Genomic DNA, 142,984 nt, shown 5'->3' on the forward strand with positions numbered 1-142,984 from the left:
TTGTCCCCAGGGCCCATTGTGACACCGTGGGTACCCTGCTTGTCCCCAGGGCTCATTGTGGCATCCTGGGGACACCCCGTTGTCCCAGGTCCCATTGTGATATCCCAGGACCCCCCTTTGTTCCCAGGGCCCATTGTGACTTCCTGGGGACCCCCTTTGTCCCCAGGGCCCATTTTGGCACCATAGGGACGCCCTTTGTCACTGGGGCCCATTGTGACATCCCAGGACACCCCTTGTCTCCAGGGCCCATTGTGATATTCAGGGAACTGCTATTTGTCCCCAGGGTCCATTGTGACATCCCAGGACACCCCCTTGTCCCCAGGGCCCTTTGTGACATTCAGGGGACCCCTCTTTGTCCTCAGGGCCCGTTGTTGCATCCTGGGGTCCCCCCTTGTCCCCAGGGCCCATTTTGACATTCAGGAGAGCCCTCTTTGTCCCCAGGGCCTGTTGTGACATCCTGGGGACCCCCTTTGTCACTGGGGCCCATTGTGGCATCCCAGGACCCCCCTTTGTCTGCAGGTCCCAATGTGACATTCAGGGGACCCCACTTTGTCCCCAGGGCCCACTGTGACGTCCTAGGACCTCCCTTTGTCCCCAGGGCCCATTGTGACACCGTGGGGACCCCCTGTTTTCCCCAGGGCCCATTGTGACATCTGGTGGACCCCCTTCTCCCCAGGGCCCATCGTGGAACCGTGGGGACCCTCTTTGTCACTAGGGCCCATTGTGACACCATGGGGACTACCCCTTTCTCCCCAGTACCCATTGTGACATCCTGGGGACCCCACTTGTCCCCAGAGCCCATTATCACATCCTTGGGACCCCTGTGTCCCCAGGGCCCATTGTGACGTCCCAGGACCCCCCATTGTCCCCACGGTGCATTGTGACACCGTGGGGACCCCCTTTGTCCCCAGAGCCCATTGTGACATCCTGGGGAGCCCCCTTTGTCCCCAGGGCCCATTGTGACATTTCTGGACCCCCCACTGTCTCCAGGGCCCATTGTGAACATCCTGGGGACCCCTCTTTGTCCCCAGGGCCCATTGTGACATCCTGGGCTGCCCCGTATGTCACCAGGGCCCATTTTGACACCGTGGGCACCCCCTGTTGTCCTCAGGGCCCATTGTGACATCCCAGGACCCCCAATTGTCCCCAGGGCCCATTGTGACACCATGGGGAACCCTCTTGTCACTGGGGACGCATTGTGACACAATGGGGACCCCACCTTTGTCTCAAGTGCCCATTGTGACATCCTGGGGACCCCCTTTATCCCCAAGACCCATTGTGACGTCCCAGGACCCCATTTGTCCCCAGGGCCCATTGTTACAGGGTGGGACCCCCCTTGTCCCCAGGGCCCATTGTGACATCCTGGTGACTCCCTTTGTCCCCAGGGCCCATTGTGGCACCATGGGGACCCTCTTTGTCACTGGGGCCCATTGTGACATCCCAGGACCCCACTTTGTCTTAGAAGGTCACTAATCGGACTACTGGTACATCCTGACTCTGCTTTCTCAATAAACATTGAAGAACACCTGGGGTTTGTTTGCTCCAAGGGAAAACTTCCCTCCCACGGTTCCTGGTTCCCGGTCCTGTTTCCCGGTCCGGTTTGGCTTCGCTATCAGAACAGCTGCTGCCTCCACAGCCGCGCTCAAAGTCCCCGTTGTGACACCGGGATGGCGGGAGAAGGGGGGTGGCGGGGGGGGCAGCGGCGGCGATTGGGGGGGGCAGTCGGGGCTGGGCGGACAAGCGGCGGCTGCTGCGGCTCCTCAGGCAGCGACAGCAGCAGCGATCGGGGGGACGTGGGGGGCGGACAAGCGGCGGCTGCTGCGGCTCCTCAGGCAGCGACAGCAACAGCGATCGGGGGGACGTGGGGGGGCGGACAAGCGGCGGCTGCTGCGGCTCCTCAGGCAGCGACAGCAGCAGCGATCGGGGGGACGTGGTGGGCGGACAAGCGGCGGCTGCTGCGGCTCCTCAGGCAGCGACAGCAGCAGCGATCGGGGGGACGTGGGGGGCGGACAAGCGGCGGCTCCTGCGGCTCCTCAGGCAGCGACAGCAGCAGCGATCGGGGGGACGTGGGGGGCGGACAAGCGGCGGCTGCTGCGGCTCCTCAGGCAGCGACAGCAGCAGCGATCGGGGGGACGTGGGGGGCGGACAAGCGGCGGCTCCTGCGGCTCCTCAGGCAGCGACAGCAGCAGCGATCGGGGGGACGTGGGGGGCGGACAAGCGGCGGCTCCTCCGGCCGCGGCCAGGACGTGACTTCGCCGGCACCGGGGCCCGAGACCGCGCGCTGTGGGGCTGCGGGGCGGGTGTGGGGCCGGGGGTCTCCGGGGGTCCCGCAGCGGCCGCTGTGGGGCGGGATGGGGCGGCTGTGGAATTACCTGTGGGGCACTCATGGGGCTGCTGTAGGGGTCTTAAGAGGCATGTCTGGAGCACTTATGGGGCGACTATGGGGCAGGTGCTGGGCTGCTACAGCGGGACCTGTGGGGCACCCAGGTATGTGCACCCAGCACCGCGTGCACGCACACGCAGCTACACACTGATGTGTAAGCAAACACGTGGCCACACACACGCACACTTCCACAAGCGTGCCCAGTCCCATCTATTGACAGAAAGGCGTACGTGAAATGTACTGACATGCTTGAGGGTAAACACGTGCGTGGATGTTTGGCAAACTGCACACACGCACACGTCTGAACGATGATGCTCCAGCTTTAGCATAAATGGAGCTGACATCAAGGCACTCACATGTGGACAGACCAACGTTTATGGGCACTAAGGCTTTCGCGCACAGGTTCGTCCAAGAACAGGCACATACCTGCAGGCACCTCCGAATGTGTGTTCTGTGCATTCTCTTAAAGGACGCTAGATGGCAGCAAAGACCATGAAATTATTAACCTCAGTCTAACCCTAGGTTTATGACATTTTTTCTTACTATAGATGCGTTTGATGCTAAAAATTCCCCCAAATTGTAATGAATATGCGATAATTGTGTGAATACAAGCATCGCAAGAGCATCCAGTTTTTGGAGCACTTATGGAACATGATAAAGCCAGGCAGAGCCTGACAAAGCGCGACAGAGCCCAACAGGGCTTGACAGAGCCTGATAGAACTCAACAGGGGCCGACAAATCCCGACAGCGCCTGACAGCGAACAGTGGAGTCTGGCAGGGCCTGACAGAGGCTGTCAAAGCACGACAGAGCCAGAGGAGCCTGACAGAGCCCAGCAAACCCGACAGGAATAGACAAGGCCTGGGTGCACAGACCTGGGTGCGTGTGGAAAGGTTTCTGCCTGTTTTCCAGTGAGGAATGGTGTGTGTGCACGTGGACAAACAGAAGGCGAAGCAACTCGGTTCCAACACTGAAGAAGGCTGTACAGTCACGTAGACACGGGGGCTGCTCCGCTCCTGCTCTCCTGCTCTCTTGCAGGACACAGAGGCCTCAGAGCCCTGTTCAGTTCAGTTCAGTTCCATACAATGTTCACTGACTGCAAGAAAATCCCTCAAATCCCCCACAATGTGGGGCTCAAAAGGGAGTCCCCCTGAAAAGAGGGGGTCACAGTCCAAAAATGCCTGAAAATTCCTGGGGGAGGATAAAACTTATTAAACCCTGTAAATATGAGCGTGAGAATTTCAAACAGAGAGAAGTCTGTCGTTTGTATTTATATATTGCAGAATGGTATTCATGTAGATATAAAATGATTTTAAAATAAAACCCCTTTTCTACTCTGTTATATAAAGGATTTTAGAATGTAAAAAATTTCTGTTGATGGTTTAAAGAATACAAACATCTTATCTATTTGTAGATTAAAAAGTGAAGGACTTGAAAAAGAAAAAAATATCTAGATAGGAACTTAAAATAGAAAAAAGTGTGAGTAGGCAGAGCTATGTATAATTACTACGTGTTACATAGTCTAAATAGGTAATAAATATCATCTATATATATCCACTCACACCCGTATACATACCTTTAATTTATTAATAAATGTAAATCGATATCCCAGTCTAAATATATATAATTGTAAATATGTCAAAATCTGTAAATTTGAAAAGATACCTGAGTGTTAAAATGGAAGTTTAAATGTATTTAAGTGTAAATAGACACTGGATCAGAGCGCGGCGCAGGGCAAACGGGGACGGGTGATGATAGGCGGAGAGAATGGAAATTGACGTGCTTAGCTGGCCAATCAGATTGCGGAGAGGGAAGAGAAGGGGCGGGCCGCGGGGGAAGGGTTGTCTCGAGGGCTTCCCAATGCGCATGCGCAGAAATGGGCGCTGCGAGGTGCACGGGGCGCTCTCGGCGGCCACGTGCGCGCACCGTTGGAGCCCGGAGCGGACTCGCTGCGCCGCTGTTTCTGCGAGGCCCCGGGGAGTGCCCGGCCCGGCCCCGCCCGGCCCGCTCCGCTCCGTCTCAGAGCCGCCTGGAGAGCCGGGTCGGGCAGCCCCTTCTCGGCTCCACCTCTTCCCGAGCTAAGCCACGCCCCCTTGGGGCCGTGCCATGTTGACCGCACCCTCTCCCTACCCCAAGAGGCTCCTCCTATGGGGGCGTGCCCCAGAGAATGCCCACCCCCAGACCACCTCCCATGGGGCGTGACACAGAGGCTCCGCCCCCCCGAGGGGCTCCCCGTGGGCGTGCCCTCTCAGTACCCGCCCCTCGGCACTGACCCCACCCCATGTAGGCGGGGCCACACCCAGCTGCCCCCTCCCATCTGTGACCCATAACCAACCCCATAGCAGCCCTATGACTGCCCCACAGGTCCCGCTGTAGCAGCCCAGCACCTGCCCCATAGTCGCCCCATAAGTGCTCCAGACATGCCTCTTAAGAGCCCCTACAGCAGCCCCATGAGTGCCCCACAGGTAATTCCACAGCCGCCCCATCCCGCCCCACAGCGGCCGCTGCGGGACCCCCGGAGCCCCCCGGCCCCACACCCGCCCCGCAGCCCCACAGCGCGCGGTCTCGGGCCCCGGTGCCGGCGAAGCCACGTCCTGGCCGCGGCCGGAGGAGCCGCCGCTTGTCCGCCCCCCACGTCCCCCCGATCGCTGCTGCCGTCGCTGCCTGAGGAGCCGCAGCAGCCGCCGCTTGTCCGCCCCCCACGTCCCCCCGATCGCTGCTGCTGTCGCTGCCTGAGGAGCCGCAGCAGCCGCCGCTTGTCCGCCCCCCACGTCCCCCCGATCGCTGCTGCTGTCGCTGCCTGAGGAGCCGCAGCAGCCGCCGCTTGTCCGCCCCCCACGTCCCCCCGATCGCTGCTGCTGTCGCTGCCTGAGGAGCCGCAGCAGCCGCCGCTTGTCCGCCCCCCACGTCCCCCCGTTCGCTGCTGCTGTCGCTGCCTGAGGAGCCGCAGCAGCCGCCGCTTGTCCGCCCCCCCACGTCCCCCCGATCGCTGCTGCTGTCGCTGCCTGAGGAGCCGCAGCAGCCGCCGCTTGTCCGCCCCCCACGTCCCCCCGATCGCTGCTGCTGTCGCTGCCTGAGGAGCCGCAGGAGCCGCCGCTTGTCCGCCCCCCACGTCCCCCCGATCGCTGCTGCTGTCGCTGCCTGAGGAGCCGCAGCAGCCGCCGCTTGTCCGCCCCCCACGTCCCCCCGATCGCTGCTGCTGTCGCTGCCTGAGGAGCCGCAGCAGCCGCCGCTTGTCCGCCCAGCCCCGACTGCCCCCCCCCAATCGCCGCCGCTGCCGCCCCCGCCACCCCCCTTCTCCCGCCATCCCGGTGTCACAACGGGGACTTTGAGCGCGGCTGTGGAGGCAGCAGCTGTTCTGATAGCGAAGCCAAACCGGACCGGGAAACAGGACCGGGAACCAGGAACCGTGGGAGGGAAGTTTTCCCTTGGAGCAAACAAACCCCAGGTGTTCTTCAATGTTTATTGAGAACGCAGAGTCAGGATGTACCAGTAGTCCGATTAGTGACCTTCTAAGACAAAGTGGGGTCCTGGGATGTCACAATGGGCCCCAGTGACAAAGAGGGTCCCCATGGTGCCACAATGGGCCCTGGGGACAAAGGGAGTCACCAGGATGTCACAATGGGCTCTGGGGACAATGGGGGGTCCGGGGATGTCACAATGGGCCCTGGGGACAAAGAGGGGTCCTGGGACGTCACAATGGGCCCTGGTGACAAAGGGGGGTCCTGGGATGTCACAATGGGCCCTGGGGACAAAGGGGGCTCACCAGGATGTCACAATGGGCTCTGGGGACAAAGGGGTCCCCAGGATGTCACAAGGGGCCCCGGGGATAAAAGGAGTACCCAGGATGCCACAATGGGCCCTGGGGACAACTGGGCGGTCCCCAGGATGTCACAATGGGCCCTGGAAACAATTGGGGTGTCCTGAGATGTCACAATGGGCCCTGGGGACAAAGGGGGATCCTGGGACATCACAATGGCCCCTGGGGACAAAGGGAGTCCCCACCCTGTCACAATGGGCCCTGGGGACAAAGGGGGGTCCTGGGACGTCACAATGGGCCCTGGGGACAAAGGAGGTCCCCAGGATTTCACAATGGGCTCTGGGGACAAGGGGTGTCCTGGAATGTCACAATGGGCCCTGGGGATGACGGGGGGTCCTGGGACGTCACAATGGGCCCTGGGGACAATGGGGGGTCTTGGGATGTCACAATGAGCCCTGGGCACAACTGGGAGGTCCCTAAATGTCACAATGGGCCCTGGGGACAAAGGGGGTCCCCACGGTGTCACAATGGGCCCAGGGGACAGAGGGGAGTCCCCAGGATGTCACAACGGGCTCTGGGGACCAGGGGCGTCCCGAGGATGTCACAATGGGCCCTGGGGACAAAGTGGGGTCCTGGGAGGTCAGAATGGGCCCTGGGGACAAAGGGGGTTTCCAGGATGTCACAATGGGCTCTGGGGACAACAGGGGTCCCGACGGTGTCACAATGGGCCCCTGGGACAAAGGCTGTCCCCTGAATGTCACAATGGGCCCTGGGGACAATGGGGGTCCCCAGGATGTCACAATGGACCCTGGGGACAATGGGGGGTCCGGGGACGTCACAATGGGCCCTGGGGACAAAGGGGGTCCCCAGGATGTCACAATGGGCCTTCAGTATAAAGTGGGGTCCTGGGATGTCACAATGGGCCCTGGGGATCAAGGATGGTGCCCTGGATATCACAATGGGCTCTGGGGACAATGGGGGGTCCTGGAATGTCACAATGGTCCCTAGGGACAAAGGGGGGTCCCTTGGATGTCACAATGGGGCTGGGGACAAAGGGGGTCCTGGGATGTCACAATGGGCCCTGGGGACAAAGGGGGTCCCCAGGTTGTCACAATGGGCCCTGGGGACAAAGGGGGTCCCCACGGTGTCACAATGGGCCCTGAGGACAAAGGGGGTCCCCAGGTTGTCACAATGGGCCCTGGGGACAAAGGGGGTCCCCACGGTGTCACAATGGGCCCTGGGGACAAGGGGGTCCTCAGGATGTCACATTGGGCCGTGGGGACAAAGAGGGGTCCCCAGGATTTCACAATGGACCCTGGGGACAAAGGGGGGTCCTGGGACGTCACAATGGGCCCTGGGGACAAAGGGTTCCCCAGGATGTCACAATGGGCTCTGGGGACAAAGGAGGTCCCCAGGATGACACAATGGGCCCTGGGGATGACGGGGGGTCCTGGAACGTCACAATGGGCCCTGGGGACAATGGGACGTCCTGATATGTTACAATGAACCCTGGGCACAATTGGGGGGTCCTTAGATACCACAATGGGCCCTGTGGACAAAGGGGGTCCCCACGGTGTCACAATGGGCTCTGGGGACAAAGGGGAGTCCCCAGTATGTGACAATGGGCCCTGGAGACAATGGGGGGTCCTGGGATGTCACAATGGGCCCTGGGGACAACGGGGGTCCCGACGGTGTCACAATGGGCCCTAGGGACAAAGGCTGTCCCCTGAATGTCACAATGGGCCCTGTGGACAATGGGGGTCCCCAGGATGTCACAATGGGCTCTGGGGACAATGGGGGATCCGGGGACGTCACAATGGGCCCTGGGGACAAAGGGGGTCCCCAGGACGTCACAATGGGCCCCAGTGACAAAGGGGGTCCCAATGGTGCCACAATGGGTCCTGGGGAAAAAGGGGGTCCCCAGGATGTCACAATGGGCTCTGGGGACAAGGGGGGGTCCCCATAGTGTTACAATGGGTCCCCAGTGACAAGGGTGGTCCCCAGGATGTCACAATGGGCCCTGGGGACAAAGGGGGTCCTGGGACTTCACTATGGGCCCTGGGGACAAGGGGGTCCCCAGGATGTCACAATGGGCCCTTAGGACAAGCGGGGTCCCCAAGGTGTCACAATGGGCCCTGGGGACAATGGGGAGTCCTGGGACATCACAACAGGCCTGGGGACAAGGGGGATCTCCACCCTGTCACAATGGGCCCTGGGGACAAAGGGGGGTCCTGGGATGTCACAATTGGCCCTGGGGACAAAGGGGGTCCCCATGGTGCCACAATGGGCCCTGGGGACAAAGGGGAGTCCCCAGGATGTCACAATGGGCCCTGAGGACAAGGGGAGGTCCCCATGGTGTCACAATGGGTCCTCAGTGAGAAGGGGGTCCCCCATGGTGTCACAATGGGCCCTGGGGACAAGGGGGATCCCCAGGGTGTCACAATGGACCCTGGGGACAAGGGTTTAGGGGGTTGTGTTAGGGGGTTGGAGGATTAGGTGGTGCAGGATTTGGGGGTGCAAGGATTTTGCGGGGCCTGATTTGTGGCTGCAGAGTCTGGGGTTGCAGGTTCCAGGGGTGCAGGATTTGGGGGTTCAGGGTTTAGGGCAGTAGGATCTTTGGGTGCAGGAGTTTGGGGTGCTGGGTTTGGGGGCCAGGATTTGGGGTTGCAGGATTTAGGGGTGCAGTGGTTTGGAGTGCAGTGTTTTGGGGTGCAGGGTTTGGGGAAGGAGGATATGGGGGTGCAGGGTTTAGGGTGCAGGATCTTGGGGTGCAGGGGTTTGGGGTGGAGGGCTTGGTAGGGCAGGATTTGGGGGTGGAAAGTTTAAGCGGTAGGGCTGGGGGTGCAGGATTTGGGGGTGAAGGGGTTGTGGGGTGCAGGGTTGTGGGGTGCAGGGTTTGGGAGATCGGTACGTGGGGCTGGAGGATTTGGGGGTGCAGGGTTTGGAGCAGCAGGATCTGGGGGTGCAAGATTGGGGGTAGCAGGGTTTTGGGGAGCAGGGTTTCGGGGTCAGGCTTTAGGGGGACAGGGCTTGGGGGGCAGGGTTGGGAGGGATGATTTTGGGGTGCAGGGTTTAGGGCAGCAGGATCTTGGGGTGAAGGGGTTTGGGGTGAAGGGTTGGGTAGGACAGGATTTGGGGTGCAGGTTTTTAGGGTGCAACTTGTGGGGGTCAGGATTTGGGGTACAGGGTTTGGGGGTGCAGGGTTTAGTGGTGCAGGGTTTGGGGGTGCAGGTCTTGGGGAGGCAGAATTAGGGTGCAAGACTTGAGGGTGCAGGGTTTGGGGGTTTGGGACATGGGGCTGGAGGATTTGGGGGTGCAGGATTTGGGGTGCAGTGTGTGGGGGTGTGTTCTGGTTTTGTTAAAAACAAGTTTCTCTTTTAGTGAATTTGCCTGTCAGCTCAAGCTTCATATCAGCTGCATTTTCCTGGAGAACCCAACACATGTTTTGGTTAAATCCAGCAAGGGAATGCAAACTTATTGATAAGCACGGATGGACATCTCGCGAGAGGGGCAACGAGAAAACTGATGACTGAGAGACTGACCAACGGTGAATAACATTCCGTTCACGTGAATACTTCATATAAAAGTGGGAGATCACGAGGATCTCGTCCCCTTTGCCTTTTCCCTTTTCTCCTCATGGCCGACATCAGGAGAGGACCTTGCTGGTCGTCCCTGCGAACGGAGGCCAGTGAGAGACTGAATCCAGCTCCGGTTGGCTGCAGAGTCTGATCCAGGACTTTGGGTGCTGGCTCTGCAGTTGCTGAGACTTACAAGATTGGTTTTGTATATTTTGTATTATTTTCTCTATTCTCATCGGTAGCATCAGTAAAACATCTTTAACTTTTCCAACTCTCTTCTCTCTGTCCTTCTTTCCCTCCCGATCGCCTGTGCTGAGTGGGAAGGGGGGAGAGGGAGGGGCAAAAGGGGGAAGTGGGGGGGAGAGGAGGTTGACAACACATCTGCCAGGGTTTGATTGTCACCCCGCAATCCTAACCCTCGACAGATAATTGGCACCCAACGTGGGGCCAGAGAACGGGGTAAATTTGGAGATTTTTGGCTTTTCTACTGCTCTGACGTACCTTTCAATTTTCTTGGCACGGTGCCAGCTCATAGAGTTGTGATACTCGTGCGTCTGTTTGATTCGGATATTATTTAGTCGTGATGATGATCCTGTGTGGTTTGGCACTGGTTTATTTCATTATACTGCAGCCGCTAATGAATTTCTACTCGCTTCTGCTTTACCTTGAAAAACCTCCAGGAGAGATTAAAGAGCAGAATGGCTCTATATTTGCTAATTGGTCAAGCGAATCTTTAGAAAGGCTGACTAACAATACTTTTGTGATTTCGCTGGGACAGTTTGCAAATGTGTTAGAGAACTTTGAATACCCTTGGAGGTTTGATAGAACTGTGATGGTGTTATCTGGTTTGCTGAATGTGTGTCAGTTTGTGTTACTGTTAAGAGAAATGAGGTTCAATAGGAGGTTTGCGTCTCTTTTTAGTCCTGAGATTTGCGGTGCGCCTTCGGAAGCTTTAGCAAAACGCACTCCTGGCCGCTCGAGAAAAGGCAAAACAGCCAAAGCTGCTGCTGCAGCCACTGCCCCCCAACCGCGGCTTCGCAGGCTGAAGCTCCAGCTCCTCCGCATTGCTCCTCTGCCAAGGGCGCTGCAGATAACGTTACTTCTCCAGCCTCAAAGGCTGACAAGGCAGCCCCCCCACCTTCACACACTGGGCACTGTTGCTGCTGTAACCACAGCAATCACTGTGACAGTCATTCAGACTCTGGAAATGAATCAAATGATGGTGAACCCATATCAGCATCAGTTGCTGGTTGTAAGAAAGTCACTAGAAAGACCACCCGTGCAGCAGGTGATGGCACAGGGCCAACATCAACCCAAGAGGCATCATCATCAGGACAGGGAGGAGATGAAGTGACCACCACTCGGTCCTTTTCTCCAGGTGAGCTGAGAGATCTGCGAAAAGACTTCAGTCGTCGTGAAGGCGAGAATATTTTAACCTGGCTGCTGCGATGCTGGGACAACGGGGCAGAAACAATTGAATTAGAAGGTGGTGAAGCCAGGCAACTGGGATCTCTGTCAAAAGATTCCACCATTGATAGGGCAATTTCAAGAGAGTCTAATGCCGCTACTCTCTGGACCCGACTCCTGCAGCTATGAAAGTCAGATTTCCCTACAAGGAAGATTGTATATCCACGTTAGGGAAATGGAATACTATGGAGAGAGGTATCCAGTTCCTGAGAGAATGAGCTGTGCGAGAGATCATCTATCTAGGACCAAACAGCCAAGAGGGGACAGACCCAGATAGAATCAATTGTACAAAATCTATGTGGCGCAGATTTGTACAAAGTGCACCACCTGCATATGCTAAGTCATTGGCAGGAATGGTCTGGTCAGCTAGAGGTGCACAAGAAATTAATGAAGTGATTGAGCAGCTCCGGAACTTTGAGGACAGCCTTGCTGGTTCTCTATGGGCTTGTGTCTCCGCTGTGGAGAAACTGTGTGAAAAATCTGATGACCGGTTTGAAAAGCTGCTGCAAGAAATCCAAGAGCTCAGAGCAGACTCGTACCGTTCACGACCTGCACAAACCTATGTTTCAGCTGTTAGGAGAAGGCGTTTCCAATCTCGAGAGAGAGGGCAGAGGCAGCCCACAAAAAGAGGTTCACTGTGGTTCTTCCTACATGAGCAGGGAGAAAACATGAACAAGTGGCATGGAAGGCCGACCTCAGAACTTCAAGAACGAGTACGTGAGATAAAAGGAAAAACTCCTAGGAAGGTGGCTGCTCCAGTTTACAAAAGGAGCAGAAGAGATTCTGATGCTCTTGAAGGAACCTCTAATCCACACCCAGAGACTGTGCAAAACAGGAATTAGAGGTGCCCTGCCTCCAACCAGGTGGAGGAAAGGGATAACAGAGTTTATTGGACTGTACAAATACTATGGCCTGGTACAACACAACCCCACGAGTACAAAGCTTTAGTGGACACTGGTGCTCAGTGCACAATAATTCCTTCTAATTATAAAGGAACACAACCCATCAATATTGTTGGAGTGACTGGGGGATCCCAGGAGCTGACTGTTGTAGAGGCTGAAATGAGCCTAACTGGAAAAAACTGGCAAAAGCATCCCATTGTGACTGGTCCAGATGCTCCGTGCATCCTTGGCATAGACCACCTCAGGAGAGGGTATTTTAAGGACCCAAAAGGGTATAGGTGGGCATTTGGTATAGCAGCTGTGGACACTGAGAAAATTGAACAACTGTCTGATTTGCCTGGTCTTTCAGATGACCCCTCTGTTGTAGGACTGCTGATGGTTGACGATCAGCAGGTGCCAACTGCTACCACGACGGTGCATCGCCGGCAATATCGCACCAATCGAGACTCTTTGATTCCTATCCAGAAGCTGATCCGTCAATTGGAAAGCCAGGGTGTGATCAGTAAGACTCGCTCACCTTTTAACAGCCCAATCTGGCCAGTGCGTTAGTCTAGTGATGAGTGGAGACCAACTGTAGGCTATCGTGGCCTGAATGAAGTTACAGCACACTGAGTGCTGCTGTGCCTGACATGCTAGAACTGCAATTTGAACTGGAGTCAAAGGCAGTGAAGTGCGATGCTACAATTGACATTGCTCATGCATTTTTCTCTATTCCTGCAGCAGCAGAGTGCAGGCCGCAGTTTGCTTTCACCTGGAGGGGCATCCAGTACACATGGAATCGCTTGCCCCAGGGGTGGAAACACAGTGCTACCATCTGCCGTGGGCTGATCCAGACCACGCTGGAGCAAGGTGAAGCTCCAGAACACTTGCAATATATTGATGACATCATCGTATGGGGCGACACAGCGAAAGAAGTCTTCAAAAAAGGTGAGAGAATAATTCCTATTCTTTTGGATGCTGGTTTTGCCATAAAACGAAGCAAGGTCAAGGGACCTGCACGAGAGATCCAGTTTTTAGGAGTAAAATGGCAAGATGGCCGTCGTCAGATCCCAATGGATGTGATCAACAAAATTGCAGCAATGTCTCCACCTACTAATAAAAAGGAGACACAGACTTTCTTGGGCGTTGTAGGTTTTTGGAGAATGCACATTCCTGACTACAGCCACATTGTGAGCCTCTCTATCGAGTGACTCGTAAAAAGAACCAATTTGAGTGGGGCCCTGAACAACGCCAAGCCTTTGAACAAATGAAGCGTGAGATAACTCATGCAGTGGCCCTTGGACCAGTCCGAACTGGACTAGATGTTAAAAATGTGCTCTACACCGCAGCCGGAGATAATGGACTTACCTGGAGCCTCTGGCAGAAAGCACCAGGAGAAACCCGAGGTCGACCCTTAGGTTTTTGGAGTCGAGGATACAAAGGATCTGAGACCAACTGTACTCCAACTGAAAAGGAGATACTGGCAGCATATGAAGGAGTTGGAGCTGCTTCAGAAGTGATGGGCACTGAAGCACAGCTCCTCCTGCACCTCGACTGCCGGTGCTGAGCTGGGTGTGCAAAGGGACGGTTCCCTCTCCACATCATGGCACCGAAGTTACATGGAGTAAATGGATTGCACTGATCACGCAACGAGCTCGAATTGGGAGTCCCAACCGTCCAGGGATATTAGAAGTGATTACAGACTGGCCAGAAAGCAAAGACTTTGGGATGTCTGCAGATGAGGAGGAAGTAAAACGTGCTGAAGAAGCACCACCATATAATCCGCTTTCAGAGACTGATAAGCAGTGTGCACTGTTCACAGGTGGATCCTGTCGTCTGTAGGAAAACATCGAAGGTGAAAGCTGCTGTGTGGAGTCCCACACGACAAGTTACAGAAGCCACTGAAGGACAAGGTGAATCCAGTCAGTTTGCAGCAGTGAAAGCCATCCAGCTGGCTTTGGACATTGCTGAACGAGAGAAGTGGCCAATGCTTTGTCTCTATACTGACTCATGGATGGGAGCAAATGCCTTGTGGGGGTGGCTACAGCAATGGAAGAAAAGCAACTGGCAGCGCAGAGGTGAAACCATTGGGAACCACGCTGTGGGAAGACATTGCTGCTCGGCTGGAGAGCCTGCCTGGGGAAGTTGGTCATGTAGATGCTCATGTGCCTAAAAGTCGAGCCACCGAGGAACATCGAAACAACCAACAAGCGGATCAAGCTGCTAAGATTAAAGTAGCTGAGGTGGACTTGGACTGGCAACATAAAGGTGAACTTTTCCTAGCTCGGTGGGCCCATGGTGCTTCAGGGCATCAAGGTAGAGATGCAACATACAAATGGGCTCGTGATCGAGGGGTGCATTTAACTATGGACACTGTTTCACAGGTTATTCATGAATGTGAAACTTGCGCCGAAATCAAACAAGCAAAACGGTTAAAACCTGTATGGTATGGGGGGTGATGGTTAAAGTATAAGTATGGAGAAGCTTGGCAAATTGATTATATTACACTTCCACAAACACGTCAAGGTAAGCGTTATGTACTTACAATGGTGGAAGCAACCACTGGATGGTTGGAAACATCTGCCGTACCTCATGCTACAGCCCGAAATACCATCTTGGGCCTTGAGAAGCAAGTCCTCTGGCGGCACGGTACGCCAGAAAGAATTGAATCAGACAATGGTACTCATTTCAAAACCAGTATTATAGACAATTGGGCCAAAGAACATGGTATTGAGTGGGTGTATCATATTCCATATCATGCACCAGCCTCTGGGAAAATTGAAAGGTACAATGGTTTGTTAAAAACTACACTAAAGGCACTTGGTGGTGGGGCCTTTAAAAACTGGGATTCACATTTAGCAAAAGCCACTTGGTTGGTCAACACCAGGGGATCAACCAATCGAGCCGGGCCTGCCCAATCAGAAATTCTACGGACTGTAGAAGGAGATAAAGTCCCTGTAGTACACATGGAAAATATCTTAGGAAAGGCAGTCTGGGTTCCTCCTGCCTCAGGCACAGGCAAACCTATTCGTGGGATTGTTTTTGCCCAGGGACCTGGCAGCACCTGGTGGGTGATGCTTAAGGATGGAGAAGTTCGGTGTGCACCTCAAGGGGATTTGATTTTAGGTGAAAATGTGCAATGCTGAACTGTACGATGTGAATTGCCGCACTAACAATGTTTAATAAGTGTCTTTCAGATCAAGACAATGGTGATGAAACCAGCGCTGGCTTCTTCGAGTGGCGCCCGACACCTTCTTCGAAGTTGGTGTCCTTAACCCACCAACAGGGGTCATGAGATGCACTTGGACCATTTTCCCTGCCCTGGGAGACTGTGGTGACAAAATGAACTTAATGAACTTTTCAAAGGATGGTCCACTGATTAATTACTCCTGTGTATATATGTACATATATATATATATATAGTAGTAGTGATTAATTAGATTGTATTGATAGATTGTATTGATAAGGTTTAAGTATTCAGTGAATGTCATATTATAAGGGGTGGAATGTCCTGGTTTTGTTAAAAACAAGTTTCTCTTTTAGCGAATTTTTGCCTGTCAGCTAAAGCCTTCATGTCAGCTGCATTTTCCTGGAGAACCCAACACATGTTTTGGTTAAACCCAGCAAGGGAATGAAAACTTATTGACAAGCACAGATGGACATCTCGCGAGAGGGGCAACGAGAAACTGGTGATCGAGAGACTGACCAACGGTGAATAACATTCCATTCACGTGAATACTTCATATAAAAGTGGGAGATCACGAGGATCCCGCCCCTTTTCCCTTTCTCCCTTTTTTCCTCATGGCCGACATCAGGAGAGGACCTTGCTGGTCGTCCCTGCGAACTGAGGCCAGTGAGAGACTGAATCCAGCTCCGGTTGGCTACAGAGTCCAGTCCAGGACTTTGGGTGCTGGCTCTGCAGTTGCTCAGACTTACAAGATGGGTTTTGTATATTTGTATCATTTTCTCTGTTCTTATCAGTAGCATCAGTAAAACATCTTTAACTTTTCCAACTCTCTTCTCTCTGTGCTTCTTTCCCTCCCGATCGCCTGCCCTGAGTGGGAAGGGGGGAGAGGGAGGGGCAGAAGGGGGAAGTGGGGGGGAGAGGAGGTTGACAACACATCTGCCAGGGTTTGATTGTCACCCCGCAATCCTAACCCTCGACACTCTGTCTACAACTACCTAATAGGGAGTTATAGAGAAGACTGAGCCAATTTTTTTTGGAGGTGTATAGCAAAAGGACAAGAGGTAACAAACTGCAGGAAGGGAAATTCCAACTGAAATAAAAATATATCAGCTTCACCGTGGAGTGGGTTTAGTGGTGTGACAAGGGTCGGAGAGGTTATGGGAACTCCAGTCATGGAAACATTCAAAACTTGGCTGATCAGCCTGACCTGACTTTGAAGCCAGCACTGCACAAGAAGGGTTTGGACAAGAGAGTGTGAGCTAAATTATGAGTTTATGAAGATTGAATGAAAGTAACACATGGAAATGCATTCCCGGAGTCCAGAGCTTCTTTCACACTCAATTTCAGGAAGAAAATTGTGTTCCCGTAGGGACAAACAGGATATCAGGAGATCTCAAAAACTCAAGAATATTTAATGTGAAGGAATAATCAAGAATGAATCCAAAAGGTACGGAAGGATTTCAAGAAAAATTGGACCACTATTTCAATAAACATTATGAAGCCCAGGAGCCAGACTCCCCCACTCCTGAAGCCACGTGATGAACAAAACAACACCTGAGCTCAGTCGCTGCTCCTGCCCCAGCATCCAGACCTGGCAGGACATTTCCTAATATCCCACAACCTGAGCACCTTTCAAGCAGGTTACAGTTAAAATTAAAGCTTCCCATGGAAATGCTGCTTTTCTCTCTCTGCCTTTCAAAGCACAGATTAACTAGAAGTCAGGAGTTAACACGACCCACATCTAACATCAAAAGCTGCTGATGTTTAGCTGAGCATAAGTGACAGGTCTGATTCTTTCTTGGCACAAAAGAGTTATTAACTTTTTCAAGGCCCTGTTTTTGCATTTCCCACTACGTCATTACTTCAGTTCTTGTGTGATGGACCAGACCACAAGGCACCAAACTTTCAGTACGTACTTAGGAGAACAGGTGTTAAGAAGGACAGCAACAAGTTACAAACCGGGGTTCTACAAGAGTTTATGGTGTTCCAAACCTCTCGATTTGGCTGCTGAGAACCTTCTCAAATTTTACTAATCAGCCTTAAACTCTGAAAGGCTCTTTGAGCAGTAATATCTACTGCTTCAAAGTATGAGATTTCAGGGGAAAAAAAAGTCTCTCCGTTGTTGGAAGAAAATATTTCTAAATCTGAACAACTTCCCCTTGGTACAGAACTGGCTCTGGTGGAAATTCAGTTTTAGCAATTAAGTCAAAGCTGGGTTTGATTCAATTATCACCTTTTTAAATGCCACCCTTCATGCACATACTGAGCATCTGACCATCAAGAAGCTAAGAGGACATGCCAGTACAGGCCAACAAGCTAAGCTGGATCTAACTTCAGGGCCAGTAACCCACTAACTATCCACCACCTGCTTCAGTACAATAAAATAATTTGCCTGTGTGGTGGAACAGTGCCATTAATCCCCACATTTACACGTGTGGAACTGAGGCTCCCAAAGATGAGCGCAGCTCCATCGCACTCACCATCAGTCATTTAAGTGCTGAAGTCGGAAGCCCAAAGCTCCCTTCAGCTGGTCCCTTCTACAGCCAGAGGGCGTTTCAACCCACCCCAAACCTGCACATCCATCTGGAACTACTCATCCCTCCCCGCTGACCACAAGAGGCTGGAAAGTAACTAAGCTTCTCAAAGCCATGGGCAATGGTTCTGGAATCCATCCAAAACTAACAAGGAATTAAGGAATGGCCTAAGGTCACCCACTTTACTCAGGGCACACATGTGCTGTGTCATTTTTAGGTAGGAGACTGCATTCTGCCCACCAGAGCTAGAGGAACACAGCTCCGCAGCCTCTTGTAGCATCGGGACAAGCTTCAAGTCCCACAGGACAGCAACTGCACTTACTTGGAAGATATTGGAGAAGTCTCTCAAGTTGAAAATGTAGTGGAACTTGATGGCTGTTGGAAGGAATGTAGCGGCTACTTTCTGGTGCAGTCCCAGGGCAAGGGCAATCAGCTGCTGAGCTGATTTTTGCACAGCCCCCGAGAAATTTCCACTTGTCAGGTGCTGCGTTAAAATGGTGCTATAGATCCTGGACAAGGCATCCTGCCCAGGGATGGACAGCGCGAAGACACAGAAGTGACGCTGAGGGAGAGAAAGGAAGGCATGGAAAGGTCAGAGAGGTAGAAAAACACCTTTCAAGCAAAATGCCCTTGGGGATTTGCTGTGATAATCTCATCTAGGCTCCCTTTCCCATGAAATGCTGGACCAGATGATCTTTTGAGGTCCCTTCCAACCTGGGTTGTTCTATGATTCTCTGATTTGCAGTCCACCTGAACAAGGTTATTTCCCTCTCCCAGTTTGCCAGCAGAGCTCAGGTGGGAAGTGACATCACTCTGCTCACTAAACCAGGGATTTTCAACTGCATCTCACCAATGCTACACTGGAAGTGCAGTCCATTGAAGAGCCAAAGGGCTCTGAAGGTCCCACCGACCTCTGACAAAGCCCAGTCACTGTCTCTATTAAGAGCAGCCCCTGGAAGGTGCCATCTCCCAGAGGACCTCTTTACTAATTTGGAACTTGCAAAGTTGCCCATGGGACACTTCATTTTAACTCCACACCTTGCTGAAGAGGAGCCAGGGTCCAAGCTGACTCTGGTCATTAGGTTTCTCCATGATGAAATGAATTTTGCTCACTGCTACCCAGTCCCTCCATCGGTTGGCAGCTCCCAAAAATCAAAGTCTAATGTTTAAGATCTCTTCCCAAATCTTCTGTTATTAGCAGCGCTTGAACTGCTTTTTGTTTGGCTTGGGGTTTTTGGGGGGATTTGGTTGGTTGGTTGGTTTTGGTGTTCTTTGTTTTGTTGGTTTTGTTTGGTTGCTTGGTTTGGGGTTTGTTGGGGTTTTTGTTGTTGTTGTGTTTTGGTGTGGCTTGGGTTTTTTTTTAGTTTTGTCTGTTTTCTTCGTTTGGGTTTCTCCCCCACACCTCTTTTTACTGACAGCTGCATCAGACAATTCTGGAAAGCAGGCGGCGTTAATGCACCATGCTTCAGAGCTAAATACGAGCTAAATGAAGGCAAAATCTGCCTGTATGGACCAGAAGGTTGTCCTGAAAGTAGGTGTTAAGCTGGCTGGCAACTTTTGACTTCCTCCTCTGACGGAGCTGCAGAATGCGAGGAAAAACAAACAAGGGAATAAGGGACCCAGTTCGGTGCTTCACTATTAGGAATCACAGTCACTCGACAGATTCGTGCCATTTGTACTGATAAAACAACAGCAGGATCTGCCAGTGGTTGTCCTCTAACCTCACGTTTAAATGATCCACCCCAAAATAAACCCAGCGGTGCACCTGCCGTTGTGCAGGGCTTTACCTGCAGCCGAGGGTTGATGGTGAAGCTCCCCGCCGTCGGGTTCACGCACGACACATACTGCACGTTCGTGATCTCCTTCAGCGACAGCTTGGTCCGGTCGTACCTTCGGGCAAAACACAAGCAGCAGCACAGTGACCACGGCCACTGCCTCTCTCAGTACGTGTCCCTGGGCTGCCAGAGGCCGCTTGTCTTCAGGGGGTCAAATTCTGCGTCTTGCCAAGATGAGGCCCAGGCCCAGGTTGCCGGCCTATCTGTACACGGCCTGGCACACGCGAGTCCTGCTCCTGGTGGAAATCCTTCAGCTTCAACAACCTGTAGCTAATATTTCTATCAGTAATAAGCACTGAGCAAAGCCCCTGGGCCATACTCTTCACTTGCATGGAAATGGCAGAAAACAGCAGGAGTGTCTCTGGTTTGATCCCAACCCGGGACAGGGTGTGAGAGACTACAAGGGTGACTCTCAAACACTGTGGCAAACCCAGCCCTGCAACACCCAGTCATGGGAGACGGGCCATCGTGAGCAGGTGAATGGTGATTTACATGTCAAGGCCGAGGTGACAGCCACAGACAAAGGCTGGGTGACACAGGCAGTGCTGTGCTGAAGGACACGCAGCCTGTGCGCTGACAGGCCCGACACGGTGTCAAGGCCCAGGCTGAGAGACCCTCCGGGCCTCCCCCATCTTCCACAATCACCCCCAGTGACGCCTGCACAAAAGCCCAGGTGATCCCGAGGGCTATAAACCCTATAAAACCTGTGCCAGCACGGGCAGGGTGCCACCCTGGGGACCCTTCCACCCACCGGGCTGACCACGGGAACCGAACCACACACCACAGGGTGCTGAACCCTGACTACAGACCCAAGCATTCCTGCATAGGAACTGGACCTGAGACTACAAACCCCTCAAACACATCACGGAGCCCTAAGGGTGGTGAGACCTTTCCTTTCCCTTTCCTTTTCCTTCCCTTCCCATTTCCTTCCCCCTTCCTTTCCCCTTCTTTTCTTCCTCTCTCTTTCCTTCCTATATTCCTATTTCTTTGCCTTCCTTTTTGTGAGTAATACAGTAACATAAGGTTTAGAGCCCCACTTGTGCCACAAAACTCTTTCATGCGAATCTTTTCGCTGCTAAACTGTTTATCGATTGAGCTTAAGTAACATAAATCCTTCTGCCACTGAGTCATTTGCCAATTGGACCAAGCTACAAAAAATAAAGGTCTTTTGTTTGTGGACCTTCAGGATTGTATGTACTTTTTTCCAACCCAGGGGACTGACAAATCTCAGTCACACTTCCCCCAACCATAGCGCCAGGTGGGACATGACAAGGGTCAGCAGGCTGCTGCTGCCGGGGGAGGACAGGGAGTCCTGGGCTCCCTGGTTTAAGAAGGACAAGGAATTACTGGAGAGAGTCCAGCGGTGGCTACAAAGATGCTAAGGGATCTGGAGCACCTTTCTTGTGACAAGAAACTGAGAGAGCTGGGGCTGTTGAGCTGGAGAAGAGAAGCTGAGAGGGATCTGATCAATGGATCAATATCTCAGGGTGGCTGTCAGAGGATGGACCAGACTCTGTTCAGTGGTGCCCAACGCCAGGGTGAGGGGCAGCGGGCACAGACTGAAACACAGGAGGCTCCATCTGAACATGAGCAGAAACTTGTTTGCTGGGAGGTGCCAGAGCCTGGCCCAGGCTGCCCAGAGCGGGTGTGGAGGAATTGAAAACCATTCCAGTGGTTAAAATTCAGACAGTCAAGAAAACACACCTTCAATGAAAATAAAGAAATAATGGGAAGGGTTATTAGAATGGAGTCGTGAGACAGGTAAACTGAGCCTTGGCAGCTAGGAAGTGTCAGGTAGTCTGTAAACCCTGCCGTACCCAACCAACGGGGAACTGGGGAGGGAATTTGCAGTTGGGATTAGGGGTGGATATAAGCAGTGGCTTTTTGCCCTGTTTTGTGTGCCTACCTTTAGGTGGAACACCCGACCTTGCAAAATCGTTAATAAAATATGCTTTGCTGAGAGATCCTACCTGAGCCTATTATATTGGTGAGATGATAACTTCCTGCATGCAATACAGTGCCCAGTGGGCACTGCTGAGCACATGGGCAGAAGGCCTCGATGTGTCTGGGAGGGGACCCATGGCATGCTGCATCCGCCCGCACCTCGCTGCATCCCCTGTACGTTGCTGCATCCCCCCGCACCTCGCTGCATCCCCTGTACGTTGCTGCATCCCCCCGCACCTCGCTGCATCCCCTGTACGTTGCTGCATCCCCCCGCACCTCGCTGCATCCCCTGTACGTTGCTGCATCCGCCCGCACCTCGCTGCATCCCCTGTACGTTGCTGCATCCCCCCGCACCTCGCTGCATCCCCTGTACGTTGCTGCATCCGCCCGCACCTCGCTGCATCCCCTGTACGTTGCTGCATCCCCCCGCACCTCGCTGCATCCCCTGTACGTTGCTGCATCCGCCCGCACCTCGCTGCATCCCCTGTACGTTGCTGCATCCCCCCGCACCTCGCTGCATCCCCTGTACGTTGCTGCATCTGCCTGCACCTCGCTGCATCCCCTGTACGTTGCTGCATCCCCCCGCACCTCGCTGCATCCCCTGTACGTTGCTGCATCCCACCGCACCTCGCTGCATCCCCTGTACGTTGCTGCATCCCCCCGCACCTCGCTGCATCCCCTGTACGTTGCTGCATCCGCCCGCACCTCGCTGCATCCCCTGTACGTTGCTGCATCCCCCCGCACCTCGCTGCATCCCCTGTACGTTGCTGCATCCCACCGCACCTCGCTGCATCCCCTGTACGTTGCTGCATCCCCCCGCACCTCGCTGCATCCCCTGTACGTTGCTGCATCCCCCCGCACCTCGCTGCATCCCCTGTACGTTGCTGCATCCCCCCGCACCTCGCTGCATCCCCTGTACGTTGCTGCATCCCACCGCACCTCGCTGCATCCCCTGTACGTTGCTGCATCCGCCCGCACCTCGCTGCATCCCCTGTACGTTGCTGCATCCCACCACACCTCGCTGCATCCCCTGTACGTTGCTGCATCCCCCCGCACCTCGCTGCATCCCCTGTACGTTGCTGCATCCCCCCGCACCTCGCTGCATCCCCTGTACGTTGCTGCATCCCACCGCACCTCGCTGCATCCCCTGTACGTTGCTGCATCCCACCGCACCTCGATGCATCCCCCATGCCTCACTCCATCCCCCACACCTCGTTGCATCCCTCTGCGCCTCACTGCATCCCCCTACTCCTCGCTGCAGCCCCTTGTGCCTCCAACGCTCCCTCGCAGCTCCCTCACCCTCTATCTGCCTGACTTCCCTGACACCCACAGCCCAAGATTTCTGCCTCCGCTCCACTGTCTCTGTTCCTCGGAAGCTTTTGGCAGAGCTCAGGCATGCACACAGCTGAGGAGAGTGGAAATTGCAATGCGTCCCTGCCCTGTATTCCCTGTGGAGAGATGCAAATATTCATGTCCCACACAGAGCTGCTGGCTAAAGTGTAAAACACACCAATCTCCTTCCAAAACAGTCACTGCTTTTCCTTCAAATCACCTCTGCCTAGATAATGGTTGTTTGCTGCTGCCTGACAGAAGACAATGTTAGGTGCTCACAGCAGGGGGGTTCACCCCAGCTGAGGCCAAATCCACAGCCGCCTCTGCTCTCAGCGTCGCGGGGCAGCAAGGCCGAGCATCGCGCTCCCCTCGCAGGCTTTGCACTGGGACCACAGTCACAAGCCACAGCAAGAGCAGAGCAAAGCTCCTCTCAACCCAGCTATGAGTAAGCAATCAAGCGGTATTAAAGAAGCGATGGACAACGTCCTCGGACACACGGTGTGAACTGTGGGGTTGTCCTGTGCAGGGACAGGAGCTGGACTCGATGATCCTTGCGGGTCCCTTCCAGCTCAGGACGTTTTGTGATTCTAAGTGAATTTGTTTGCTGGGGACAGGGGAAGCCCTGAGGGTGCTCAACTCTCAGTTCACCCAGAGCCTCCCAACCAGCTCTAGCCCAGCAGTATGCAATGGGAAGAGGGACCCACGCTTTGAGATTCTCTCAAACCCACTCCCCAGCACTGGAGCTGAACAAAAAGGTCTCCGACAACCAAGCCCAAGCAGGCTCCTACCAGTGGCCGTAGTCCAGGTGCTGCCGGATCAGCGTATGGGGCTGCACTGTCCCGTAAGCGTCCACCTCGGGCATGTTGAGATCATCAATGAAGTACACGAGCTTCTTGGTACCTGGAGGGCCATAATTCCTACCAGCCTTTTTCTCCAGAGGTTTCTCAAGCATACCTGTAGGGAGGCAGAGGTGCAAAGCTCATCTACTGGGAGAGCAACTGCTGCAAAATAAAAATGATTTCTCAGCCCAGCTCAATGCTGTGCTGTGTGTAGCTACAGCGGCCCCTCAAGGAGCTGAGATGTCCCCCAGCTGCAGCTGTATGAGGAGCAGCTGAGGGGCCTGGGGGTTCAGCTGGAGAACAGGAGCTGAGGGGAGACCTTCTGATCTCTGAACTGCCTGGAAGGAGCTTGGAGCCAGGGGGGTCGGGCTCTGCTCCCCAGGAACAAGCGCCAGGAGCAGAGGAAATGGCCTCAAGTTGCACCAGGGGAGGCTGAGGCTGGATCTGGGGAACAATTTCTTCCCCAAAGGGCTGTGGGGCATTGGAACAGGCTGCCCAGGGCAGTGCTGGAGTCACCAGCCCTGGAGGGTTGGACAGACGTGGAGATGAGGTTCTCAGGGACTAGAGTGCTAGAGCTGGGTTACGGTTGGACTCGATGATCCTGAAGGTCTCTTCCAACCAAACTGATTCTATGATTCTACAGTGCAGCTGGGAGCCCTGCAGGGACCCTTGGTCAGCACTTTGGTTTGACTTAAATCAGAAAGCTCTCAACTCTTCCTTCCAAACAAAAATACAACAAACTTCGTCTGCTACAAAACATGTCTACCTCAGAGCAAACAAGAGCTTTTCATGCAAGATAAAGCCTTTTGAATCTCTTCTGCATAATTTTTTAAACGAAATCTTGCTTGCAGAGGTGGCTGTGCCAGAGCAGTGAGCGTCCCCTGCTGCCTGCCCCGGCGATGCGGCAACTGCAGCGTGGCCAGGGCAGCAGGCACTGGGCGCTGCGATGGAGAAAGGGAGATGGATGCTGTGGGCACAGAAGCCCACGAGCAAAGCTGCTGGTTTTGTGAATATATGCATCTTTTACCCTGTTAGACAAAAATAGGCGATCTCAGGGCCAAATTCCTGGACATCTTCAGAACAACCAACATGACACTTTTATTGAAATGCATCAAATAATCATAAGTTCCCTGATCTTCTCACCAGCGTTACCCAACCCTCCAGATAATGTGACAAGACTTAATTCCAACACGAGCTGTCAAATTACCACCTAGTTTCAAGTAGGGTCACGCACACGCAAAGGAAAGCACGGAGAGAACAGTTTCGCATTTCAAAGCCTTGGAAGACTTTAATTTGTTTTAGCAGAAGGCTGGGGTCATATGTTGCTCTAGCTCATAAAACGTGGGGAATATTTATAATCCTGGGCTGATATTTAATAAAAATCACCCCACGTCGCTGCACATCATGTTCTATAGGTTATTGATTCCTCTGATTGCAGCCCAGGCAACCTTTACTGTCTCAGTCAGTGGAAAAGCAAACGGAAGCAACGCTCCTCTGCCCAGACCCCGGGTGGGTTTTCTGCCCTGTGCTTACTCGAAGAATTTGTTTCATTAGCAGTTTTGGGTTGGCAACAGACCTATAAGGTGCTATAAAGCAGCACACGGTAAGTAGCAATTCTTTGTAATTAGGGAAGACTGGCAAATGTAAACGGGACTGGGAGTTTTTTTAAGCCATTTATTATCACGTGCACAAGTTGTTAAGGAAGATTTATATTCCGTTGGTTTATTTCAGATCACAGACCTTTCAAAACGCTGGGTTTTCCTGCTTGGGTGCACTGCAGACAGCTTGCCTTGCTCACCACTCAAAACGCAGCTGATTTCTTGTCACAGACAGTTGCTGCACAAAGGAATGGATTGTGCTACGAAAAATGATGAATCTTTCCTCAGCGGAGCCTCTCTCCCCGTTCAATAAAACCACAATATTTGAAATTGCTGGTAGCAAGTTAAATTAAGTGTTTCAAATAAGCATTTAATTTAAATTTAATTAGTCCCTAATTAACATATAAAATCAGCCCTTTTTGAGGTTAAACAAGTATGCAAGAGATTCATCACACTGAAGTGCAATTACTGGGGATCAAGTGACACGTTCGTGGAAGTGGTATTTTAATTCAAAGCCGTATCTCACAATAATAATAAGGGGCGGTGTGTCTGTGTGAGATCCTGACACATACTCAAACCAGCACCTCAAAGAAACAGTCTGGACACCTCGTACCTTCTGGTTGGTGAGCAAGGGAGAGGGAAAAAAAGAACCCAAACAAAAAAAACCACAAGATTTATTGCAATTTCTCTGAATGACAGAAGTCAGGGCTACATCTGATGGAGGGGCAGAGGCCCAAGAGGGCACGAAGCAGAGCGAGGCCCAGGGCAAATGCCACAGAATGTGGTATTTAGTCACAATAAACTACAGAAAATCCCCAAACTGGCCCCAGGTTCAGGCAGAGAGAGTGTTGGGCTCCTTTTAACCCCTGTGCACACGGCGCTTCTGGAAGCCACAGGATGCAGGGATGGGTTGAACAACAACTCTGCTTCCCCTAAGGGCTGCATCTTATACATCTCTGCAGCAACAGGCACCTTGTCTAAGGAACTACTGGAACTCAGGTTAGGATCTTTTTTAAGTAAGAAAAAATCCAAAATTACTTTGTGCCCATGTTTTACAAATTTAAAGATGTGCCTGCTGGGGAAAAGAATAAAGCAGCCAAGTGACAAACTACACAAAAAGGGACAAATTAACTCTAAAAAATGAGCAGCAGGGATCCAGGCCAAGCAGTATAAATCATGCTTCTCAATGCAAATCTCACCACCACATCTTCATCCACACACAAGACAACTTGCTCCTCTGTGCAGGGGAAGAAAATCACTGACTCAGCCCACAGCTCATGACCAGGGACACGGTGCCAGGTCTGCCTGTACAAATAACACCTGCACACACTCGCCCATCCAGCTGGAGACAAACGGCTGCACATTCACAGAATCACAGGATCCCAGGCTGGTTGGGCTGAAGGGACCTCTGCAGATCCCCAGTCCAAGCCCTGCTCACGCAGGGTCACAGAGCAGATCACACAGGTGGGTCCAGGCGGGTTTCAATGTCTCAGAGAAGGAGACTCCACACCCGCTCTGGGCAGCCTGGGCCAGGCTCTGGCACCTCCCAGCAAACAAGTTGCTGCTCATGTTCAGATGGAGCCTCCTGTGTTTCAGTCTGTGCCCGCTGCCCCTCACCCTGGCGTTGGGCACCACTGAACAGACTCTGGTCCATCCTCTGACAGCCACCCTGAGATATTGATCCCATTGATCAGATCCCTCTCAGCTTCTCTTCTCCAGCTCAACAGCCCCAGAGCTCTCAGTCTCTCCCCATAAGAAAGAATCTCTAGGTCCCTCAGCATCTTTGTCCCCCACCCAGGCAGCTGGACAGAGAGACAGACAGACAGACAGACAGACAGCCAGACAGCTCAGCCCATTTAGCAGCTCAAGGGCATTTTGCAGAGACCCCAACACAGGGAAAAAAGCAAAGGGGCACCTGGGAGGGAGGAGGGAGACTGCAGCCATCACACACTAGCAAGACCCAAAACCCTTCAGACCTGCCCCAGAAAGCTGCCGTGACTCCACGACACAGCCCCAGGTGACACAGCGTGGGCTGAGCCTGTGCTGTCACCTCTGCGAGTGGATCAGTCCCACAGGGCAACTTTAAACTCTGACACCTTCCTTAAAACATCTGCAGTGCCGGGAGCCCAGCAGAGCACAGACAGGGGCTGTGATGCTCATGGCCGTGAGCGTGTTCGCCCCAGGGCCACCTGGCCAGGAAAAACCCACATGGTGAAGGTTAAAACCTTGGTCTCACTGGTGCTGGTCCTGTAGAGGGAGTAAAGGGATTTCAGGACACTTGGGTCAGACCAAACTCCATAAAGGAAGTTATTTTGGTTTACAGTGACCCACAGCTGTTGTTCAACTCAAAACAAGCAAGGTTGTTTCATTCCTGATTAATAAATACATGTAGAAAATTATCCTCTCTCTTTAGGTCAACTGAAAGTGAAAATACCATTCCAAAATGAGTCACTTTTCAACAATTCCCTCTTTCTCTTCATCTGTGAAAAGACTACACAGCAGAACTGACCTTATCCTGGTCTCAAACTTCATCTTTCACTGATGTGCCAAAATCCTCATCAAAGATATTCTCATGGGCTTCCCCAGGTCAGAGCCTCCCAGGGTCAGCAGCCGTGTCCCCTGGGGCGGTGGGATGTGGCACCCGCTCCGTGGGAGCACACGGGGCTGCATCAGGATGCGGGGGACAGCCCAGGAACCAGCAGCACCTGCACATCCCCATTAGCACTGTCCTCACTGACAACTGGGATGCAATTCCCATCATTGCACTCTGAGGACAGCTTAGATCCCAGCCAAGCAACCCATTCTATTCAGCACGGGCTTAAATTCAAGCGTATTAAAGACACACCTCAAGTCAAGTACGAGCTGTGTGCTGTAGAGAACAGCAGCAGATTTAAGTGTGTGCTTTGCACAGCCCTGAACCAGAGTCGTGGTGTTCAGAATTCAATCCCTCATGTTGGGAAATGCCATTTTCCATAAAACCAGGAGTCTGCGGACCAGTGAGTTTCACAGTGGGATTTAAGAGTCAGTGGGTGCCAGTGCAGTGCCCACAGTGCACACCCAGCTCCAAACCCCGACGGACGCCCCAGGAATTTGGTGACCTGCCAGGCAGAAGTCCCACATCTCAGCCATTGTCTTACCTTGCAGCATGGCAGAGGTGGTGTAGTAGTTAAACGGGACCTTCTTCACCACATAGGCGTCTGTATCCAGTGAGCAGAGCTTGTCCCCCACCAGCACAGACTTCCCCGTGCCGGCGTTGCCCACCAGCATCACGGGGCGCCGGCGCTCCAGGAGCCTGTCCATGAAGTGCCGCACACGGACCGTCTCGGTGGTGGGCACCAGGCAAGCCTGAGAGGGGCAAAACGAGCAGGTAAGTGTACCCATCTGTGGCACCACCCCACTGCCATGTTCTGAGGAGACATCAAACTGGGAGAGCCAGGAATGAGTGCGGTGACCTGAGTTTCTAGATGGCGCTAGGAAGGGAACAATACACTGCTACCAACCATTCAAGTCAAACTATCTGTACAGACGAAACAATGACAGCGGGATGCTGAGAGCAACATCTGGATCTCCCCGCAAACACACATTTTGCTAAAATGGTAACAATTTTTACAAGTCATCTGCTCACTGTGGCACCTCTAAAAGGAAAGAAAGGCATAGCTGGCAAACGCAATTCACTACCTGCAGCAACTCTCATTTTTCGTCCAAATCATATAAACAACCCTATTTTCAGCCACGCAGAATGACGAGATGGTGTCTCAGGGACTTTGTCACTACGTTGTCCCACATCCTGCTTCTCTCTGCAGGCCAAACGCACCTCCATCCCGCACCCTGGGCACACCAGCCCTGGCTCATAGGTGTCTCTGAGCCTGCGCCTCATGTACATCACTCAGCTCTGGAAGATGGATGGAGGATGAGTCTTCACAGTCAAAGTACAGTAAAGAAAGATGGGTAATTGAGTTGTACTTCATAAAGAATGTGTCAAGGGTTTTGATTGTGGGGTGACAATACAACCATGGCAGATGTGGTGTTAGCCCCCTCTCCCCCACCTTCAGCCCCTCTCTCTCCCCCATTCCCACTCAGGACAGGTGATTGGGAGGGAAAGAAGGATAGATAGAAGAGAATTGGAAAAATTAAAGATGTTTTACTAATGCTACTAATAAGAATAGAGAAAATAATACAAAATATACAAAACCAATCTTGAAAGCCCCAGCAACTGCAGAGCTGGCACCTGAAGTCCTGGACTGGACTGTGCAGCCAACCGGAGCTGGATTCAGTCTGTCATGAGGCCTCAGTTCGCAGGGACGACCAGCAAGGTCCTCTCCTAATCTCGGCCATAAGCAAAATGGACGAGATCCTCGTGATCTCCCACTTTTATATGAAGTATTCACGTGAATGGGATGTTATACTCTGTTTGTCAGTTTCTTGGTCACCTGTTTCTCGTTGCCCCTCTCGCGAGATGCGAATCTGTCCTTATCAATAACCTCACATTCCATTGCTATGTTTACCAAAACATGGATCTGGTTCTCCAGGAAAACGCAGCTGATATGAAGGTTTTACCTGACAGGCAAATTCACTAAAAGAGAAACTTGTTTTTAACAAAACCAGGACGGAATGCCATTCTTATTATGAAGTGCTTGACCTCGAATGAGACTTCAATTGAAATGCCTGCATACAGTCACTAAAATGCATGTGCTCTTCCCAGACAAAACACGTGCAAGGTTCACATACCTGTAAGGGCATTTCTGGATCAAATTCAAACTGAGGAATAAGTTTAGACCAAGGTTCAAACTTCTTCGTTTCTGGATCAATGTAGAAGTCAAAGACTGTGCCCTGAGAGGGAAACTTGATAGTCTTGAATTCTGCCACCCACCACTTGCTGAACTCCACTCTGTAGTCCACAAGCTATAAGACAAAAAGTGGAGAAAATACACTAATCTGGATCAATTAATTAGTAATGGAGAATGTTATCTATCCCAGTCCACCAGAGCGGGATTAGTCCTTAAAATATATTCCACAGCATAAAGTTGTTATCATTTTTCCTGCTATTAAGCCTAATTTTTCATTTTGTTCATTTCTGCTCATCAGTCCTATTTATTCATCTAAATAATTCATCCTCTGTGTTGATCACTCTTGGTATGTCTGAGACTAGATAGATGGATCAATTTGAAAAAGAGAAATACGTGCCTATGACTAAACAGACCACTTGATTGATTCTTGGTGCCTACTTCTTCCAACAGACAAGGACACAACATCCGTCTACATCTGTGCTCATGGTCAGTCACAGCATGCATACCAAAGCCTTTCCTCATCAATCACACCACTCTATTCAGAGTGAGTTGTTGTCTTCTGGCTTCTTTTCAAGCCACAACGTTTCAGACAAGCAGGACTGCAGACACCAGCGTACCAAAGCAGCAGCGAGGGTCTGCCCCTCTGACCCCGCCGTGATTCTGCGCTGCCACATTCCCCTCAAAGCACCCGTTTCCTTGCTTTTCCCCATTGTATCTTTCTACACATGGAGATTTTGGAGCATCTGAATTTTTTCAACTGGGATGACAGTTTTGCTTTAGATGCTGGGTCAGGACTCACAAAATGTGCTTAGTCCCCTCCTCTGCCCTAGGTCTCCTGTATGACATTGGGCCAGCCATTCTGCCCAAACACCTTCCCATGTGGACAATGGGAACTGGAGAGAGGTGGAGGGCAGGAGGAGAGGAAAATTGCTGTGAGAAAGATGTTTGTGAAATACCGGACGCATCATTTAGCCCGTTTTAACAGCACAGTTTGTTCCTGGGGTGTCTGCGGGTCTCTCCTCCCCATAGCCATACAATGTGGGGTCACCAACACATTGTCCATAGGCTGCTCGGCCTCCATAAGGAAACCTGGGTTTGTTGCTGAACTGAACCAAGTGTCCTCCATAAAGCCTCCTGAGCCACAGTCCCTCAAAAGACCAGTGGATTTGAAAAACACATTAATAGTATCCACGATTTTGCAGACTCGTGCTATTCAGAGAGGCAGAATCCCTGTAATTCTCCGTTCTCCTGTTGTTATAACTCCTCAGCAGCGGCAGCAGAGTCGCCCGCAGTGGAGCGGGACGTGCGTGGCTGCTAAAAGCTTTCCCACAAGGGTGCCCTTACCCCCACAGCCAAACCGCCTGCAAGCGCGCTGTGCCGCGCTGCCCGCCCTCCCTGACCCCGCGGTTAAATGGAGCCACTCCAGCCCCAGCTCTATTGCCAGAACGGTGTGGAATTCAAACCACTTCCTTAATAAAAACCCCATATGGATTACCGCTAATTTCAGAGCCAGGAAATGGCAAATCTATCATCTGTTTTTATACAGGGGCCCCGCTACCCACCAACAAGCACCGAGTAGTGGGAAGCCTCCCAGACTGTTTCTCCTGACATTTCGGCCGCGAAAGGTCAGCGCGAAGGGCACCTTCGGTGGAAAGCAATAAACAGATTTTATATTGGATCATTTTTCATCAGGCTCCCCATTGCTCGGACTGCTGTATCCTCGCACTCTCAGCTCTGACATTTACAGAGCATCGCGGGCAGTAACGCACAGCCAGGCTCCCGGCGGAGCCTCCCGGAGGGTCGCTGTGCCTGCAGCTGCTCCTGCAGCCCACCCAGAGCCACTACCGCAGGCAGGAGCCCGGCCTGATGCACCCGAGACTGACTGTGCGGCATGGGGAACACAGCGGCCAGCTGCCACAGCACCGCACACCAGCATACTTGCGCTTGTACTGCTGAAGCAAAGACAAGTAGTGCTTCCCAGGCTTTATTGTGCTTTGTTTTGTTTCTTTAAGTCATCCTAGACTGGCAACACTAAGGCTGAGTATTTCCCAGCTGGCACATGGGAAATGGAGGCTCCACAAGGACCAAGGAAGCTGGTCTCGCACAGGTCATTCAATGGTCACAAGGTGCGATGGCACCAAGTGAGCACCCAGCTGAGCTTGAGCTGTGTTGTTCAGCACTTCCTGAAGCATCTGATCCTTGGCATGGAGCAAATCTGAAGAGACCAGCAGACACTCTAGGTCTGGCGTTAAGGTACATGAAAACACACAAAGAGACCCCTGGGAGCACTTGAGCAGCCATCAAGAACGGCAGTGCCTCCACCCGAGCTGGGGAGGGGTGTCTGGTGTTACATTCGTGGAGAGACCTCCCGCATAGTCCAGACAACACAGAGTTTGACACAAGCCCAGCGGAGATCAGACGTGGATCTCCAAGCCCTTGACAGCAGTGCAGTGTGGGCAGACCCAGACATCAGGACTACACACTTTAGATCTGAGGATAAGGCGTCCTCTGACTAGGGGATGCAACCACCCAAGAGTAGGTGTGCCCCTGTGGCCACGAAAGTCAATGGCACCTGGGGTGCCTTAGGAAAAGTATGACCAGCAGGTCAAGGGAGGTTGTTCCTCCGGCTCTGCTCTGCCCTGGTGACAAAACACCGGCTGGTTTGTGTTATGTAGCACGTCTACCTGTGCAGTCAGAAGGCTGAAAGACTGCTCCACTGATACATCCATCTGATAAATCAGTCTTAATTTGATCACATTATGCACATCCACAGGCTTCTATAAGTTAACCTTATGTTTCTCCCCAGTGAAATGCATCTGCATAAGCAAACATCCCTCCACCTCTACCACTGACCCCTCAGCTGTTCTCCGGTGGTGTTACACCCTGGATAACGAGGCCTTTCGTAAAAGGAATTGTTGTGTTTCTAGTTTATTATCACCTATATGAGAGCCCCAGGAAAACAGCATTACTGGCATAGCACTATGTTTCAGAAAGTATGAAGAAATCAAAACAACACAAAACCACACACACAAACTGTGTGAAAGATGCTGAAGAGGCATCTTCCGTCTTACCTGATCTCGAAACATTGATCCACCAAAGGCCCAGACGGCAGCAAAGACAAAGTAAAGTTCATAAAGCTCCTTGGGACAGTCAGGAGGTGTGTTCTCCTCTGCCAGGAGACATTCAAGGAGGCAGCACAACATCTGAACCATACTCTGTTCAGGAATGGGAATAATCTTCTTAAATCTAAGGGATGGAAATTAGAAAGCAATACGTCCATCACAACCCAGGAAGACTAGAAATGCTCTTTCAGAATACTGGCATTCTGCTTGTCAGCGGTACGTGTCCTATTCCCAGGTACAATAAAGAGAACACCCATTCTCACACTCAGACCCGCTGGCACCGGCACATATACAAGTAATAACAATAATCAGAAGTTTCAAGCATTTTAAAACTTTGATCTTCTTGAAAGAAGCAGAATGGAAGACTTGCTAAAGGCAATGATTTCCTGCGAGCACGATGAGTTCAAAAGCGGTCAAATAGAGGAGTAATAAAATAAACCCTTTCATCTTGCCATTTTACATTCATTTAAGCTACACTTACAGAATTCCAAACTAATATTGTAGCTGCACTGAAGTCCTCCATAAAGTAATTATAGCTATTTGAAAGGTTGGTTCTACGATTTCTGAATTAAGCAAGCTACCAAAACACTCAGCTCAGGGTTGCCTGCAGCTAATCCCGTGGATTTCACGCTCTGAGACAATGTTCAGCAAACAGAATGGGAAACGTCCGATTGACTTTGCTACCAACAGTCAAAACCAACTTGGTCCCACAGAGAGAAGTTCCCTAGCACAATGTTTAAGTCCTGATTCCAGACCCTTCTGACACATCCCCCTTTTGGCTGACATCTCCCATGCTCACTGATTTTTCTTTTGTTTTTAAAGGAAAGTGCAACTATAGGAAGCAAGTAGAGGATGGGAGATGCTCCCTTAAGTTTTCTGGGACTCTACCTTGGCCAGTCCTCACCACAGTATGAGAAAGAGAATGGTTTCACATGATGATAAGCAAGAACCACATGACTTCCCTGTGGACACTGCTTTAAAGCCAAATCAAGCCAAGAAGCACTAGGACCCTTCCAAATACCCAAGTTCTTAATGAAAAATAACTTGTGGAGTGGGCTCAGGTCTAGCCTGACACATCAGGAGGCTGAAAAGCTTTCTCTTTGGGATCTGCCGGAATTATTTTCCAAGAGATAGAGAGTTGATACAGGAAATACAATAAAAATCAAATCAAAATCAGATGAAAACCAGATCTGACCAACACGATACAGGCAGGAGCGTCACTTTGCCCACCTCGCCCTGCTGGTTCTCTGAGCTTAAGCCAATGATGCTCAGGGCTTCCAGGGGCAAGGAGGATCATGTGCAGCACAACCCAGCGCAGCACAGCTGGGCTGGACAGTGGCAGGTGTCCCCATGCCCTCACCACGGGTGACACAATCACTCATCAGATGGCACCTTGTTCTGAGGGTGTCCAGGCAAATGGGCAGGTACTTATCAAACAAAATGGTCAGGTTGGCTCTTTCGGACTGGATCTCTCGCCTGTCGATCCAGCTGCTCACTGGAGGATTCCAGCCCAGATCCGACGGGTTGATGTACAGGATCCCTTTAGGCCCAGGGTAGGAGAGAACATATAGTAAAGACATAGCAGAAACTGTTCCTTTCTTCCAGCAGAGTTTACCAGGTACTTTCACACAACTAAAACCCTATCAAATATGACGGGACGTCCCATTACCTGCCCCCTTTTCCTGCCCCACTGCAGAGTAGAAACATGAACAGTGAAGAAACTTCACCCTTGAAACCACGGCGCTTTTCATGACCTTGCCCTAAATTCAGAACATTGTCTTGTCTGAGCAGTTTCATTGCTCTGGGCCCCATTTCCCCATGTGTAAAACTAGGGGACACCTCCATTCCCTTCTCCCATACTTCATGCACTTCTTCAGAAGATCAAGAACTCTTTGAGACAGATACTGTCCTTCTCCTCATAAAGGCCATCCAAAGGGCTTTGCACAACAGGAGCACTCAGCAACGCTGAAGCCATGATCACCCACCAACAGTCAGAGTGCTCTGGGTAAATCTCCAGGATGATGACAGCTCCACATGTGCATTTGGGGTCAGGATCCTCAGTTTGTCTGTCAGAAACCTGCCCTGTCCACCCACGGCCGCTGTGATCTCAGGTTGGGTACTTGCAACAGGAGTCAAGTTGGCCAACAGAAGACTGGTTAATGGCACTAGATCCTCCTGGGTTCACGGCAAATCCCAGTGCGGAGCTCAGGCCAGGACTCACCCGCTCGGGACACGGTTGCTGGGGTGGCTGTGCGCAGGTGGCTGATCTCAAACACCAACCGCATCGTTGGGTTCAGAGGGATTCTCTCATTGCTCGCCAGGGTCAGCACCTGCATTGGGCAGACAGACAGACAGACAGAATGACATCTTCCCCAGGAACAGGAATGAAAAGCATTCAGCACTTTGCACTAAAAAGCTTGGTTGCTGCCAGCACAGTTCCTGAGGGAATGCAGCTGATTTCCAGCAGGTAGTAGAACTGTCTTCCATGACTCAAAGGAACAGCACTCCCTTCGAGCGGCGGAAAAAGGTGTGGAATTATGACCCCACCCTATTTTTGAAGGGCCTGGAGTTACAATCAGGACATCTGTGATTATCCATGAGCCCAGTTCCAGGAAGGGAAATTACAATGAAACCATGATTTGAGCTATTTCCCCTCATGCACCATTTTCTATATGTGATATTGTTTGGTGTATCTGAAGAAACACAACCGCATTATTCTAGGAGGTGTTATTTCAGCATCTGCATTTTTAGGCTGAACCATGCCATGCAGTCAAAGAATATCTCCTTCTTTAACTTATATTCATTACCTTATTATCATCCATCACAGTATTAAGAGACTCAATCCACATTGGATCAATATCTCCATCTAGTACCATCCACTTGGGACCGTCATGCGTGATGTTGGCCAGCTCTCGCATGATTGATGAAAACAGGCCTGGGAGGGTGACAGGAAGATGGTGATGAACACTGAACTTGACACCTGCTCTAACGGTTTTCTCCAGCAACACAGTAAAAATTACTCTAATTAATGCTTTCCTCTCAAACATGCAAAACTCTATGTGCCTATACGTAAATATTACTATATCACAATACGGTTCTAGTTTGCTTTAAAGTGACCTTTAAAGTGATACCTGGGGGCTTGACGCAGCTGACTAACACAGGTGACTAGAGCCACCTGAGATGCTCTTGGTTGCTGAAATGTCACATAGGGTGGAGAGATATGACAAGGGGTCCATAGGAGACTTTTACACTTCTGGATTGGCAGCTGGAAGCCAGGTGGGACAACACAGAGTATCTCAAGTAACCCTAGGTGTCCCCACTGAGGCAACCAGGTAGATGTCTGCTTCAAGATGGGATGAAAGCTCTCTAGACTCACCAGCTTTATGGACTGTGGACATCTTGTGCACAGGAAGACACCCACAAGTGTTTTAATGTGTGAGCTGAATCCCACCCAGGGATCTGATGTACAAATTCCCCAGAGGGTACCACCAAAAACCAGATAAGAGTTAGAGCTCGACCACCGGAGTGCTGGGACATGGAGACAGAACAAGAGGGATACAGGTGTCTGAACTAAATCCATCTTTGGTTGGCATCTCTCTCTCTACCTGTGTGGCAAAGCCCAGCTATGACATTGTGTCCCAGGGACTTACCTGTCGGTCAGCGGAGTGATCACAAGCCGAGGGGTATTGCCAAGGTATTCATAGGAGTACAGGAACTGGGCGTCACAGATGTTGGCAAAGCAGTGCCGTTCCTCATCTGACCATCTGTGCCGGAGCTGTGACAGCCAAATGAAGGCCTGGGCATTGTCCACCTGCAACACACCCACAAACACCATCACAGGAAGGCCGGGGATGCCAGACACATGCAGCTCGGGGGCCAAAATAGCGACTGCTATGAAATTTTCATGGGGGATGACTGGTCCTCACTGCAAGGCAGGTGTGGTGAGGAAGGCCGCCTCCTTGCAATGCGGTGAGAAATGTCACCTCCCCATCTCCCATCAGTAAAGGGGAGGAACCAAATTAGTGACCACATTGGTGGGAGAGGAAAAAATTAATGGCCAAGAGAAAGAGCCTTACAAAAAGACTCCTGAATAGATTTAAGAAGCAGCAAGTCATGAAGAAGGTCTCATAATGCAACCAGAGTGAGAGAAGGAGCAGAGGCCATCTAGACAAGGAAGAGGTTGCAGACAGCACCAAGGAAACAGACTGGGGACAGGTGGACAAAGACAGGCATGGCCAGCGCTCTCTGCACAACCAGCAGGCAGGTCCAGATGCATCACTTCACCCCAGGCTGGACCGAGGCACCACTGAGCCCAGCTGAGCCTTGAGGACAGAAACCCTGTGAGCAGCCTGGCTGCCTCTGAGATGACACAGATGAGGGAAGAGCCACAACCCAATACATTCAGGGCATCTTCCCACCCACCTGCAAGGCTAAACACTTGGCATGGTGTCAGGGACAGGGGAGTAGTGTGGGAGAGGTGTTGCAGGAGAAGGGAGTCCCACATAAGTCCCTGTGGCCCCACACCAGACAAAGGACGCTACAAAGAACAAAGCTTGAATGCTTTTTCTTACTTTCTAAAGTCAAAACTGAGACTGAGTCCAGCAGCCTCCCAACACACCACCATCATCCACCAGCACATGTCTTGGCACCAGGACGCAGTGCCGCGCTCTCACTCCTGGTGTGAATCTGCAGCAACTACAAGTTGGTGTTGCAGGGCCATGACACAGCACAGCTCTGCAGGCTTACAGGGGCTTTCTGCACACTTACTACAAACATTGTAGAAATAAATTTAGTCATACGTCTCCCACTGAGACCGGCAGTGATCTGAATGGCCAGTGGTTGGGCCCCCTGAAGCCCCCTCTCCAGCACCCACAGAACTGTGCTGAACTGCCAACACCAACCTTCTGTGCTATCATCTTTGCCACCACATCCCGAGCATGCACGTCGATGGTGCAAATGGTCATGATTTTCTGTCTGTCGCCCTTGGAGAGCTGCCCGATCAGCATGGTAACGAGGGTGTTCAGCTGGGTCACTTGCTTCTTGTGCTATTCCTTCATCGCATTCTCGTAGCCTTCCTCCACCCTGGCAAAGGCAATCCCAACCTCGGTTGTCCACCAGATCTGGGTGCAGCAAAGCGCCACCTAGGGAAATAGGCTGGTTCAGTATCAGGGAAAATACCAAAGCTTCCTTATGTTCAAGAGTGTCGGATCCACAGGGAGATCAAGGATGAAACATCCGTGACATGAAATTAAGTATTTTTTCATACAGTAGTCACAGCAGACAGTACAACAAGGATCTGCTCCATGACATTCATTTAAAACACCATATCAGTGATAGACACATTTAGCAGCTAGTTATAAGTAAATCAGCACCTTTCACATGCCTGACACAGCAGAGGAGGAAGAGTTGGAGACCACGAGGTTGTCAGAGGTGCATCTGAGGGGCTCTTCACTCTTATCAGGCCTCACCACTTTGCCTTCCTGCTGCACCTCTCACTGCTCTGGCTGTACAGACTGCACTGCCCAAGCCCCTGGGCTCTGTCACCCAACCAAGAGCCCCAACCAGAGCATGGAGCTCAGCCTGAAAACTCCATCAGGAGACCGCCAGGATAAAGGACAACTCATCCTCCCTCTCTCCTGGATAGCAAGGTGGAGGCCAGAAACATGCCTGTCCACAGCTGCTGAAAGAAGGGAAGGGCAGGACTGATGGGGAACCCAAGAGCTACCTTTCCACGAGCCAGCCTGAGTGGTGATAAGAAGCAGTGGCAGATACCTGGGCAGGATAGTCAAAGAGCCATTGTTCCCTTGGTTTTTCCTCATAAGCCATGACGGCTTCTGTCATCTCATCTCTCACAGTAGCCCTCATGCTGTCTAGTACATGACTGAGCCAGACTTCAACCTGGAAAAGAGATTAAATCCCAGTAACACATTTGCTCTTCTTAAGTGCCTTTGGTAATTAGTGAAGATAGGAAATGAGGCAAGCATCTCAGTTCTCTTTAGACTGGACATGAGGAAAAGGTTCTTCACCCAGAGGTGCTGGACACTGAACAGGCTCCCAGGGCGATGTCACGGCCCCAGCCTGACAGTGTTCAAGGAGAGACTGGACAACGTCCTCAGACACACGGGGTGACCTGTGGGGTTGTCACTGCAGGGACAGGACTTGGACTCCATGATCCTGGTGGGTCCCTTCCAGCTCAGGACATTCTATGAGTTAACCAAACCTCACAGCCTCCTCCAGACTGGGTAGATTTGGCTAATTCTGGTACTGTAGGATTAGCATCTACTTCCAGACACCAAGAACAGAAGACAGATTTTTTTCTTGAACTCTGGCTACAGGAGGAACCAAAATGAACTCCGTCAATGAATAATTTGGTCAGGTGTGTTCCACCTCCAGGCCATGACAGAATCCCTGGTGGGATGTGGGCAGTCTGCCAGCAGCAGAAGAAAGATGCTGCCAAACTTGGGAACACAATTCCTGCTGAATTTCATATTTCACAGGCAAAGCCCTCAACAAGAAGACAGACTGAACGCAGCAAGCTCCATTGCTGGGGAGCTCAGTAGCCGGTATTACGTACTTTAGCTTCCTGTAATAGACCGTGCAGAAAGGTGAAACTACCAGGATAGATAAGCTGAGCAGTAGCTTGATTCTTACATTTCATACTTTCACTCGTGGTATGAAATAATGAAGACTTGAGAAACAGGTAAAAGGCCTTCTCCTGCCAAACACACCCGTGCAGAGGTACTATGGAATAGCTTAGTCTCTTTTCAGTCTGCATCCCCTCCCTCACCGAGGATATTTGTAGCAAGCTTTAAGACTAACCTTCAAAAGGTCTTAGAAAAAATCAAATTAAAAACCTAGTCAGGAAAATGGCACAGCTCTTTCTCTCACAGTGGACTGCGACATCCACGTCCCCCCTTAGTGAGGACCTATCCAGAGTGACACGAAAGGTTGTGGTGTAAGGAGGTACTAAATCACCACCTCTTCCAGCTTTTCTCATGCACCAGGGGAGAGCAGTGAAGCTCTATGACGTCTTGGCAAGGGATCTCACACGAGGGGCAGGGGAGCAGACTCCACCGGACAGTTTTGATAGACAAGGACTTCCCTCTCACCTGCCCACTGCAGTCACAGGGCTCGCTGAAGCTGACGTACTCCTCCTCTCTACTGTACATTCCCAGGCCAACCTTGGTTGGCTTTTGCTCAGAGTCCAGCTGGAATTTCATCCTGGCCAAGCTGTCAAAGAGTTTGGAAAGATGACGTTGCACCTGCAAAACGGGTTGTGTAAATAAAGCAACCGAGATAGGACGAGCGGAATGAAGATCACTATACATGTCACAAGCAAAATCATGTTAACAAAATATCTTGGATATTTAGGTAGCACCACATCTTCTCAAATGTGGCCAACATACTGCCAACAAAAGCCTCTTGCTGTCTCTTGTAATACTTCCACCTATTTCTACGGAATTTAGAAAACAGACATGCCTTAATAAATCATGTTTCTCCATTGGGAAATCTTCCATACAGAGCAAAAGCATAGAAAACATTGAAACACCTCATGACTCCTACCCCAAATTTCCCTACATGTAGTGATGAGAAGTCTGTAGCCATTTCTCCACCTCATCCTATTCTCAGCACAACGTGGAGTTTTCTTCACTATGAACTTTCCTGTTTTTCCACTACTAGAAACTGATTTTGTGCTAGTGAAATATCCTAAATTCTCTTTCATGGAGAAGAAAGATCTTTATTTCTGCCTAAGACCTATGATAAACAGCCCAGACCTCCTATAGAACAACCATGTTCACCAAAAGCACTCTTCCAGAAGGAAAAGAATAATTCAGTTCTTTCCTGTTCACCTCCATCTGAGTCTGCAAAGCCAACAGGGAGATGCTGTGGGCTCTCAACATCAGCATCTGCCTGCTGGGAGCTGAGCAGGTCACCAGCACTTCTTCCAGACCACTGCGTAACACACAACTGCATCACTGCGCGCCCCACGCCAATGAAGGTGAGATTCTCCTAGGATTGACGTCCCCACAGAAAGGGGAAGCTCCCAAAGCAGTCCCAGACAGGAGCTGCCTCTCTCAATTACAGCAGAGAGGTAGAAAAACTCCCATAGGGGAGATGAGAAATGAGGGAAAGGGACCTGGGGGTCCTGGGGACAGCAGGGTGACCATGAGCCAGCACTGGGCCCTTGTGGCCAGGAAGGCCAATGGTACCTGGGGTGGGTTAGAAGGGGGTGGTCAGTAGGTCAGAGAGGTTCTCCTGCCCCTCTGCTCTGCCCTGGGGAGACCACACCTGGAATATTGTGTCCAGTTGTGGCCCCTCAGCTCCAGAAGGACAGGGAACTGCTGGAGAGAGTCCAGCGCAGCCACCAAGATGCTGAAGGGAGTGGAGCATCTCCCGTGTGAGGAAAGGCTGAGGGAGCTGGGGCTCTGGAGCTGGAGAAGAGGAGACTGAGGGGGGACTCATTCATGTTTACAGATATCTAAAGGGGGAGTGTCAGGAGAATGGAGCCAGGCTCTCCTCGGTGACAACCAGTGATAGGACAAGGGGGAATGGGTTCAAACTGGAACACAGGAGGTTCCACTTAAATACGAGAAGAAACTTCTTCCTGGTGAGGGTGTCAGAGCCTGGCCCAGGCTGCCCAGGGAGGTTGTGGAGTCTCCTTCTCTGCAGCCATTCAAACCCACCTGGACCCCTTCCTGTGGAACCTCAGCTGGGTGTTCCTGCTCCATGGGGGGATTGCACTGGATGAGCTTTCCAGGTCCCTTCCAACCCTGACATTCTGGGATTCTGCGTGAGATGCCCAATGCTCTGATGCTTTCAGAGAAGGAAGGGTGGAGGTGGATTTGTCCATCTAATTCTGACTCACTGACTCACAAAGAACTACAACCCTCCCTCTCATGAGCTGTGCTGCAAGTGGACGCAGCTTCTCACACACATACAAGCAGGGCCAAACCCTGGGAGGTGCTAAGTGACTCTGAGAAGCACAGGGCACTCAGCATCCCCCCAGATCACAGAATCATTTTGGGTGGAAGAAACCCTCAGGATCAAGTCCAGCCATACCCTAGCTCTGGCACTAATCCATGTCCCTAAGAACCTCGTCTAAATGCCTTTTAAACCCCTCCAGGGATGGTGACTCCAGCACTGCCCTGGGCAGCCTGTTCCCATGCCCCACAGCCCTTTCTGGGAAGAATTTTTTTACAATATCCAATCTGAACCTCCCCTGGCACAACTTGAGGCCATTAAGCGTATCTTGAGGCCATAAGCTTATCTCTTTTCAAACCGTAAGTAAACCGTAGAAACTTTTTCTTACATGTAGAAGCTTCTGGTCACAAATCCCCAGCTGCCCCTTCCCAGACCCTGTCCAGTCCGGAGGGTTCGGACACAACCCCAGCACTTGCTGCGATCCTGCTGCCAGAGCCCGAACGCACCTGAATCTGCACAAGTTCAGCACCCAGTTCACGAGGATAATGTCATTGTGTATTTAATCCTCCTTTAGGAATCATCAGACTTTGAAACTACATTGGGAAGGCTGAGAGTGTATCTATGTATGATACTGCTTGACATTTACTTTGATTTTACTGCAAATACTTTTGAATAACAGAAAACACCAGGAATTTCTTCTTACTCAACAGAGCATTTCAACACAGTATCTTTGCTTCCTGTGTTTTTTTTTTCCTCTTCATTTTAAATATCAATCAACTATGTATTTATGATACTCTGTGGGCTGAAATCACCCAGCAGCAGACACAGATAGAAGCAGCGTTAAAGGTTAGAGGGAAACAACAGCATTTCCAAATACACATGCAAACCTGCTCCATTCCTGTGCTCACATCAATACTGAAAATGGTGGAAAGCCTGAAGAAAGTGAAAATACTCGCTACCAAAAGACAGAATTAGGACTTTGTTCATCATCCAACACTCGCCTTTTGCTGTGAACGTTTTGACTGGTTTTATGCACCAACCTCTGAATAAAAGATGCGTCCCAAACAAGGCCAAGCAGAGCTGTGCAGGGGTGGGTGGCAACCCAAGGAAGTCCTGCCTTGGCCACAGCCACTGTCTGACCACCAGCTGTCTTACCTCTTCCAGGCTGTGTTCTGCTCTTCCCCTGTAAACAGGCCATCCCAAAGACCTTTGCATGGGGGAAGGAAGAAGTGGCTGACTAGCAGATGTCTCCTCTGCCTAAAAACAGAGACGTCTCCAAGCCCTCGGTTGTCAACACTGTCACATTTGAATGATCGGTCTGTGGCTCTTTCAACAACAGATGCTGTTTGCTGGCATCCCAGCTTGGGGAACCAAGCTCAGCAACAAGTTTTGGCTGAGATCCTCAAGAAATGGTTTCCCCCGACCTCACTGTATCCCAGCAGAAACAAACCCACTGTTTTTATGGTATCAAGAACATAGCTCTGCTCTGTGCAGTGCTTTCAGAACCATCTGCAAGCATCACCAGGGACAGATGGGACAACATACGGTGTGCGCATTGCCTTTCAGAGACGACAGATGAAGGCCAGCAGTGAAAGAGTTATTGTTAATCCAAGTGAGGGTGGGAGAAAAGGCACTCAAGAAAGGATAAGCTACAGCTGAGTCCCTAGACAGCATCTTCCACCCTGACATTACTGACAGCTGGAAAATGTGAAGGTGACATAGTGCAAGGCTTACCAGCTGTGGGGTGGTGCCATTGGAAAGAATATCCAATAAATCTGCTGAAGAAACAAAGTAAAATCTGGGAAAGGCCAATCTTTTCATGTCCAAATATTCAGCCAAAGCCTTCTCACACAGGGACAACCTGGGGAGAAGAGCAGAAAAATAGAGCCCAGGACAGGCGGGTGAATATCCTTTAATGTGTCGTGCTACAGTTTGGGTTATCGAGCAGATTCTCCCCTCCCATGGGGAAATGCCAGACATGAGCTGAGCCTGCAGGCTGGTCCTTTACAGCATTCTCCAAATAGATAACAAAGCACATAGTAACTCATAGATCTCTCTCCACTCCCAAGGGTCAAACAGACAAAGAGTCAGAGAATCCTCACCAAAAAGCAGAAACACAGGTGGAAGAAGAGGCTAGAAAGGCTTTGCAGTCTGACTTACTGTTTTAGACAAGCTCTCAACTGCCACAGGTGATTTCACACTAGGATGAAAGTTTCCAAAACTGCTTTTATTCTAATGAGCACATTTTAAAGTCTGATTCAAACCTACTCAGCTTTTTGTGCTTGTGAAGCCTGAAAAGAAACTTGTTTGCTCCGTTCTAAAATGAATCTCTCAGTGTTTACATGTTAAACTGCTGCTGAGCTTTCAAAGTTCATAAATAACACGCAGTTAGTCCTCTGTGGGGAACACGGGCCTTATCTGTTTAGGAAGTAAAATTAGATCTCTATTTTAAATGGATAGTTATTACTGACACAACAGCTCTCACGTTAACTTGTTAGGTGTGTTCCAGGTAGAGTAGCTCATATGTTAGGTGAGAACTGTATCCATCTCTGGACATTAAGGTCTTTCTCAGGGAGTTTAGTTATACCATCTGTGAAGGGTACACACACAAAGATAATTTTGTTAATTAAAGCACATGGGATCAGCTCTGCTGCAGATATCCCTGCTTGGACTGCTAAATAGATATTTAAGACACCAAATTTGGGGTGGCAGTGAGGCCACATGTTATTAAAACCAACTGAGTGCCTAGCTTTGTATGTGTGCAAATCAATATTCAAGATAAGAGTCTGCACATACGCAAAGCCAGAATCCACCTTGGGGGCTTCAGGGTGATGGATCATGAATAAAAAGACTCAATGTGTGAATGCAAAGAACGCACAGTCCAGAAGGAAAGCCTTGGAGCACAGGTTAAACCAACTTATTAGAGCTGATCCCAGTCTCTGACAAAATCCTGGGACTGAAGTTGTACCTACCTACTCTGAATGTCCTCCAGTTGTTGGGACAGACCTGGTTTATTGGTGGCCTCAACCACATTTGGGGTTTTCTGAGTTTCATAGGCCAGTTCTTTAAAGTCCGCATCAATCCCTTCAAAGCGTTTGGAGTCCTAAAAAGCAACACAAACATGTTCATGGTAAAACATGGATTTTGTGCTAAAGGTCTCCATCCTCTGGGTGCTGTCTTTGGGTTGAGGGGAAAACCTTCTGTCCAGTGCAGACAGGGACCCCTCCACCATTCCAGAATGGCTCTTCCACTGACTTGCCTGAAACTAGTCTGCAAACAGGCACTTGCCTTCTTGTCACTGTATCCCAAAGGGGTTGTGGATAAAGTGCTCCACGCAGGAGGCAATGTCTAGGACCAACCATTTTCATGGGATTTAATTCCCCTTGGAAAACCTCATAAATCTCTCTCTCCCATGTCCAGGTGAAGTACCAAGTTTCCCTGGCTGCAGCAGCAGGAGATGCTCCCACACCGTGGAAAGGCTCCCAGCCTCATGTGAGTGCACTCCTCCCCTCCTGCTACAGCACAGGAATCCCAACACCCATCCACAAAACGGGTATGATGACTCTTGTAGAGGAGAGCCCTTCCTTGCCTTCAATGAGGGTATGGAAACCCCACGTCAGCACCGGAGGCCCACATCAACAATTATGCTCCATATCTAACAGGGACTCTGAATTTCTGGAGCTAAACACTGAAGAATAAAGCAAGCTATGTTCAAAACATCTCTGCTCCTCCCTTCTTCCCAGGTCAGGCCTCCTAAGTGAGGCGGGACACTGAACAAGTGTTCCAAGCAGTCCAGGTAACACTTCCACGCTACCCTGTGTTCAGCCCCAGGAGCAAGGCTCCATCTGGAAGGTTGAGCCCTCCCTACACTCACGCCACAGATCCAGCTCCAGGTGAGCATCCCACAGCCTGTCAGCACATCCCCCCAGCCCTGGATGCATCCTGAGGGTGCTCAGCTACAGAGACTTTGAGCTTCAGTCTTTCTTTTACGGAAGAGAAGCTGCTGACTGAGCCACCTGTGTCCCTGGAGCCAAGAGGGCCCCGTGTCCTGGTGCATCCAGCACAGCACGGCCAGCCGGGCAGGGAGGGGATTGTCCCGCTCTGCTCTGTGCTGGGGCGGCCTCACCTGCAGCATTCACTGTGTGCAGGGCTGGGGACACAGGAGAAAAGGAGATAAAGCTACTGGAGGGTGTCCAGAGGAGGGACATGAACTTGGTGAAGGGTTCGGAGGGGAAACCGTATGAGGAGCGGCTGAAGTCCCTGGGTTTGCTCAGCTGGAGCAGAGGAGACTGAGGGCAGAGCTCATGGGCTGCAGGTTCCTCAGCAGGAGCAGGAGGGGCAGGGCTGAGCTCTTCTCTGTGACAGTGACAGAGCCCAGGGAATGGCAGAAGATGTGCCAGGGAGGGCAGTGGGACATGAGGAAAAGGTTCTTCACCCAGAGGTGCTGGACACTGAACAGGCTCCCAGGGAGGGGTCACAGCCCCAACCTGACAGTGTTCAAGGAGAGACTGGACAACGTCCTCAGACACATGGGGTGAATTGTGGGGTGTCCTGTGCAGGGACAGGAGTTGGACTTGACAATCCTGATGGGTCCTTCCAAGTCAGGACATCCTATGGTTCTATGGTTCATACCACTGCCAGACAGCTACTGAGATGCAGACAGCTGCCCAGCAGGATGCAAATGTAAATCATGATGCAATTTCATACATGACATTAGATAGCTCCTGGATATTAAGAGCTTGCTGGCACATGGTACAGCCTCAGGGCACTGGTTATCAGCACCTGTATATATTGCCCAGTGAGCGAGGTGTGCCCAGAATCATAGAATCATTTAGCTGGAGGAGACCATTGAGATCACTGAGTCCAACCATAACCTAAATCTAGTACTAAACCATGTTCCTCATCTATACATCTTCCAGGGATGGTGACTCCAGCACTGCCCTGGGCAGCCTGTTCCAATGCCCCACAGCCCTTTGGGGAAGAAATTGTTCCCCAGATCCAGCCTCAGCCTCCCCTGGTGCAACTTGAGGCCGTTTCCTCTGCTCCTGGCGCTTGTTCCTGGGGAGCAGAGCCCGACCCCCCCTGGCTCCAAGCTCCCTTCAGGCAGTTCAGAGATCAGAAGGTCTCCCCTCAGCTCCTGTTCTCCAGCTGAACCCCCCAGCTCCCTCAGCCGCTCCCATCACACTTGTGCTCCAGCCCCTCACCAGCTCCATTCCCTTCTCTCAACTTGCTCCAGCACCACAAGGGCTTTCTTGGTGTGAGGGGCCAAAAACTGCCCCCAGGACACTCAGCACAGCGTGCTCTCTGAAGCAGATGGAGGAACAGTCCAAGCAGAGCAGAGTGCAGGGTTGGAGACAGAACAGTGTGTTGTCCAGGGGTCAATGGGCTGCGCACATCCCCTCGTGGGTGTTCATCCCACAGTGGTGCTGTCAGCGATGCTGCTCGTGAACAGGGACGGGGGTCACACAGCCAACTGTGGGTCACTCGTGAGTGAAAGGCAGGTTCCTCCACAGGGCTGCGAGTGCTCCAGCGGGGCCAGGAACAAGCTTGGAAGATTTTCTAAATAATCAAGAGAATAGGGAATAAGACTGGAAGCTGGACTCAAAGACAGCCCTGAGGAGGTCACAACCCTGAGGAGGGCATCAGTGACAACTCTGCTCAATTTTCTGAAGCTGAAGTGGGAGAAGAGCTGCTCTCCTGCTGCACCAGCACTGGAGGCAGGGAAGCGGATACTGCAAAGCTGCCTGGTCCAGCTCTGATTTGACAATTTGCACCATCTGAGTAATTATCTCCGTCTTCTCCCCTCCAAGGAAAGAGGGAACATGCCTGTACCACTGAAGGAAGCCAGCAGCCTCCTGCTCAGCCTCCAGGAACTCTGCATCTGCTGTGCAATGGTGGAGGGGAGGAAAAACAGTTTCTCAGCAGGGTTCAGGCACAACCAACAGTACAAAAACATCCTGGGGCAACACTGGGGAAACTGCTGTAGCATTAAGGGAGCCTCCAAGAAAGCAATGCAGCAAGAGAACAGTCCTGCTTGGGGGAACACGGCAATATAGACAACCTTCTTCTGTGTAATGGAGGCTCTTCTTCAACGCTTTCCACACAGGAAAAATAGGATTTGGGATTTCATACCTTAGGAAGCTGTGCCCGTGTATCTTCTGAGCCTATGAATATGCTCTCCAAGTGAGACCACGTACGCTGCACTTCGAACCAGAGAGAAATGACGGAATCTGTTGTGGACAGCTTCCTCTGCCATATGGACACTTCCTCCAAGAAGAAAGCAATACATTTGGATGTCATTAAATTCTGCAGCTGCACCTGGTTGTCTTCTAAAGTTTCTATGAGTTCCTCGTCTGACTTCAGCAACGGGATGTTCGTCCGGGGGTGAGGCTCATACTGAAACTCCATGGTGCTCCAACTCATTTTTAGCTCCTTCAGGACTTCCTCCATACTCATTTCTCGTACCGCTTTGTCCACAATGCCACGAACCTCATCCTCAAAGTTATGGCGGTTGAGCTTCAGGAGGTCAGCCAGCGCGGTGTCCGAGTCCATCACAAACCTCACACCCGTCACCTGCATCAGCTGATTCCAGTGCCTTTCCCTAATGGCGGGATTTTGAAGTTCTGCCACAGCTTTCAGGGCCGTCAGCATGTTCTTCACCTTGCTGTCCAGCCCAGTGAAAGCATCCCACGCCCTCACCTCCTTATCCAAATTCCGAATCTCTCTTGCAAACTTTTTACACTCCAGATCCATGTTTTCCACGTTAATATCCGCCCATTTGGTGGTCTGCCAGTCATCAAGGCAAGTGCCCACAAGGGAGATCATATCCCAGAGCTCTTTGAGAAGACACAGCTCCTTTCGGCACTGCTTCAGTTGTTTATAGCCTGGCACTATGACTTCAAACAGACCAGCTGATTCATAAATCGAGGTCATGGCTGACTCCATTTGTTTAATCTCAATGTGCTTTGTATCCAGCAGTTGATAAGGCTTTTTGGGGTCAAACCTAGAAAGAAACGTTTATTCTTCATAAGTGATATTGTAACAACTTCTAAAGAAAACATAAAACAAATGGTGCCTCTGAGACACAAAGCAGACATGATACATCTATAGTACCCATTGATGGTGCAGCCACATGGCACTGCTGACAACCCCTTTAAGCAATATTGTGCACTCAGCATCCAGATTGAATCTCTTGCTAACACCTTACAGTGTTTGCAGGGACAAAACACCCAGGGCATAACAGATACAACACCGTGAGCAGGTAGGAAATGTATGCAAGGGTTCAAGAACACATCCTCAGGACACTCCGAGATGATCCCATGAAGCTTTTCTTCCTCAGGGCTTCTCTGATGTTATAATTTCACTGTACCTGAACGGTGCTTCTTTCCGAAATCGCTCTCTGAATCTGTGTTGCTCAACATCAAACGCCGCACAGCTCTTGCGCACAACTGTCATTTCGTTCGCCTGCAGAGGAGCCACATGCTGCTTCACAGCTATCGCCAGCTTCTTTATATTGTTCCATTTTTCTGGCAGCTCCTGCAAGCAAAATTTAAATGACGGTAGGCAGTATTTGCTATTTGATATAAGATGTGACTGATCTGTTTATGGACAATCACAGAACAGGAAAAGCAACAGATTCCATGCCTAAAACTGCAAGGAAGTTTTGTTGTGATGCAAAAGCTAAACACAATTTGGGATAAAACTTATCAGTTATCCACAATTTTGAAGACGAATGAAGACTGAGACTTTAAAACTGACTGCTCTGATTGCAAAAACATGTTAAATAACTCCAGAAGAAGGGTCCCAGACCAGATCCTGGGCTCCCAGGATGGCTCGGTGGTTGAGAGAGCACAGTTCTCCTGACACCGAGCCCAGCGGGACCCAGAGCTGGCTGGGGGCAGGAGGGTGGGCTGAGGATGCAAGTTCATCAGATCGTCCGGCTTCCCAGAGCTAATTAAGAAACAGAGCCTGGGAAATTTCCAGCCAGCTCTTAGAGCAGAAGATATTATGCCAGAAGGACTTCTACAGAGCTTTCTGGGGCAAATCCCTCCAGCCTGCCTGTATAATATTAGTACTAAATAAGACAGTTTCTTTCTCAGGACTGCATCCAAGCTGCTGGTGCACAGCACTGCTAACAATCCACCCTTTGCACCTGGGATTTTATTTAGAAAGAGATTTGATTTCTTCTCTTCTCACTAGACTTCTCGAGCCAAATCCTCACCCCAGACAGTGACACCAGCCAGGGCTCTGCTGTCCTCAAGTCCCACAGCTTTGCTCTCCCACTTCCCCAGGTACTGTGCCAGCCTACAGGAAAGACTTTGGGCTTCTTTTCATCCCAGTGCACATAGTTGAGAAGACTAATGGAGATGCACCAACACTATGCAAAGAAGCGAAATAACCTGGAGGCAGCAGAGGCGGCCAGAGCAGGGCCAGTCCCTCCTGAGGGGTCTCTTTCTGGCACTTCATGTTCCAGTCTCTGTAGAAATCACTATCCATGACCATAGCAGGGCACACATGGAGCTGCTTCCTTGTCCTTCTCATACAAACTATCAGCTCCAGCCCATCCATCTTCATGGCCATGGAGGGAGCGGTACCTGGAGGAACTTACTTTGGTTTTCCTACTGTGTACAGCAGTGAATGAATTATTCAACTATGTGTTGCTGTCACTTGCCAGAAGGAACGAAACTGTTTTGTTATCTCCTACATCTGAATGGCTGCCCTGCATACCTCATTTCTTCTGTCAGAAAAATAAATCAGTTGTTCAAATCTACACGCACAAACAGGCACCAAGCAAGCGGCTCCTGGGCAGAGGAATCAGCAGAGCTGGGTTCCCCATAGCACCATTTTTTATGCTGAACTGAAGCTGCTGTAGCAGCCAAAACATTCATTTAATGCAGCTCTTCTGTTTTTCAGGGTGTCTGTAGGAATCCAGTTATCTTTAGGACCCTTACCCGTGTCAGATTTGGTGATACAACCATCCGTGGATCACGGCTGCACCAGCAGAAAACTGGGGGATTGCTAAACCCCGCTCAGGTCCCATCCAAGCCTGCAGCAGAGGGAGGAACTTCTCCCCAAAAAGCTCTGCCTTAAACCTGGTGTCCCACACAGAGCCCTCTGCACACAACGCCCCGTGACTAAGGGGTATCCATCAGTACGCAGCCACACGCTCCTCCACCGTAACATGGTGACTGCTGCCAGTTCCCCAAGGCTGGCTGGGCATCCCACAGGCTTTTCCAACCTTCACCTCATGGTCCCCTGTCCAGAAATGAGAAGAATTCCCCAAAGAAAAATTGATTCATCAGGGCCAGATGTGGAAAGGTGCTGAAATACTTTCATAACGTGCTCCCAGTGATGTCCTTTGGGTCAAGCAGATTGGGTGTTATAGACCTAGTGGAGGACTGAAGTCCTATGAGAAGGCGACTCCTCTGCCAACATTATCCTTCCCATCTCCACAGTTGCCAAGAACTGGCTTATTTAAAAATAATTATAATTCAAACTAATTAACAGATGTATTTGAAAATGCATTAATTTTTTTCAAGAGTAATCGCTGAGAGTTGGAGCAGGCAATCCTATGTTTTTCATACATAACAAAAGGCTTAATCTCTGCTTTAAAAGAAAAACCTCAATATAACTCCAAAATTTAGAGCTATTAAGGCACATCCCACAATAGTAAAATACTATCCACTGAGGCCCTCTAATGACAGGGAGTGGGGCTTTAAATATTCCTGCAATGCTCTTAAGCTCATACTCTTTGACGCTGGCTACTTGGCAAACCGCCGTGTCCACCGCAGCTTTTCACCCACCTCCAGTTGCTTATAGGCTTCCTCCGGCAGCTCTTGCTCATACGTCTTCAGCAGTTCGACGGTTTGCTTCAGGGGCTCGAACATGGCATCGGTGACACTGTGCCTTTCCTTAACGGCCAGGAGATGCCCCATGATCTCCACCAAACCATCATAATCGCCTTTTTCAACCTTTTTGCTCAAACCTTTGTCAGCAGTTTTTATGAACTCGTCCAGGTCAGACAAGCTGTAGAACACAAAACAGGAAAGCACCAAATGAGAGCAGTTCCTACCGGAATCATCCAGGCAGCTGGACTGGCACGGAGAGGGAAAGGCCTGGCTAACTCTGCCCATCACATGGCAACATGCTGAGGGCATCAGAACCACAGTTCATGCTCACAGGGATCCATAGATGTGGTACAGCTTCCTGTGAGGAACGGATAAATGGGTTGGGACTTCACAGGTTGGAGAAAAGGCATTTGAGGAGCACAAGTCTTACGAGGAGCAGCTGAGGGAGCTGGGGCTGTTCAGCCTGGAGAACAGGAGATGAGGGGAGACCTGATCTCTGCAACTGTCTGAAAGGAGGTTGGAGCATGGAGGGGGTTGGTCTCTTCTCTCAGGTAGCAAGTGATAAGATAAAATGGCCTCAAATTTCTCCAGGGGAGGTTCAGATTGGGTATTAGGAAAAAAATTATTCACAGAAATGGCTGTCGGGCCTTGGAACAGGCTGCCCTGGGCAGTGGTGGAGTCACCATCCCTGGAGGGGTTGGATAGACATATAGATGAGGTTCTCAGGGACATGGGGTAGTGCCAGAGTTAGGTTATGGTTGGACTCTGTGATCTTGATGGTCTCTTCCAACCAAACAGATTCTATGACTCTATCCTATGATTCTATAAGGGAGACCTGTGAGCTCGGGTCTGTGGTCTGAAGAGAGTGAATGTGAAAGGACAGTTTTCATGTCATCTCTTCCAATACAAGAATTCAACAAATGAACCTGGTAGGTTGTAAAGCTACAACAAACAGGGATTCTTCTTCGCACGCTGCCTTATTTCAGAGGGTAAGTCTCTGCTGCAGAAGGATGCAGATGTTAAAAATTCACAGCGGTTCAGAAAAGCAACCGAACATTTGTGGGAGAAAAAAAAATCCATCCAGGTCTTTAGATACAAAGGTACAACCCATGACTCTCAAAGTCCTCAGGTATGAATGGTTAGAGACAAGGAGACTATTTGGGGGAAGTTTCCCTACCTGCTTCTTGATCTCACCAGCTGCTGGACACTGTTAGCAGAGCTTGATGGGCTCCTGGATCTTTGGTCCTTTCCATTCTTCCCTTCTCAAAACGCTTACTTTTGAAGTGCCCGCTTAAATTCTGTGGATGCTGCTGGACCAAAACATAGCCCTAAACACTTCACCTATTAAAGACTAAACTGCTGAGTCAGGAGCTCTTAATAAGAACTCCTAAATGCCTGTTCTAACCTATGCAAAAACCTCTTTGCACAGGAATTATCGTGCTGAAAAGAACACAAGAGATCACAGCAGCCACCACACGCAGCAGCCTTCACTAGTACATATGTCTGTAAATATTTCTTCGTAAGCATCCAAGCCCTGTGGCATCCTTCAGCTGCTACTACTCAAATAAATCACCTAACACATCATCCTGCAGAGACCAGGCGGCTGAGCAGCTATTCAGAGCAGGGAACACATGTTAATGCAAAACTTACATCCAAAGCTCCTCCTTTTTGTAACCTTGAAACTGCCTCCCCATGACTGCTCATGCCAGGCAACCCAAATTACTTTTTTTACAAAGAGTGCACTCAAAAGAGCACTGCATTTAGAAACGGAGCAAGTATCTCATGGCATTAATGCAGCTTTACTGATGGCAAATTCAACAAAATAAGCATAGAGCCCTAGAAGAGATTAGATTAGTTGGACCAGGATGAACAGACAAACAGACATCCTGTCCAACACCACACAGTAGGTCGTAGGAGCATCAGCTCGCAGGATGTCGATGGTACCGAGTTCGTGGAACTGTTTGCACTTTACACACTCAGCTGGACCAGCTGCTCCCAGCAGAGACGAGGGGATGAAAGTTAGCAGAGATGCGATGGAGCTGGCAGGGGGTGTGTGCCCCCTCCTCTTGCTCCTGTATTAGCCTTTTGCTTATCAGTGTGAAATGATAAAGCCCAGCCAACACAAGAGAAACCCACTTTGGTTCTGGGAAGAAGAGGTAGAACGGTTCCTACCTGTGCATGACGTGGTCCATGAGATGCTGCTTGAACACCAAGCTCCACCGTTTAATCACATTCAGCAGAGACGCTTTGAAAGGCCGAGCATCAACTTTCATCCAACTCTGGAAAATGCTGATGGGCTCGATGCGATTCACCTCCTCATAGATCTTCTCGTAGGAGTCAATCTGCTCTCGGAACTGCTGCAGCGTGGGAGGTGACTCAGGGACCCCGTTCTCTGCATGGGCCTCGATTTCTGCCGCAGTGAGAATGTGCCCGTAGAGGAGGAACTGGCGGAAGAACTCCTTTCTGTCCTCCCCGTACAGGTAGGAGTAGTGGTCGAAGGCACTGCGGTAATCACAGCAGGCCGCCATCACGGCCTGCACACGCCCCATCAGCTCATGGCGCATGTCGGCCAGGTCAGCCATGTCCTCCATGTCAGCCTGGAGAGAAGAGGAGAGGAGCTCGCAGTGATGCGGGGGCAGCGTGGCACCTCCTCACTGCCACACAGCGTGAGGGAGCTCCACAGCCACGGACCTGGTAGTGGAGGAAGCCGCTGTGCTCAGCCAGCCTGGGCACCAGCGATGAGATCCGGTAGATGTCGTTGAGAAGACCTTCCACCACGTCGCAGAAGCCATCGTTTGTGCCAGGGTCCAAGGAGGGTTGAAATATCAAATCTGGGATCACCAAATCCAGCTGCACCTCAAACAGGGGAGGAAGCCCTGCCTTGGGATCTGGTAGGGAAGAACAGAGGTGCCAGGTTATTTTTGAAGGGGAGAAAAGTGATCTAGAGCCACCACTAACATCCCACCACAAGACACACACATGCCCCACAGGGACACCAGGCAGGTGGGACACCCACTCGCTGGGTCCAGTGACATTGTGTCTGCATACAACGCAGAGGGGAGGCTGCCAAACCAGCTGGTGTTCTGGTACCCACAGGAGATACTGGAGAACAGATGAGACACAAGTGATTTAAGGACCGGAAAAATGCTGTGGAGGGAAGCCTTAAAGAGACCAGGCTCTTCAGCTAATCAAAAGGGAGTCTGAGAGCTGAACAATTACAGCGCATAAGTACTTAAAGAGGAGAAAAACAACAGGAACCAAGAGGCTCTTTAATTTAGTGGAGAAAGGCATGAAAAAATAAAACACCAACTGGTTCCACAAATGTGAAATTATGTGCTTGTTTTTAACAAGATGGTGAGGAACTGGATGCAATTCTCCAGCTCAGTGTGCCTCCACATCCAGGAGGGAAGCGTTCTGAAGATGTGCTTTAGCTGGACACAGCTGCTCTCAGCAGAGTGACCCTCCGTGGCAGCCTTAGGCAGGAGCTCTGCTTTGGTGACCCCTCTCCTCACTCCTCAGTGATGGAGGTTTTTCTTTCATGTCTTTCATCCACAGAACCAACTCTTGAGACTCTCCACAAACGAAAGGTTGTGTCACCTTGATGCTTTGTGCATGGGAGGTCAGGAGATGGCTGATGCCCAAGAACAGACTTGGAATGATGCCTCAATTTTGTCTGTTCACAAATCCCAGCAAATGGTGCACAGTCATCTCTGTCCCTTCCCTTGAGCAAGGCTTTGCTCCAGTGACCAGGGGACAGAGTTACCCTCTGAGTCTGGAGGCTCCTCCAGCACTTGCTGTAGACAATGCAAGAGGCAGAGTAGAAAGACCACCACAAGTCAAAGCACAAAACAGAAACTTCCTTTTGGTGAGACTGAAGATGGTATCACGGCCAGAGCTGAGGAACCAGCAGTTACCTGTGTTTTCGAGGAGGTACTTGAGTGAGCACTCAATGGCAGTGAAGAATCCATCCAGAACTATCTCATCCACGTAATCCACATAGGCCTTCCAGATGTCAGATGCTGGGTCTGCAAGTAAGAGGCTCTGGTTTTCCTGGAAGAAAAAGACGACACTTTGAAATACAGCGGGGCTGAGTCTGTCCTACAAGAGCTGCCCACAGCTGAGGACTCATGGCAATGAGCACACAGGTACCAGCCCTGCGGGGGGAGAGAAACCAGACAGACGGATGTTGCTGCTGGTAGCATGGCCACAATTTTCTCCTTCTGTCAAGGGCTGCTTTGTCATCTGAAGCAACTCAAAATAATCACAAGGTAAAAATGGAGTGCGTGAGAGACTTAGCAGCCCTGCAACCTTCTCCTCCCTCTTCTCTGAGGCCAAAGGGCTCAAGGGTGCTTTGCAGACCTGGGCCAAAGGCTCATCCCAATGCATGAAGCCTCAGTCCTTGTGGCCTGTATAATGTTACCTCGGGTGGATGAGTCCTTCCAAGTGGACTGCTTACACCTCTGCCCTACAAATGGTCATCTCAAAACAAGAGAACTTTAAAATTCAGAAAAGGGTTTTTAAATAAACCAAGTGAAAATAGTTAAAGATTGGGATCAGAAGACAAAGGGTTGGCTTACAGCCTCCCTTCTCAGCTTATTGCGTTCCTTACCTCCAGGCAAGTTCACAGTCAGGAAATTCACGGTTTTCTAGGCCACAGAATGGCCCCATCCTTCTTGCGTCTCCTCTTCCACACCCACAAGACCAGCCTGGGTATCCATCCCCTGCACCTCCCAGGCTCTGCCGTGATCCTGTTCCGGCCTTGCTATGCCCTCTGAGGGCTCTTTCTCCTAAGCCTGCCAGGGGCTCTCAACACAGGCACGGGCTCAAAAAAAACGTAAGGTCCAGCTTGCAGTCTGCTGCCAGGGGTTCAAAGCCGGCTGTATTTCATCTCTGGGGACACAGGAGAGGGTGCCATTCCCAGTGGCATGGCAGCTTGGCACACATGAGATCATAGAATCATTCTGGTTGGAAGACACCCTCAAGATCATCGAATCCAACCATAACCTAACTCCACCACTAACCCATGTCCCTAAGAACCCCATCTGTACATTTGTTAACACCTCCAGGGATGTGACTCCACCACTGCTCTGGGCAGCCTATTCCAAAGCTTCACAATCCTCTCTGTGAATTATTTTTTCCTAATATCCAATCTGAACTTTCCTTGGTGCAACTTGAGGCCACTTCCTCTCATCCTATCTCTTGCTACTTGGGAGAAGAGACCAACCCCCTCCATGCTCCAACCTCCTTTCAGACAGTTGCAGAGAGCAAGAAGGTCTGGCCTCAGCCTCCTCAAGATAGAGTGGCATTGCCAGTTGGGCTTGAGTCAACCCAGAGTTGCTGCTCCCCAACTTTACACATCAACGCTGAGTGATTAAACTGTTAACAGAGCAAGCCAGGGCTCTGGTGCCTTGCAGACTCACCTCCACATTTTGCTGACACAAGAGAAAGGGGAACTTCACAGGACTGAACACTATGGGAATGCCCATTTGAAAGCACCACCCCCTCTTCACCGTCCCATGCCCTTGTATTTGACAATGCCCCCTTGTCACTGGTGTTCTACTGAACCTTTACTCCAGAGGCCTCATCCTGGTGCAAAAGGGCAATGCAAGCCAGCATCTCACTGTCCTGCCTGTGCTTGTGGGTGCACGTACCCAAACTCTCTGTGCTCTTCTCTCAGCAGCCTCAAGACTCCCCTGCTCAAAAGAAGACCTGAACACCCAAGGGAAACACAGCAGACCAGCTCTTGGCCCCTTTGCTGCTGTTCCTCCAGGTTTGACCAGCACAGCAGGACAGAGGCATGGGGACATCCTATTTTGGGCCACGGTGCCTTTCCCTCCCCAGGACCTTCATGCTGCTTTGCAGTTGGTCCTGCCCTGTGAGCCACCAGAGCAGCGGTGCCAGCCCTTCTGCCTTGGCCACAGCCCCATGTTCTCTCCGGTCAATTTAGGAAGTGTTCCCATCTTTTGGGTGTAGCTGGAGGTGGTTGAGCCTGTCACAGCTGTAGCAGCAGGACAACGTGGGCATAGTAAAATCCTCGCCGTGGGTTCAGAGGGTACAGAAGTGGGTCAGAAGCCCAAGGCTGAGTGCAGACAGTGAAGTAAGGTGAGCAACAAGGGCTCAGTGTCCCAGAGAGGGTCAGCCCAGTCTCTCCAGAGTCCAAGGCCAGATGGTGACCCTCAGGAGTGGGCTGGACCTAAAATCCATCTGCCTTCCAGCCAAGGTGCTGTCCCTGACACGCTAAAACCTCTGGGCAGGTGAGGCGCAGAGATTTGGGCTTTCTCCTGCTCTGCAAAGAGGACTCTCAGCTCTGGCAAAGCCACTGGAAAAAACCCAGGGTTCAGACAGCAGCTTTTTTCTTGTTACTCAGCTTCTCCCTGGACTGACAGCGTCACCTCCTGCTCCCACAGAGGAACAACAAGCCTAAAGCAGAAAGGTCAGCCACAGCCAGCTGCCTCTCCATTTTAAGGTGAATATTTCGGAGGAGTTTCTCCTCTGAGCAGGATCCCAAAGCCTGATGCACGACTCCCCTCTAGTGGCTTCACAAGAACCAGGACTGGGAGCCAGACTGGGCTGCATCGGCTCCCGCTCCTGCTCCAAACTCGGTGCCTGGTCAGCAGCCCCGCACACTCAGCTGTACCAGCTCACCCATCAAAGTATTCCTTAATCAACAACAGGTAAGTTTTTCAAATGAGTTAAGGGAGTTAATTTTAAGGTGAAGCAGCCCTGGACATTTTCACCAGAGCGGAGAGACACCCAGAGCCTATGAAGAGTCAACAAACCCTGGAGAAGGTCCCCCCTCACCTTCACCAGCAGATGAATCCTCTGCCCTGACTCTCGGACAAGGCTGTAACGCCGTTCCAGGCGGTCCTGACAGTCCTCCAGGCTCAGCAGCGATTCTCTTTTACAATCTCTTCTCACAAATACGGGCGACGCCCACGATCCCACGATGGTCTGGATCTCCTCAACATTGTTTTTGGCTTTCTGTATCCTCTGCTCGAGGTCACGGACATCATCCATCACCATGGAGATGTGATCCCAGACACCTGGTAAAAAATGAGATGATTGACTACTTTTTTTCAGAGCTGCATGGCCAAGCTCTTGTGCACTCTCCATAAGACTTTTCCCCCACGGTTTCATGTATTTCTCACCCATCATTAACACAAGAGACTTACCACCTCAACCAAAAGAGTCACTTCTAGCTCCCTCCTACCCCAACAATCCATGGTACAGCTGCAGCCTCTGTTTTCTGCCAGGAGCACCAGCACCGTGGGGACGTCTGACACTTCCCCCTTTCCCGTGCCCAGATTTAATCTGCTACCAGAGAGAGAACAAGGACAACAGGCTGAGTGTTCCTGCCACTGTCACTAGAGCAGGGACCCACAGCCCCACAAACACAGGCTGTGACAGCCCAAGGTACCAGCGAGGGCTGCATTTAGATTCAGGGAACTTCATCTGCAGGAAAGTCCCTTCATCTTTGTTGTGCAATGGAGAAAGAGTTTTTCAGCATGAGGAATTCTGCTTTGCAAGTTCCCAAGGGAGGACACTTGTTCCTGTTCATACCACAAGCCTGATGACAGAAATATATATTCCAACAGCGAGCAGTTTGCTTTCACCAAGAGGAAACAAATTGTCTTCCTCCATTCTGCTTTGCAGTTAAAACTGATCAAGCAAGAACACTGGTTAAATCATCCCAAAGTCACGGTGCACAAACCTCACCACTAACCACAGTATTTCATCTGGCTGGAAAGGATAACGAGGTGGCCCTGGCCCCCACCGGGAGAAGTCTGTCCCAAGCCAGATGGCTGGGCCAAGGGGTCCCAGTCCCTGCACAACTCAGGGAGAAAGCAGTGCCTTGGGGACACAGGGACATGACCACACAGTGGGTCACTTGGGCTGGCACGGGCAGGGAGCAGACTCTTCAACCCCAGCCTTGCCAGCTCTCACAAACCCCAATCTTGCCGTTTCCTCAGCATCACTGCTTACAGGGCAGCCTCTCTTCCCCAAAAGCCCAGAGGGAAGCTGAAGGGATCAGGATCCTGTCCCCAGCCCAAGCAGATCAAGGTAAGATGGGAAGGAGCAGGCAGGCTGGGGGCTGCCCTTTGTCTCCCCAGTGCTGGCTCTGCTGGAGAGTCCCCTGCCCTGCTGTGAACTGTCACTGGGAACCAGGTGATGGAGGCTGGGGACATGGGAGGAATCTGATGAGACCCAAGTGAGCAGGTTAACCATGAGCAATGTGCCCTGTGGCCAAGAAGGTTGATGGTACCTGGGCTGCGTGAGTAGGAGTGTGGCCAGCAGGTCGAGGGAGGTGAATCCTCCCCCTCTGCTCTGCACTCGTGAGGCCCCATCTGAGTGGTGTGTCCAGTTCTGGGCACCCCAGTTTAAGAAGGACAAGGAATTACTGGGGAGAGCCCAGCGGTGGCTACCAAGATGCTGAGGGGTCTAGAGCATTTTTCTTCTGAGGAAAGGCTGAGAGAGCTGGGGCTGTTGAGCTGGAGAAGAGAAGCTGAGAGGGATCTGATCAATGGGATCAATATCTCAGGGTGGGTGTCAGAGGATGGACCAGACTCTGTTCAGTGGTGCCCAGCACCAGGGTGAGGGACAACGGACACAGACTGAAACACAGGAGGCTCCATCTGAACATGAGCAGAAACTTGTTTGCTGGGAGGTGCCAGAGCCTGGCCCAGGCTGCCCAGAGCGGGTGTGGAGTCTCCTTCTCTGAGACATTGAAACCCGCCTGGACCCACCTGTGTGATCTGCTCTGTGACCCTGCGTGAGCAGGGGGGTTGGACTGGATGATCTCCAGAGGTCTCTTCAGCCCTCACCAGTCTGGGATTCTGTGAAATCCTGTACGGCCTCTTTTGCCCTAACACAGAGCTAGCTCACCCTCCATCTTCCAGTTGAGTGTTTCTTCTGCCTTCTTCAGCTTCAAGTTAATATCCCACAGCTGCTCCTGTATGAGAGGGTATTCGACCTCCAGGACTGTCTTCAGGACCTTGTTGTATCTGTTCACCATCAGCTCCAAGTTGGCCGCCAGCTGCCGGTATGACTCCTTGGAGGAATAGATTTCTGCTGCCGTGGGTGGGATGGCTCCCAGGCGGCTGCCAGACAGGTAGCTCAGCTCCCTCAGCACCGACACCAGCTGCAGAAACAAGGCAGAGAGCTGAATGTGAGACAATCCTCCCCATTCACCTGGTAGACACCCTCCCGTCAATTCTGGGGATCTTAGGGGGTTCCTGCTGTTTTATTCACAAAGCAGTACGCTCTGAGAAGGGCCTGGACACCTCCTAGTCCAGACCATCTCCCTCCCATTGATCTTTGCCTCTGATTTGCTTCCCAATCAAAGACATATAGCTCTGTTAACTACCCAGCCAGCAAACCCTGTGCAGCCTCTAAAAGCCATGATGATCTCTGGTCTTCTCAGCTATCCTCATCAATACAGTCTTTCAGCAATACTGTGCCTGCAGGAGGAGGCACAACCAAAAGCATCTTTGAGTTGTGATGGAACGGGATTGAGTGGGTTATTAAACTATAAACCCAAGTAGAAGTGAGTCCCTGCAACAAACGGAGCAGCAAGGTCTTCCAACGCAATATATCACTTCTAAGACAAAAAAAAAAAATCTTTGCTCAGTTTAGTGGCTTGTGAGAGGGAAAATGCTCCTGAAACGGCACATTTTGGCTGGGTGACAGAAATTCAGTATATTGTATGGGCAATGGCAGGGGTGAGGAGTATCTACAATACTAAAGTGACTATGTCCACAATGACAAGAAGAGGAAAGAAAGACGGAGCGCAGAAGGGTGAAGGGAGCAGTTTGAGGAGGTGGATGGAAGAGGATGGGATGGGAGGAAGGGAAAAGCAGGGGACTGAGGGAGCAGGAGGCCAAGTGAGATAGAACCAAACTCCCCTCCCTTTTATGCACTGGAATGTCTGAGACATCCCCACCATGGTGTCAAGGATGTCTTACCCTCTTTCCCTCTCCTCCATGGAAGGTGAGCTCTGGAAGATTCTTTAATGTTGAAGGGTTGCAAATACATCCTCCCTTTAGGCAAAATGAGGTGCTCCTATCTGCTCTGAAGGGCATGAAGGGGCTGCTAAGCAGGCACCTGAGGACATGAGGCAGTCCTCAGTATGGAAAGCTGAGAGCAGCGCAGAAGCACTCAGAGACTGGAGCTGAGAACATGCTCAGCACGTCACAGGCTCCAAACCCTGGCACCAGGGTGAAGGGTGGAAAACATCCCCTGGGGCCATTTGCTTCCCACCTTAGCAAGGAGATTCCAAGGAGCTGGACAAATCCTTTGTCTGAGAGCCAAGCTGGAATGAGCTCTGGAACCTCAACACTTTTCTCTAACAGCAGCAAGTCCCAGGGAAAGGGGGAAGTGTTTGATGTTTTCCCAGGCCCCTGAGATTCAGCACCTCCGCAGCAAATGGCATTTCACATTTGAGAGGCCCCAGCTCTCATCAGGCCCCAGCACCTTTGAATCCACCTCTGCACTCTGCTGGCTTGGACCCTGCCTCTGCTTTGGGCAGGGGGATGGTCAGGCCTCCCTGTGCTGGAGAGGGCAGCCCTAGGGAACAGAGACCTACTGGAAGCCTCCTGCACCACAATTAAGGAAATCCAACAGCCACAACACTGAAGTAACAAAACAAACCTTTCCTGGGATTTTTATACCCTTTCAGGAAGCTCAGATTTCAGGTAAACATAACACGAACCCACGTCTGTAGGATGATGCTCCTACGCTCCCCACACCAGCGTCAAACCAACCTGCTCTGGAGATGTTGACACCAGTTAACATCTGGCTACTCACAGACTTTCTGGCTTTAATTACAATCTGCGCTGCTTAAACTGTAATCCTGATATTTTACCAGGAGACAGAGCCCACAAAGGGGATGGTTAATTCATGTCACCCATAACAGATGCTCCAGGGACCTCAGCAGAACAGATCTAGTAGCGATCCCACCAGACTTGCCATGCACGGTGGGGCACAGCTTGGAGACGTGCCCTCCAGCAGACAGGAAAGCTGGTTCTTACCTGGGGATCAAAATTAACTGTGACCAGTTTGGTTTCTGGATCTCGCCGGATAAGCGGTTGAGTAAGGTTGTACTGTGATTTTTCAGAGACTGTCTGGGACCAGTCTGCATAGAGCTTCTCCTGATACCTGCCGAAAAACAAACAAACCAATTAAAACATCCACCACGTAGCTGCCAAGCCCGCACACCAAGACATAGAACCAAATAAAAGCCAAGTCCACTTCTGAGGGCTGAAGAACATCAAGGAATATTTAAAACCCACCCACACCACCTCCATAAAGATCTTGGCTTCAAAGACAAACACCTGAAAACCAGTGACAGCATCAAGTCAGGAAAACAAAGATCCCCCAAGTACCATTCTTAGCAGAGGATTCAAATTTGGGGACAAACATTCAAAAGCTCAGAGCAATCAGTTCAGTTTTAGCATCAAACATTAAGATATTAAGTGAGGTGCAACGAATCCCACTCCCACTTGTGGAATACACACATTACAGCCACGGTAAGTACACTGTGAATGGGCACAAGTGGATTGAGACTTCTGGTCAGCTCAGGTTTTCTACCACAGCATCTCCTACATCCAAAAGAATCTCGTTCCAACATTTCTGCTGGGCTGCACAGCCCCTGTCCCTCCCATGCAAACTTCTCATTTCAAGATATCACAGAAAGACTGTGGTGTGTAGCAAAGGATTCCTCCTCCTCTCTCATCACAAAATTCCTTCTGGCTTAGAAAGAGACATTCTCAGGCCCTGGGCTTGCAAATGTGCTGAAAGGTGGTTTAGAGAAGGAGAAGGAAATGGCCTCAAGTTGCACCAGGGGAGGTTCAGACTGGATATTAGGAAACATTTCTTCCCCAAAGGGCTGTCGGGCATTGGAACAGGCTGCGAGGGCAGTGGTGGAGTCACCATCCCTGGAGGGGTGGACAGACGTGGAGACGAGGTTCTCAGGGACACGGGGCAGTGCCAGGGTTGTGTTAATGGATGGACATGAGGGTCTCTTCCAACCAAAACAATTCTATGATTCTATAAGGTTTGGCTTTTTTTCATATAGTTACAGTCATGCCTGAGCCACCACTTACCTGTCGAGCAGCTGGATCATTTCTTCATACTTCTCTATCACCCTTCTTCCTTCAGCAGAGTCCAAGCAGCTGGTGGCACAACAGACAAGCTCAGCGTTACATTTAGCCCTGTGAGGCTGCAGTCTCTATTTACCCCTTCCCAAAACCACCCACCACCTTGCAGGCAGAGCCTGGCTGGGGATCTTACATTCCAACCCCACCATATCGCCCAAAACCATTTCACTGCACAAAAGCTCTCCAAGCCCCAGTGCGCCCTTTTGCGGGTGTTTGCATGGCAACTGGCAAATGAGAACCACGTCCTGGGGGAAGAACAAGGGCCCAGAGCTGCTGGAGGAACACTGGTCTCCGTAACATACTCAATGCTCCGGCGTTTGCACAGAGCAGGGCAACCTCTGCTCACCAGCCACCACTTTCTGAGGCCAAAGAGGCACAGAAAGAAGCAGAGTGTGGCTCCCGGCAGATGAAGCTCTTGGCGGTGCCCAATTCATGCCCCTCCAACCGAAGAGCAAAGGTGTCCCAGAGTGCGGGAGGCAGAGCCCTGGCCACGCTGCCAGGGCTGTACAGCCCAGGGAACAGCAGGCCAGAGGAATTCTTATCATGCTGTCTTTTCCCCACTGTTTCATCTACAATATCCAAGTTTTCCTCAAGATGGTTGTTGATTTTGGAGGACATATTGACAAAACTTGAATTAACTTAACCAAAAGCTGGAAAAAAGGAGCGCCTGAGCAGTCACCGCTGGGCAAGTGCTGAGAAACCTGCTGCAAGTAAACAAGTCCTCTGAGCAAATCCAAGTAAATCCCAGCAAAACCACTTTTGTTTCTCCTTTTTAATCCTTTTTCCCTTTCAACAGCATCATGTCACCACCGTTGCAGAGCATGTTATTAACTACTCTAAACAGAGGACAGAAAATCAGTGTGAAATGCAGATCTGGGTCCTTCATGGTGGACAAAAATTTGCCATTTAGGTTCAAATCAGACATGATAACTTGGGCTCTGTGCTGGGAACAGCCCAAGAGTTTGTTTCATTGCACCAATGTCTTTGCTGCTGCAGAATAACTGTGCACTTAAAGACACTTAATGGCAAGATACAGTGAGAGAAGGTTACAAACATGGTACAGTGACGGTCAAGTTATTTTGGTCAAGTACATTAAAAAAGTGGATCCATTTACACAGAATCCTGACCAGCACACGTGAAGCCATTCCTGTGAGCTACCAGGTGCAGTCCCTAGAACACCCTCAGTTGTCATAAGTCCAACACTGCCTTGCTTACAGAGCTCTTAAATGTTGTCTCATGTGGTGCCAGCTGTGAGTATGAGGCCATACTTCCCTGACACCATCCGTTATAACAAGCATTTGGGTGATAATATACCAGCATTGGTTTCTTTCCTTGATCTTGGGAGATGGCTCCTTTGTTTAACACTGAGAAAGTTTTCTTCTGCCCAACAAAATGCTCGTCTGCTCCCCAACGTGCAAACCCAGCTCCATCGACCCATCTCAGCTGAGTCCAGCCCAGCACTTCTCTGCTATTCACAGTTTGGATGATGCCAGAACCAGGACTTGCAGCTGAGGAGGTCCTGGAGAACATGCTGAGTGGGATTGCAGCAGGAAAGGTTCTGATACCTCTTTCAATTGCAACCCGGGAACTATGTCTGAAAGCTGAATAGCCCACTGTGCCTCTTAATCGCTTCAAAACAAATCCAGTGAATGAGTTTCTTAAAAAAAATAATGATCACAAGGAAGCTGAAAAGCACCAGTGCAACCACTTCACACCTCTTTGACTAAGAATTATTTCAGCTATAACCACGGGATAATGTTCACCACAGAAAGAAAATCAGATTGATTACAGAGAAGATAGCAAGGTGGTCATAAAGCAACTTGGCTGGAACAGACACGCACAGATGTGGGATGTGCCTGAAGTGATCAAACGGCACCTGGATTCGCGCTCGCAGCTCCTGCGCCCAGCGCAGCGCTCCAGCCACCGGCGGCATGTTCTTGTGCACAGGGGGGATCCTGGGGAGGGCACATTGGAACAGCGTTTGACTGAACACTGCACTTGTAACCCCAAAGATGCAACAACAGAACCTCATTTGCAGAAAACTGCTCTGATTTCCCAGCTTCCTTCCTTAAATCCAACATCTGCCACACTGATGTAGGTCTGTGACCAAGGCGAGTGCCTCTGGATCTTGAATAAGGAGCTGAGATCAAACGAGAAGCCCAGAGTATGTCCAAACCTGAGCTGATGTGAGGTGTCCCTTGCCTGGGACACATTCCCCGCCCCTCACAAACACTGACATAGGGATTTCTGACCAGGAGTTACTTCTGTCCGTCTTATCTAACAGCCACAGAACAATAACCACAAATTCACAGCAAATGATTCTCTCCATGATTCTCTCCAGTCCAGGACTTGTCTCGTTCCAGTATGATCTTTCTGAGGCAAGTAAATAGGTTATTGTTCAAAATGACACACTTGAATCCTCATAATCTGATAGAAATCCACCCATTCCCCCCTGCGCCAACAGTCACGGGGAATAATAAACTTGGAAAAGGCTGATTAAACCCTTGGTTACAAAGTCCCACTCGCATACTTTGCATTTTAAGCATTGTAAGGGAAACAAAATAAATTCGTTCTGAGGAGCACATGAGTGGGTTTGCAGGTCCCATGGGGTGTTGGAGGCAGCACACAAATGTGGAGAGAAACCTCCTGTCACAGCCTCGCTGGGAGAAAAGCTCAGCATGTGTCTCCATTCCCAGTCACATATCATGCATACACATTTGAAAAAGGGTATTTTTACTCCTAACCAATTATTTGCTTTAATACTAAGAACAGAGCTTTCCCAGGCATTTCCATTGCCACTAGGAGCTACAGAGGCTGAAAACATCTGCAATTTGTAAAGTTTTGGGTTCCTTAGAAAAATAAATCATTTCCCCCCCAAATTAATCTCAATCAAACTCCCTGTAAAACCCATTTTACTCAGCACGTTCTACCTACCGAGCTTCAGCTCTGCCTGGATGTGCCGGGAGTAGATCAGCCTGGCGCGGTCCAGGGCCCTGCTGAACATGCTGATGAGGACGGAGTATTTGCCAGCAGCATCTGCAGCGACTACCGGTCGCTCCAAAAGGCTCCCGAACATGTCCAGCAGCTGTTGGGGTGAACACGCAGGAAAAGAAGAGGGGAAAAATTTACAACCCCGACTCCTGCAGAGAGATCAGCTGGGACCTTCCTCCCCAGCCCAGAGGCTTCAATACTGTCCGCACCGATGGGCACTTTGGAAAAAGGAAATTTGCTCCCTTTGTTACGGGGCCTCTCAGACTTTCTCTGGGGTTGGACCACATTCCAACTGTTGTTCTTCAAATGCTTCAAGATTTTCTATTTTTTTCAAAAAACTTACAAAGATAAACACTGTCACTTGCTAAAGTCTTTTCTACAAATGCTTATATTGATTTTTTTAAAAAAATACCATTTATTATTTCTGCAAGATAGATTAATTGATAAATAAACCAGCTTTGTTTCTAGAAAACCTGTTTCCAAAACTGAAACAGATCCATGTATTAATAATATTAACAAATTGATACTAACAATATCAATTCTCACCAGGAAATCCTAGAAAAAGCATGATTTCCCCCGACTTGCAGAGAGAGACACAAATATATCTCCTGGCATCCAAAAGCTTTGTGAGGGACCCACCAGCCTGAGCATCCCAAACCAAGAGCAGCCCAAAAGCTACAAGTCCCACTGTCCCACCAGCAAACACCAGCCCCATGTGCCTGTGGCTCCAGCACTGCCTGGTCTCCTCAGCGTGATCCTCACCGAGCCGGGTGCCCTGATTTCCCTTTTAGGGAAGAGCAAGGGAGCGATAAACAAACCTTGAAGGCGTGGTCCAAGTTGGAGGCGTCATCAAAAGCCTGGATGAAAATGGTGCCCAGCCGACGGTCCATGTCTTCTACTTTCTGCTGGAAACCAAAGGCATCCTGCTCAAAGTCCTGCACAAAGGCAAAACACAAGCTGTGAGGCTGCAAGATGGCACTAGGAAGGTACCTGTAACTCCTCGATCCAGAGATGCCCTCTCTTATTCACCGTGAACTAAGCCACTCCTCTGGCCAATCTTCAGCCATCGCAACGTGGCAAAGTCCTCACGAAGCTTGAGAACATTTCTGTGCTGTCCCATGGCTGAGATGTTGGCCCTTTCTCTGGGAGGGACCCTTTGGTCCTGAGGGCTTTCCACAGCCCACATGGCACTATCTTCAGCCTACAGGCAAGATGGACTATTTCCACACCCTCTCCCCCACCACTTGGCCTGAAGACCACACCATCATCCAGAAAACCCACGGATGCACCTGCTGAGTCCCAAATCCAACCTACTTTCAAGTCAAAACAAGCCTGTGGTTCCATGGTGAGCTGGTTGTGAGTGAGGCAGTTTCAAAACACTCGCACAGGTTGCCCAGAGAGGCTGTGGAGTCTCCACACTTGGACATAGGTAATCTTGGAGATATTTCACCTGACCAGTCACAGTCCTGCTCTAGCTGAGCCTGCTTTGAGCAGGGAAGGTGGACTGGGTGATCTCCAGAGGTCCTTTTCAAACTCAACAGTACTGGGTTTCTGTAATTTCCATCATCTTCTTGCACTGCTTTTCTTGCTTCAATTGTAATAAATCCTTTGAACTTCAAGAGTAACATCTATATTTGTTTTCCTACACGTAAAAGAGTCCAAATCAAAGACTGAACTTGACAGTCCGTGACAGTCCTTCTGTTCTAGCTTGGACAAAACCACTAAAAATGAGGTCATGTGTCTCTTTTCCAAAGGACAAAGTGCAAGGAAATAGCTTTTACTATTGCTACTGCTGAGCTCCAGCAGATCCAGATGCCATGTTTTAGCTAAAAACATGGCTCCAGCAGTGGCAGAGGGTGCAAAACTAGAGCACTGAAAGAACAAACATGACTCAGAGTCACACAAATGGCCATGGGGTCACCAAACCCAAGCCACCTCCTGCAGAGCCACTGTCACCTCTCCTCTGTGCCTGCCCTGCTGAAGGAGGGGTGCTATGGAGCAAGCAGCTTTCCAGCAAGAAACACTGGGGACGTGCCACCCCCTGCAGAGATGTACTGGGAGCTGCAGGAAGCAAAGCACGAGCCACCCATCCCCACACCAGGCAGGTCCCAGAGGGCTGGGAATATTCCTTTAATTAAAGCACTACTGATAATAAAATAGAGCATCCTTGAATTCTGAGAGCCCCAGATGCCATGTGTTCATCTAGGCAGGAGCGAACACATCCCAGAGATGATCTGAGTTGGCCCTCATCAGGCAAACTACCTTGTTTTTCCAAAACTAAGACAGCGTCTTATATTAATTTTTGCTGCAAAAGATGCTTACTTTTTTACATGTATAGCTGCCTGGACCCTATTTAAATTGACTTTTTTATGAACTGTAACTAGGGCTAATTTTTTGAATAGGGTTCATATTTCAAGCATCCTGAAAAATCATGCTATAGCTTGTTTTTGGGGTAGGTCTTATTTTTGGGGAAACATGGTAAATACCAAGAGCAGGAAAGCAAAGAGATGTGGGTGTTGGTATAGCTCTTATACCTCAGCAAGCACCATGTACAGCAAAAGCTTGTGCATAACTCATGGAAATCCCAGTTTCCCAGCTGCACTGATCTAAGGTGCTGATCTAGCAAGATATGTTAGATATAGACGTGCAAGAAGTCCCAAATCTCTGCCGGAAAGGCCAGCGGCTCCCTGTTCCCTCCAGTACCAGATCAGATCATAATGAAAGGAGGAAAGAGCTGGGAAGAAGATAGCAGGAAACTGCTGCTTTGGAAACATGCACATGTTCCTGATGTTCCCGCAAACTGGTCCCACCTACCGTGTTGGTCAGGTCAAGACAGTCATAGGTTCGCTCTGAAAACACCTTGTATGCCTCCTGGAATTCCTCATACATGTCCAGGACCTGCTGGCCCAGGGTCTTCCCTTTAATCCCACTGAATTCAATTTTCTCCAGCTTCATCAAGTCCAAGGAAGTTGCCAGGAGATCCTTCAAAGTCAACGGAGGGAGACACAGGTCATGATGTTGACAAAAGAAGATGACGACAGTTGTCACGACAGAGTTGCACTTGCTGAGGGACCTTCCCAAGCACAGCGCTGGTGCTCAGGCTGGGTGGCAGGGATGGGAAGGGGGGAGCCTGATCTGCCTGTCCTGAGCATCAGTGGCTGCTCATAACACATCCCTGCCCAGTGAGACCTGCTGCAGCCACTAGAAATACCATGACAACTGTAAAATCGCTTTTAAGTGTATTTAAAGGACAGATCCAAAGCAGGATATGAGACTCTTATATGTCATCCAGCATAGCTAAGAATCCCAATTTTATAGGTATTAACCAAGGACAGATTTCTAATATTTACAGGTACCCAAACTGTCCAAAGCTCCTGCGCAGTCAAACCTCCACGTGTCCAAGTGGGTGTTGCAGCACCTGCCCCGCTGGCCCTCTCTGCTGAGGTGGCACACGGGTCCTTCCCTTCCCTTCCCATCCTCTGCAGCCTGGCAGTGTCACCTCTTGGGAAAATGTCCCGCTCCCCCAGTGGTGGTGGCAGCACTGGGCAGCTCTGCTGCCATCCCACCTCATCTGTCTCCCTAGGTAGGGCCAAGTAAGGGCTGGTTGAACATCCATTGTCTCAGAGGACCAGGAGAAATGTGCACAGGAATGTACTGGTGGCCACTCTCTGCTTGCACTTGTCCTGGGGCCACCCGAGCAGGGCAGCAGGTTTTACCACAGACACGTAATATGAAACAGTGCAACGAACCAAAGGGAAGGGATCCTTCCCTCTTCACGTGCTCATGGGCTACCCATGCACCAGTGTAACTGCAGCTTTTATGAAAATTCGAAAACAAATGCACATATGCATTCATATTCACTTCGACACACCAGCACATCCGCTTGAACAAATACCTAGTAAGGCAAAAAAATAATGTGGAAATACCAGTTGTCCCTTGCTTTGTCTTGCAAGGTTGCTTGAAATGAAGTGATGAGGGGAAATTGAGACGGAGAGAGATGCAGCAGTTTTCCTCATTAACAGGCTGGTGTGCACTATGCTTTTAATTATTGTTTTACAGCTCACTCCGCAGGCTCTCCCTCTGACTCCAGATACTGCAGCTTCTACTGTCCCTGGAGTGTGGGACAGCCACGGAAGGAGGAAACAGACACTGGTCAAAACGCACAGTGCCCCAGCTCAAAACCTCCCCACTGGCTTTTGTCTGCAGCCCATATCCACAGTGTGCCCACGGCATCCATGGAATCCCAGCAGTCAGTGCCCCAGAGCCTTTACAGGGTCCCAGTAAACCTGTCACCAACACTGTCCTCATGATAACCTGCAGTTATTCCTGTGTCTATTTATATTCCTCTCTACACTGACCAGCATAATTTGGTTTATTTCACATCAAACCCTACTGGAAACCATCATTATGAATACTTTTAAAATAGGCACCAGTCATGACAGTTTTCAACATAGTTAATTAAGGAACACATAAAAGTATATGGCACATTTAAAGCAGTAAAACTGCAAACACCAGCAACCTGTACACTGGCCATCCAACCCTACACACTGAGAACGCAGCAACAATCAACAAAGAAATTCATTTGGGATGTGTGTGGAGAGCAGATGAATGTGTGTGGTTAGCCACGTGAGAGATAACAGGTACATGCAAGGTCTGTACAAGAGGTACATACAGTATCTGTATAAGAGGTATATACAGTGTCTGTATAACAGGTACATATGGTGTCTGTATGTCTGTGGTCTCCAGACACAGCCATGTGGTAAGGAGAGCATAGGGAGCTCCCACATTCACACTCAGACCTGCTCTCTGCAGAACATCTCCTGTGGCTCAAGGAGCCCTTGGCCACACTGGGAGCTCAGGGATGACACCCCAATGTCCCTGCCTCAGGTGACAGATCTGGCAAACAGGGACACCCCTGAGCCACAGCACCCCAGTTTGATGGACTATGAGGATGCGAAGGGACAACCTGGTGAGGAACGTGTCCCTGCTCCTCCCCAGGCCCACGTGGCACAGCCAAGGGGATCCTGCCTTGAGGGGACCATCTGGCCTCTCCAAGACAGGCAGGACCCAGCTCTAGGGTGTCATAGAATCATAGAACCATTTCAGTTGGAAGAGACCCTTAAGATCATTGAGTCCAACCATAACCTAAATCTGTCTCTGATGGCACCAGGAGACCTGGGAGATTACATTGCTTTATTTACAGCTGTGCAAACCACACCTCCAGTAATCCTCCTTTTCTTGCCCCAACAGGAGCAAGGAGTCCAACGGGACTCCTGAGAGCAAAAAACACACCTATCAACCTGACCAGCTTACATATGCACTGAGCAGGACATAGTAAAACACAGTCTTAGACTCGCTGTAACAGGAGACCTAACAGCAAAAGAGTGGCCCCATTCCCTGGTATCAGGTGAAGCTATAGAAAGGAAAGATGCCAGCAAGTGATCTCCTGGCTACAGAGTTCTCCTGACGGTTTGCAATGTTTTTCAAGACCAGAGTCTCACCTCCACCATCTCCAGCCTCTTCAGGAAGGTGTCCAGCCTCGCAAACACCATCGTGGAGCTGAAGTCCCACTCCCTCACTTCTTGGCCTGGTTCATAATACATGTGCAGCTTTTCCCTTCTCTCCTCAAATGCCTCTTTGAACATGTTCAGGATACCGAGCACCATTCGCACCTTGCCCAGGCTCTCCTCCATGTCCCCTTTCAGAAGGTCTTCTGGAGACAGGTACACCAGGGCCTGGAAGAGCAAAATCACACCTGAGAGGTCACTTCTGCCATCATGGAAAACAAGGACTTCTTGTGTTGAACACATTTGAACCTGTTTATTAAGTTAAATGTTGCCTAAAGAATCACTTTTCCAGGGAAGGACAATAGGAAGAAGGGGAGAGGGGACACAGGGGACTGCAAACACAGGCATCACAGCCACAGACCTGCTCAATGAGAAGGTTGCAGATCTCCTGGAGCAGCACCACTATCCGCACGGGCATGTTGTAGTGCTTGGAGGTGACCCAGATCAAACACACCACGTGGAGCAGGGGGAGCAGGAAAGGCTTCACCTCGCTGAACTCAACCCTCTCTACGTCTTCCAAGCGGCGCTTGAGGGGTGTCAGGTGCAGGTGAACGTCCTGAGCTTCAGTCAAAGCTGTGTTGAGAGACGTGAGAAGCGGTAAGAACCACCCAGCTGCGGTGTGCTGGGTTCCCAGCTAGGTGCTGGCCTCAGCACATGGAAAAGTGCCTGGGAAAAGAAACTGTCCTGACAAGCACTGAGCACCCTCAGCCACCTGTGTGCTGCAGGTCACTCACTCGTGAACATCACTCACCTGCGGCAGTAACCAGAACAGAAATAAGCTGATGTGATGGCAGGGGACAGGGAGCTGGGACAGGGCTTCGTGGAGAGCCTGAGTCCACAACTGCTAAAAAGTCACACGGAATTTGCCCAACAGCACCAAAAATACAGTGCTGCCATGGCTGTGAGCCATGGCCTTGCTGTACAGCACGACAGGCTGTACAGCCTTGGCCTGAGCCCTTTTTAGCTCAGTTTTGGCTCAAGCAACTCCTTGTCCAGTGGGCAGATGACGACGGCCCCACCAGTCCTGACTGTAATAGAAAACCTGTCAACAGTAAAGCAACTGATGTCTGACTCGTCGAAAGCTTTAGCTTAGCTCTGTACAGCTGTGTGGTTTTACCCTGAAGAATTACCCCAGAGCGCAAGCATTAATAAAACCAGATCGCTGTGCAATTAAACCTGTGGACCAACAAGAAGTGACAGAAGTGCTTGAATGCATGCAAAAATAACCCCTAAGGCCCAAGACCAAGGAAGAAGAGACTCCCACTATCAGCATCACCCTCCCAGCAAATCCACCAACAGCAGCCACACCAGTACAATGCCAGGGAAAGGGGCAGAGACTTAAAAGCAGGTGCACACAAATCTGAACTGCGCTGTAATGGAAATTAACAATTATAGTCCAAATTATCCAATTAGGGTTAGTATCGCTGTAGCCGGATTAAAACCAAATATTTGTTGTATTTTGATTAAACCCTTAAAGTATTAATTAGTTTAACAATGAACCCTTGGCTCCTTATATAAGGGGTGTTTCTCCAGCCCATTTAAACTGCACAATGCAGAGTGTGACACAGATCCTTAAGAGATTCAATGTTTGCACGTGAAGTGGTGAAGAACAGTGTTTTCTGCCAGCACGTGCACAGCTAACACAGTCTAGATGGTTTCATTGTGCCAGAGAGCAGCTGGGTTGGACATGGATGTCCAGCTGTGTTGGTCTGCAGGGACAGACCAGCAGGACTACACTGTTTTTCACTACAGACAGGGATTTGCAATATTTCCTTGGGCTGCGCTCAACTCCCCTAAGCAAAGCAAAGCAAGGAAATTCGGGCTGCAGTGGCCAAAGCCTGAGAAGCAGCGCTCTAACAAAGCAGTCTTAGGTACAAGATCTGTCCTCTTAGTCTGAACTCCCGTTCCTGCATAATAACACCAGAGGAGCTGGTGGAAGTTGAGGTGAGTCCTGTTAGAGTAATGCAAACACTTTATTACAGCAGAATAAATTCCCAAACCCATTCACCCTGAACTTTGGCAAGAGTCTGGCTCAACAGACCAGCGATGGAGCTTGTCCCAGCCTGGAAACAAAAGCCTAGACTCAAGCACAAGCAGCCCAGTCTCAATTCACAAACTAGAAAGATTTGGCTTGAAATCAGTCACACCAGGCCATGAAGAAAGGCCAGAAGCCAGCACTGTGGTAAAGTTGCCCCAGCATCTCACCTGCCTCAACATCCATTAGCATGGTTTTGAAGGCTGGGATGTAGCTGCTCTCAACTCTCTCCAGCAGCTCCATCATGTTCCTGACCTTCCTCGTTGTCAGCTGGTTGTAAATGCATTCCAGGTCATCACACCTACAGCAACCGAGACACAGAATCACAGAATCCGTTGGTTGGAAGAGACCCTCAAGATCATCGAGTCCAACCATAACCTAACCCCTGGCACTGCCCCGTGTCCCTGAGAATGTCATCTCTGTGACTGTTCAACCCCTCCAGGGATGGTGACTCCACCACTGCCCTGGGCAGCCTGTTCCAATGCTTCACAACCCCTTCTGGGAAGAAATGTTTCCTAATATCCAACCTCAGCCTCCCCTGGCGCAACTTGAGGCCGTTTCCTCTCATCCTGGCGCTTGTTCCTGGGGAGCAGAGCCCGACCCCCCCTGGCTCCAAGCTCCTTCCAGGCAGTTCAGAGATCAGAAGGTCTCCCCTCAGCTCCTGTTCTCCAGCTGAACCCCCCAGGTCCCTCAGCCACTCCCATCACACTTGTGCTCCAGCCCCTCACCAGCTCTATTCCCTTCTCTCCACTCGCTCCAGCACCTCAAGGTCTTTCTTGACCTGAGGGGCCCAAAACTGATTTGAGGTTTGGCTTCCCCAGCGCTGAGTACAGTGGGACAGTCATTGCCCTGGGCCTGCTGGCCACACTGTTCTTGATGCACACCAGGATGCTGGTGGCCATGTTACCCACCTACACTGGGCCATCAGCTGTCCCCCAACATCATCTGTTTCCCCTGGGCCTGATTCAGGGCTTCCTCCAGCTACACATGGACTGTGGAAATGGGAGAAAGCTGCATGAGGCACAGACAAACCCTACAGGATGGAAAGTGCTGAGTTCAGCATGACAGCAGCTCTGCTACTGACAGAACATCGCTGAAAAAAAGCCATCGTGTTTCTGCAGGCATTAGCAACAGCTCTCCAGCCAGCAGGGCTTTGCCCCGAGTCAGCCTGAACCAGTACAGCACAAAGGTTTTCAAAGGGCAGGAGGAAATACCACTCCCAGGCTCCTGAGCATCTAAAGCCCCTCTGGCCCTGACAGATGAACAGCAGCCAGCTGAGATGCACCATTTCCAGACAGCCCCCAGCAGGTGTCCATCAGCAATTACTCCTGTGGATGGCTCCTAGTGAACAGTGACGAAAGAGTGCCCAGAGCGGGTGTGGAGTCTCCTTCTCTGAGACATTCGAACCCGCCTGGACCCACCTGTGTGATCTGCTCTGTGACCCTGCGTGAGCAGGGCTTGGACTGGGGATCTGCAGAGGTCCCTTCAGCCCAACCAGCCTGGGATCCTGTAAAGGGCATTTCTGAAAAAAGTCCCTTGAGGTGTAGCCCCTGTGGTGGGGCTAAGTTAAAACACAGCCAGCTGCCCAGTGACCTCCCAGGCACTTTGCAGATCAGGATGATTTTCTGTGCGGGAGCAATTTTCCTTAGTTGAAGCCTACATGAACCCCAAGTGGCCTGTTCTTCTCAACTCATGGAATTAGCAGCTCCACCACCAGCACTCTCCCTCTACACAAAACCAGCACCACAGGGCACCGTGCACTGGCCAGGCTGCTCTGGGTACCTGTTCTTCCAGAACTCCAGCTCCACCTTCGGGTTCGGATTGCTGCCTTGCAGGAGAGGCTCTGAAGGCTCTTTCTTCAGTGCCTCCTGGATCTGGTGGCTCCAGTCTATGATGGCCGACTCCATGGCATACACCAGAGATTTATCTATCCGTTCCATGCTGTAGTAAACAGAGTACGTGATTAACTTTGTTGATGTGCATTGCTCAGTTGGATCTACTTCCAATGGCCGTGTGGGCAGCTGGATTTTACAGGGTTTCACATTTCAAAACCACAAAACAATCAAACCCCATAAGATTTTGTCACTGGTTTAATATAGGAATTACACTCTGGAGAAAATGGCTGAATGTCTGCAGCAGGGTGGGCAACAACACTGTTCATAAAGTGAATGGTGGAAATGAAGAGCCAGTCGCCACCTCTCTGCACAGCCAGTCATTGTCACATCAGATCCATTCAGGTTCAGGATCTGACCTGGAGACTCACACATCCAGCAAGATTCTCTCTCCCCATACCATTCTCCCTCAAAATATTCTACATCCCTGCAGTCATTAACTCACTTAATTCAGCAAGAAACACCACCAAGTGGGCTGGGAAGCTGAGGACAGGTCACCCCACTGCCTTGGAAGCAGTAACTTCTCACAAAATCCCACCCGCACCACGTCCTGTCTGAGGAGTGATTCATTCCACTGCACCCACACATCTCCTGGGGTTCCACAGGGGCACGCACGCAGCCCAGACACGATGACAACTTGATGTACAAACGCATCTGCTTCTCTGGACCTTCCAGAACCTGTTATTTTGGGGTGGTACTCACGATTTCTCATTTTCCAGATCAATGTCCTCAATTCCCTCTGAGCCAGCTGGGAGAGGCAGCAAGGTCTTGCCGTCTACTTGGCCAACAACTGTGAAAATGGTACTTTTGAGGTTGTGGACATGACGCACGATGTCTTGTGACACCACTTGTGGCCAGCCCTGATGGTTCTTCTTGTTCGTTAGGATGGGCACGATCGCCTACAGCGGGAGTCACGGAAGACCAATGGAGAAAAAAGTGCAGCAGGAGACGGACGGGCCACCAGGCTCTGAGGTCTGTGCTTGGCCAAGCCTGGAGACCCATATTCATTGCTGTCTCAAGCAGTTCCCATGTGAAATAGAGGCAGCTGATGATGAATGGGCATCTCTACAGGCCCACTTTACACAGCAGAACACCCTTTTCCCCAAATCCAAGCAGCCAAGGAGGGTGGAAGCCAGTAGGCAAAGTGAGCAGCCCCATCCCCAGGCTCTCCCAGCCTTTCAAGCCCGCAACTGGAGATGGCCCCAGGGGCTGCTGTCCCTTGCCCTCACAACTGTCCCTGGTGCTTGGTCCCCATGTCCCTGCCCATGGGCACAGCCGTCAGGCTGCCCTTTGAGCCTGCCAGGGCTGGGCTGAGCTCAGTGTGCTGCAAGGGAAGGTCTGCTGGTACCCCCTGGGATACACTGGTGGTGAGGGTCCCCCAGGTCCCAGCTGCAGCCCACCAAACAGGAGCTTTGCCTTTATCAGCACTTTTACTGACCCGGCAGCATGGGGTTGTGGGGCTGGTCGGGGTTTGCCCAGATTTGAGCTGCTTTTGGCTTGTTTGAGCTGTGACAGCAACACCGTGTCTGTCACCTATCCTGGCTGGCTCTGCACTGGGACCAGCCTGTGGCAACAGCCTAACAAAGCCAGGTTGTCCCTAGTGACAAACAACAGCCCTTTGTGTTACTGGACTCAGGGTGGGGGTAGGGGAGGGGGGGGAGGTGACTAAAGGCATAAAAATAGCTGCAAATGGACATACAATTGAAACGGAATAAAGCAGCTCAGCACCTCCATGGTGCTGTCCCAGGATGCTGAAGACTCTTTGGAACTGTGGCTGGCTCTGTAGACCCGAAGAAGACCCGACCAGCCACCTTCGTGCCCAGGGAGCCGTGGGAAGGGGGAGCACAACCCCAGGGAACACACGGGCAGGTGCTGACGAGTTCACCTTCAGCAGTTTTAGCTGCATTATTAGCAAGATGTGTCTCTATTACTTAAAGCATGTGGACTGCTAATGCCAGTGATGTTGTAACCAGGCAAATGATAGCCGTTCATTTTCTTTCTGACTGTTAAAATGATAACTGGACTCAGGATGAAGCCCCAGCCCACAGAGCAGGTGTGTTCCCTTCGGCACCGCAGGAGTGAAGCAACAAGTGGACAAGGTCACCAGCTGTGACCCCTCACTGAATAAAGACAAAGTGTGGGCAGAGGAACACACGACCCCAACCCCAGGAAATTCAAGACCTTTTTCACCTTCACGCAGACCCACCCCATCTGCCTGACCCAGCACCACCGCTGCTTTTGCCTTCAAGTGAAGCTTGAGAGGAAAATAGGATGAAAACCAGGCACAATCTGCTCCCTGCAGAAATACTGCATGTCTGCACAGGGGAGAGCAAAGCCTGCAAACACGCAGCTGGGACGCACAATCCCGGCTCCCAAAGGCATCCAGAAAACAGGATTTAACAGGATCTGCCAAAGTGTTCCTACCCCACCATCTACCCATAGCAGACGGTGCTTGCAATGCTATTGGCCAGCCGTGATGCAAAACCACTGTTTGTGCAGACTTCGCAAGACCACGGGGCTCATCAAAACAAAAGCTCCCCGTATAAATAATGTGTTTTCTCACAAAACCAGGATAACCAGTCTGGCAGCCTGCTCTTGGGAATCCAATCTATCAGTCACCATCTTAATATACCAAACATCATGATCAGAGCTTCTCAAATCCAGCAGCTCCTCTGCTTTCCCATTACAGCCTCATTCCTGAGACTTCTCCAGGTGAGGAGCCATCAGGAATAAACCGAAACAACATTGTCTAGTTCAGGCTAATAACACAGCAAAGCAAAAGCACTCGAACCTCTTGACGATCTCTTTAAGAAAACATCAGCCCACCTGAGATAACCCGACACTGAGCTACAGGAGGCTCCTGAACATCACAAAACACTTTTTCACTAGGAGAGTAATCGAGCACTGGCCCAGGTTGCTCAAAGAGGTTGTGAAGTCTCCATCCTTAGAGATAATGAAGAGCTACCTGGACATGGCCCTGGGCAACTGGCTCTGGATGGCCCTGCTTGAGCAGGGGTTTGGAGTAGGTGACCTGCAGATGTCCCCTCCAGCACCTGTGGGTACATCAGTCCCACAAGGACCCCACTGATAGACAGAGCTGATGTGGATCAGCATTCAGGTGGTTTATATGAGTTCTAAAGCCGTCCATGGTACTGCAAAGGGCAGAGTTAAGGGTACAAGTGCATCAGCAGAGAAGGGAGGGAGGCCAAGGAGCCTGTCTGTAGGAGGGGACACCTTCCCCGCTGCCATGTGCGAGGGGCACCCGGTACTCATGGGTGCCAGGGCTCCCTCTGCACCTCCGGGGCTGCCCAGGCCTCACAGGATCCCAGCCTGGTTAGGTTGAAGGGATCTCTGCAGATCCCCCAGTCCAAGCCCTGCTCACGCAGGGTCACAGAGCAGATCACACAGGTGGGTCCAGGCGGGTTTCAATGTCTCAGAGAAGGAGACTCCACACCCGCCCTGGGCAGCCTGGGCCAGGCTCTGCCACCTCCCAGCAAACAAATTTCTCCTCATGTTGAGCCTGCCCCCGTGGCCCCTCATCCTCACCTCCTCCACGAGGGCGGCAAAGTGCCGCAGGGCATCGGCGGGCAGGTCCCCGCAGAGCAGCTCCCCGGGGCCGGCGCCGGGGGCCCGCAGGAAGAACAGCCCCTTGCGGCGGGCGGCGGGGGGCGGCGGGGGCGGCCCCAGCTCCAGCTCCCCGGCCGGGCCCCGCCAGAGCAGCAGCGCCGGCCCCGCCGGCCCCGCCAGGAAGCTCCGCAGCAGCGGCCCCGCCGCCTCCCCGCCTGCCCAGCGCTCCCAGCGCTCCGCCGGCACCCCCAGCCCCCGCGCCGCGCACCGGCACAGCCGCTCGGCGCCGGGCACCGGCTCCACCGCCTGCTCCATCCGGCCGGCACCGGCGGGTGTTTGCGGGGAAGAGCCGCGTTGCCCGGGGGAAGGGACACTGCGAGGAGCCGGGGGCGGGCCGGGGCGGGACCCAGCTCGCCTGGGAGACGCAGCTGCCCCGGGCAACCACGGGTATCAACACAAGCTGGGGATGGAGGGCCTGAGAGCAGCCCTGCGAAGGACTTGGGGGTGCTGGGGGATGCTCCCTCTGGGGGGGGTCTGGATACCACTGGATCCACCTGGGCACCCCCAAAGTGGCTTTTTAGCACTTATTTTTCTCCTGAAAAAGCAAACACAGCGGGGCTTTCTCCCACCTGGTTTGGCCTTTAGGAAGGGAAGAACAGAAGAAGGGGCCTTGGGGACTAGAACCACTACGCAAACATTTGATTAGGGAGACAGGAGCTAGAGATTTGTCTGTCACTGTGGAAGAGGTGACAGCGGTGTGATCTTTGCCTCCAGACTAATCCCAAAAATATGCCCAAGCTAGAAATGGGTCAAATGGGGAAAGGGAATGGGCCTGGACCACAATGGCAAACTGATGGTTCAGAACTCCCAGGAAAAGGGGGGTACCGATATTTGTTGGTATTAACTGATGTTTTTTCAGGTTGGCCAGAAGCGTTCCCTACCAGGACAGCAAAAGCTTAGGAGGTGACTACAACACTGATACACAAAATAATACCAAGGCTTGGAGGCCCAGCTGTTAGATCCTCTGATTGAGGGCCACATTTTACTGACGAGTATGTGAAGTCTTTTGCAGAAAACTTTGAAACCATAATAGGAAGGTCCATTTCAAGACCCCCTGACTGCTACCAATATCAGAGAACAGAATGCCTGGATTCGCCATTCTAGAGTGAAGAAAGCCTGCGAAACACCACGGAGGGTAACCCGGGCGCAACCTGGAAAACTCTGTTTTTCACAGTCACCTTTTGGTCCTTCTGGGGGACCAGCCTGGGTGGTGCTTCCCGCATTGGGAAGAAGAAACCCAAAAGAACAAACAAGTAGAATTTTTGGTAGATATGGGGGCAACACTAATGAAAACCTGGACAGAAGAAACTTCAACCCCATGACGGGAGGGGCCTTTTTCTTGTTTTGTTAACTACAGAACCAGCCGCTGCCCCCACCCTGAAGCACGCAGGCTGTTGTCCCACACTGCCAGCACCACCCCCCTTCTTTTAGCAGGATCATTTTAGCTGAGCATGGCAGTGGCCCTAAAGGCACTTGCTTTGATAGAGCTGTCCAATAAGGTGTTGAACAAGTCCTCGCAGACACGCAATGATGTAGCATGCTATAGAAATCAGTGCTTCTGTTACTTCGATTAAAGAAGTAATTTCTCTCAATATTCCAAACCAAGATTCTAACAATCCCATGAGTGGACTATCTACACCTGAATTCTCAGCCAATTCTTCTGCTGAAGCTGTGGTTAGACATATATCACCTTTTTCTGCCAACATCCTATCTGGGACCATGTTATTTTCCCATGCCATTCTACTAGTAGCATCTAATTGCTTGGTGATTCATTTAACTGCTTGTCTAGTATAACTTATAAATAAATGTTATTTATCCCGTCTACATTCTTGTTTGTAGTTACCTACCAAAACAAAAAGGACTCAGAACCCGCAGCTAACTTGACTTCTTGCTTTGTGTTCCTTGGGGACTCCTCTGGGGACCCCAATCTAATTGAAATAAACCCTGTCATCAGAGGAAAGCCCTCAACTCCTTTTTCTGTTGCCCTGATGGATCACAGTGTTCAAATGCCAGGGTAAAAGGAATTTCCAATTGTACGACGTCACAGGTACCTTCCCAGTGGGGGATAAAATGGAATGAAGTGTCATCTTCCCACAGTACCACCAAAGATCCACTCAAGAAGCATCTGAGGACATATGAGGACCAACTTCCCGTGTCTCTGCACACCTACTCATGTTCCTAGGAACTTGGTATCATTCCTGCCGCGTCGTGAGAGACAGGCAGTATGATTTTCAATTATTCCTGAAAATGCCAGGGGGATTTTGATATTTTTCCCTGCAAAGCTGGAAACAGGAGGGAGAGAGTATGACACGACTTATTTCTCCATGCCGTAGAGTCTTGGCATAAGGCTAAGACGCACTCCATCCCCTGTCAATCTTCGCTCCACCCCAGAGGGAAGGGTACCACTTGGGCCACAGGCCTTCCTGCCGCACAGGCATAGCAATTGCTCGTTTAGGCTTTGCACCATATATTTGATCCATTCTACCCAGGCATTTGTACCTCCATATATTTTGAACCTTCCCAGGGCATCTTTTCTACTAATGTCTATTTGTGATCCATAAACCCCACTTACTGAATCATCTGCTCTCTGCCTTGCAATTAGCAAAGGGTTGCACTGCAGAGACTCACATCCTGGGAGAGACTGTCCTTTAGATAGGGTCATTTTTCTTTTCAACTCTATAACCGTTCATTGCTCACTGTCCATCCCCTAAACTCTGTGCTCCAAATAACACTGTACCAGGAGGGGCAATGAGAGCACAGGCGGCGGCCTTCCCCGGCCCCAGCCACCGCCTGCCCGCCCCAGTCCGCCGCAGCGAGCCCGGCCGCCCATCCCCGCCCAGAGTTCCTCCCCACCCCCCGCCCCGGCCTTTCGCCAGCGAGTTCGCCTCCCCCCCGCGAAGCCGGGGCGTCCCTGCCGGCTCCGTGCCCGGGGTGGACGGCGGGGGGGGGGTGGACGGCGGGGGGGGGTGGACAGCGGGGGGGGGGGTGGACAGCGGGGGGGGGGTGGACGGCGGGGGGGGGGTGGACGGCGGGGGGGGGGTGGACGGCGCGGGGGGGGGGTGGACGGCGGGGGGGGGTGGACGGCGCGGGGGGGGTGGACGGCGCGGGGGGGGGGGGGCACGCGGGCGTCCCGCGGTTTCTCAGCCCCGCTGTCGGAGGCCTAACCCCCTCACCTGCCCGTGCTGCCGCCTCCCGCGCTTCTTCCTCGGTGGCTCGCTCGCTCGGTCCCTCGGCCCGCTGCCCGCCCCGGCCGCGGGCTGAAGAAGAAACCGACCCCGCCAGCGGCTTTGCCTCCCCCCGGGGAGGCATAGAGACACCGCGTCCCCGTCTCCCCGTCCCGGCCCGCCTGCCTCCCTGCCTACCCGCGCGCGGGGTTCCTCGGCCGATCGGCAAGACGCTCCCGCGCTGGCCTCCCCGCGACCGCCCGCCCGACGGGCTTGACTCCGAGCGACTGACCGTTGGGCACCTGGCGGGGGGCAGGGGGCCGGTTGCCGGGCGGCGGGGAGAGCGCGCATGCGCGGCGCGCGCAGTTGCCGACCCCCTCCGGCCCTTCCCGCGGGTGGGCCGGAGGGGGCGGGGGGCAAGGCGAGGGCGGGAGAGACCGCGCTTTGGGGTGCGGGCGGGGGGGGGGGTGTTTGTGCTCGCCGTGCAGTCTGAGCCGGAACACGAAGTGAAATTATACGGCGGCGGCGGCGGCAGGTGCGGGTGGGGGGCACGACGACACCACCACGACCCCGCCGCCCCTGCCGAAATAAACCCCCACCAAAAAAAAAAAAAACCACCGCCACGAAACCCGCATCCCCACGCCACGCGCGAGCCCCGAAACTCCAGACACGGACTCGCCGAGCGTGTGCACGGATCGCGAGGGTCGAAAAGCTCGACTCGTAGAGTCGCGCACACTGTCCCGCAGCGGTCCGGTCCGGTTCAGTTCGGTTCGGTTCAATTCAGGCCTTTCCCGCCGGTCCGGTGCGGTCCGGTCCGGTTCAGTCCTTGCCCGCCAGTCCCACTTACTTAGACTAAGCCTAAAATGCACAGATCTCTCCATAAGGATGGGTTTTATACTCTACTTCCACAATCTGCTGGCAGTACAAAAGAATAAGCGGCAGATCTCCTTAGGCTGAGTCACGGTGCTTTGCTCCTAAGACCATGCATACCATGGGAATATTTCAGCTGCATGTCCCACCCCAACCCCAGAGAGCAAGAGCTCCAGGAACAGGTGGAGAAACAGGGAAGAACACTGCAGTGCTTCTGAGAAATAAAGCAAGGACAGAAAGGCAGACGGGCATGCTGTGGAACCTTCTCCTTACCCGGCTGTGCTGCTGCCACTCATGAAATGACACTGTAGAGCAAGTACTTTTAGCACCTTTTTTGTGTTTCACGTTCCAGGAACCCTTCCCCTGGAGGTCCAGCTGCTGAGGTGGAGACTCAGGACCTGGACCCCATGGCTTCGGGGCAGAGGCTCTGATGGAGAGGAGAGGAGACCAGGGGTTGCACTGGGAAATGTGTCTGCACTGCAGGGGATGTGAGAGAGGTTCCGAAATCCTGTCCCCAGCATTTCTGGTAGCAGTTAACTCTTCCTGCCCATGCCTGTGCTCCTGCAGCTGTGTCTCTGTCCCTGGGTCTGCTCCCTGTCCGTGTCACAGACCCCGTCCCACCCGCTGTGTGCTCAGCTCTGCCCTGCTCACACCTCCTGGCACTGCCCAGGGGCAGCTCTGCGTGTGCAGGGGCTCAGGAGCAGCTCAGACAAGTCCTAACGAGAACTGGGGTCTCAGTGTCTTCTCCAAAGAGAGAAATAAATCCCCATCTCCCACTGCACACCCAGACAACCAAGAGTGGAAAATTGAAAGCACAGACTCCTTCCCTTGCAGCTGTTGCTGTCTTGATGTCCTTGTTCAGAAGGACCCTCTGCCATGTCCGTGGGGTTGATCTGGCGCTCTGAGCAGCCTTGACCCACACAGCACCCTCCAACCCCACAAGGTCCCTGCCTGCCCTGCCGGGGGTCGCTCCTTCCCCCCACAGCTGCTGCCATGGGATCTCCCGGGCAGGCTGAGCGCTGACCCTGGCGGGCGGCAGAGTCCCTGTCCCGGCACAGCCCTGGGGTGCAGAGACCCTGCTCTGCAGGACAGCCCTGGGCACCCCTGGGGGCTCACCCGGCTTCACAGCTGTTCAACATTGAGGTGCAAGATCCCCCACCTTACAGATCCCACCAGCTGTGCCTGTGCCAGTTTTAGGAGATGCCTCCAGGAGCTACAGCTGCATTGCCCTGCACCCAGACACTTACCATGGCAAGGGCTGCAAAGGTTTCTCCTCCAGTGAGCTCTCGGTCATCCTCCCAGTCCTGACCACCTTTAATCTCTCTCTGCCTTGCTCGTCTCCCTGAGATCCCCAGGCAGAGCCCTCAGCCCTGCTGCGTGTGCAGAGGAGCTGCTCCTGGGCAGAGCTGTCTCTCTGCAGCGCTGCCGCTTGCCAGGAGCTCCCTGTGTCCCAGGAGCCCAGCCCAGATCAGCAGCACAGGAGCAGCCCAAGGTGCTTTAATGACCCCTCTGGTGGCTTTGGTGCTGAGTCCATGGACCTCAGACCCTGAGGGCAAGTTGAAGAAGTCAAACTCAGATCTAAACTTCAAAGTTTCCTGTAATGTTAAAGAATCCCACTGAGGGACACAGCTGAGAAACCATCCCCAGGGCAGCTGGGACAGAAAACTTGAAGCAGAACAAAGGGTAATGAAGTGAAAGGTGGCTCTGATGCTGAGTAAACCTGGATGTGTTTCATTAACCAAAGGGCCAAGCCCTGACCCCCAGCCCTGGGAAGGCAGATCCTGTCCCTCCCACGTTGCCCAGGGCCCTTCCTGGACAGTGTGATGTGGGGCTGTGCAAGGCCAAGGGCAGGACTATGGTCCCACACCTCCCAGGTTCCTGGCTGGGGACAAGGAGGGTTTTGGAGCTCATTGACAACGTCTTCCTGACATGGGTGACTCAGGAGTCAGTGAGGTGAGGTGCCCAGCCACTCTCACTCCCAGTTCCAAGACTTAGCCATGTACATCCAGTTGGATGTTACAAATTACTTGACCGTGGAGAAGAAATGGAAAACATCTTCTGTCAGCAACCTTAGGATGTCTCCAGTCAATGAGCAGGTTCCTATGGAGAACTGTAATGACCCTGACACTCACTGGCCAGGAGGTGATCTTGGGCCGACTTCTTAACATGTCTGCCTGGTGGGCCAATAGGGGTGATGTTCACCTGGATCTATTCCTGATCAAGAAGGAAGAGCTGGTGAGGGATGTGAACGTCAGTGTCCACCTTGGCTGTTGTGACCAGGAAACAGTGGGGTCCCAGGCACCAGAGGGGAGGGTGAAGGCCAGCAGCAGAGCACAGGCTGGTGGGCTGCAGAGAAGGCTTTGACGTACTGGAGGATGGCAGATGAGGTGGTTACGTGGAAGCAGGCCTGAAAGGTGAAGAAGCTCAGGAAACCAGAGCAGCCTTACAGGACAGGCTGCTCCAAGCACAAGAATGATTTCTTTGAGAACCCATGAAAAGAAGCATTTATCTCGTGAGGCTGCTCATCTGAACTGATGGAGCTCCAGGACAAAAAGGCAGCACACAGGAGGTGGAAGCAGGGGAAGCTGCAGAGGAGGAATTCAGAAACCTTGTCCATCAATGTAAAGATGATGCCAAAGCTGATCTGAACTTCATAGCTGCAGGGGAGAATGAAGGCAGCAAGACGAGCTTATACAGTTTCCTTAAAACAAGAGACGTGGGCCTCCTGCTGAACTTTGTAAGAGTACAATCAGACAGGACTGAGGTTCTTCACGGCTTCTTTGCCCCCATCTTCACCAGCAAGGTCTCCTGGGAGTTCATTCCTAAACTCAGGAGTCTGGAGAAAACCCAGCAATGGATGGGGCTCAAGTCAGGGTGACCTGAGGCAACTCAGATACTCAGACACCATTACAGAAAATGAAAACTGAGCATGGAAGGAAATAGAAGAAATTTAGCTTTATTGCTATTTATTATGGAAATGCTCTCTGTTTTACTATTTCTGAAATCTCCCTAATCATCAACAACAGACTTGAAGCCTTTAGGAAAAAGATGCACAGAGCCTTGCCTTGTAAGAGCATTTCAGATGTTCATGAGCCCTCTGCTGCCATGATCCTGAACTGCAGATGCTGAAACAACGAACAAACCTCTCATGAAGTGAAAGGCAGAAGCAAACCCCAGGTTTCTGAGGGTGTTTGGGACCCCACGAAGGGCCATCAGTGACACAGCTGTGAAGGAAACAACCAGTGCAGGTCCCTGTCCCTGGAGACCGGTGAAGGAAAGACTTGGAGACACTGGTTACAGGTGGTGAGGGCCGTGTGGAGGTGGCTCTGATGCCATGTGAGCCCTTGATGCTTGTTCATCACCAGAATGGCTGAGCCCTGACCCCTGGGACCTGGTAGATTTTTCTCCAGTGTTTTCCAAGGCTTTTCCTGTGGTCACTGTGAGTGTTTTGTGTTTTGGGGTGGGTTTTCTGTGCTGTTGTTTGAAGTGCAAGGCTCTGGTTTTCTGTGGAGCTGCAAATGCCTGTGAGTTCCTCACAACTCACCCAGCTTCTTTCATACACCTGGCGATGGTCACCAATCACCTCAATGTCCCAGTCCCACACTTGCTTGAATCCTCTATTTGGATCCGTACCCATCACTCCAGGAGGTTCATTCATCCACCAGGCTCATGGATGATTCCTGAGGCCCATCCAAGTGTGGGCAGTGTGAGAGAGGAGCAGAGCAGGGTCAGCTCATGGGCCATGGCTGAGCACAAACACCCCAGCAGCAGCCATTCCCCACCTCCCAGGCACAGCCATGCCCACAGCATGCAAATGGCACTGCCATACATGATCAGCCCAAGAGAGGCCTTTCTTCCTTCCACATTCCCAGGAAAATCTTCCTCCTGTTCCTCCTCCAGCTGCAGACATCAACTGCTTTCCATTTCTGAGCTCAGACATGGCTGGAAGGGCTCACTGAAGCCATCAGCCATCTCACTGCTTCTCCCTGACAGGCCCTGACCCTCTCCCACACCCACACATGGCCAAGCACGGCTGCTCAGGCCTCCTGCTCTTCAGAAGAGGCCTCGAGCTTCTTGGTTCTTCCTGGTGCTTCTTATAAATTTCCTCTCTCTCTCCAGAGTTCATGGTGAGCTTTCTTGTCCATAACAGCCCCTTCATGACCATGCTGTACTAAATGGTTGTCTCTTTATGATCGTTTGTGCAGAAAGGGCAGTCACAGGACAGCACCCAATGTGTCAAAACTGATGCCGAGTGAAATGCAGTAAAGCCCTGATGAGTTCCCCCTGTGTCTGTGTCTCTCCTGGAAGGAGTCTGTCCCGAGAAGGGGATCCAGCTCCTGCCACTCTCTGCAGAGGCACATGAGCAGTGTCCGTGCGCCTGGGGACACAAAGGTGACGTTTGCCAGACCACCCTGCATCTGAACCCCTTAGATGTGTGCTTGTGGATGAGGTACGAAGCCTTATAGTGCAAATACCTATTTAGGTATCATTGCCAGAGGGACTACCACTGATGCAGAGTGCTATTTTACAGATATTTAAATATTAGCCTGGTAAACTTTCATTTTTCTTTAAAAACTGACATTCCTAGACAAATACACAAACACTTGAAGGATGCCTTTTAACATGATTGTCCACAGAAGCCCACCAGCTGTGCAGCTCAAGGAATTGGATGCCAGAGTTCAAGGGCAGGATGGTTTGGGCTCTGTGCTGGGATCTGGAAACTGAAACGCGCTCCCATCTCCCACCCCCTGCCCTCCTCAGTGGGGCTGTGAGACATTCTGCCAGCAGGAAACACAGGCCAGCCAGGCGTGGTGGTGGAGCTGCTCTCTATGTGAGAGAGCAACTGCAATGTAGTAAATTCTGCCCAGGAGCGGATGAGGAACGAGTTGAGAGTGTATGGGTCAGGATCAAGGGACAGGCTGGCAGGGGTGATACTGTTGTAGGTGTCTATTACAGGCCACCAGATCAGGCTGAGGAAGCTGATGAGGCCTTCTATGCGCAGCTGAGAGTGGCCTCACAGTCACAGGCCCTGGTTGTTGTGGTGATTTTAACTTCCCTGATGTTTGCTGGAAGGACCATTCAGCCAGCCAGCCACAGTCCAGGAGGTTCCTCCAGCGCATTGATGATAACTTCCTCATGCAGATGGTGGAGGAGCCGACCAGGAGAGGTGCGCTGCTGGATCTCATCCTCACTAACAAAGAGGGTCTGGTCGAAGCAGTAAAGGTCGAGGGCTGCCTGGGTTGCAGTGACCACGAGATGGTGGAGTTCAGCATCTCATGTGGCAGGAACAGAATAGCAAGTAGAATTGCAACCCTGGACTTTGGCAGGGCTAATTTCGGCCTTTTCAAGCAATTGCTGGGGGCAATCCCATGGGCAAGACTGCTTGAAGGAAAAGGGGCCCAAGAGAGCTGGGTTGCATTCAGAGATTGCTTCTTCCATGCTCAGGATCAGAGCATCCCCACACGTAGGAAGTCGAGGAAGGGAGCCAGAAGGCCTGCGTGGTTGAATAGGGATCTGTTGGGTATGCTCAAGCAGAAGAGGCGAGTTTACAGGTCATGGAAGCAGGGACTGGCCACTTGGGAGGAATATAAGGCTGCTGATAGAGGATGCAGGAAGGCAGCTAGGGTAGCCAAGGCCTCCTTAGAATTACAGCTGGCGAGAGGGGTCAAGGACAGCAAGAAGAACTTTTTCAAATACACAGCAGATAAAACTAATACCAGAGGCAATGTAGGCCCACTGATGAATGAGGTGGGTGCCCTGGTGGCAGAAGACACAGAGAAGGCAGAATTGCTGAATGCCTTCTTTGTCTACTCCGCTGGAGGCTGTCCTGGGGAACCCTGTACCCCTGAGACCCCGGATGAAGCCAGGTCAATGGAGGAGTTTGCTTTAGTCGATGAGGACTGGGTTAGGGAACAATTAAATAGTCTGGACGTCCATAAATCCATGGGTCCAGATGGGATGCATCCGCGGGTGCTGAGGGAGCTGGCTGAAGTCATTGCTGGACCGCTCTCCATCATTTTTGCCAAGTCTCGGGAAACAGGAGAGGTGCCCGAGGATTGGAGGAAAGCAAATGTCACTGCAGTCTTCAAAAAGGGCAAGAAGGAGGACCCGGGTAATTATAGAGCGGTCAGCCTCACCTCTGTCCCTGGGAAAGTAATGGAACAGCTTATCCTTGGTGGCATCTCAAGGCACATCAGGGATAAGAGGGTCATTAGGGGCACTCAGCACGGCTTTACCAAGGGGAAGTCATGCTTGACCAACCTCATAGCCTTTTATGAGAATGTACCAAGGTGGATGGATGATGGCAGAGCGGTGGATGTGGTCTACCTTGACTTCAGTAAAGCCTTTGACACAGTCCCTCACAGCATCCTCACAGCTAAATTGAGGAGGTGTGGTCTGGACAATAGAGTAGTGAGGTGGGTTGCAAACTGGCTTAAAGAGAGAAGCCAGAGAGTGGTGGTCAATGGTGCGGAGTCCAGTTGGAGGCCAGTATCTAGTGGAGTGCCTCAGGGGTCAGTACTGGGGCCAATATTATTCAATATATTCATTAACGATTTAGACGAGGGAATTGAGTGTACCATCAGCAAGTTTGCTGATGACACTAAGCTGGGAGGAGTGGCTGACACTGGAAGCTGTGCTGCCATCCAGAGACCTGGACAGGCTGGAGAGTTGGGCGGGGGATAACCTGATGGAATTTAACAAGGGAAAGTGTAGAGTCCTGCATCTGGGCAGGAACAACCCCAGGGTCAGTATAGGTTGGGGAATGACCTATTAGAGAGCAGTGTAGGGGAAAGGGACCTGGGGGTCCTGGTGGACAACAGGATGCCCATGAGCCAGCACTGTGCCCTTGTGGCCAGGAAGGCAATGGCATCCTTGGGTGTATAACAAGGGGGGTGGTCAGTAGATCGAGAGAGGTCCTCCTTCCCCTCTACTCCGCCCTGGTGAGACCCCATCTGGGATATTGTGTCCAGTTCTGGGCCCCTCAGTTCCAGAAGGACAGGGAACTGCTGGAGAGGGTCCAGCGTAGGGCAACAAAGATGATTAAGGGAGTGGAGCATCTCCCTTATGAAGAAAGGCTGAGGGAGCTGGGGCTCTTTAGTTTGGAGAAGAGGAGACTGAGGGGTGACCTTATTAATGTTTATAAATATATAAAGGGTGAGTGGCACGAGGATGGAGCCGGGCTCTTCTCGGTGGCAAACAATGATAGGACAAGGGGCAATGGGATCAAGCTGGAACACAAGAGGTTCCACTTAAATTTGAGAAAGAACTTCCTCTCAGTGAGGGTGACAGAGCACTGGAACAGGCTGCCCAGGGAGGTTGTGGAGTCTCCTTCCCTGGAGACATTCAAACCCGCCTGGACACCTTCCTGTGCGACCTCACCTGGGCGTTCCTGCTCCATGGGGGGATTGGACTGGATGATCTTTCGAGGTCCCTTCCAATCCCAAACATACTGTGATACTGTGATACTGTGACCACAGCCCCCACGCTCGCCCCATGATGCTGCTGCTGCCAAGACACAGCACAGCACGTCACCGAGGGGCTCTGACCTCACAGTCACATTGGAATCACCACATCTGCACACTGCTGCATGGCCTTGTGCTACACCAGCATGGAAGGAACAGAAGTGGAGAAGGGGGCACCTATTTTGGGAGGCAGCACTGCCTATGGGAGTGCACAGGCTCTCACTTCTTGCTTCCCAGAAATCAATCAATCAATCAATCAATCAATCAATACCAAAAGCTACATATTAATAGTAAATTTAAAAAAAAAAAAAAAAGCCAGCTTCAAGGGTCTTTACTTGTAGCTGTTTTTGTCAGGCAGCTCTCTGGGAAGAAACCAGCTTTTCCTGCTAGTTTGACCACAGCTTCAATGCCTTTAAAGCCACCACTTCTGACCTCTGCTGCTCCAACACAGCCTCACAGCCCAGCAAAATCATAGTGCAGGCAGAAAGCTTCACCATACAGAGATGGAGACAGTCAGGAATACGTTCCTCTCAAAAGCAGACACTGTAAACCACGAGAAACCCTGCACAGAGTTGGAGAAGGGTGGAGGAAATGGTGAGGAAGAAGCAGAGAGGGGCAGAGAGAGAAGAGATGAAGAGGAAGAAGGACACAGTAGGAAAGAGGAGGGAGCAGGGAGGGACTGGAGCACAAAACAGGATGAAACGACCCCAAGGGCCCAGCACTCACCACAGTTCCTGCTCTCTGCACTGCCAGGCAAGCTGTGGAGTTCAGGCCCTTCTGTCTGCCTGTCTTTCCCTCCCCTCCTATTCTGTAGCTCCAGCCGTTTGTCCATCCTGCACCTAAGAGAACACATGGGTGTCTGACAGCTCTCACAGCACGAGGCTCCCCAGACGCACCCCACACACACACACACTATACGGCCGGACAGTGATTTTCCCCACTTACACAGACCCTGCGGTGCACGTTTGTGATCTGCTCTGCTGAGGCTGCTCACAGGGACTCTTCCTCACCCAGAGGGGCAGCTGTCTCTGGTGCAGCTGCAGCAGCAGCTGTGGGGATCCCCTGCACTCCACCCTCCAGCTGCTTCCCCTTCTCCTGCTCTCTCCAGCTCCAGCCCCAGCAGCTCCTCTCCAAAAAGTGCCCCCTGCCCCCTCCCCCGCCCAGCAGAACAAGGCCAGAGCAGCCCACACACACCTGGGCCAGAGGCAGCAAGACATCTCCAGGGCCCCAGAGGGAGGAAAAAGGGCCCCAGGGCTGGGCCGGGCGCTGCTCGGCCTCGGGCAGCTCCACGGGCGCCATGGCAAAGCTCACGCTGGCCGCCTGCAGAGCAACCGCCTGCTCAGCCTGGGCTGCGCCACCATTGGTCGGGAGGGCTGTCAGTCTCCTCCCCTGAGCTGATCCTGCAGCTGATTGGCTGCCTGGGCAGTGATTCTGTCCTGGTTTGAGGCTCACCATGCCCTGAGGTGATACTCTCTCTGATTGGCTGCCTGAGGGGTTACTCCCCCCACAGTGTCCGCCTTCCCTGAGCCGCTCTTTTCTCTGATTGGCTGTCTGGGATTTCCCACTGGCTCCCCCCACCAAATAATTGGTCAGGTTATTTGTCAATCATCCCTCTGCTGCACTCCCACCAGGTGTGATTGGTGCAGCCAGCACAGCCCGCCCCTGAGCGCTGCCCAGTTTGTCCAACTGTCGCCAACTGTCCTGCAGGTCTCAAAGCTCGATTGGCTGCTTACATTTCAATCACATGGTTTGCCCCGCCTCCTCAAATGTGATTGGCTGCATTTCATCCCCTGGCTGTCCACAGACTTCCGGGCGGTTGTTGCCAGGCAGCAGCTCCACCTGAAAATGAAGCTGCGGGCCCTGACCAAAGGCCGTGGGTGATGAAAGACGCGTTGGGACCCTAAACATGAGGATTTGGCCCCAAGAGGGAGGCTCTGGGTGCTCAGAAGGACGGGCAGATGCCACAGATGGCGCTTTGGGCCCTGCACACGAGGGGACCCTCTTGGCTCCCACCCGAGCTGGGTTTGGTGCCCGTGACCCCACGTTCCAGCTCTGCTGTGCTTTCTGACCTCATGGGCCCTCTTGTCCTGCCCAACTTCTGCTGCCAAACCCTGCTGTGGGAAACAATCCCCTTGCCAAGAGAACAGCCCCGGGCAGGATCTCTCAGCAAAGCGTATTTTATAAACGATTTGGCATGACCAGGTGTTCTACCCAAAGACAGCACAGGGAATGGGACAAAAAGCCCCCGCTTACACATCCACCAACCCCAGCTGCACATTCCCTGCCCTGCTCCCCAGCGCTTGGCACTGCAGGGGTTACAGACTCCCCAGGGCTGGCCTCAGTTTACCTGTCTCATTCATCTAATTAACAACCCTCTCACCTTATTGATTTATTTGAAATATGGATTCCTGGCTCTTTGGTTGCCCTTCCCCCTCGACTATCTTTTTAAACACAGTGATCAGTTTGGACTGTGAGCACCTTGGTGCCACCCTCGGTGTGCACGTGGGGACAGGCACAGTGGGGCACAGAAGGTGCTAAGGAGCCATCGACTGCCCCGTTGAAGGCTCCGGATCATGGGGGATGTGCGACTGCCACAGTGGGCATTGTGACGTCACTGGTGATGTCACCAAGGGCCCCGCCCAGGCACCCCTATAAAAGCAGGGCCGTGGGTGCAGAGCGGCATCCTCTGGCAGCACAGGGCGGCGGCCACCCCACCATGGCCCGGTACCGGCGAAGCAGGAGCCGCAGCCGCAGCCGCAGCCGCCGCCACGGCCGGCGCCGCTACCGGAGCCGCTCTGGCCGCCGCTCTGGGCAGAGCCGACGCCGGCGGTACAGGAGCAGCCGCCGCCGCAGGGGGACACGGCGCCGCCGCCGCTGAGCCAACCCCAGCACTGGCGTCTGCGGAACCGGCAGAGCCTTGGCCACCGCCACCGCCACACCAGTGACCACCACGGCTCCACCAATAAACTGGAATGATGGCACGGGGCGTGCGTGTGTCTCTGGGGTCCCTGTGGCCAGCTGTGTGTCCCACGGGTGTGTGTCTGTGCTGGGGCACGTATCCCATGGCTGGCATGGCCAGGACAAGCACGTCTGCAGGATGGAGCTGCCCCAGCCTCCCTGCTCCTGTGCTGGCTCTGACTCGTGCCCATGACCCAGCCCGTCTGCACATCCCAGCAGTCTCTGTGACCCAGGCCATCCATGTCCCAGCCTATCTCTATGTCCCAGCCCACCCCCGTGTCCCAGTCCATCTCCATGTCTCAGCAGCCTCTGCGCCCCCACCTGTCCTGGTTCTGGTAAAAACAAGTTTCTCTTTTAGTGAATTTTGCCTGTCAGCCAAAGCCTTCATGTCAGCTGCATTTTCCTGGAGAACCAGACACATGTTTTGGCAAACCCAGCAATGGAATGGAAACTTATTGACAAGCACAGATGGACATCTCACGAGAGGGGCAACGAGAAACCGGTGACCAACTGTGTATAACATTCCGTTCACGTGAATACTTCATATAAAAGCGGGAGATCACGAGAATCTCGTCCCTTTTCCTTCCCTTTTGCCTTTTTCCTTCCCTTCTGCTCATGGCCGACATCAGGAGAGGACCTTGCTGGTCGTCCCTGCGAACTGAGGCCAGTGAGAGACTGAATCCAGCTCCGGTTGGCTGCAGAGTCTGATCCAGGACTTTGGGTGCTGGCTCTGCAGTTGCTCAGACTTACAAGATGGGTTTTGTATATTTGTATTATTTTCTCTGTTCTCATCAGTAGCATCAGTAAAACATCTTGAACTTTTCCAACTCTCTCCCCTCTGTGCTTCTTCCCCTCCCGATCGCCTGTGCTGAGTGGGAAGGGGGGAGAGGGAGGGGCAGAAGGGGGAAGTGGGGGGCAGAGGAGGTTGACAACACATCTGCCAGGGTTTGATTGTCACCCCGCAATCCTAACCCTCGACAGGGACAAAGGGGGACCCAGGATGTCACAATGGGCCCTGGGGACACCGGGGGGTCCTGGGATGTCACAATGGCCCCTGGGGACAACGGGGGGTCCTGGGATGTCACAATGAGCCCCAGTGACAAAGGGGTTCACCATGGTGCCACAATGGGCCCTGGGGACAAGGGGGGTCCCCATGGTACAACAATGGGCCCTGGGGACAAACGAGGTCCCAAGGATGTCACAATCGGCCCTGGAGACAAAGAGAGGGTCCCCTGAATGTCACAATGGGCTCTGGGGACAAGGGGGTCCCCACGGTTTCACAATGGGCCCTGGGGACAACGGGGATCCCCAGGATGTCACAATGGACCCTGGGGACTGCGGGGGGTACTAGGATGTCACAATGGGTCTTGGGGACAAAGGGGGTACCCAGGATGTCACAATGGGCCCTGGGGACAATGGGGGGTCCCTTGAAGGTCACAATGGGCCCATGGGACAAAGAGGGTGCCCACGGTGTCACAGTGGGCCCTGGCGACAAAGGGGGATCCCCAGGATGTCACAATGGGCCCTGGGGACAAAGTAAAATCCTGGAATGTCACAATGGTCCCCAGTTACAAAGGCGCTCCCCATGGTGCCACAATGGGCCCTGGGGACAAAGTGGGTCCCCAGGATTTCACAATGAGCACTGGGGACAAAGGGGGGTCCCATGATGTCACAATGGGCCCTGGGGACAAGGGGGGGTTCCCATGGAGTCACAATGGGTCCTGGGGACAATGAGGCGTCCTGGGACGTCACAATGGGACTTGGGGACAAAGGGGGTCTTCCACAGTCTCACAATGGGCCCTAGAGACAAGGGGAGATCCCCAGGATGACACAATAGGCCCTGGGGACAAAGAGGAGTCCCCCTGAATGTCACAATGGGCCCTGGGGACAAGGGGGGTCCCCATGGAACAACAATGGGCCCTGGGGACAAACGAGGTCCCAAGGATGCCACAATCGGCCCTGGAGACAAAGAGAGGGTCCCCTGAATGTCACAATGGGCTCTGGGGACAAGGGGGGTCCCCAGGATGTAACAATGGGCCCTGGGGACAAACGGGATCCCCAGGATGTCACAATGGGCCCTGGGGACAAAGGGGGGTCCCCATGATGTCACAATGGGCCTTGGAGACAAGGGGTGTCCCACCCTGTCACAATGGTCCCTGGGGACAAAGGGGTCCCCAGGATGTCACAATGGGCCCTGGGGACAAGGGGGGGTCATGGGATGTCACAATGGGTCCTGGGGACAAAGGGGTCCCCACGGTGTCACAATGGGCCCTGGGGACAAAGTGGAGTCCTGGTATGCCACAATGGGCCCCAGTGACAAAGGGGGTCCCCACGGTGTCACAATGGGCCGTTGTGACAACAGGGTCCCCAGGATGTCACAATGGGGTCTGGAGACAAGGGGGGTCCTGGGATGTCACAATGGGCCCTGGGGACAAAGGGGGCTGCCCAGGATGTCACAATGGCCCCTGGGGACAAAGGGGGTCCCCAGGATGTCACAATGCGCCCTGGGGAAAATGGGGGGTCCTGGGACGTCACAATGGGCCCTGGGGACAAAGGGGGTCCCCATGGTGCCACAATGGGCCCTGGGGACAAAGGGGGCTCCCCAGGATGTCACAATGGGCTCTGAGGACAAGAGGAGTCCCAAGGATGTCACAATTGGCACTGGAGAAAAAGGGGAGGGTCCCCACGGTGCCAGGACGGGCCCTGGGGACAAGGGGGTTCCCAGGATGTCACAATGGGCCCTGGGGACAATGGGGGGTGCTGGGATGTCACAATGGGCCCTGGGGACAAAGAGGAGTCCCCTGAATGTCATAATGGGCCCTGAGGACAAGGAGGGTCTCCACGGTGTCACAATGGGCCCTGGGGACAAAGGGAGTCCCCAGGATATCACAATGGGCCCTGGGGACAAAGGGGGTCCCCATGGTGTCGAATGGGCCCTGGGGACAATGGGGGGTCCTGGGATGTCACAATGGGCCCTGGGGACAATGGGGGGTCCTGGGATGTCACAACAGGCCCTGGGGATAAAGGGGGTCCCCATGATTTCACAATGGGCCCAGGGGACAATGGGGCATCCTGGGACGTCACAATGGGCCCTGGGGACAAAGGGCGTCCCCATGGTGTCACAATGGCCCTGGGGATAAAGGGGGACCCCAGGATGTGTATAATGGGGCCTGGGGACAATGGGGGGTCCTGAGATGTCACAATGGGCTCTGGGGACAATAGGGGGTCCTGGGACATCACAATGGGCCCTGGAGAAAAGGGGGGGTCCTGGCATGTCACAATAGGCCCTGGGGACAAAGGGGGTCTTCAGGATGTCACAATGAGCCCGGGGGACAAAGGCGGTCCCCAGGATGTCACAATAGGCCCTGGGGAAAAAGAGGGGTCCACAGGATGTGCACAATGGGCCCTGGGGACAAAGGGGGCTCCCCAGGATATCACAATGGGCTCTGGTGACATAGGGGTCCCCAAGATGTCACAACGGGTCCTGGGGACAAGGGGGTCCCCAGGATGTAACAATGTGCCCTTCAGACAATGGGGGCTCCTGCGATGTCACAATGGGCCCTGGGGACAAAGGGAGGCCCCAGGAAGTCACAATGGACTCTGGGGACAAAAGGGGTCCCCAGGATGTCACAATGGGCCCAGGGGACAACGAAGCATCCTGGGACGCCACAATGGGCCCGGGGAAAAAGGGGGGTCCCCAGGTTGTTCACAATGGGCCCTGGGGACAATGGGGGTCCTGGGATGTCACAATGAACCCTAGGGACAAAGGGGGTCCCCAGGATGTCACAATGGGCCCTGGGGATAAAGGGGGTCCCCAGGATGTCACAATGAGCCCTGGGGACAAAGGGGGTCCCCAGGATGTCACAATGGGCACTGGAGACAAAGGGGGGGTCTCCACGGTGCCACGATGGGCCCTGGGGACAAGAGGGTCCCCACGGTTTCACAATGGGCCCTGGGGACAACGGGGATCCCCAGGATGTCACAATGGACCCTGGGGACTGCGGGGGGTACTAGGATGTCACAATGGGTCTTGGGGACAAAGGGGGTACCCAGGATGTCACAATGGGCCCTGGGGACAATGGGGGGTCCCTTGAAGGTCACAATGGGCCCATGGGACAAAGAGGGTGCCCACGGTGTCACAGTGGGCCCTGGCGACAAAGGGGGATCCCCAGGATGTCACAATGGGCCCTGGGGACAAAGTAAAATCCTGGAATGTCACAATGGTCCCCAGTGACAAAGGCGCTCCCCATGGTGCCACAATGGGCCCTGGGGACAAAGTGGGTCCCCAGGATTTCACAATGAGCACTGGGGACAAAGGGGGGTCCCAGGATGTCACAATGGGCCCTGGGGACAAGGGGGGGTTCCCATGGAGTCACAATGGGTCCTGGGGACAACGAGGCGTCCTGGGACGTCACAATGGGACTTGGGGACAAAGGGGGTCTTCCACAGTCTCACAATGGGCCCTAGAGACAAGGGGAGATCCCCAGGATGACACAATAGGCCCTGGGGACAAAGAGGAGTCCCCCTGAATGTCACAATGGGCCCTGGGGACAAGGGGGGTCCCCATGGTATCACAATAAGCCCTGGGGACAAAGTGGGGTCCTGGGATGTCACAACTGGCCCCAGTGACAAAGGGTGTCCCCATGGTGCCACAATGGGCCCTGGGGACAAAGAGGGTCCCCAGGATGTCACAATGGGCTTTGGGGACAAGGCGGGGTCCCCAGGATGTCACAATGGGGTCTTGGGACAAAGGGGGTCCCCAGGATGTCACAATGGTCCCTGGGGACAATGGGGGGTCCTGGGACGTCACAATGGGCCCTGGGGACGAAGGGGGTCCCAGGGTGTCACAATAAGCCATGGGGACAAGGGGGGTCCCCAGGATGTCACAATGGGCACTGGGGACAAAGGGGGGTCCCCACGGTGCCATGATGGGCCCTGGCGACAAGGGGGTCCCCAGGATGTCACAATGGGCCCATGGGACAAAGGGGGTACCCATGGTGTCACAATGGGCCCTGGGGACAACGGGGGGTCCTGGGATGTCAGAATGGGCCCTGGGGACAACGCGGGGTCCTGGGATGTCACAATGGGCCACGGGGACAAAGGCGATCCCCATGGTGTCACAATGGGCCCTGGGGACAAGGGGGTCCCCAGGATGTCACAATGGGCTCATGGGATAAAGGGGGTACCCACGGTGTCACTATAGGCCCTGGGGACAACGGGGGGTCCCCACGGTGCCACGATGGGTCGTGTGGACAAGGGGGTCCCCAGGATGTTCACAACGGGCCCTGAGGACAAAGGGGGTCCCCACGGTGTCACAATGGTCCCTGGAGACAACTTGGGGTCCTGGGATGTCACAATGGGCCCTGGGGACAAAGGAGGGTCCCCAGGATGTCGCAATGGGCCTTGGGGACAATGGGGGGTCCTAGGAGTCACAATGGGCCCGAGTGACAAATGGGGTCTCCATGGTGTCACAATGGGCCCTGAAGACAAAGGGGGTCCCCTGAATGTCACAATGGGCCCTGAGGACAATGGGGGTTCCTGGAACGTCACAATGGGCCCTGGGGAGAAAGGGAGGTCCCCAGGATGTCACAATGGGCCCTGGAGACAATTGGGGGTTTTGGGATGTCACGATGGGCTCTGACGACAAGGGGAGGTGCCCATGGTGTCACAATGGGTCCTCAGTGACAAGGGGGGGTCCCTATAGTGTCACAATGGGCTCTGCAGACAATGGGGGGTCCTGGGATGTCACAATGGGCACCAGTGACAAAGGGGGTCCTCATGGTGCCACAATGGGCCCTGGGGAGTAAGTGGGGTCCTGGGATGTCACAATGGGTCCTGGGGACAAAGGGTGATCCTTTGATGTCACAAGGGGCCCTGGAGGCAAGGGGGTCCCCAGGATGTTACAATGGGCCCTGGGCACAAAGGGGGGTCCCCATAGTGTCACAATGGGTCCCCAGTGACAAGGGGGTCCCCACGGTGCCACGACGGTCCCTGGGGACAAGAGGGGGTCCCCATGGTGTCACAATGGACCCTGGGGTCAAAGGGGGTTCCCAGGACATCACAATGGGCTCTGGGGACAATGGGGATCCTGGGACATGAGCCATGGGGACAAGGGGGGGTCCGGGGACCTCACAATGGGTCCTGGGGACAAAGCGGTTCCCCAGGACGTCACAATGGGCCCTGGGGACAAAGGGGGTCCCCACAGTGTCACAATGGGCCCTGGGGACAAAGGAGGTCCCCACAGTGTCACAATGGGCCCAGGGGACAAAAGGGGGACCCCAGGATGTCACAATGGGCCCAGGGGACAATGGGGGGTCCTGGGACGTTATAATGGGCCCTCGGGAAAAAGGGGGTCCACATGGTGCCACAATGGGCCCTGGGGACAACGGGGGTCCCAGGATGCCACAATGGACACTGGGGACAACGGTGGCTCCTGGGATGTCACAATGGGCCCTGGGGACACAGGTGGCTCCTGGGATGTCACAATGGGCCCTGGGGACACAGGTGGTCCCCAGGATGTCACAATGGGCCCTGGGGACAAAGTGGGGTCCTAAGATGTCACAATGGGCACTGGGGACAAAGGGGGTCCCCATGGTGTCACAATGGGCCTTGAGGACGATGGGGTCTCCCCAGGATGTCACAATGGGCCTTGGGGACAAAGGGGTGTCCCCTGAATGTGCATAATGGGCCCTGGGGACAAAGGGTGGTCGCCAGGATGTCTCAGTGGGCCCTGGGGACAATGGGGTGTCCTGGGATGTCACAATGGGCCCCAGTGACAAATGGGGTCTCCACGGTGTCACAATGGGCCCTGGGGATAAAGGGGGGTCTCCAGGATGTCACAATGGGCCCAAGTGATGAGTCCCCACAGTGCCACTATGGGCCCTGGAGACAAGGGGGTCCCACGGATGTCACAATGGGCCCTGGGGACAAGGGGGGTCCCTTAATTGTCACAATGGGCCCTGGGGACAAAGTGGGGTCCTGGAATGTCACAATGGGCCCAGAGGACAAAGGGGGTCCCCATGGTGCCACAGTGGGCCCTGGGGACAAAGGGGGTCCTGAGACGTCACAATGGGCCCTGGGGAAAAGGCGGGGTCCCCACGGTGTCACAATGGGCCCTGGGGACAATGGGGGGTCCTGGGATGTCACAATGGGCCCCAGTGACAAAGGGGGTCCCCATGGTGCGACAACGAGCTCTGGGGATAAAGGGGGTCTCCAGGATGTCACAATGGGCCCTGGGGACAAAGGAAGTCCCCAGAATGCCACAATGGGTCCTGGAAAGAAGTGGGGTCCCCACGGTGTCACAATGGGCCTTGGGGACAAAGGGGGGTCCCCAGGATGTCACAATGGGCCCCGGGGACAAAGGGGTCCCCAGGATGTCACAATGGGTACTGGGGACAAAGGCGGGGTCCCCATGGTGTCACAATGGACCCAAGTGACAGGACGAGTCCCCACGGTACCACTATGGGCCCTGGAGACCAGGGGGTACCCCGGATTTCACAATGGGCCCTGGGGACTAGGGGGGGGGGGTCCCCTCGGTGCCACGATGGGCCCTGGGGACAAGGGGGTCCCCAGGATGTCACAATGGGCCCTGGGGACAAATTGGGGTTCTGGGATGTCACAATGGGCCCTGGGGACAAAGGGGGTGTCCATGGTGCCACAATGGGCCCTGGGGACAAAGAGGGGTCCCCAGAATGTCACAATGGGCCGTGGGAACAATAGGGGGTCCTGGGACGTCACAATGGGCCCTGGAGTAAAGGGGGGTCCCCAGGATGTCACAATAGGCCCTGGGGACAAAGAGGAGTCCCCTGAATGTCATAATGGGCCCTGAGGACAAGGAGGGTCTCCACGGTGTCACAATGGGCCCTGGGGACAATGGGGGGTCCTGGGATGTCACAATAGGCCCTGGGGACAAAGGGGGTCCCCATGATTTCACAATGGGCCCAGGGGACAATGGGGCATCCTGGGACGTCACAATGGGCCCTGGGGACAAAGGGGGTCCCCATGGTGTCACAATGGCCCTGGGGATAAAGGGGGAGCCCCAGGATGTGTATAATGGGGCCTGGGGACAATGGGGGGTCCTGCGATGTCACAATGGGCTCTGGGGACAATAGGGGGTCCTGGGACGTCACAATGGGCCCTGGAGAAAAGGGGGGGTCCTGGCATGTCACAATAGGCCCTGGGGACAAAGGGGGTCTTCAGGATGTCACAATGGGCCCGGGGGACAAAGGGGGTCCCCAGGATGTCACAATAGGCCCTGGGGAAAAAGAGGGCTCCCCAGGATATCACAATGGGCCCTGGGGACAAAGAGGGGTCCACAGGATGTGCACAATGGGCCCTGGGGACAAAGGGGGCTCCCCAGGATATCACAATGGGCTCTGGTGACATAGGGGTCCCCAAGATGTCACAACGGGTCCTGGGGACAAGGGGGGTCCCAAGGATGTCACAATGGGCACTGGAGACAAAGGGGGGGTCCCCACGGTGCCACGATGGGCCCTGGGGACAAGGGGGTCCCCAGGATGTAACAATGTGCCCTTGGGACAATGGGGGCTCCTGCGATGTCACAATGGGCCCTGGGGACAAAGGGAGGCCCCAGGATGTCACAATGGACCCTGGGGACAAAAGGGGTCCCCGGGATGTCACAATGGGCCCAGGGGACAACGAAGCATCCTGGGACGCCACAATGGGCCCGGGGAAAAAGGGGGGTCCCCAGGTTGTTCACAATGGGCCCTGGGGACAATGGGGGTCCTGGGATGTCACAATGAACCCTAGGGACAAAGGGGGTCCCCAGGATGTCACAATGGGCCCTGGGGATAAAGGGGACTCCCCAGGATGTCACAATAGGCCCTGGGGACAAAGGGGGTCCCCAGGATGTCACAACGGGCCCTGGGTACAAGGGGGGTCCCACCCTGTCACAATGAGCACTGGGGACAAAGGGGGTCCCCAGGATGTCACAATGGGCACTGGAGACAAAGGGGGGGTCTCCACGGTGCCACAATGGGCCCTGGGGACAAGAGGGTCCCCACGGTTTCACAATGGGCCCTGGGGACAAGGGGGATCCCCGCCCTGTCACAATGGGCCCTGGGGCCAAAGGGATCCCCAGGATGTCACAATGGGCCCTGGGGACTGCGGGGGGTACTAGGATGTCACAATGGGTCTTGGGGACAAAGGGGGTACCCAGGATGTCACAATGGGCCCTGGGGACAATGGGGGGTCCCTTGAAGGTCACAATGGGCCCATGGGACAAAGAGGGTGCCCACGGTGTCACAGTGGGCCCTGGCGACAAAGGGGGATCCCCAGGATGTCACAATGGGCCCCGGGGACAAAGTAAAATCCTGGAATGTCACAATGGTCCCCAGTGACAAAGGCGCTCCCCATGGTGCCACAATGGGCCCTGGGGACAAAGTGGGTCCCCAGGATTTCACAATGAGCACTGGGGACAAAGGGGGGTCCCAGGATGTCACAATGGGCCCTGGGGACAAGGGGGGGTTCCCATGGAGTCACAACGGGTCCTGGGGACAACGAGGCGTCCTGGGACGTCACAATGGGACTTGGGGACAAAGGGGGTCTTCCACAGTCTCACAATGGGCCCTAGAGACAAGGGGAGATCCCCAGGATGACACAATAGGCCCTGGGGACAAAGAGGAGTCCCCCTGAATGTCACAATGGGCCCTGGGGACAAGGGGGGTCCCCATGGTATCACAATAAGCCCTGGGGACAAAGTGGGGTCCTGGGATGTCACAACTGGCCCCAGTGACAAAGGGTGTCCCCATGGTGCCACAATGGGCCCTGGGGACAAAGAGGGTCCCCAGGATGTCACAATCGGCCCTGGGCACAAAGGGGGGTGCTCATGGTGTCAAAATGGGCCCTGGGGACAAAGGGCGTCCCCAGGATGTCACAGTGGGCCCTGGGGACAAAGTGGTCCCCATGGTATCAGAATGGGCCCTGGGGACAAAGAGGGGTGCCCTGAATGTCACAATGGGCCCTGAGGACAAAGGGGGGTCCCCAGGATGTCGCAATGGGCCTTGGGGACAATGGGGGGTCCTAGGATGTCACAATGGGCCCGAGTGACAAATGGGGTCTCCATGGTGTCACAATGGGCCCTGAAGACAAAGGGGGTCCCCTGAATGTCACACTGGGCCCTGAGGACAATGGGGGTTCCTGGAACGTCACAATGGGCCCTGGGGAGAAAGGGAGGTCCCCAGGATGTCACAATGGGCCCTGGAGACAATTGGGGGTTTTGGGATGTCACGATGGGCTCTGACGACAAGGGGAGGTGCCCATGGTGTCACAATGGGTCCTCAGTGACAAGGGGGGTCCCTATAGTGTCACAATGGGCTCTGCAGACAATGGGGGGTCCTGGGATGTCACAATGGGCACCAGTGACAAAGGGGGTCCTCATGGTGCCACAATGGGCCCTGGGGAGTAAGTGGGGTCCTGGGATGTCACAATGGGTCCTGGGGACAAAGGGTGATCCTTTGATGTCACAAGGGGCCCTGGAGGCAAGGGGGTCCCCAGGATGTTACAATGGGCCCTGGGCACAAAGGGGGGTCCCCATAGTGTCACAATGGGTCCCCAGTGACAAGGGGGTCCCCACGGTGCCACGATGGGCCCTGGGGACAAGAGGGGGTCCCCATGGTGTCACAATGGACCCTGGGGTCAAAGGGGGTTCCCAGGACATCACAATGGGCTCTGGGGACAATGGGGATCCTGGGACATCACAATGAGCCCTGGGGACAAGGGGGGGTCCTGGGACGTCACAATGGGTCCTGGGGACAAAGCGGTTCCCCAGGATGTCACAATGGGCCCCGGGGACAAAGCAGGGTCCTGGGACGTCACAATGGGCCCTGGAGACAAACGGATTCCCCAGGATGTCACAATGGGCCCTGGGGACAAAGGGGGTCCCCACAGTTTCACAATGGTCCCTGGGGACAACGGAGATCCCCACAGTGTCACAATGGGCCCAGGGGACAAAAGGGGGACCCCAGGATGTCACAATGGGCCCAGGGGACAATGGGGGGTCCTGGGACGTTATAATGGGCCCTCGGGAAAAAGGGGGTCCACATGGTGCCACAATGGGCCCTGGGGACAACGGGGGTCACAGGATGCCACAATGGACACTGGGGACAAGGGGGTCCCCAGGATGTCACAATGGGCCCTGGGGACAACGGTGGCTCCTGGGATGTCACAATGGGCCCTGGGGACACAGGTGGTCCCCAGGATGTCACAATGGGCCCTGGGGACAAAGTGGGGTCCTAAGATGTCACAATGGGCACTGGAGACAAAGGGGGTCCCCATGGTGCCACAATGGGCCTTGGGGACAATGGGGTCTCCCCAGGATGTCACAATGGGCCTTGGGGACAAAGGGGTGTCCCCTGAATGTGCATAATGGGCCCTGGGGACAAAGGGTGGTCGCCGGGATGTCTCAGTGGGCCCTGGGGACAATGGGGTGTCCTGGGATGTCACAATGGGCCCCAGTGACAAATGGGGTCTCCACGGTGTCACAATGGGCCCTGGAGTAAAGGGGGGTCCCCAGGATGTCACAATAGTCCCTGGGGACAAAGAGGAGTCCCCTGAAGGTCATAATGGGCCCTGAGGACAAGGAGGGTCTCCACGGTGTCACAATGGGCCCTGGGGAAAATGGGGGGTCCTGGGATGTCACAATAGGCCCTGGGGACAAAGGGGGTCCCCACGATTTCACAATGGGCCCAGGGGACAATGGGGCATCCTGGGACGTCACAATGGGCCCTGGGGACAAAGGGGGTCCCCACGATTTCACAATGGGCCCAGGGGACAATGGGGCATCCTGGGACGTCACAATGGGCCCTGGGGACAAAGGGGGTCCCCATGGTGTCACAATGGCCCTGGGGATAAAGGGGGACCCCAGGATGTGTATAATGGGGCCTGGGGACAATGGGGGGTCCTGGGATGTCACAATGGGCTCTAGGGACAATAGGGGGTCCTGGGACGTCACAATGGGCCCTGGAGAAAAGGGGGGGTCCTGGGATGTCACAATAGGCCCTGGGGAAAAAGAGGGGTCCACAGGATGTACACAATGGGCCCTGGGGACAAAGGGGGCTCCCCAGGATATCACAATGGGCTCTGGTGACATAGGGGTCCCCAAGATGTCACAACGGGTCCTGGGGACAAGGGGGGTCCCAAGGATGTCACAATGGGCACTGGAGACAAAGGGGGGGTCCCCACGGTGCCACGATGGGCCCTGGGGACAAGGGGGTCCCCAGGATGTAACAATGTGCCCTTGGGACAATGGGGGCTCCTGCGATGTCACAATGGGCCCTGGGGACAAAGGGAGGCCCCAGGATGTCACAATGGACCCTGGGGACAAAAGGGGTCCCCGGGATGTCACAATGGGCCCAGGGGACAACGAAGCATCCTGGGACGCCACAATGGGCCCGGGGAAAAAGGGGGGTCCCCAGGTTGTTCACAATGGGCCCTGGGGACAATGGGGGTCCTGGGATGTCACAATGAACCCTAGGGACAAAGGGGGTCCCCAGGATGTCACAATGGGCCCTGGGGATAAAGGGGACTCCCCAGGATGTCACAATAGGCCCTGGGGACAAAGGGGGTCCCCAGGATGTCACAACGGGCCCTGGGTACAAGGGGGGTCCCACCCTGTCACAATGAGCACTGGGGACAAAGGGGGTCCCCAGGATGTCACAATGGGCACTGGAGACAAAGGGGGGGTCTCCACGGTGCCACAATGGGCCCTGGGGACAAGAGGGTCCCCACGGTTTCACAATGGGCCCTGGGGACAAGGGGGATCCCCGCCCTGTCACAATGGGCCCTGGGGCCAAAGGGATCCCCAGGATGTCACAATGGGCCCTGGGGACTGCGGGGGGTACTAGGATGTCACAATGGGTCTTGGGGACAAAGGGGGTACCCAGGATGTCACAATGGGCCCTGGGGACAATGGGGGGTCCCTTGAAGGTCACAATGGGCCCATGGGACAAAGAGGGTGCCCACGGTGTCACAGTGGGCCCTGGCGACAAAGGGGGATCCCCAGGATGTCACAATGGGCCCCGGGGACAAAGTAAAATCCTGGAATGTCACAATGGTCCCCAGTGACAAAGGCGCTCCCCATGGTGCCACAATGGGCCCTGGGGACAAAGTGGGTCCCCAGGATTTCACAATGAGCACTGGGGACAAAGGGGGGTCCCAGGATGTCACAATGGGCCCTGGGGACAAGGGGGGGTTCCCATGGAGTCACAACGGGTCCTGGGGACAACGAGGCGTCCTGGGACGTCACAATGGGACTTGGGGACAAAGGGGGTCTTCCACAGTCTCACAATGGGCCCTAGAGACAAGGGGAGATCCCCAGGATGACACAATAGGCCCTGGGGACAAAGAGGAGTCCCCCTGAATGTCACAATGGGCCCTGGGGACAAGGGGGGTCCCCATGGTATCACAATAAGCCCTGGGGACAAAGTGGGGTCCTGGGATGTCACAACTGGCCCCAGTGACAAAGGGTGTCCCCATGGTGCCACAATGGGCCCTGGGGACAAAGAGGGTCCCCAGGATGTCACAATGGGCTTTGGGGACAAGGCGGGGTCCCCAGGATGTCACAATGGGGTCTTGGGACAAAGGGGGTCCCCAGGACGTCACAATGGTCCCTGGGGACAATGGGGGGTCCTGGGACATCACAATGGGCCCTGGGGACAAAGTGGGGTCCTGGGATGTCACAACTGGCCCCAGTGACAAAGGGTGTCCCCATGGTGCCACAATGGGCCCTGGGGACAAAGAGGGTCCCCAGGATGTCACAATGGGCTTTGGGGACAAGGCGGGGTCCCCAGGATGTCACAATGGGGTCTTGGGACAAAGGGGGTCCCCAGGATGTCACAATGGTCCCTGGGGACAATGGGGGGTCCTTGGATGTCACAATGGGCCCTGGGGACAAAGGCGGTCCCAGGGTGTCACAATAAGCCATGGGGACAAGGGGGGTCCCCAGGATGTCACAATGGGCACTGGGGACAAAGGGGGGTCCCCACGGTGCCATGATGGGCCCTGGCGACAAGGGGGTCCCCAGGATGTCACAATGGGCCCATGGGACAAAGGGGGTACCCATGGTGTCACAATGGGTCCTCAGTGACAAGGGGGGTCCCTATAGTGTCACAATGGGCTCTGCAGACAATGGGGGGTCCTGGGATGTCACAATGGGTCCTGGGGACAAAGGGTGATCCTTTGATGTCACAATGGGCCCTGGAGGCAAGGGGGTCCCCAGGATGTTACAATGGGCCCTGGGCACAAAGGGGGGTCCCCATAGTGTCACAATGGGTCCCCAGTGACAAGGGGGTCCCCACGGTGCCACGACGGTCCCTGGGGACAAGAGGGGGTCCCCATGGTGTCACAATGGACCCTGGGGTCAAAGGGGGTTCCCAGGACATCACAATGGGCTCTGGGGACAATGGGGGTCCCCAGGATGTCACAATGGGCCCTGGGGACAAGGGGGTCCCCAGGATGTCACAATGGGCTCATGGGATAAAGGGGGTACCCACGGTGTCACTATAGGCCCTGGGGACAACGGGGGGTCCCCACGGTGCCACGATGGGTCGTGTGGACAAGGGGGTCCCCAGGATGTTCACAATGGGCCCTGAGGACAAAGGGGGTCCCCACGGTGTCACAATGGTCCCTGGGGACAACTTGGGGTCCTGGGATGTCACAATGGGCCCTGGGGACAAAGGCGGTCCCCAGGATGTCACAATAAGCCCTGGGGACAAGGGGGGTCCCCAGGATGTCACAATGGGCACTGGGGACAAAGGGGGTACCCACGGTGTCACTATAGGCCCTGGGGACAACGGGGGGTCCCCACGGTGCCACGATGGGCCCTGGGGACAAGGGGGTCCCCAGGATGTTCACAATGGGCCCTGGAGACAATGGGGTGTCCCCAGGATGTCACAATGGGCCCTGGGGACAAAGAGGGTCCCCAGGATGTCACAATCGGCCCTGGGCACAAAGGGGGGTGCTCATGGTGTCAAAATGGGCCCTGGGGACAAAGGGCGTCCCCAGGATGTCACAGTGGGCCCTGGGGACAAAGTGGTCCCCATGGTATCAGAATGGGCCCTGGGGACAAAGAGGGGTGCCCTGAATGTCACAATGGGCCCTGAGGACAAAGGGGGGTCCCCAGGATGTCGCAATGGGCCTTGGGGACAATGGGGGGTCCTAGGATGTCACAATGCGCCCGAGTGACAAATGGGGTCTCCATGGTGTCACAATGGGCCCTGAAGACAAAGGGGGTCCCCTGAATGTCACACTGGGCCCTGAGGACAATGGGGGTTCCTGGAACGTCACAATGGGCCCTGGGGAGAAAGGGAGGTCCCCAGGATGTCACAATGGGCCCTGGAGACAATTGGGGGTTTTGGGATGTCACGATGGGCTCTGACGACAAGGGGAGGTGCCCATGGTGTCACAATGGGTCCTCAGTGACAAGGGGGGTCCCTATAGTGTCACAATGGGCTCTGCAGACAATGGGGGGTCCTGGGATGTCACAATGGGCACCAGTGACAAAGGGGGTCCTCATGGTGCCACAATGGGCCCTGGGGAGTAAGTGGGGTCCTGGGATGTCACAATGGGTCCTGGGGACAAAGGGTGATCCTTTGATGTCACAATGGGCCCTGGAGGCAAGGGGGTGCCCAGGATGTTACAATGGGCCCTGGGCACAAAGGGGGGTCCCCATAGTGTCACAATGGATCCCCAGTGACAAGGGGGTCCCCACGGTGCCACGACGGTCCCTGGGGACAAGAGGGGGTCCCCATGGTGTCACAATGGACCCTGGGGTCAAAGGGGGTTCCCAGGACATCACAATGGGCTCTGGGGACAATGGGGATCCTGGGACATCACAATGAGCCCTGGGGACAAGGGGGGGTCCTGGGACGTCACAATGGGTCCTGGGGACAAAGCGGTTCCCCAGGATGTCACAATGGGCCCTGGGGACAATGGGGTGTCCTGGGATGTCACAATGGGCCCCAGTGACAAATGGGGTCTCCACGGTGTCACAATGGGCCCTGGAGTAAAGGGGGGTCCCCAGGATGTCACAATGGGCCCAAGTGATGAGTCCCCACAGTGCCACTATGGGCCCTGGAGACAAGGGGGGTCCCCAGGATGTCACGATGGGGCCTGGGGACAACGAGGGGTCCTGGGACGTCACAATGAGCCCTGGGGATAAAGGGTGGTCCCCATGATGTCACAATGGGCACTGGAGACAGTGGGGGGTCCTGGGATGTCACAATGGGCCCTGGGGACAAAGTAAGGTCCTCGGCTGTCACAATGAGCCCTGAGGACAAGGGGGGTCCCCAGAATTTCACAATGAGCACTGGGGACAAAGTGGGGTCCTGGGATGTCAAAATGGGCCCTGGGGACAAAGGGGGTCCCTTAATTGTCACAATGGGCCCTGGGGACAAGGGGGGTCCCTTAATTGTCACAATGGGCCCTGGGGACAAAGTGGGGTCCTGGAATGTCACAATGGGCCCAGAGGACAAAGGGGGTCCCCATGGTGCCACAGTGGGCCCTGGGGACAAAGGGGGTCCTGAGACGTCACAATGGGCCCTGGGGAAAAGGCGGGGTCCCCACGGTGTCACAATGGGCCCTGGGGACAATGGGGGGTCCTGGGATGTCACAATGGGCCCCAGTGACAAAGGGGGTCCCCATGGTGCGACAACGAGCTCTGGGGATAAAGGGGGTCTCCAGGATGTCACAATGGGCCCTGGGGACAAAGGAAGTCCCCAGAATGCCACAATGGGTCCTGGAAAGAAGTGGGGTCCCCACCGTGTCACAATGGGCCTTGGGGACAAAGGGGGGTCCCCAGGATGTCACAATGGGCCCCGGGGACAAAGGGGTCCCCAGGATGTCACAATGGGTACTGGGGACAAAGGCGGGGTCCCCATGGTGTCACAATGGACCCAAGTGACAGGACAAGTCCCCACGGTACCACTATGGGCCCTGGAGACCAGGGGGTTCCCCGGATTTCACAATGGGCCCTGGGGACAAGGGGGGTCCCCAGGATGTCACAATGGGCCCTGGGGATAAAGGGTACTCCCCACGATGTCACAATGGGCCCTGGGGACAAAGGGGGTCCCCAGGATGTCACAACGGGCCCTGGGGACATTTGGGGTCCCCAGAATGTCACAATGGGCCCTGGGAACAATAGGGGGTCCTGGGACGTCACAATGGGCCCTGGAGTAAAGGGGGGTCCCCAGGATGTCACAATAGGCCCTGGGGACAAAGAGGAGTCCCCTGAATGTCATAATGGGCCCTGAGGACAAGGAGGGTCTCCACGGTGTCACAATGGGCCCTGGGGACAATGGGGGGTCCTGGGATGTCACAATAGGCCCTGGGGACAAAGGGGGTCCCCATGATTTCACAATGGGCCCAGGGGACAATGGGGCATCCTGGGACGTCACAATGGGCCCTGGGGACAAAGGGGGTCCCCATGGTGTCACAATGGCCCTGGGGATAAAGGGGGACCCCAGGATGTGTATAACGGGGCCTGGGGACAATGCGGGGTCCTGGGATGTCACAATGGGCTCTGGGGACAATAGGGGGTCCTGGGACGTCACAATGGGCCCTGGAGAAAAGGGGGGGTCCTGGCATGTCACAATAGGCCCTGGGGACAAAGGGGGTCTTCAGGATGTCACAATGGGCCCATGGGACAAAAGGGGTACCCATGGTGTCACAATGGGCCCTGGGGACAACTTGGGGTCCTGGGATGTCACAATGGGCCCCGGTGACAAAGGGGGTCCCCGTGGTGCCACAATGTGCCCCTGGGACAAAGGGGGTCCCCAGAATGTCATAATGGGCACTGGGGACAAGGGGGGTCCCCAGGATGTCACAAGTGGCCCTGGGGATAAAGGGGGTCCCCATGGTGCCACAATGTGCCCCTGGGACAAAGGGGTCCCCAGGATGTCACAATAAGCCCTGGGGACAAGGGGGGTCCCCAGGATGTCAGAATGGGCCCTGGGGACAACGCGGGGTCTTGGGATGTCACAATGGGCCACGGGGACAAAGGCGATCCCCATGGTGTCACAATGGGCCCTGGGGACAAGGGGGTCCCCAGGATGTCACAATGGGCTCATGGGATAAAGGGGGTACCCACGGTGTCACTATAGGCCCTGGGGACAACGGGGGGTCCCCACGGTGCCACGATGGGTCGTGTGGACAAGGGGGTCCCCAGGATGTTCACAACGGGCCCTGAGGACAAAGGGGGTCCCCACGGTGTCACAATGGTCCCTGGGGACAACTTGGGGTCCTGGGATGTCACAATGGGCCCTGGGGACAAAGGCGGTCCCCAGGATGTCACAATGGGCACTGGGGACAAAGAGGGTCCCCAGGATGTCACAATCGGCCCTGGGCACAAAGGGGGGTGCACATGGTGTCAAAATGGGCTGTGGGGACAAAGGGCGTCCCCAGGATGTCACAGTGGGCCCTGGGGACAAAGTGGTCCCCATGGTATCAGAATGGGCCCTGGGGACAAAGAGGGGTGCCCTGAATGTCACAATGGGCCCTGAGGACAAAGGGGGGTCCCCAGGATGTCGCAATGGGCCTTGGGGACAATGGGGGGTCCTAGGATGTCACAATGGGCCCGAGTGACAAATGGGGTCTCCATGGTGTCACAATGGGCCCTGAAGACAAAGGGGGTCCCCTGAATGTCACAATGGGCCCTGAGGACAATGGGGGTTCCTGGAACGTCACAATGGGCCCTGGGGAGAAAGGGAGGTCCCCAGGATGTCACAATGGGCCCTGGAGACAATTGGGGGTTTTGGGATGTCACGATGGGCTCTGACGACAAGGGGAGGTGCCCATGGTGTCACAATGGGTCCTCAGTGACAAGGGGGGTCCCTATAGTGTCACAATGGGCTCTGCAGACAATGGGGGGTCCTGGGATGTCACAATGGGCCCTGGGGACAAAGGAAGTCCCCAGAATGCCACAATGGGTCCTGGAAAGAAGTGGGGTCCCCACGGTGTCACAATGGGCCTTGGGGACAAAGGGGGGTCCCCAGGATGTCACAATGGGCCCCGGGGACAAAGGGGTCCCCAGGATGTCACAATGGGTACTGGGGACAAAGGCGGGGTCCCCATGGTGTCACAATGGACCCAAGTGACAGGACGAGTCCCCACGGTACCACTATGGGCCCTGGAGACCAGGGGGTTCCCCGGATTTCACAATGGGCCCTGGGGACAAGGGGGGTCCCCAGGATGTCGCAATGGGCACTGGGGACAACGAGGGGTCCTGGGATGTTACAATGAACCCTAGGGACAAAGGGGGTCCCCAGGATGTCACAATGGGCCCTGGGGACAAAGGGGGTCCCCAGGATGTCACAACGGGCCCTGGGGACATTTGGGGTCCCCAGAATGTCACAATGGGCCCTGGGAACAATAGGGGGTCCTGGGACGTCACAATGGGCCCTGGAGTAAAGGGGGGTCCCCAGGATGTCACAATAGGCCCTGGGGACAAAGAGGAGTCCCCTGAATGTCATAATGGGCCCTGAGGACAAGGAGGGTCTCCAAGGTGTCACAATGGGCCCTGGGGACAATGGGGGGTCCTGGGATGTCACAATAGGCCCTGGGGACAAAGGGGGTCCCCATGATTTCACAATGGGCCCAGGGGACAATGGGGCATCCTGGGACGTCACAATGGGCCCTGGGGACAAAGGGGGTCCCCATGGTGTCACAATGGCCCTGGGGATAAAGGGGGACCCCAGGATGTGTATAACGGGGCCTGGGGACAATGGGGGGTCCTGGGATGTCACAATGGGCTCTGGGGACAATAGGGGGTCCTGGGACGTCACAATGGGCCCTGGAGAAAAGGGGGGGTCCTGGCATGTCACAATAGGCCCTGGGGACAAAGGGGGTCTTCAGGATGTCACAATGGGCCCATGGGACAAAGGGGGTACCCATGGTGTCACAATGGGCCCTGGGGACAACTTGGGGTCCTGGGATGTCACAATGGGCCCCGGTGACAAAGGGGGTCCCCGTGGTGCCACAATGTGCCCCTGGGACAAAGGGGGTCCCCAGAATGTCATAATGGGCACTGGGGACAAGGGGGGTCCCCAGGATGTCAGAATGGGCCCTGGGGACAACGCGGGGTCCTGGGATGTCACAATGGGCCACGGGGACAAAGGCGATCCCCATGGTGTCACAATGGGCCCTGGGGACAAGGGGGTCCCCAGGATGTCACAATGGGCTCATGGGATAAAGGGGGTACCCACGGTGTCACTATAGGCCCTGGGGACAACGGGGGGTCCCCACGGTGCCACGATGGTCCCTGGGGACAACTTGGGGTCCTGGGATGTCACAATGGGCCCTGGGGACAAAGGCGGTCCCCAGGATGTTCACAACGGGCCCTGAGGACAAAGGGGGTCCCCACGGTGTCACAATGGTCCCTGGGGACAACTTGGGGTCCTGGGATGTCACAATGGGCCCTGGGGACAAAGGCGGTCCCCAGGATGTCACAATAAGCCCTGGGGACAAAGGGGGTACCCACGGTGTCACTATAGGCCCTGGGGACAACGGGGGGTCCCCACGGTGCCACGATGGGCCCTGGGGACAAGGGGGTCCCCAGGATGTTCACAATGGGCCCTGGAGACAATGGGGTGTCCCCAGGATGTCACAATCGGCCCTGGGCACAAAGGGGGGTGCACATGGTGTCAAAATGGGCCCTGGGGACAAAGGGCGTCCCCAGGATGTCACAGTGGGCCCTGGGGACAAAGTGGTCCCCATGGTATCAGAATGGGCCCTGGGGACAAAGAGGAGTGCCCTGAATGTCACAATGGGCCCTGAGGACAAAGGGGGGTCCCCAGGATGTCGCAATGGGCCTTGGGGACAATGGGGGGTCCTAGGATGTCACAATGGGCCCGAGTGACAAATGGGGTCTCCATGGTGTCACAATGGGCCCTGAAGACAAAGGGGGTCCCCTGAATGTCACAATGGGCCCTGAGGACAATGGGGGTTTTTGGAACGTCACAATGGGCCCTGGGGAGAAAGGGAGGTCCCCAGGATGTCACAATGGGCCCTGGAGACAATTGGGGGTTTTGGGATGTCACGATGGGCTCTGACGACAAGGGGAGGTGCCCATGGTGTCACAATGGGTCCTCAGTGACAAGGGGGGTCCCTATAGTGTCACAATGGGCTCTGCAGACAATGGGGGGTCCTGGGATGTCACAATGGGCACCAGTGACAAAGGGGGTCCTCATGGTGCCACAATGGGCCCTGGGGAGTAAGTGGGGTCCTGGGATGTCACAATGGGTCCTGGGGACAAAGGGTGATCCTTTGATGTCACAAGGGGCCCTGGAGGCAAGGGGGTCCCCAGGATGTTACAATGGGCCCTGGGCACAAAGGGGGGTCCCCATAGTGTCACAATGGGTCCCCAGTGACAAGGGGGTCCCCACGGTGCCACGATGGGCCCTGGGGACAAGAGGGGGTCCCCATGGTGTCACAATGGACCCTGGGGTCAAAGGGGGTTCCCAGGACATCACAATGGGCTCTGCGGACAATGGGGATCCTGGGACATCACAATGAGCCCTGGGGACAAGGGGGGGTCCTGGGACGTCACAATGGGTCCTGGGGACAAAGCGGTTCCCCAGGATGTCACAATGGGCCCCGGGGACAAAGCAGGGTCCTGGGACGTCACAATGGGCCCTGGAGACAAAGGGATTCCCCAGGATGTCACAATGGGCCCTGGGGACAAAGGGGGTCCCCACAGTGTCACAATGGTCCCTGGGGACAACGGAGATCCCCACAGTGTCACAATGGGCCCAGGGGACAAAAAGGGGGACTCCAGGATGTCACAATGGGCCCAGGGGACAATGGGGGGTCCTGGGACATTATAATGGGCCCTCGGGAAAAAGGGGGTCCACATGGTGCCACAATGGGCCCTGGGGACAACGGGGGTCCCAGGATGCCACAATGGACACTGGGGACAAGGGGGTCCCCAGGATGTCACAATGGGCCCTGGGGACAAAGTGGGGTCCTAAGATGTCACAATGGGCACTGGGGACAAAGGGGGTCCCCATGGTATCAGAATGGGCCTTGGGGACAATGGGGTCTCCCCAGGATGTCACAATGGGCCTTGGGGACAAAGGGGTGTCCTCTGAATGTGCATAATGGGCCCTGGGGACAAAGGGTGGTCGCCGGGATGTCTCAGTGGGCCCTGGGGACAATGGGGTGTCCTGGGAATGTCACAATGGGCCCCAGTGACAAATGGGGTCTCCACGGTGTCACAATGGGCCCTGGAGTAAAGGGGGGTCCCCAGGATGTCACAATAGTCCCTGGGGACAAAGAGGAGTCCCCTGAATGTCATAATGGGCCCTGAGGACAAGGAGGGTCTCCACGGTGTCACAATGGGCCCTGGGGACAATGGGGGGTCCTGGGATGTCACAATAGGCCCTGGGGACAAAGGGGGTCCCCACGATTTCACAATGGGCCCAGGGGACAATGGGGCATCCTGGGACGTCACAATGGGCCCTGGGGACAAAGGGGGTCCCCATGGTGTCACAATGGCCCTGGGGATAAAGGGGGACCCCAGGATGTGTATAATGGGGCCTGGGGACAATGGGGGTCCTGGGATGTCACAATGGGCTCTGGGGACAATAGGGGGTCCTGGGACGTCACAATGGGCCCTGGAGAAAAGGGGGGGTCCTGGGATGTCACAATAGGCCCTGGGGACAAAGGGGATCTTCAGGATGTCACAATGGGCCCGGGGGACAAAGGGGGTCCCCAGGATGTCACAATAGGCCCTGGGGAAAAAGAGGGCTCCCCAGGATATCACAATGGGCCCTGGGGACAAAGAGGGGTCCACAGGATGTGCACAATGGGCCCTGGGGACAAAGGGGGCTCCCCAGGATATCACAATGGGCTCTGGTGACATAGGGGTCCCCAAGATGTCACAACGGGTCCTGGGGACAAGGGGGGTCCCAAGGATGTCACAATGGGCACTGGAGACAAAGGGGGGGTCCCCACGGTGCCACGATGGGCCCTGGGGACAAGGGGGTCCCCAGGATGTAACAATGTGCCCTTGGGACAATGGGGGCTCCTGCGATGTCACAATGGGCCCTGGGGACAAAGGGAGGCCCCAGGATGTCACAATGGACCCTGGGGACAAAAGGGGTCCCCGGGATGTCACAATGGGCCCAGGGGACAACGAAGCATCCTGGGACGCCACAATGGGCCCGGGGAAAAAGGGGGGTCCCCAGGTTGTTCACAATGGGCCCTGGGGACAATGGGGGTCCTGGGATGTCACAATGAACCCTAGGGACAAAGGGGGTCCCCAGGATGTCACAATGGGCCCTAGGGATAAAGGGGACTCCCCAGGATGTCACAATAGGCCCTGGGGACAAAGGGGGTCCCCAGGATGTCACAACGGGCCCTGGGTACAAGGGGGGTCCCACCCTGTCACAATGAGCACTGGGGACAAAGGGGGTCCCCAGGATGTCACAATGGGCACTGGAGACAAAGGGGGGGTCTCCACGGTGCCACAATGGGCCCTGGGGACAAGAGGGTCCCCACAGTTTCACAATGGGCCCTGGGGACAAGGGGGATCCCCGCCCTGTCACAATGGGCCCTGGGGCCAAAGGGATCCCCAGGATGTCACAATGGGCCCTGGGGACTGCGGGGGGTACTAGGATGTCACAATGGGTCTTGGGGACAAAGGGGGTACCCAGGATGTCACAATGGGCCCTGGGGACAATGGGGGGTCCCTTGAAGGTCACAATGGGCCCATGGGACAAAGAGGGTGCCCACGGTGTCACAGTGGGCCCTGGCGACAAAGGGGGATCCCCAGGATGTCACAATGGGCCCTGGGGACAAAGTAAAATCCTGGAATGTCACAATGGTCCCCAGTGACAAAGGCGCTCCCCATGGTGCCACAATGGGCCCTGGGGACAAAGTGGGTCCCCAGGATTTCACAATGAGCACTGGGGACAAAGGGGGGTCCCAGGATGTCACAATGGGCCCTGGGGACAAGGGGGGGTTCCCATGGAGTCACAATGGGTCCTGGGGACAACGAGGCGTCCTGGGACGTCACAATGGGACTTGGGGACAAAGGGGGTCTTCCACAGTCTCACAATGGGCCCTAGAGACAAGGGGAGATCCCCAGGATGACACAATAGGCCCTGGGGACAAAGAGGAGTCCCCCTGAATGTCACAATGGGCCCTGGGGACAAGGGGGGTCCCCATGGTATCACAATAAGCCCTGGGGACAAAGTGGGGTCCTGGGATGTCACAACTGGCCCCAGTGACAAAGGGTGTTCCCATGGTGCCACAATGGGCCCTGGGGACAAAGAGGGTCCCCAGGATGTCACAATGGGCTTTGGGGACAAGGCGGGGTCCCCAGGATGTCACAATGGGGTCTTGGGACAAAGGGGGTCCCCAGGATGTCACAATGGTCCCTGGGGACAATGGGGGGTCCTGGGACATCACAATGGGCCCTGGGGACAAAGGCGGTCCCAGGGTGTCACAATAAGCCATGGGGACAAGGGGGGTCCCCAGGATGTCACAATGGGCACTGGGGACAAAGGGGGGTCCCCACGGTGCCATGATGGGCCCTGGCGACAAGGGGGTCCCCAAGATGTCACAATGGGCCCATGGGACAAAGGGGGTACCCATGGTGTCACAATGGGCCCTGGGGACAACTTGGGGTCCTGGGATGTCACAATGGGCCCCGGTGACAAAGGGGGTCCCCGTGGTGCCACAATGTGCCCCTGGGACAAAGGGGGTCCCCAGAATGTCATAATGGGCACTGGGGACAAGGGGGGTCCCCAGGATGTCACAAGTGGCCCTGGGGATAAAGGGGGTCCCCATGGTGCCACAATGTGCCCCTGGGACAAAGGGGTCCCCAGGATGTCACAATAAGCCCTGGGGACAAGGGGGGTCCCCAGGATGTCAGAATGGGCCCTGGGGACAACGCGGGGTCCTGGGATGTCACAATGGGCCACGGGGACAAAGGCGATCCCCATGGTGTCACAATGGGCCCTGGGGACAAGGGGGTCCCCAGGATGTCACAATGGGCTCATGGGATAAAGGGGGTACCCACGGTGTCACTATAGGCCCTGGGGACAACGGGGGGTCCCCACGGTGCCACGATGGGTCGTGTGGACAAGGGGGTCCCCAGGATGTTCACAACGGGCCCTGAGGACAAAGGGGGTCCCCACGGTGTCACAATGGTCCCTGGGGACAACTTGGGGTCCTGGGATGTCACAATGGGCCCTGGGGACAAAGGCGGTCCCCAGGATGTCACAATAAGCCCTGGGGACAAGGGGGGTCCCCAGGATGTCACAATGGGCACTGGGGACAAAGGGGGTACCCACGGTGTCACTATAGGCCCTGGGGACAACGGGGGGTCCCCACGGTGCCACGATGGGCCCTGGGGACAAGGGGGTCCCCAGGATGTTCACAATGGGCCCTGGAGACAATGGGGTGTCCCCAGGATGTCACAATGGGCCCTGGGGACAAAGAGGGTCCCCAGGATGTCACAATCGGCCCTGGGCACAAAGGGGGGTGCACATGGTGTCAAAATGGGCCCTGGGGACAAAGGGCGTCCCCAGGATGTCACAGTGGGCCCTGGGGACAAAGTGGTCCCCATGGTATCAGAATGGGCCCTGGGGACAAAGAGGGGTGCCCTGAATGTCACAATGGGCCCTGAGGACAAAGGGGGGTCCCCAGGATGCCGCAATGGGCCTTGGGGACAATGGGGTCTCCCCAGGATGTCACAATGGGCCCTGGGGACAAAGGGGTGTCCCCTGAATGTGCATAATGGGCCCTGGGGACAAAGGGTGGTCGCCGGGATGTCTCAGTGGGCCCTGGGGACAATGGGGTGTCCTGGGATGTCACAATGGGCCCCAGTGACAAATGGGGTCTCCACGGTGTCACAATGGGCCCTGGAGTAAAGGGGGGTCCCCAGGATGTCACAATAGTCCCTGGGGACAAAGAGGAGTCCCCTGAATGTCATAATGGGCCCTGAGGACAAGGAGGGTCTCCACGGTGTCACAATGGGCCCTGGGGACAATGGGGGGTCCTGGGATGTCACAATAGGCCCTGGGGACAAAGGGAGGCCCCAGGATGTCACAATGGACCCTGGGGACAAAAGGGGTCCCCGGGATGTCACAATGGGCCCAGGGGACAACGAAGCATCCTGGGACGCCACAATGGGCCCGGGGAAAAATGGGGGTCCCCAGGTTGTTCACAATGGGCCCTGGGGACAATGGGGGTCCTGGGATGTCACAATGAACCCTAGGGACAAAGGGGGTCCCCAGGATGTCACAATGGGCCCTGGGGATAAAGGGGACTCCCCAGGATGTCACAATAGGCCCTGGGGACAAAGGGGGTCCCCAGGATGTCACAACGGGCCCTGGGTACAAGGGGGGTCCCACCCTGTCACAATGAGCACTGGGGACAAAGGGGGTCCCCAGGATGTCACAATGGGCACTGGAGACAAAGGGGGGGTCTCCACGGTGCCACAATGGGCCCTGGGGACAAGAGGGTCCCCACGGTTTCACAATGGGCCCTGGGGACAAGGGGGATCCCCGCCCTGTCACAATGGTCCCTGGGGCCAAAGGGATCCCCAGGATGTCACAATGGGCCCTTGGGTCAAAGGGGGTTCCCAGGACATCACAATGGGCTCTGGGGACAATGGGGATCCTGGGACATCACAATGAGCCCTGGGGACAAGGGGGGGTCCTGGGACGTCACAATGGGTCCTGGGGACAAAGCGGTTCCCCAGGATGTCACAATGGGCCCCGGGGACAAAGCAGGGTCCTGGGACGTCACAATGGGCCCTGGAGACAAAGGGATTCCCCAGGATGTCACAATGGGCCCTGGGGACAAAGGGGGTCCCCACAGTGTCACAATGGTCCCTGGGGACAAAGGAGATCCCCACAGTGTCACAATGGGCCCAGGGGACAAAAGGGGGACCCCAGGATGTCACAATGGGCCCAGGGGACAATGGGGGGTCCTGGGACGTTATAATTGGCCCTCGGGAAAAAGGGGGTCCACATGGTGCCACTAATGGGCCGTGGGGACAACGGGGGTCCCAGGATGCCACAATGGACACTGGGGACAAGGGGGTCCCCAGGATGTCACATTGGGCCCTGGGGACAACGGTGGCTCCCGGGATGTCACAATGGGCCCTGGGGACACATGTGGTCCCCAGGATGTCACAATGGGCCCTGGGGACAAAGTGGGGTCCTAAGATGTCACAATGGGCACTGGGGACAAAGGGGGTCCCCATGGTGCCACAATGGGCCTTGGGGACAATGGGGTCTCCCCAGGATGTCACAATGGGCCTTGGGGACAAAGGGGTGTCCCCTGAATGTGCATAATGGGCCCTGGGGACAAAGGGTGGTCGCCGGGATGTCTCAGTGGGCCCTGGGGACAATGGGGTGTCCTGGGATGTCACAATGGGCCCCAGTGACAAATGGGGTCTCCACGGTGTCACAATGGGCCCTGGAGTAAAGGGGGGTCCCCAGGATGTCACAATAGTCCCTGGGGACAAAGAGGAGTCCCCTGAATGTCATAATGGGCCCTGAGGACAAGGAGGGTCTCCACGGTGTCACAATGGGCCCTGGGGACAATGGGGGGTCCTGGGATGTCACAATAGGCCCTGGGGACAAAGGGGGTCCCCATGATTTCACAATGGGCCCAGGGGACAATGGGGCATCCTGGGACGTCACAATGGGCCCTGGGGACAAAGGGGGTCCCCATGGTGTCACAATGGCCCTGGGGATAAAGGGGGACCCCAGGATGTGTATAATGGGGCCTGGGGACAATGGGGGGTCCTGGGATGTCACAATGGGCTCTGGGGACAATAGGGGGTCCTGGGACGTCACAATGGGCCTTGGAGAAAAGGGGGGGTCCTGGCATGTCACAATAGGCCCTGGGGACAAAGGGGGTCTTCAGGATGTCACAATGGGCCCGGGGGACAAAGGGGGTCCCCAGGATGTCACAATAGGCCCTGGGGACAAAGGGGGTCCCCAGGATGTCACAACGGGCCCTGGGTACAAGGGGGGTCCCACCCTTTCACAATGAGCACTGGGGACTAAGGGGGTCCCCAGGATGTCACAATGGGCACTGGAGACAAAGGGGGGGTCTCCACGGTGCCACAATGGGCCCTGGGGACAAGAGGGTCCCCACGGTTTCACAATGGGCCCTGGGGACAAGGGGGATCCCCGCCCTGTCACAATGGGCCCTGGGGCCAAAGGGATCCCCAGGATGTCACAATGGGCCCTGGGGACTGCGGGGGGTACTAGGATGTCACAATGGGTCTTGGGGACAAAGGGGGTACCCAGGATGTCACAATGGGCCCTGGGGACAATGGGGGGTCCCTTGAAGGTCACAATGGGCCCATGGGACAAAGACGGTGCCCACGGTGTCACAGTGGGCCGTGGCGACAAAGGGGGATCCCCAGGATGTCACAATGGGCCCCGGGGACAAAGTAAAATCCTGGAATGTCACAATGGTCCCCAGTGACAAAGGCGCTCCCCATGGTGCCACAATGGGCCCTGGGGACAAAGTGGGTCCCCAGGATTTCACAATGAGCACTGGGGACAAAGGGGGGTCCCAGGATGTCACAATGGGCCCTGGGGACAAGGGGGGGTTCCCATGGAGTCACAATTGGTCCTGGGGACAACGAGGCGTCCTGGGACGTCACAATGGGACTTGGGGACAAAGGGGGTCTTCCACAGTCTCACAATGGGCCCTAGAGACAAGGGGAGATCCCCAGGATGACACAATAGGCCCTGGGGACAAAGAGGAGTCCCCCTGAATGTCACAATGGGCCCTGGGGACAAGGGGGGTCCCCATGGCATCACAATAAGCCCTGGGGACAACAATGGGGGGTCCTGGGATGTCACAATGGGCCCTGGGGACAAAGGCGGTCCCCAGGATGTCACAATAAGCCCTGGGTACAAGGGGGGTCCCCAGGATGTCACAATGGGCACTGGGGACAAAGGGGGTACCCACGGTGTCACTATAGGCCCTGGGGACAACGGGGGGTCCCCACGGTGCCACGATGGGCCCTGGGGACAAGGGGGTCCCCAGGATGTTCACAATGGGCCCTGGAGACAATGGGGTGTCCCCAGGATGTCACAATGGGCCCTGGGGACAAAGAGGGTCCCCAGGATGTCACAATCGGCCCTGAGCACAAAGGGGGGTGCACATGGTGTCAAAATGGGCCCTGGGGACAAAGGGCGTCCCCAGGATGTCACAGTGGGCCCTGGGGACAAAGTGGTCCCCATGGTATCAGAATGGGCCCTGGGGACAAAGAGGGGTGCCCAGAATGTCACAATGGGCCCTGAGGACAAAGGGGGGTCCCCAGGATGTCGCAATGGGCCTTGGGGACAATGGGGGGTCCTAGGATGTCACAATGGGCCCGAGTGACAAATGGGGTCTCCATGGTGTCACAATGGGCCCTGAAGACAAAGGGGGTCCCCTGAATGTCACAATGGGCCCTGAGGACAATGGGGGTTCCTGGAACGTCACAATGGGCCCTGGGGAGAAAGGGAGGTCCCCAGGATGTCACAATGGGCCCTGGAGACAATTGGGGGTTTTGGGATGTCACGATGGGCTCTGACGACAAGGGGAGGTGCCCATGGTGTCACAATGGGTCCTCAGTGACAAGGGGGGTCCCTATAGTGTCACAATGGGCTCTGCAGACAATGGGGGGTCCTGGGATGTCACAATGGGCACCAGTGACAAAGGGGGTCCTCATGGTGCCACAATGGGCCCTGGGGAGTAAGTGGGGTCCTGGGATGTCACAATGGGTCCTGGGGACAAAGGGTGATCCTTTGATGTCACAAGGGGCCCTGGAGGCAAGGGGGTCCCCAGGATGTTACAATGGGCCCTGGGCACAAAGGGGGGTCCCCACGGTGCCACGATGGGCCCTGGGGACAAGAGGGGGTCCCCATGGTGTCACAATGGACCCTGGGGTCAAAGGGGGTTCCCAGGACATCACAATGGGCTCTAGGGACAATGGGGATCCTGGGACATCACAATGAGCCCTGGGGACAAGGGGGGGTCCTGGGACGTCACAATGGGTCCTGGGGACAAAGCAGTTCCCCAGGATGTCACAATGGGCCCCGGGGACAAAGCAGGGTCCTGGGACGTCACAATGGGCCCTGGAGACAAAGGGATTCCCCAGGATGTCACAATGGGCCCTGGGGACAAAGGGGGTCCCCACAGTGTCACAATGGTCCCTGGGGACAAAGGAGATCCCCACAGTGTCACAATGGGCCCAGGGGACAAAAGGGGGACCCCAGGATGTCACAATGGGCCCAGGGGACAATGGGGGGTCCTGGGACGTTATAATGGGCCCTTGGGAAAAAGGGGGTCCACATGGTGCCACAATGGGCCCTGGGGACAACGGGGGTCCCAGGATGCCACAATGGACACTGGGGACAACGGGGGTCCCCAGGATGTCACAATGGGCCCTGGGGACACAGGTGGTCCCCAGGATGTCACAATGGGCCCTGGGGACAAAGTGGGGTCCTAAGATGTCACAATGGGCACTGGGGACAAAGGGGGTCCCCATGGTGCCACAATGGGCCTTGGGGACAATGGGGTCTCCCCAGGATGTCACAATGGGTCTTGGGGACAAAGGGGTGTCCCCTGAATGTGCATAATGGGCCCTGGGGACAAAGGGTGGTCGCCGGGATGTCTCAGTGGGCCCTGGGGACAATGGGGGGTCCTGGGATGTCACAATGGGCCCCAGTGACAAAGGGGGTCCCCATGGTGCGACAACAAGCTCTGGGGATAAAGGGGGGTCTCCAGGATGTCACAATGGGCCCAAGTGATGAGTCCCCACAGTGCCACTATGGGCCCTGGAGACAAGGGGGGTCCCCAGGATGTCACGATGGGGCCTGGGGATAACGAGGGGTCCTGGGACGTCACAATGGGCCCTGGGGACAAAGTAAGGTCCTCGGCTGTCACAATGAGCCCTGAGGACAAGGGGGGTCCCCAGAATTTCACAATGAGCACTGGGGACAAAGTGGGGTCCTGGGATGTCAAAATGGGCCCTGGGGACAAAGGGGGTCCCTTAATTGTCACAATGGGCCCTGGGGACAAGGGGGGTCCCCACGGTGTCACAATGGGCCCTGGGGACAAAGTGGGGTCCTGGAATGTCACAATGGGCCCAGAGGACAAAGGGGGTCCCCATGGTGCCACAGTGGGCCCTGGGGACAAAGGGGGTCCTGAGACGTCACAATGGGCCCTGGGGAAAAGGCGGGGTCCCCACGGTATCACAATGGGCCCTGGGGACAAAGGGGGTCCTGAGACATCACAATGGGCCCCAGTGACAAAGGGGGTCCCCATGGTGCGACAACGAGCTCTGGGGATAAAGGGGGTCTCCAGGATGTCACAATGGGCCCTGGGGACAAAGGAAGTCCCCAGAATGCCACAATGGGTCCTGGAAAGAAGTGGGGTCCCCAGGATGTCACAATGGGCACTGGGGACAACGAGGGGTCCTGGGACGTCACAATGAGCCCTGGGGAGAAAGGGGGGTCCCCACCCTGTCAGAAGGGACCCTGGGGAGAAGGTGGGGTCCTGGGATGTCACAATGGGCCCTGGGGACAAAAGGGGTGTCCATGGTGCCACAATGGGACCTGGGGACTAGGGGGGGGGGGTCCCCTCGGTGCCACGATGGGCCCTGGGGACAAGGGGGTCCCCAGGATGTCACAATGGGCCCTGAGGACAAATTGGGGTTCTGGGATGTCACAATGGGCCCTGGGGACAAAGGGGGTCCCCATGGTGCCACAATGGGCCCTGGGGACAAAGAGGGGTCCCCAGAATGTCACAATGGGCCCTGGGGACATTTGGGGTCCCCAGAATGTCACAATGGGCCCTGGGAACAATAGGGGGTCCTGGGATGTCACAATGGGCCCTGGAGTAAAGGGGGGTCCCCAGGATGTCACAATAGGCCTTGGGGACAAAGAGGAGTCCTCTGAATGTCATAATGGGCCCTGAGGACAAGGAGGGTCTCCACGGTGTCACAATGGGCCCTGGGGACAATGGGGGGTCCTGGGATGTCACAATAGGCCCTGGGGACAAAGGGGGTCCCCATGATTTCACAATGGGCCCAGGGGACAATGGGGCATCCTGGGACGTCACAATGGGTCCTGGGGACAAAGGGGGTCCCCATGGTGTCACAATGGCCCTGGGGATAAAGGGGGACCCCAGGATGTGTATAATGGGGCCTGGGGACAATGGGGGGTCCTGGGATGTCACAATGGGCTCTGGGGACAATAGGGGGTCATGGGACGTCACAATGGGCCCTGGAGAAAAGGGGGGGTCCTGGCATGTCACAATAGGCCCTGGGGACAAAGGGGGTCTTCAGGATGTCACAATGGGCCCGGGGGACAAAGGGGGTCCCCGGGATGTCACAATAGGCCCTGGGGAAAAAGAGGGCTCCCCAGGATATCACAATGGGCCCTGGGGACAAAGAGGGGTCCACAGGATGTGCACAATGGGCCCTGGGGACAAAGGGGGCTCCCCAGGATATCACAATGGGCTCTGGTGACATAGGGGTCCCCAAGATGTCACAACGGGTCCTGGGGACAAGGGGGGTCCCAAGGATGTCACAATGGGCACTGGAGACAAAGGGGGGGTCCCCACGGTGCCACGATGGGCCCTGGGGACAAGGGGGTCCCCAGGATGTAACAATGTGCCCTTGGGACAATGGGGGCTCCTGCGATGTCACAATGGGCCCTGGGGACAAAGGGAGGCCCCAGGATGTCACAATGGACCCTGGGGACAAAAGGGGTCCCCGGGATGTCACAATGGGCCCAGGGGACAACGAAGCATCCTGGGACGCCACAATGGGCCCGGGGAAAAAGGGGGGTCCCCAGGTTGTTCACAATGGGCCCTGGGGACAATGGGGGTCCTGGGATGTCACAATGAACCCTAGGGACAAAGGGGGTCCGCAGGATGTCACAATGGGCCCTGGGGATAAAGGGGACTCCCCAGGATGTCACAATAGGCCCTGGGGACAAAGGGGGTCCCCAGGATGTCACAACGGGCCCTGGGTACAAGGGGGGTTCCACCCTGTCACAATGAGCACTGGGGACAAAGGGGGTCCCCAGGATGTCACAATGGGCACTGGAGACAAAGGGGGGGTCTCCAAGGTGCCACTATGGGCCCTGGGGACAAGAGGGTCCCCACGGTTTCACAATGGGCCCTGGGGACAAGAGGGTCCCCACGGTTTCACAATGGGCCCTGGGGACAAGGGGGATCCCCGCCCTGTCACAATGGGCCCTGGGGCCAAAGGGATCCCCAGGATGTCACAATGGGCCCTGGGGACTGCGGGGGGTACTAGGATGTCACAATGGGTCTTGGGGACAAAGGGGGTACCCAGGATGTCACAATGGGCCCTGGGGACAATGGGGGGTCCCTTGAAGGTCACAATGGGCCCATGGGACAAAGAGGGTGCCCACGGTGTCACAGTGGGCCCTGGCGACAAAGGGGGATCCCCAGGATGTCACAATGGGCCCCGGGGACAAAGGCGCTCCCCATGGTGCCACAATGGGCCCTGGGGACAAAGAGGGGTCCCCAGAATGTCACAATGGGCCCTGGGGACATTTGGGGTCCCCAGAATGTCACAATGGGCCCTGGGAACAATAGGGGGTCCTGGGATGTCACAATGGGCCCTGGAGTAAAGGGGGGTCCCCAGGATGTCACAATAGGCCTTGGGGACAAAGAGGAGTCCTCTGAATGTCATAATGGGCCCTGAGGACAAGGAGGGTCTCCACGGTGTCACAATGGGCCCTGGGGACAATGGGGGGTCCTGGGATGTCACAATAGGCCCTGGGGACAAAGGGGGTCCCCATGATTTCACAATGGGCCCAGGGGACAATGGGGCATCCTGGGACGTCACAATGGGTCCTGGGGACAAAGGGGGTCCCCATGGTGTCACAATGGCCCTGGGGATAAAGGGGGACCCCAGGATGTGTATAATGGGGCCTGGGGACAATGGGGGGTCCTGGGATGTCACAATGGGCTCTGGGGACAATAGGGGGTCATGGGACGTCACAATGGGCCCTGGAGAAAAGGGGGGGTCCTGGCATGTCACAATAGGCCCTGGGGACAAAGGGGGTCTTCAGGATGTCACAATGGGCCCGGGGGACAAAGGGGGTCCCCGGGATGTCACAATAGGCCCTGGGGAAAAAGAGGGCTCCCCAGGATATCACAATGGGCCCTGGGGACAAAGAGGGGTCCACAGGATGTGCACAATGGGCCCTGGGGACAAAGGGGGCTCCCCAGGATATCACAATGGGCTCTGGTGACATAGGGGTCCCCAAGATGTCACAACGGGTCCTGGGGACAAGGGGGGTCCCAAGGATGTCACAATGGGCACTGGAGACAAAGGGGGGGTCCCCACGGTGCCACGATGGGCCCTGGGGACAAGGGGGTCCCCAGGATGTAACAATGTGCCCTTGGGACAATGGGGGCTCCTGCGATGTCACAATGGGCCCTGGGGACAAAGGGAGGCCCCAGGATGTCACAATGGACCCTGGGGACAAAAGGGGTCCCCGGGATGTCACAATGGGCCCAGGGGACAACGAAGCATCCTGGGACGCCACAATGGGCCCGGGGAAAAAGGGGGGTCCCCAGGTTGTTCACAATGGGCCCTGGGGACAATGGGGGTCCTGGGATGTCACAATGAACCCTAGGGACAAAGGGGGTCCGCAGGATGTCACAATGGGCCCTGGGGATAAAGGGGACTCCCCAGGATGTCACAATAGGCCCTGGGGACAAAGGGGGTCCCCAGGATGTCACAACGGGCCCTGGGTACAAGGGGGGTTCCACCCTGTCACAATGAGCACTGGGGACAAAGGGGGTCCCCAGGATGTCACAATGGGCACTGGAGACAAAGGGGGGGTCTCCAAGGTGCCACTATGGGCCCTGGGGACAAGAGGGTCCCCACGGTTTCACAATGGGCCCTGGGGACAAGAGGGTCCCCACGGTTTCACAATGGGCCCTGGGGACAAGGGGGATCCCCGCCCTGTCACAATGGGCCCTGGGGCCAAAGGGATCCCCAGGATGTCACAATGGGCCCTGGGGACTGCGGGGGGTACTAGGATGTCACAATGGGTCTTGGGGACAAAGGGGGTACCCAGGATGTCACAATGGGCCCTGGGGACAATGGGGGGTCCCTTGAAGGTCACAATGGGCCCATGGGACAAAGAGGGTGCCCACGGTGTCACAGTGGGCCCTGGCGACAAAGGGGGATCCCCAGGATGTCACAATGGGCCCCGGGGACAAAGGCGCTCCCCATGGTGCCACAATGGGCCCTGTGGACAAAGTGGGTCCCCAGGATTTCACAATGAGCACTGGGGACAAAGGGGGGTCCCAGGATGTCACAATGGGCCCTGGGGACAAGGGGGGGTTCCCATGGAGTCACAATGGGTCAGGGGACAACGAGGCGTCCTGGGACGTCACAATGGGACTTGGGGACAAAGGGGGTCTTCCACAGTCTCACAATGGGCCCTAGAGACAAGGGGAGATCCCCAGGATGACACAATAGGCCCTGGGGACAAAGAGGAGTCCCCCTGAATGTCACAATGGGCCCTGGGGACAAGGGGGGTCCCCATGGTATCACAATAAGCCCTGGGGACAAAGTGTGGTCCTGGGATGTCACAACTGGCCCCAGTGACAAAGGGTGTCCCCATGGTGCCCACGGTGCCACAATGGGCCCTGGGGACAAAGAGGGTCCCCAGGATGTCACAATGGGCTTTGGGGACAAGGCGGGGTCCCCAGGATGTCACAATGGGGTCTTGGGACAAAGGGGGTCCCCAGGATGTCACAATGGTCCCTGGGGACAATGGGGGGTCCTGGGACATCACAATGGGCCCTGGGGACAAAGGCGGTCCCAGGGTGTCACAATAAGCCATGGGGACAAGGGGGGTCCCCAGGATGTCACAATGGGCACTGGGGACAAAGGGGGGTCCCCACGGTGCCATGCTGGGCCCTGGCGACAAGGGGGCCCCAGGATGTCACAATGGGCCCATGGGACAAAGGGGGTACCCAGAATGTCATAATGGGCACTGGGGACAAGGGGGGTCCCCAGGATGTCACAAGTGGCCCTGGGGAGAAAGGGGGTCCCCATGGTGCCACAATGTGCCCCTGGGACAAAGCCGATCCCCATGGTGTCACAATGGGCCCTGGGGACAAGGGGGTCCCCAGGATGTCACAATGGGCTCATGGGATAAAGGGGGTACCCACGGTGTCACTATAGGCCCTGGGGACAACGGGGGGTCCCCACGGTGCCACGATGGGCCCTGGGGACAAGGGGGTCCCCAGGATGTTCACAATGGGCCCTGGAGACAATGGGGTGTCCCCAGGATGTCACAATGGGCCCTGGGGACAAAGAGGGTCCCCAGGATGTCACAATCAGCCCTGGGCACAAAGGGGGGTGCACATGGTGTCAAAATGGGCCCTGGGGACAAAGGGCGTCCCCAGGATGTCACAGTGGGCCCTGGGGACAAAGTGGTCCCCATGGTATCAGAATGGGCCCTGGGGACAAAGAGGGGTGCCCAGAATGTCACAATGGGCCCTGAGGACAAAGGGGGGTCCCCAGGATGTCGCAATGGGCCTTGGGGACAATGGGGGGTCCTAGGATGTCACAATGGGCCCGAGTGACAAATGGGGTCTCCATGGTGTCACAATGGGCCCTGAAGACAAAGGGGGTCCCCTGAATGTCACAATGGGCCCTGAGGACAATGGGGGTTCCTGGAACGTCACAATGGGCCCTGGGGAGAAAGGGAGGTCCCCAGGATGTCACAATGGGCCCTGGAGACAGTTGGGGGTTTTGGGATGTCACGATGGGCTCTGACGACAAGGGGAGGTGCCCATGGTGTCACAATGGGTCCTCAGTGACAAGGGGGGTCCCTATAGTGTCACAATGGGCTCTGCAGACAATGGGGGGTCCTGGGATGTCACAATGGGCACCAGTGACAAAGGGGGTCCTCATGGTGCCACAATGGGCCCTGGGGAGTAAGTGGGGTCCTGGGATGTCACAATGGGTCCTGGGGACAAAGGGTGATCCTTTGATGTCACAAGGGGCCCTGGAGGCAAGGGGGTCCCCAGGATGTTACAATGGGCCCTGGGCACAAAGGGGGGTCCCCATAGTGTCACAATGGGTCCCCAGTGACAAGGGGGTCCCCACGGTGCCACGATGGGCCCTGGGGACAAGAGGGGGTCCCCATGGTGTCACAATGGACCCTGGGGTCAAAGGGGGTTCCCAGGACATCACAATGGGCTCTGGGGACAATGGGGATCCTGGGACATCACAATGAGCCCTGGGGACAAGGGGGGGTCCTGGGACGTCACAATGGGTCCTGGGGACAAAGCGGTTCCCCAGGATGTCACAATGGGCCCTGGGGACAAAGGGGGTCCCCACAGTGTCACAATGGTCCCTGGGGACAAAGGGGGTCCCCACAGTGTCACAATGGGCCCAGGGGACAAAAGGGGGACCCCAGGATGTCACAATGGGCCCAGGGGACAATGGGGGGTCCTGGGACGTTATAATGGGCCCTCGGGAAAAAGGGGGTCCACATGGTGCCACAATGGGCCCTGGGGACAACGGGGGTCCCAGGATGCCACAATGGACACTGGGGACAAGGGGGTCCCCAGGATGTCACAATGGGCCCTGGGGACAAAGTGGGGTCCTAAGATGTCACAATGGGCACTGGGGACAAAGGGGGTCCCCATGGTGCCACAATGGGCCTTGGGGACAATGGGGTCTCCCCAGGATGTCACAATGGGCCTTGGGGACAAAGGGGTGTCCCCTGAATGTGCATAATGGGCCCTGGGGACAAAGGGTGGTCACCGGGATGTCTCAGTGGGCCCTGGGGACAATGGGGTGTCCTGGGATGTCACAATGGGCCCCAGTGACAAATGGGGTCTCCACGGTGTCACAATGGGCCCTGGGCATAAAGGGGGGTCTCCAGGATGTCACAATGGGCCCAAGTGATGAGTCCCCACAGTGCCACTATGGGCCCTGGAGACAAGGGGGGTCCCCAGGATGTCACGATGGGGCCTGGGGACAACGAGGGGTCCTGGGACGTCACAATGAGCCCTGGGGAAAAAGGGTGGTCCCCATGATGTCACAATGGGCACTGGAGACAGTGGGGGTCCTGGGATGTCACAATGGGCCCTGGGGACAAAGTAAGGTCCTCGGCTGTCACAATGAGCCCTGAGGACAACAGGGGGTCCCCAGAATTTCACAATGAGCACTGGGGACAAAGTGGGGTCCTGGGATGTCAAAATGGGCCCTGGGGACAAAGGGGGTCCCTTAATTGTCACAATGGGCCCTGGGGACAAGGGGGGTCCCCACGGTGTCACAATGGGCCCTGGGGACAAAGTGGGGTCCTGGAATGTCACAATGGGCCCAGAGGACAAAGGGGGTCCCCATGGTGCCACAGTGGGCCCTGGGGACAAAGGGGGTCCTGAGACGTCACAATGGGCCCTGGGGAAAAGGCGGGGTCCCCACGGTGTCACAATGGGCCCTGGGGACAATGGGGGGTCCTGGGATGTCACAATGGGCCCCAGTGACAAAGGGGGTCCCCATGGTGCGACAACGAGCTCTGGGGATAAAGGGGGTCTCCAGGATGTCACAATGGGCCCTGGGGACAAAGGAAGTCCCCAGAATGCCACAATGGGTCCTGGAAAGAAGTGGGGTCCCCACCGTGTCACAATGGGCCTTGGGGACAAAGGGGGGTCCCCAGGATGTCACAATGGGCCCCGGGGACAAAGGGGTCCCCAGGATGTCACAATGGGTACTGGGGACAAAGGCGGGGTCCCCACGGTGTCACAATGGACCCAAGTGACAGGACAAGTCCCCACGGTACCACTATGGGCCCTGGAGACCAGGGGGTTCCCCGGATTTCACAATGGGCCCTGGGGACAAGGGGGGTCCCCAGGATGTCACAATGGGTACTGGGGACAACGAGGGGTCCTGGGACGTCACAATGAGCCCTGGGGAGAAAGGGGGGTCCCCACCCTGTCAGAAGGGACCCTGGGGACAAGGTGGGGTCCTGGGATGTCACAATGGGCCCTGGGGACTAGGGGGGGGGGGTCCCCTCGGTGCCACGATGGGCCCTGGGGACAAAGGGGGTCCCCAGAATGTCACAATGGGCCCTGGGGACATTTGGGGTCCCCAGAATGTCACAATGGGCCCTGGGGACAATGGGGGATCCTGAGACGTCACAATGGGCCCTGGGGACAAAGTGGGTCCCCATGGTGTCACAACACCCTGGGGACAATGCAGGGTCCCCAGGATGTCACAATGGCCCCTGGGGACATTAGGGGTCCCCACGGTTTCACGATCTTAACCCTTGACACCCCCCAACTACTGGGTCCTTAGGGTTACTCCCGGGTCCCTCCTGAACTGAATCCCCGCCCGAACTCCTGGGTCTGATAGAGGGCACGAACATTTTAAGGGTTAACAAAACATAATTGGGTGCCCACTAACGAGCCAACACTTTAGGGCTGAGCCACACGAGCCCTTAGTTCAGAGCTTTAGGTGAACTCATGGTAAGGAAACCAGAACCCAGCAGTGCCAGGATCAGGAGTTTTACGGCACCAGCTGTGAACTCGAAGGGACGAGAGAACCGAGATTTACAGCAAAAAGGGGGTGCCAGGCTGGGTTCAACCGACCTGGAGCTTGGGTCCCAGTCCATTCAACACAAGGAGCCAAACCTGAGGAAGCTGAAGGAGCCTTCATCCAAAGACCCCTCCTCCAGAGCACCAGGTGGCGCCGCGCAGGCGAACAGGGGGCGTCCAGGCGGAGACTACGGCAGTGATGAGCGGGAAAGGTTCTGGATGTGTGCGGGCGCTCTGGGGTCGTTGGGACACGAGCACCTCGCTGTATTTAAACGCAGCTCCTGCCGCTCGGAGCGGCGCACGAGGGGTGGAACCATCGCTCCCCTTGCGCCCGACGGCGAAACGAACGCAGCTGCTCTGGAGCCCTGCGGGGTGTGAAGGTTCATGGCTCCGGAGGCTGTAAAGTTGTTTCTGCGCCTCCGTTCCCCTCATGGCCCCCCCATTCCCTTCACACCGACCCTCAATCCACCCCCCACCCGACCCCCAGCTCCCCCCAAACCCCGACCCCCAGCTCCCCCCCACCGACCCCCAAATGCCCCCCCGACCCCCAATTCCTCCCCAGACTGACCCCCAATGCCCCCTCACACCGACCCCCAAGGCCGCCCCCGCACACCAACCCCCCAGTTCCCCCCTCAAACACCGACCCCCAATCCCCCCCCGGACCCTAATTCCCCCTCGCACTGACCCCCAACGCCCCCCACACCAACCCCTAATGCCCCTCACATCGACCCCCAAATCCTCCCCAGATTGACCCCTCAAATCCTCCCCAGACCAACCCCCAACTTCCCCCCCACACCGACCCCCAATTCCCCCTCACACCGACCCCCAATGTCCCCCCCCCACACCAGACCCCAATTCCCCCCCACACCGACCCCCAATTCCCCCCCACACTGATCCCCAATGCCCCCCCACACACCGACCCCCAATTCCTCCCCAGACTGACCCCCAATGCCCCCTCACACCGACCCCCAAGGCCCCCCCTGCACTGACCCCCCCACACCGACCCCCCAATTCCCCCCTCAAACACCGACCCCCAGTGCCCCCCCACTGGACCCTAATTCCCCCTCGCACCGACCCCCAATGCCCCCCCACACACTGACCCCCAGTTCCTGCCCCCCACACCAACCCCTAATGCCCCTCACATCGACCCCCAAATCCTCCCCACACTGACCCCTCAAATCCTCCCCAGACCAACCCCCAACTTCCCCCACACCGACCCCCAATTCCCCCTCACACCGACCCCCCAAGCCCCCCCCACCGATCCTCAATTCCTCCCCACACCGACCCCCAATGTCCCGCTCACACCGACCCTCAGTTCCTCCCCCACACCGCCCCCCAATTCCCCCCTCACACCGACCCCAAATCCCCACCACCACACTGCCCCCCAAATCCCCCCCTCACGCCGACCCCAATTCCTCCCCCCACACCGACCCCCAATGCCCCTCACGCCGACCCCCAGTTCCCCTCACAACCTCCACCAAAACGGCGGCGCCTCCCTCTCCTCCCTCCCGCCTTTTCCCGCCACACACTCCCGGACGTGACGCCGGCGAGGGGGCGTGGCCGGCGGCGAAGGGGCGTGGCCGCGGCGCCGGCGGGCGGGAAGCGCCGGGGCGGGAAACACCGGGTGAGGAGATCGCGTCCCCTCGGGTCCCTCGTGTCCCTTCATGTCCCATCGTGTCCCCTCGTGTCCCTCGGGTCCCCTCATCGTCCCCTCGTGTCCCTCGGGGCCCCTCGTGTCCCCTCATCTCCTCAGCACCCCCACTGGAGCCCGCCCGTCCCTCCCCTCCAGGAGAGACCCCGGGGCTGGGGCGGATCCGCCATCAATCCCCCCACAGACTTTTTCTCTCTTTCATCCCCCTTTTCCCTCTTTTCCCTCTTTCCCCCTTTATCCCTCTTTCCCCCCTTTTTCCCTTCCCCCCCTTTTTCCCTCTTTTCCCTCTTTCCGCCGTTTTTCCCTCTTTTCCCTCTTTCCCCCCTTTTCCCTCTTCCCCCTTTTCCCCCCCTTTTTCCCTCTTTTCCCTCTTTCCCCCTTTATCCCTGTTTCCCCCCTTTTTCTCCCTTTCCCCCCTTTTTCCCTCTTCCCCCTCTTTTCCCCCTTTTTCTCCCTTTTTCCTTCTTCCCCCCCTTTTCCGCCTTTTCCCTCTTTCCCCCTTTATCCCTCTTTTCCCTCTTTCCGCCCTTTTCCCTCTTCCCCCCTTTTTCCCTCTTTTCCCTCTTTCCCCTTTATCCCTCTTTGCCCCCTTTTTCCCTCTTTTTCCTCTTCACCCCCTCTTCCCCCTCTTCCCCCTTTTTCCCTTTTCCCCCCTTTTCCCCCTTTTTCCTCTTTCCCCCCTTTTCTCCCCTTTTCCCTCTTCCCTCTTTTCCCTTCTTTCCCCCCTTTCCCTCTTCCCCCCTCTTTCCATCTTATCCCTCTTTTCCCCCTTTATCCCTGTTTCTTCCCTTTTCCCCCCCTTTCCCTCTTTCCTCGCTTTTTCCCTATTTTTCCCTCTTTCCCCCCTTTTTCCCTCTTTTCCCTCTTTCCTCGCTTTTTCCCTCTTTCCCCCCTTTTTCCCTCTTTCCCCCCTTTTTCCCCCTTTTCCCTCTTTCCTTGCTTTTTCCCCCTTTTCCCTCTTTCCCCCCTTTTCCCCCCTTTTCCCTTTTTCCCCCTTTTCCCTCTTTCCCCCCTTTTTCCCCCTTTCCCCCCTTTTCCCTCTTCTCCCGTTTCCCTCTCCCGTTTTCCCGTCCCTCCTCCCATTCCCGTGCAGCCCAACCCCTTCCCCCCTTTTCCCCAGAGCAGTTTTCATACAGATCCCCCCTTTCCCCCCAGCCCCGAACCCCCGGGGGTTTCTCAGCATCAGCAGCCACTTCACTCCCCCCAATTTAACTCTTTGTGTCCCTTTTCCAGGCTCTTTGGGAGCCCGGGTGTCCTGGGGCCGCTCTGGTTTTTGCTCCGGGGTGTTTGGAGCCCGGTGACCATGGACCTGTTTCCCTTGGGCGACGAGCTGCGTGGCTTTGCCCAGAGCCCCGGGCTGCTCTGCGGGGAAGCGCTGGAGCCCGACCTGGAGCCCAGTCTGAGCCTGGAGCCCGACCTAGAGCCCAACCTGAGCCTGGAGCCTGACCTGAGCCTGGAGCCCAACCTGGAGCCCAACCTGAACCTGGAGCCCATCCTGAGCCTTGAGCCTGACCTGGAGCCCAACCTGAGCCTGGAGCCCAACCTAGAGCCCAACCTGAGCCTGGAGCCCAATCTGAGCCTTGAGCCCAACCTGGAGCCCAACCTGAGCCTGGTTACTAATGATCAGTATTTACCAATGATGGTCATAATTTATTAATAGTGATCAGTATTTATTAATAACAACCAGTATTTATTAATGATGGTTAGTATTTATTAATGACAATTAGTATTTATTAATAACCACCAGTATTTATTAATAACGGCCAGTATTTATTAATGGCGGTCAGTATTTCTTAATGACAATCAGTATTGATTAATGATGGTATTTATTAAGGATGATTATTATTTATTAATGATGATCAGTATTTGTTAATGGTGATCGGCATTTATTAATAATGGTTAGTATTTATTAATGACGATCAGTATTTATTAATGACCGTCACTATTAATGATGATCAGTATTGATTAATGATGGCGAGTATTTATTAATGATGATCAGTATTTATTAATAACAGTCAGTATTTATTAATGACAATCAGTATCGATTAATGATTGTGAGTATTTATTAATGATGATCAGTATTTATTAATGATGGTCAGTATTTATTAATAACGATCAGTATTTATTAGTGACAATTAATATTTATTAATGACAATCAGTAATTATTAATGAGGGTCAGTATTTATTAATCCTTGCTATTTAACCCTTTTGGGTTGAAACCTTTGAGACCGAACGCCGATTGATTCCACCGGGCAAGCTCCACCTGCCTGGAGCTTCAGTGCCGACTACGCCATCTGTTCTAAAAGCGCCGCGGCTTTATCATGTTGATTTTTTTACCTATTTATCCTGATTTTTGTCACTTCAGCCACTTGGCGGCTGCTCCGGTTGAGGATGGCGGCGTCTCCATGTGCCGGAACCACGGGTGGTCAGTGGACGCCGAGAGGGGGCAGGTAACGGGCACCCGTGGGTGCTGCTCATTGAGCGGGGATCTGAGCGAAGGCGGCGAGGGGGACGGCGGTGCCGTCGAAGCCCTTTGCGGGGGTCGTTACCAAATTGTGCGTAACTGGATGATTTGTGAAAGTCGCTGCCGATTGAGTGGAGATGACGGGGTGAGAAAACGAGAAACAGGGAATCGCTGCGGTGTAAAGATTCGCGTTGCGCGCTCCCGCCCGGTTTGGGTCGTGTTTAGCGCAGCGGGTTTTATTATCCTCGTTATATAATGGAGAAATAATTGGGAAGAGCAGTTTGCAAAGCGCTTTGATATCCTCCAGCGCCACCGACGCTCCCGGTTCCGTTTGTGCTCAGGTGCGCGACGCGGGCGATGCAAACACCGCGAAACCATCGTTGGGAGATGGAAACGGCGCCTCCGAACCCCCGACGCTGTCCGAAAACACCCCCCTGGTGATCCTGGTGTTGGTTCCGGTGACAAGGAACGAGGTGGGTGAGGAGTACTTGGATGGTTGTGCGATGATTCGGCAACCGGCGGTGCCGGAGTTGCTCGCCGGAGCACCCGTGTGTGTGTCCCTGGCTGAACCAAGGGTGCTACGTGCCCCAGAACCCCCCAAATTACACCCAAATAACGCTATGGGGACGCGCTCGGCGGCCGCTACCCCAGGGACGGGCTCTGGGAGGCTCCAGGCTCCCGCTGGGTTATTGATCCGAAATACGGAACCCGGCGATCGCCTCGAGTTGGGTGGAAGGGAGGAAGCATCAGCAGGACCGGAGGGTCCCCAGACCCCTCATTTTGGGGTTCGCCGCTTGCTTTTGAGCCAAAAAAGGAGGAAAAGCAGATAAACGCCCGTGTGATTTTGTGCGTTTTCCACCTTTAACCCTTTTCTCGTTCGATGTTGCCCAGGTCACCGAAAATGAGTCTCTGGATGGGAAGATCTCGCAGCAAAAAGGCGACGGAGGCCGAAACCCCTCGTGATCCCGACACCGGGATTGAAGCGCTTTCGGCCGCCCCGCGGGGTTAATTCGGTGCGATGCGGATGTCCCCACGTAGCGCTTTGGGGGGAACACCCCGCTTTATGGTTGTGGTTTACGGGGGGTTTATCTCAACCCGGGCCGAGCGATCCCGGTGTAAAACCGCCCGGTGAACCCGGTTTGGGTTCGGCGTCCCCTCGCTGGTTTGTGGTGGCAAACGCAGAGCTTGTGCTCCCCAAAAACCCCCAAAATGGGTGATTTTGTGGAATATGGGATGGAAACAACCCCCCCAGGGTTTCGCTGTGATATCGGGTGTAAAAACCACCCGAGTGCTGCGATCGACTGCAAAACCCCATTGGGATGATCCATCAGCGACCGATTTCACCAAAACGATGGGAATTGGGACAATTTGTGGTTGTGACGCCAAGGAACGGTCTCGGCACGATGATTTTGATCCTGAGCGTTGCTTTTCCCCTCTATTTCTCAATATCCCGCAGGCAGAATGGACGGCGACTTGGGATTGTGCCTGGTGAAGGACGCCCCCAAAATCAGCGTCCGGCCGTGAGTCCCCAAACCACCAAAAACGGGCGCAAAACGGGTGCGTCGCGCTTTTCCTGCCCCTCGTTTGGCCCACCAGGACCCATTGACGTCCATTCCGAACGGAACACGAGGCGCTGATGTCACCGGCGGCGCTGATGTCGCGGCGGAACCCCGGCAACGCTTTGTTGTTCCGAGCCCTCGCAGGGCGTCTCTCCCACTCTGCCGCGTCTCGGAGCGAATCCCTGTGGTTTTCGGCCGAACCGCGCGATTTCGGTGCCGATCGGAGCACGATGATGCCGTGAGCGCTCAGAACGCCCCCGTCCCCCCCGCCGCGCCGCCGCGGTCCCCGTCACCGCCTCCCGTCCCCTCTCCAGGCAGATCAACGTGGGGAGCGGCTTCCAGGCGGAGCTGCCGGCCCTGCGCGACCCAGCGCAGGCGCAGCAGGACGAGGAGCGCGCGGAGCTGGTCTGGAAGCCCTGGGGGGACATGGACACCGACCCGCAGGCGCCCGACCCAGGTATCGCACGCATTGGGTGCCTGGCCCACCCCACCTGGGCCCCGGGGGGGTCGTCGCTGCTCTTGGGGCTCCCAACGCTGCCTTTTGGGTAGAAATAGTGACGTTTCTCCGTGTGTTTCTTGCTCTCCGCTCCACCTGGTTGGCTCGTTTTCCGCTGTCCCGTATCGCGCCTTTTGTCCCCAAAACCCAACTTTTCCTTCTCGTATCGTACCCATTATCATGTCGCACCTTTTCTTGACCAACCCCAACGTTTCCATTGTCCTATCGCACCTTTTCTTGACAAAACCCAACTTTTCCTTGTTGTAGCGCGTCTTTTCTTGACATAAACCCAACTTTTCCTTCTCGTATCGTACCCATTGTTGTATCGCACCTTTTCTTGACGAAACCTGACGTTTCCATTGTCCTATCGCATCTTTTCTCAACAAAACCCAACTTTTCCTTGTCTTCTCACATCTTTTCTTGACAGAACCCAACGTTTCTGTTGTCCTATTGCATCTTTTCTTGACATACACCCAACTTTTCCTTGTCCTATTGCGTCTTATCTTGACCAACTCCAACTTTTCCTTGACCTATCGTGTCTTTTCTTGATAAAAGCCAACTTTTCCTTGTCCTATTGTCTTTTCTTGACATAAACCCAACGTTTCCATTGTCCTATCACGTCTTTTCTCAACAAAACCCAACTTTTCCTTGTCCTATTGCACCTTTTCTTGACAAACCCAACTTTTCCTTGTCCTATCGTGTCTTTTCTTGACATAAACCCAACTTTTGCTTGTCCTATCGTGTCTTTTCTTGACAAAACCCAACGTTTCCATTGTCCTATCACGTCTTTTCTCAACAAAACCCAACTTTTCCTTGTCCTATTGCACCTTTTCTTGACAAACCCCAACATTTCCTTTATCATATCGCATCTTTTCTTGACCAACTCCAACTTTTCCTTGAATCGTACCCATTGTCGTATCACGCTTTTCCTTGAAAAACCCCAGCTTTTCCTTGTTGGATCCCATATTTCCACCCCCAAACCCCAACACCCCCATGTCACATCCCCCTTTCCCCAAACCCCAACATCCCCATGTCACATCCCCCTTTCCCCAAACCCCAACACCCCCATGTCACATCCCTCTTTCCCCCAACACCCCCATGTCACATCCCCCTTTCCCCCAACACCCCCATGTCACATCCCCCTTTCCCCCCAACACCCCCATGTCACATCCCCCTTTCCCCAAACCCCAACACCCCCATGTCACATCCCCCTTTCCCCCAACACCCCCATGTCACATCCCCCTTTCCCCAAACCCCAACACCCCCATGTCACATCCCCCTTTCCCCAAACCCCAACACCCCCATGTCACATCCCCCTTTCCCCCAACACCCCCATGTCACATCCCCCTTTCCCCAAACCCCAACACCCCCATGTCACATCCCCCTTTCCCCCAACACCCCCATGTCACATCCCCCTTTCCCCAAACCCCAACACCCCCATGTCACATCCCCCTTTCCCCAAACCCCAACACCCCCATGTCACATCCCCCTTTCCCCAAACCCCAACACCCCCATGTCACATCCCCCTTTCCCCCAACACCCCCATGTCACATCCCCCTTTCCCCAAACCCCAACACCCCCATGTCACATCCCCCTTTCCCCCAACACCCCCATGTCACATCCCCCTTTCCCCAAACCCCAACACCCCCATGTCACATCCCCCTTTCCCCCCCAAACCCCAACATCCCCACCTCATATCACCCCATTTCCCCCCCGAACCCCAACATCCCCATGTCCCATCAGCCCGTTTCCCCCACCCCGTGTCGGTTGCAGTGTTGACCCTGCTGTCCATGGTGAGCTCCAGCACCATCCCCGGGAGCTCCAGCACCGTCCCCGGGAGCTCCAGCGCCGTCCCCGGGAGCTCCAGTGCTGTCCCTGGGAGCTCCAGTGCCATCCCCGGGAGCTCCAGTGCCGTCCCCGGGAGCTCCAGTGCCATCCTCGGGAGCTCCAGTGCCGTCCCCGGGAGCTCCAGCGCCATCCCCGGGAGCTCCAGCGCCATCCCCGGGAGCTCCAGCGCCATCCCCGGGAGCTCCAGCGCCATCCCTGGGAGCTCCAGTGCTGTCCCTGGGAGCTCCAGTGCTGTCCCCGGGAGCTCCAGTGCTGTCCCCGGGAGCTCCAGTGCCGTCCCTGGGAGCTCCAGCGCCATCCCTGGAAACTCCAGCGCCATCCCTGGGAGCTCCAGTGCCGTCCCTGGGAGCTCCAGCGCTGTCCCCGGCGCCGTCCTTAACCTGGAGCTGGCCCTGCACTGCCTGCACGCAGCGCGTGGCGACCTGATGGTGAGTGACCCCAAAACCCACAATATCACCCCAACCCCCCCGATATCACCCCAAACCCCCCGATATCACCCCAGACCCCCCGATATCACCCCAAAACCCCCTGATATCACCCCCAAAAGCCCCAATATCACCCCCATGCCCCCGATATCACTCCAAAAGCCCCGATATCACCCCAAAACCGCTGATATTTCCCCAAAACACCCTGGTATT

The 142,984-nt window shown here is 54.6% G+C and overlaps 2 protein-coding genes and 1 long non-coding RNA gene across 3 annotated transcripts; all 3 read right to left on the bottom strand.

The window, feature by feature from the left end:
• Positions 1 to 17,213: 17,213 nt before the first annotated feature.
• Positions 17,214 to 20,528, bottom strand: LOC139826139 (uncharacterized). Its single transcript, XR_011736172.1, has 2 exons — positions 19,576 to 20,528; positions 17,214 to 18,350 (listed from the first exon to the last, which is right to left on the bottom strand). It is a non-coding gene; the product is annotated as an uncharacterized lncRNA (long non-coding RNA).
• A 3,135-nt stretch (positions 20,529 to 23,663) lies between these two features.
• On the bottom strand, positions 23,664 to 36,201 carry LOC139826141 (dynein axonemal heavy chain 9-like). The gene is made up of 6 exons (XM_071801101.1): positions 36,053 to 36,201; positions 34,638 to 35,575; positions 33,195 to 33,369; positions 30,065 to 30,238; positions 28,474 to 28,681; positions 23,664 to 23,853 (listed from the first exon to the last, which is right to left on the bottom strand). Exons 2-6 carry the CDS (start codon positions 34,823 to 34,825, stop codon positions 23,684 to 23,686), a joined length of 915 nt encoding a protein of 304 aa, XP_071657202.1. The 5' UTR covers positions 34,826 to 35,575; positions 36,053 to 36,201; the 3' UTR covers positions 23,664 to 23,683.
• Positions 36,202 to 38,115: 1,914 nt separating this feature from the next.
• On the bottom strand, positions 38,116 to 83,901 carry LOC139826103 (dynein axonemal heavy chain 9-like). Its single transcript, XM_071801048.1, has 25 exons — positions 83,645 to 83,901; positions 83,456 to 83,539; positions 77,358 to 77,554; positions 76,546 to 76,704; positions 74,934 to 75,064; positions 73,090 to 73,301; positions 72,663 to 72,896; positions 69,976 to 70,143; positions 67,980 to 68,096; positions 67,101 to 67,255; positions 64,117 to 64,185; positions 63,043 to 63,169; positions 60,899 to 61,154; positions 58,817 to 59,058; positions 55,930 to 56,065; positions 54,707 to 54,903; positions 54,188 to 54,612; positions 51,971 to 52,193; positions 49,537 to 49,703; positions 48,300 to 49,170; positions 45,140 to 45,270; positions 43,902 to 44,028; positions 40,355 to 40,507; positions 39,018 to 39,143; positions 38,116 to 38,386 (listed from the first exon to the last, which is right to left on the bottom strand). The coding sequence occupies exons 1-25, from the start codon at positions 83,795 to 83,797 to the stop codon at positions 38,291 to 38,293; spliced, it is 4,956 nt and encodes a 1,651-aa protein (XP_071657149.1). The 5' UTR covers positions 83,798 to 83,901; the 3' UTR covers positions 38,116 to 38,290.
• Between the last annotated feature and the right edge of the window lie 59,083 nt (positions 83,902 to 142,984).

Source organism: Patagioenas fasciata, chromosome 35, assembly GCF_037038585.1.
Source record: "Patagioenas fasciata isolate bPatFas1 chromosome 35, bPatFas1.hap1, whole genome shotgun sequence".
Classification (NCBI taxonomy): domain Eukaryota; kingdom Metazoa; phylum Chordata; class Aves; order Columbiformes; family Columbidae; genus Patagioenas; species Patagioenas fasciata.

What these genes read in the sequence shown, in the direction of transcription:
- LOC139826141 (XM_071801101.1), bottom strand. Translation starts at nt 34,825, where the DNA reads ATGTCTTTACTATATGTTCTCTCCTACCCTGGGCCTAAAGGGATCCTG. An exon ending in ATCCAGAAATGCCCTTACAG is followed by an intron (nt 28,682 to 30,064) that starts GTATGTGAACCT and finishes TGCCCCTCTCAG; the next exon opens with GCTTGCCTGGTGCCCACCAC. An exon ending in CACCTCTGCCATGCTGCAAG is followed by an intron (nt 23,854 to 28,473) that starts GTAAGACAATGG and finishes GCCTCCCTACAG; the next exon opens with GTATGCTTGAGAAACCTCTG.
- LOC139826103 (XM_071801048.1), bottom strand. Translation starts at nt 83,797, where the DNA reads ATGCGCGCTCTCCCCGCCGCCCGGCAACCGGCCCCCTGCCCCCCGCCA. An exon ending in AAGCCTATAAGCAACTGGAG is followed by an intron (nt 49,704 to 51,970) that starts GTGGGTGAAAAG and finishes TTTTGCTTGCAG; the next exon opens with GAGCTGCCAGAAAAATGGAA. An exon ending in CTGGAGGACATTCAGAGTAG is followed by an intron (nt 44,029 to 45,139) that starts GTAGGTACAACT and finishes TCTTCTCCCCAG; the next exon opens with GTTGTCCCTGTGTGAGAAGG.